Source organism: Spea bombifrons, chromosome 4 (assembly GCF_027358695.1).
Source record: "Spea bombifrons isolate aSpeBom1 chromosome 4, aSpeBom1.2.pri, whole genome shotgun sequence".
Taxonomy (NCBI): Eukaryota; Metazoa; Chordata; class Amphibia; order Anura; family Pelobatidae; genus Spea; species Spea bombifrons.
Genome location: NC_071090.1, coordinates 99,275,810 through 99,419,273, shown reverse-complemented (window position 1 = coordinate 99,419,273; position 143,464 = coordinate 99,275,810). Strand labels below are relative to the sequence as shown.

The following is a 143,464-nucleotide window of genomic DNA, read 5'->3' as shown; positions in this document are numbered from 1 at the left end:
TCTTTCTGGGCCGACGTGCACACAGATCGCTCCCACGATTGGTAACGGGAGGAAGCGGTTTCTGAATATGTGTCATGAGGAAGTCAGGGGTTTGTGCAAGACGTTTAACAACGTGTACCTGATGACTGTCACTTTGATATGTTCTCCACATGTTCCCTTTACATTTTTAGTCTTATCCATTTTGCAAAGTCATGGGGTTGGATTCTGTGGAATCCCCCAAATCTATTTCCCCCTATCCCCAGTTACACGCGTTGCACGTGATCACATCTCCCGGCACGTGATCACATCTCCCGGCACGTGATCACATCTCCCGGCACGTGATGCGACCGTCTCTAGTGGGCTCCAGCACTGCCGGTGGGAAAGGAACGTTGCACAAAGTAACTTTGATAGAAATTGCTGGCGGGTGAGGTATCGAGACCATGATGAGCTAAAATTGTGCTTGAAATTGATTATTAAGGAAGATTTTACTAAGTGAGTAGAGTTGAGACGTTTACGGCGGGGGCCGTATGAGATTGGGCTCTACAGTCTAATGGCCCTTTGGCGAAGGGGTAATGGACACGGCGGAACAACCTGGACAACCTCACCAAGAATGCTTAGAAAAGAGTATTTATATGTGCATTAAAAAAAAGCCCTTACCTCAGTGAGAAGCTGCAGCTCCCGCCACCTCCATGGTCAGTGGGGTTGCTCATTCAATAACTGTCAGGGAAGATCTCCCATTGAAATGAATAGGAGTAGTTTCTGAGCATGTGCATGGGAGGGTGGTGTTAAACCTCCGTGCCGCCATGTTTGCCAAGCCAGCGCTGTTCACAGGCAGTAAGCGCATTGGGATACCGGTAACGGGATTCTACGCTATTCCTCAATGATAATTTAAAGGGACCTCTTGGGCATGGTGCATATCGTCCATTTAAATGAATACTGTGCGCTAGCGTTATACATTGTTCTGGGTAATAGTTGCATTTAACTCTTATACTCTTTTGTCCCAGACTGTAAACCGTTCACATGCTTCAGATCATCCCCTGCTTGCCTTGCGATACTCAGAGTAACCAGAATGTATGGTAGAAGCTTTGTAAATGGAGAAACGCTACATATTGTCCTCTGCAGGCTTTGTCTTTGGCGAGTTCCCTCATTTATCTGCGTTCCACAAATCCCTGGTTACAGCGTCCGCTTTCCAGAACAGTTCTCTGCAGATCAAGCAAACAGCTTTTTAACCCCTTGATTGATATCACCCTGCTGGTGTATAGAATGTGTTTTTTGTTTCTTTCAGGGCCCTCTTCACCTATGAAGGCAACAGCAACGACGTCAGACTGGCAGGGACCGGAGGTGGGTGATTGTTATGTGTGTTTATATATCACGGAGAGTCATCTCATTTCTACTATCATCTTTCCTATTTATCTTTACCCTTTTAATTATTCTCTGTAATTGCTCATTTACTTCACCACCTGTCCTCTCTCCACAGATGGTGGTCTTGAAGAGTTGGTGGATGAGCTCAGCAGTGGGAAAGTAATGTATGCCTTTTGCAGAGTAACAGACCCCAATTCCGGGCTCCCCAAATATGTCCTCATTAACTGGGTAAGTCCGGGAGCATCTCTGTCATACCTTTTGATTGTGGGGTGTAGATCTTCTGTATCTCCTGTAGATCCAGCCTATTTGTGGACTCCAACTACATTGGGGGAGACAGCTGAACCCTCTTCACTAACTCATGCTTCTTTTTCTCTTCTAGACAGGTGAAGGCGTGAATGACGCCCGGAAAGGAGTGTGTGCCAACCATGTCAGTACAATGGCAAACTTCCTAAAGGTACAGGACTTGCTTCTCCTTGGTCCCCAGAACTCTTCACAATATTTCTCTGTGCTTTGACTCAACTGTACCCCCGGATATACACCTAAAACATGGCATAGTGCTTTTTTTCACTTTTAAAGTCTGAAGATTTCCCAGTTGATTCTGTAGAAAGACAGAAACACCAGAACTACTTAAGTGTCAGGATTTTTTTCTTTATGATTTTAGCAGTTGTCCCATGGGTTAAGGGTCATATATTCTTTTTTCAGTGTTTATACCCCAATGTGTCTTTATTGGTTATCGTTTTGTGTAATCTCTCCACCAGGGAGCTCACGTTACTGTGAACGCTCGAGCCGATGAGGACGTGGAGCCGGAAACAATCATGGAGAAGGTGGCCAAAGCGTCAGGTGCCAATTATAACTTTCACCGGGAGAGCAACAGGGCCAACGATGGGCCACAGGGGCCGGTGGTAAGAGTCTGGCGTAGATTCTGCGTGAGAGTTGGAGAGAGTTCTTTGGTTTGCGGTGATGGTGCTTTCTGAGATGAGCCATACGAGCTTCTAAAGCCCTGGGGGGGGGGGCGGCAGGTCTTTGCTCTACGGTATAATAGCCTTGTTGATGCTGTGTATCATTATATTATATATGCAACCAAGAAGGTGAGATACAAAGCTTGCTTGTGAGGTATATGGCGCTGGGGAGGAACTAAGAAAATTCAGTATTTGTTATTACAAACGTTGTTTAATGAAGTCATTTTCAGTGGCTGGTCCACTTTAAATGTACTTGATGGGTCACATATTCTGTCAACCTCTGAGATCCTTCATGTTCTCTCCGCAGGGCTCTGTCTACCAGAAGACAAACGCAATGTCGGAGATTAAGCGGGTCGGAAAGGAGAATTTCTGGGCTAAAGCCGAGGTGAGACAACATTGATGGTGGATTGTTTAAGCCATGCGAGAGAGTCCATCAGTATAAAAGACTTAACTTATAGTGTGACGACGACGTGTCTCTATTCTACCCACGTTATTTTCCCTCGTGTCCATAGAAAGATGAAGAGCAGCGGAAATTGGAGGAACAGCGGAAAGCAAACTTAGAAAGGGAGCGGCTGGACCGTGAGAGAAAAGAGAGGGAGCTGAAAGAGGCTGAGGAGAGAGAGAAGCGGTTCAGAGAGAGAGCAGGAGAAATCGATGCACAGAGGTGAGATATAGAACGGGATGAGGGATATTATTATTATTATTATTATTATTATTATTATTATTATTATTATTACAGAGTATCGGCAGATTCCATAGTGTTATTACAGTAAGGGACAACACAAAATTGACATTAAAAGGACCAATATACAAAATCTGAAATAACATAAGGCTGATACAAAAGAACAGGCTCTCCTTTATCAAACGTATAGGTAACGGCATTGATGGCACACATGGAAGTTATTAAAAGGTCAATATGCTTTAAGGAAGGTAAAAGAAGTCAATAAAGATATAATGGTTGTTGTTATTTGTCTTATACCTGAAGCAAACCTTCATATTTGGAACGACGTGGTAGAGTAGATGATATGTTTCGAGGGTCGGTTATTATTATTGTGCTGTAATCTCTTGCAGGAAACAGCAGCAGGATACAGAGAAGCCCGTGCGGGTAAATATATACATATATACATATATATATATATATATATATATATACAGTAATGGAAAAGGGGTGCAGGGAAGGAATATTGGGGGATGCACACAGCTGGAAGGTATGAAACTTACCGTACTTGCTTTTCCCCAGAACCCCGTGCCTCAGAGCTCTGTGCATGCGCGTGACGTGTTTCTGCAGAAAGAGCGTTCAGCTCCTATCCCGGCGCCTGTCCAACCAGGTCGGTGTGATCGTACATTGGGGGGGGTGTTTAGCATCGCCTGTGCTCTGTGTTGGTTCGTCACATACTCATGATGTCTGTCTGTCTATCCAGGGAAACTGCGCAGTCCCTTCTTGCAGAAGTCAACAAGCCAGGCTGAGTCTCCTCCATCCTCCCCTGTACATCGTGTCCAGGAACCACCTGCACCCTCTGTGTCTCGTGCTCATCAGACACCCCCAGAATCTCCTGTGCCTCCTGTCTCTCATCCACCAGAACCCATTGTCCCTGTGAAAGGTACAGATGATTACTGGAGGTGGAATCCTCAAACATCTAAAAAATAGGCACTCGGTGTACAGGTCTCTACCTGTTGTTAAACTAGAACTTTTTTAACCTGTTGTGGTCCAATATATGCTGTAGAGTTCTATGTTTGCTGGTCCTTATTCAGAGCGAGTATAATGATGGGTTATGCATAAAGAGCAGTTCTAATGCAAAGGGGAGTCCGATTATCACAATGATTTCTCCGCACTTACAAAGCAATTGTTTTGTTTTGTTTTTTTTAACATAATATCCTTGGTGTGTGTCTCCATAGAACGCGTTCCTTCCCCGGAGCCTGAAGAAGATGAGAACGTGTATCAGGAGCCTCCTATAGAACAGAACATCTATGAAGAACCGCCTACCAAGGCAAGTTCTGGGACCATAGGCCTCCTACGTATCTCAAGCTGACAGTGTTACATTTACTAAGCTATTTTAGTGTTTTAAGGTCTGTCACACACTGTTCCTCGGAGAGCAGCGTTAATGAGATGAGGGCTCTCTGTTATCTCAGGAGCAGGACCCAGTGAATGAAGCGGTTGCAGACGAGGACAGAGGGCTGTGTGCACGGGCGCTGTACGACTATGAAGCTGGTAAGCAGCCTGATCTGTATCTATTAACTCTTTGTTACCTGGTATCGTTTAATATACTGCTGAGCTTCTGCTATGCGGTGAGGATTTTTATTAAATGATTTGTAGAAAGCTCTGTAGGCTGTTCGTGAATCCTGCTGGATGTTGCGATCTCTTATGATGAAAGTCTGGGATCTCCTGTTTCTGAAGTTATCTGGAACTTGGTTATATCCTTTAGGTTGTAGTTCCAGCCTAGGGTGGTGCTGGTGGCCAGTGGGGTAGTTTTCAGTGCCACGTTTTGAGGTGGGTGGTTAACAAATTTAAATAACTACTGGCTCCACATTTGAAAATAAAAATGTCTGTTTGTCAGAAGATTAACCCCCTCCGCGCTGTGTAATTAACGCCAGTTTTGCCTCGTAGAACAATCAGTGGCAGATGGAATTGAATTCTCTACGTACTGGGGGGTATTAAAGGGTCTCACAGGGTGCGAGCTGGAGCTGGCAAGGCAAATAGCTGGGGGTCCGCAGAGTCCCTCTATGTATTTAAATGAATACATAATACCGTCAAGGTTATTCTCCATACATTAAGGTGCGTACGAGGGCTCTCGAGTACTTTTAACATAGGAAAGAGAAAATGAGGTGGGCTTTTGTTCCTGGCGAGCCGTCCTACATGTAGAGCTCCTGTTGTGAAAGAAGTGCTGAGCTGTTGGTATCGCGCCTGGCTGTTTCGCCGCTGCATTGTGTTGGCATTGTGTTTGCGTTGGCTTTGGTCCGCTTTGCAGGCGGTTGCGCTCTTTATCTCTGTTTATTGTTTGTGGCTTTTTTAATAAAGAAAAAAGTCCCAGCTTTTGGCGTATGGCAATAAGGCAGCCACGTTTCTTTATTAACACTGCCCACAGCCTGGGTAATCGTTTTAGAGAGATCTGGATTGAAAGCGAGGGTTTCACGTTAGAGGAAGAAGATTTGTGGCAAAAGGTGGCACAGCCAATATACTCATTTCAAAGGAAAGAGAGCCAGCGTGGGCCTCCTGGGGCACTAATTTAACAGCAGGGGAGAAATAATCCTGCAGATCCTGATTTTTAACCTTTTTTTTATTATTTTTTTATTTTTTTTTAAATTTAAATCCCGCTTTTATGGTGAACTGGATTGTTCTGTCGAACCCATCTCCCCGCCATCATATACTCACCTACAGTCAGCTCCAGTGCTGTCTTGGGATCGCTGCGGGGGGCACGTGCTCAGACCCCCATGCGCATGCATGGAAAGTGCTCCTATTCACTTCGGCGGGAACGCTTTCCTGCCACTGATTAGTGCCGCGTGTCGGAGAATACATAGTACGTTCTCTGCAGCGCTTTCTTTATCTAAACCCAAGCGGTGTTATTTACAGGACCTGCGCTGGCTGGTCGCACCCGCCGATGTCAAACAAAGAGAAAAGTTAATCATTAAACAAAAATGAACTTCGGATGGATTCACACTGGAGCGTTCTCTCTCTCAGAATCTCAGAAGTTACATAAAAACAGTTTGCCGTTTATAAGAATGAAAGCATATTCATATTTACAGGAATAGAAGGCGAGGAGGGCCCTGCTTATATGACGTAACGATCTAGAAGGAGGTGGGGGGTATATGACACAGGACGGGGAAGTGCAAATGTTTGTGGGGGGCCGGCCGCTCAGTCTTGTCTCACAGTAAATGTAGAAATGTTTAAATAATATCACTAGATGTGCGCAGATTGACTAAGGGGTTTAGAGATTATGGTGCGAGAGCATGAATGAAGCAGGGGAGAGTGAGATGAGTTAACCAGAGGCTTCCATTACTTTTATTTATATAGCGCTAGCAGATACTGTAGTGTTGTTACAGTAGGGGACGCCGACAATATTTAACAAGAACATTGGCACACCTTAAGTCATGCTGGTATAGAAGGAAAAGAGGGAACTGCTGAGTGATTGAGAGGGAAGTGAGACAGAAGTGGAGGAATGCTTGGGTGAGAGGATGACTTGATTGTAGCGAGGTACAGGAGGCGAGCAACGCTCTCTTTTCCCAGTGACTTATTTGAGTGCATACTCCCCGCAGGTAGGTTATTGACAAAAATGATGACCGCTAGGCTTGTAGCAAATGGACACAAAGTGAGCGGACTGGTGAACAGAGAGGTCACAATGGTCTTAAGTATTATATTGTTGTTTGAACCAAAACCTATGCGCATGAGAATAGTGGACTAGTTAAGAAGAAATGACTTCATGGGGGTACACGCTGCTTCTTTGACGTCCACATCGCACCAGGGTGTATACTATCCCTCGAAACGTGAGGGGCACGGGAAGAGAGGACTCTCATCTGCTTATATATTTTACGTTTTATTTATACGGCACCAGCAGATTCTGTAGCACTAACTTTTATAATAGAGCGAGCGTGAAAATGAGCAATAACGTTAACACAGACAATGCGTGTTCAGACATACCGCTACACGTAAGGCGAAAACATTCTAAAGGAAGTCAAAACATTAGGAATGGCAAAAGTTCAGTACAGAATTCTTTTTGAATGAAACATTTCTTAAAAATGTTTTCTAGAAAGTAGTATACTGGTGGATATTGGAAAATAGAGTGTGTTACCAGTACAGGGAGCAAAGTGACATAAAGAATAATGTCTGAAACATATATCAAAGAACGTCATGTCCCTCATTGGAGTTTATTTAAAAAGAACCCGATATTACTAAAATATATATGACTGGCGTATATAATAGTAGTAATAATAAAACTCAATATGGAAAATGATTTCCCTTTAAGCGAGTCACCAACGCAGTGTGGATGTGCTTTATTTATTTTTTTTTTTAAGCCACACTTTGTTCTGCCAGTCATGCCAAGAACTTATAATAGACGGTTTCATGGGTGGTATCAGAACATTCATTTTCCTGCCAGAATTTCAGAATGATCATTTGCTTCTAAGCAGGAATATATTCTGTAGCACAGTACATCAAAAAATTTTTATTAGTTTGTTTTGTTCCGATTTTTATTTTACCCTATTCTGTGAAGGGAGAGTTCTCGTGTTAACTCCATCACAGAGTGTGAGCAACACAGAGGGAAGCAGCAGAGCCCCTGCAGAAGTCTGCTAGGGAGATATCTGCAGAGATATCTGCAGTTTAGTCAAGCAAGTATGCGTGATTAAGGGAATGAATATGAGTGAGTATATGAATAAGTGAATTAATGTGTGTGACAGCATGGGTGTGTAAGTGTGGAGGGGGGATAGCGTGGCATAGGGAGGCTGTAATCACACTCCTATCATGCCCAGGTTCCAGCATCGCACTGGCTGCCTGGGCATTATAGGAGTGTCATATATATATATATATATATATATATATATATATATATATATATATATATATATATATATATATATATATATATATATATATATATATATATAATATATATTATATATTGTTTTTTTGTCCAATTTTGGTGTGTTACTTACTTTTAATAAGTGTGGTTAACACACCAAAATTGGACAGAAAAATTCAAATTCAATAACAATATTAAAAAAAAAAAATAAAGTGTGTGTGTGTGTATATATATATATATATATATATAGTCCAATTTTGGTGTTACTTATTTTTAATAAAAGTGTTTTTTTGGGGGGGGGGGTCATTTTCGGTTACGGCCAAGCGAATGCTGAATTTCCGGTTTCGGTGCATGCCTATGCATCATATTAAGTAATATTTTTCCCACATCTGGGAAAGCCTGTAATATGGTTTTGTAGATGACCAAATCCACAGTAAGTGTGTTAAGAAATGATATTCCTTTCTGTTTTCTTTGCTCGTTATTCACACTTTTTGTATTTCTTGCAAAAACTTTTACCCTTTGTTTTTGCATCTGGTCAGTATGTGCGGGCAGCTCCTGGCCCTGACGGGGTTAATGTTGCATCTGATGGTTAGGAAGATGGAAAATTTATAACCAGGCATACAGCTATTTTTGTTCTCTGGCTCCGTTCCATGACATGCTTTATCCAACCATCTTATTGTTTTCTTGAGCTGAGCCGCAGCAGGAGGCAAGGAGATCTATTCTTTCTTAAAGGTTCTAACCCCCCAAAAATATGATGTTTGTCTTAATTATACATAAAATATACAGTAACTAATCTTATAGATTTATGCAGTTACTGTCGTTCCCAACATAAAGACCCAGGAGTGGGCATCTTGCTCTCTTGTGTCCCTCTACCACTTCTGCTGGGAGGCTATTCCACTCATCGCCCCCCTAGTTGGGGATATTGGTCATAAACTTGTTGTAAGGCCCTTTGGGTGCATATATTATTTTCTGCATAAATGACAGAATAATATTTATTTCTGAAATGCTTCCTTATTTAATGGTTTGAGATCAGATGATCTGGAGCCGAGCCGCCTGAAACAAATGGATTCTTTCCTTGTCTGTTTAAAGAGTTGGGAGGTTTGTGTTGCTGAGGTTGGCATAAGATGAATAGCGATTTATCCCTTTATTGCTTTATTTCTGGCTATGGTAACCTGCGAAGGCCAAAAATGGCTGCTCCTACCAGACCCCCTTTGCTGATTATGTATATGTATTATACTGTTAAAAATTATCTTTTACGTTCTCCGCTGGATAAATCAGTTTTATTTTTAATGGAGCAGCGTACTTTTTTTTTTTTTATGAGAAACATAACAGTGTTTGCTTCCCTTCATTTCAGGAAAAAAAAAATCGAAACGTTCTTTGCTTTTCATCTGCGTTATTGGAATTCTTTGTTTTTCTTGCAGCTGATGACACTGAAATCTCCTTTGATCCAGACGACCTTATCACTCATATCGACATGATCGACGAGGGCTGGTGGCGCGGTTACGGACCCAGCGGGCATTACGGCATGTTCCCCGCTAACTACGTGGAGCTGCTGGAGTGATCGTAAAACATCAAGCCGAAAGGGAGACCGGGGGACCTTCAAAGTGGAGGCTCCTATTGCACTGAAACAACGTTACTATGGGCTGTAACCTCAAAAAAAAGTACTTAATGTAATTTGTATGTTAAACTGGGAGGCAGATGACATACTTATATGCCAAGTGTGAGTATTCTTCTACATAGATATACAGGTGTTCATTGTAGGATAATAGACAATGGCCAATGAGATCAGGCATGTCATGCTGTGTTATACGTTATCCTATATTGCGGTGGCTTCTGATGGGAACGTTTAGGACCTAAAGCTGTGTCTTCCTTCACGTCCGTTGTGTTTCCACCACTGTCTTTTCTTTCTGCTTTTTTAAGTGCTGTGTCCTGTCAGTGCAGTTGGGATTTGTAACATCATTCTTCCGCAACGCTGGAACAATCCCCAGAACGAACAAGCCGGTTGCAACCTTATGCCCCGAAAATGTTGTTTTGTTCTAGGTAGAAACCACTTGATAATATAATGAATCGCTAAATTGAAAATGGGGGGGAAAAAAACTTGACCATTATTTACTTTTTCGGAAGATTGAAACAAAAATCAACAATGAAACGATTTATCTTAACCGCTCTGTAATATAAAACATTCCTGATGAAGAGTTACACGCTTCTGATGCACCATATTCTCCTGCTGAGGAACATCCATTCATTGACGTGTCCTCATGTAGACTAAGGTCTAAACTGCCCTGGTGTGTACTCTTCTGATCGCACTTCCATGTAAATCCAGAGGTCAAGGGACCAGTTTTTGGACCAATAATCACAATAATGGACCAAAACGTATGGAAGCTCCACAAGGTTCCACCATATGCCCAACGAAGTGTATCAAGATCTTCCCTGCTGCTTTGTGTAGGTCTTGTTTGGTCATTTTGTCCTCGCGTTGCTCCTTTTCCACTTGTGACTTAATGTGTGAAATGTTTAAGCCATGTACTGTTTATTTTATTGGGATTCAGATGGTGAGAAGCTTTGGTGGTGGGCAGGTATATTTGCGTTTATCTGCTAAATTCTTCTCTGGGATCTTCCTACGGTTTCAAAACCCGCCTGTCCTGTTTTCCCAAGGCTCTCTAACGGTAATTTGCACACTAGAAAGATGGGTTTAATGCTACCGTGTTGTGCGGCTCGCTTTTAGCTGACCACTTTCCTGGGGATCACGTATACTTGTGTCGGCTAAGCGTGATCTTACAAGCTCCACCTGTGAAAATGCTTGGCCCGTCTATTAACGGTTAAGTAAAATTACATCATCTGTGAAATCACTTAATAATCATGCTGGATGCTTTTTATTTTTGACTTTTTTTAATCATTGAAATGGGAAATAAAGTCTTTGTAGTAACACCTGCTTTTTGTGTTTTGTCATACAAGGTACATGAGTGCAAATGCATTGTAATAAACATTAAAAGGGGTGCTCTTTCCCCAATACACTGTATGAATGGGTAATAAAGTATTTATTTCAAATGCATATCGAGTGAGAGAGCAGCCGCAGACGGGTGCTTTTAAAAAATAAATGGGCGAGAGCAGTCCGCAACAAACGCTTCTGTTACGCTGGCCGCTCGGGGACTAGAGACGCGTACCTAATTGCACCGTCAGGCTGGCAGGAGAGAGGCTGCTGTAAGACCTATGGAAGTTATTTTGAAGAATCTATCCACGTTTACACGTGTAATAATCCTGCATAGAGAGCGGATTTGAAGACGGTCCCGTGTCTGCAATGGGCTGCTGCCATCACCAATTGACTTCAATGGAACTCTACAAACGCCTGTACAGAAAGCGTACTTAAGTATGCTTCCTGCTTTTCAGTAGAATGACAGCCCCGGTGTCCCATGCAACACAGACTCAAATATGTGATATTTATTTTTTAAATAGAGGATCTGATGCTGATTGGTATTGATATAGGCAGCCTTTGTAGGGTGAGGACAAGGGAGAGAACTTCAGGACAGGATACTGATCTGATAATACTTGGGCTGTCCCTCGTGAGACAGACGATACATTTAAACTGGAAATCTCTTTTTCACTTTCAAACAAGAAAAAGTTATAGGTGGTTTAAATAAATAAACTTAGTGATGGTTAAACTTGTGTTTGTCACAAAGTGAAAAAAAATTGCAGTAAGAACTGAATACAGAAGCTTTTTCAATGAGAGATTCTCTGTAAATTGGATTAACAAAAAATGTGATTCTTTAATTATTGCTGTCTTCCACAACAAAACTCCTGGGCTATCGGTGAATGGCAGCATTCTATCAGGGCTGGGCTTTAGATGAAATCGACCCGTTGGTGGCGCTGTGGGGCAGGTTGCTTGGTGACGTTGGGGGCCAGGGGCAATTTTCGCACCCTGTGGTTTCTAGTTACGCCCCTGAGAGAAGCCCAGCGCTTCTAATTACCTCCACAGGGCTCTCAGAAACCGGGCGTTGCAGATACATCCCGGAGAATGTCGGGAGTTGTAGTCAAACAGACTTCAACGGTTGAGGAAGGAGCCCGGTGCATGCCGGGAGTTGTTGTTCCTGATGGCCGTTCTGGTCACGCCTTTGCAGGCTGGGTTTGCGCTCCGTAAACTACATGTCCCGGCATACCCTGCGCCCCGCTGTTGCCAGGAATCGAGATGCTGATGGCCGCTGAGATTGGAGGTAGAGAACAGCCTGAGGTAACGGCAGAGATTTCAGCGAAGACTCATGGCGGTCTCTGACATTTATGTTTCCCCACATTTGAAGTCGCGGGGTATCTGCAGTATGATGCAGCCATGCTGATGTGCTAAGCAATGGTGTCCTGTCTGTGCGCGTGCACAGAATAGTCTCTGTCATACATGCATTTAAATGTTCAGATTTTTATATATAAATAAGCATTTTTCTTAAAAACAAGATTAACCCTCCACTTACTGGAAATCTATTTACTGCCTCTCGGGAAGATGGCACCGCCTGCACTGTATGCTCTTCTCCTCTGCCCACTTTTTGCCCTTTCCTGTTGGCGCCCATTCATAGGATCACCGGCTACCTGTCATGGGTGTCTAGAGGCAGGAGAGGGGAACCTAATATGCCCGCAGCAGCAGAGCCACGGAGTGCTGCAGTGAAAGAAGGAGAGGAGAATAATGAATGTGAATTTGTTGTTGGTCGGGTAATATAGGGGGTGACCATTCATCCCCCTCCCACTGGTTCCTGTGCCATGGATGAGTTAAATGCATGACAGAGGGAATCATTAGGAGAGATCAGGGGAGAAAACATGCAAATAAATGTGGGGGCCTCGCTTGTGAGCTTACATTCTAAAAAGAATTATATGGGTAGTTGAGACAAAAGGTGGGGAAGAAGAGGAAGTGGTAAGGGGTAGTTGGTTGAATGTTGCCAAGGAGAATTAATAAGTAAAGTGGGCAGATTAGAGCTTAGATGGTGGCTTGCAGAGGAAAGCTATCAGGGGGTGAATAAAAGAGCAAGTAACTTGTTGCACAGCCAATCACATGTGTGCTAGCAGGACATGGACGTTCAGACAACACGCACGTGATTGGCTGCTGCTTCTATTGGTTTTAGTAGGAGTTTTACCATGTGTACTGAGGTATGCTCCCTACTTCCTGTAGAGGCAGCTGGGGGAGGAGTTAAAGGAGACGGAACAACTCCAATAAGTAAAGAATATCTGCACCGAGCTGCATGCATCTAATGTTAAACTATAGAGGAACCTGCGCCATACATTTCCATGCTTCAATTATTGTCTTCCAACATATTTTTAGTCTTTCTGTACGTACATTTGACACATTTTCATGTGGTCTGGTATCTTGGGATACCTACATTTTTATTGTATACATTTGCATGCAGTCTAGCCTTTTGAATGCCGTCCTGCAGTGTCCTCGAAAATACAAATTTATATTTGAGTTTGAAAAATATATATTTTTTCCCTTTTCTTTCCTCCTAGCATTTATAAGATCCACAGAGCAGCAGTCTGTAAGAAGCATGGTGCTGGCATCTTCATTACAAACCAAATAACCGGAAATTGGGCCGTCTTCTATCCCCTGTTACCCTCCCGGCCGATGAATGGTAACCCTAAACAGGATGGACAAGATCAGGATTGCTGTGGATCCCAAGCCGATTGGAGAACGGCACCGTACATGTTTCACGTCGTGGCTCTATGACACCTATTGCTAAAGTTTGAATAGAGTAACTCATCATGGGCAGTGAGGTATGCAGGGTACAGGGCCTGTGGGGTATGACTGCGTTAATAACTACTGCTTGTATAGAGTGTTTCGTAGCACGAACCACCTATAGCTGGGGGGCTGGCCCGCTGGCTAAGCCCTCGGACAGATAGGATCGCAGATCTTCAGGTACAGGAAAGGGATCTGATACTACTTTACTCATATGTGGGTCTTGAGTCCTTTCAGTTCAAGACACCTGTCAGCCATCAGTAAGGGTTAATAGTTTGGTGCTCCATAAAGAATGGGGGGGAATCAGCTCTTGTAAAAGGTCATGCTTTGGTATAATATTTCACAAATGATGTTTCCGCTTTCAAAGTAATTTTGTGGTAATGGAATTTCCCATTTGTTTGCGTGTTCTCAGGTGGCGAATGGCGGCGTGGTGAACTCTGACCTTCCCGATAGTCACGACACTTTCCTTCCGGCTTTAAAGTCTCTTCCTGTGAGTACAGACCATGTCTGCCCGTTGCTGTCGCCCCTTGTAGTCGTACCTTTGTCTGCTCGGCATGCCGTTCGGTGCCTGATAGAACACGTCTAGTTTCGTTAACCCCATTTGCCCGTTGCCTGTCCGCTCGGCAGCTCCTGGTCGTGTCTGTGCCTTCCCGTTATTGTTATCTCATTCAGCTCCCGTAGCCAAATGACTGCCCCGGACCTCCTCTCCAAATAGGTTTGCCATATTGACTCATTTTACATACCCCTCACCGACTCATGTAAAGCGCGACCTTGCAGTATGTGGGATTTATAACTTCATATATAATTCCTGGTTTTATTTGCATTCTCTTACACAGTGACTGACTGATCACAAGCATTTTGTTTGTCCTCGCATAAAACTAAGTTTAATATATATTTTTCTCTTTTTATCCTCTAGATTTCTGCTGTAAAGCAAAATAGCGTCTTACAGACCCTAGTAAGCAAAGGAGATGAGGCAGACGGAGAACTTGGTATGTCCACTGGTCTCTCTTAGTATGTGTGTGTATGTATATACTGTGTATAATATATATATATATATATATATATATATATATACACACACACACTGTATAAGATATAAAGTGCTTACTCTACCTTTTTTATGTATGATTTATTAAATTCCAGTCTTTGCCATTATGTTGGACACCTTAGAGTAACTTAGTGAATCACTTTATGCTTACCAGCGTATATTGGCATCCATCCCAGTGGTTGAGTAGATGAACTGGGGACATAATAATAAACATTTTATTGTGATAGGGGTATGTTCACTAAACTGAGATCTTGCAGATAAGTTGAACAATTTATGATCACATTTCACTTGTCCATAGAAAGCACCAACCCCAGTAAGTAACTTGACATTGATAGTTTAAATAGAAATGTACAGAAATTACCTATTTCTCCTTTAGTGCACATACATTGAACATAGTTCCCTGTAACCTGTATAACATCAGGCGATGTACTCGGTGGCACCATATAATCTGATAAAGGGCCCCCACTTGGACAGGGGTCTCGCTTTGAGGGGAGCTCAGGTCAGTCTACCTTTGGAAGTCCCCAGCAATGCCTGCACTGTTGTTTTTTAACTATGGAGGGCACTCCATCTGAATGTATTGTTTAGGGACCCTAAAAACTTAGAGCTGCCCCTATATGTGCTGATTATTTACGTGTAGATGACGCCTTTTTAATATTTATGTCTTTGCAGAAAATGAGGATTTGCTGAAAGCAGAGCAGGAATGGGAGGCTCTCGAGAACATACAAGCAGGTCGGTTCTAGAAGTTTGTCTACGAGATTTTAATACCGGTGATTCTCTTTGGCATTTCCAGTTTTCACAATAAACTGCACAAAAGTGACAAACTAGTGTTAAGACTTTTCACTTCCTTCTTCCACGTGAACACGTGTCGAAAATTGGTATTTACTTTGGGGAAATAAGGGCTTTCTAGGTGCCGACACATCTTTGTCTAGGGGTAAATTGTTTAAATCCGCTCAAATAGTAACAATAGCATGCTTTTTCAATAAGAAAAGGGAGGGCTTAATTATTATTATTTATTGTTTTATATTCCGTAGCGCTGTACAATGGGCTTAATACTGCAATGAAGCCTATAAAAGGCTAAGACACACAGGGTTTCATTGTGAATGAAGATGTATGATAGCAAGGACATAACATAGAAACAAAGAGTGACGGCAGATAAGAGCCATTCGGCCCATCCAGTCTGCCCAACCTCTGAGTACTTTCCTTAGTACCTGCCCTTATCCTATATCTAGCTTGGCCTTCTGCCTATCTCATGCTTACTTAAATGACTTTACTGTATTAACATCTACCACTTCTGCTGGAAGGCTATTCCATGCGTCCACTACCCTTTCCGTAAAGTAATATTTCCTGATGTAACCTTTAAACCTTTGCCCCTCTAGCTTATGGTTGTGTCCTCTTGTTGAGGTAGTATTTCTCCTTTTAAATAAACTATCTTCCTTTATCTTGTTGATTCCCTTTAAGTAACAGAGATGCAAAAATGTAAAAGAATGTAACAAGCTGTTGGAGGAGACACACGATTCTTATAGGGACAATGACATGTTTACAGAGATCAAAAGCCTCGCACTACAAATCCTATCACTCATAATTTACAGTCGCACGTTTGCCTTTTGATAAGGGCTTCAGATTACGACGTTTAAATAAAAGCCTCCGTCTGTTCCTTTCTGTGAGAAATCATTTTCATGTGAATTCAACGGGCCAAATGTGTTTCGTTAGGTCAGATCACTTTAACTCCCTTTACACCTGTAATGACTGTAATATATCTATATATTTAATATAAATATGTTCTCATGCTCCCTAAGGTGTCTGACATAGTCTGTAACTCTTGTAGTAATTGTTTTCTTCTGATTTGTTCTAGGACTGTATTGTGCGAAGCCAGGTAGGAGACCGGAAGGCAGTAACCGGATGTGCAGTAACACGCGTGTTTGGGGATGTAGCAGGGATGTGCGCTTTAGTGAATGTGTGTCCCGTTTTATGTGAAATGTGCAGTTATTGAGTCAGTTAACGGTCAGCATGGTGGTTGATGCGATGCAGTAAGTGTGTGCGGCTGCTACAAACATGACGATTACGTGCCATATCTGCCAGTTACAGTTTCTGACATATTTGTAAGTCACCAGGGTCTCTTTTTCCAGGACTTTTGGGAGACCTTCCTGGACAAACCCCACTAATATCTTTTAACGAGGCTTTACAATACTTCCAAACAGCCGATCTGTCTGAATTCGTGGTAGGTATTTTGGTGCCGCCACTGTAATACGTGCAGCAGCCAATCAGACGCACCCTAGCAGAAGATTGATGTTGAGCTTGCATACACGTGATTGGCTGGTGCTACTCCCATTGGATTTTTTTTACATTTTAGTTTGTGGGAACTTTTTCTTATCTTTCCCATTTTGTCCCCAGAGAAGGATCCAGCCTACAGTTCGCCGCTCAGGATTCTCGGCAATCTCACATTTTCTGTTCGGACCGCCAAGGCTCAGCAGAGAGCTTCACGCGGAGCGTGACCTGGTGCTGGCTATAGCTCAGTGTGAGTAACTTGCCGATATTTCGGAAGGGACAGCAGGGCGGATTGCAGAAGGACTGTGACATTTATAGCGTCGGTGATGTCTCTGTACAGGTCCTCTGGATAGTGGTCAGCAAGTTCACATAAGAGTCCTGCAGACCATATACAAGAGGCTCACAGGGGCCCGCTTTGATTGTCCCCTCTATGGATCACACTGGGAGCAGCTGGGATTCCAAGGTGAGATGTAATATGAACATTATGGGCAAAGAGCAGTACAGACTGCAGACACAGAGGAACGTTTGGGTGAAATCCACTGTTTACTTTGTTAGAAGTTTCCCAGCTATCAGCATCTCTACAATGGCTCATTACCCACATTTTCCTTTTCTCGCACACTGTTGATCCTCTACTCTCAGTCTTTCATGCTTTTTATGATGTTTCTTACTCCCTAGTTCACAGAACCTTCCATTTAATTAACTTTTCTCTCCATTCCCCTCTATGCTTTTGTTATGCGCTATGAGTTACTCCACGTGCCTTGGAATTCCAGTTCAGTTACTGTATGCTGTGTTAATGGTACCAAGCCCTGCCTACTAGTCCTATCCTTACAGGTTTAGATCCTGGGACTGATCTGAGAGCAGCAGGACTACTGGGTCTAATGCATCCCTTGTACATGGTGATGGAGCCCAGAACCTTGCCCCTTGCACATGATATATACCGACTATCGCAGCACCACACTCAGGTTTGTGTACCCTACGCTGCGTGCTTGTGTATGTGTTCAATCCCATAGCCAGGCAGGTGTGTACACCGTGCCCAGATCTCCTAACCGATCAGGAGAGTCTTGTAAAGTTTATACCTTCCGCCTTTTCTGGTTGTAAAGAGCATCAAAAGTTGGATTCACTAAGCTGTTATGATTGTGGGTGAGGTCAGTGGGAGAAAGTTTAGATGCAACCCCAGGTTTCTGATGAAATTGTCCAAAAATAAGCTTACTTCTGACCTCTAACCTCTATCTTTCCTTGCCCGGATATTTTGTTTCTGCTTTGCACCTACTCCGGTAGTGATTGTAATTATTGTTGTCCATCCACAGAACTTTCCATTCTGCTTAATGTCAATTAACATCACACGGATCTGTATCCAGGCTCTGAGAGAGGAACGTGTGTCCAGGTGAGTGGTCAGCTGTGTATATTCTGTATTTGCGTACCATCTCTCGGTGTCTGCGCATGGTTTTGTGTGGTTTGTACGTGTGAGTTTTGCGTGTTCTGCCCGTGCCAGTCCTTTTAAGTCTGTTTGCACCAAAATCTCGTGTGGCTTTGCAGGGAATGTAACCGCAGACAGCAGGTCTTCGCCGTTCTTAATGACTTGTATGTGGCCATTTTTTATCACCTGTACCATGTATGGAAGACTCAGAATAAAACCATCAGTGACTCTGGTTTCATCCTGAAGGGTAAGTACCATGTCTGAAGAGTGTATTCACAAACCTAATTATCATACTTGGCATCTCTCCAGGTTTGACTCAAAGTCTCTGAGTCTCCAGGTCAGTTTCTTCTTTCTCTGAGTAGGGTTGTGCCATTTGGTCAGGCCTTCTCCCCACCAACTTCCCTCTCACCCTCCAAACCATCTAAAGGTTGTCCATGGATAGCTCTGCCCCTTCATGAAACCGCCCCCTTCCCCCAGGGTAACAGGGAGAGCTCTGGGTAACTCTGGGTAACCCTCTCTGGAAAGTTCCCAGGTATGCTAATTATCGAAACCTCCCTTTGGCCTCAACGGCAGGTGTATCTTTACTAAGTACTATCATCTGTACACTCTTTGCAAGCGATATTAAGGTGCCAGTAACAGGTTCCCCCTTATTAGTCTTACTCATTGTTATAATCCATGCTAAATAACTTACACCCTCATCTTTCTCGTCTGTCTCCAGAAGTTGAATCTTATGCCAAGAGGAGACCCAAAGATCTTCTGCGCCAGCTGGGTGCCCATCTGCGAGAGCGACCGCTTCCCAAAGATCTGCCTCCAGAAATCTGGTCTCAGTGCTCCACAGAGCAGGGCAGCCCCCACCAGGCCGGAAGGTACAGGCACAACGAGGGGGGGATTTGCTTCACTGGCGTCTGTGAACAGCAAGTGCAAGAGGACAGGCTTATCTGAGGAGATGATTGAGACGGTGCTTGGAGGCTACGGGCAGTATTACTCCGATCACAGAGAGCCAGCTGCAGGAAATCTGTGTCCTTGAGTAGAAGTTTATCATCGTCGGCCGGCCACACCGCAGAGCAGGGTCACTTTAGACAAGATACACACGCAGAACGGGTTTGAAAGGTGTGTATCGGTCAAAAGGAGTTAGCATCTCCCGGACCGCTGTCTATACGAGTAGCTGTGGTGGAGGCTGTAGGCAGGTAGGACGTGGAATGAGCTAATCCACAGTGTAGGATTGGAAGAAGTCTTCTCATCAGATGTGACGTCCAGAGTGTAATCTGGAAGGAAGATACTGAAAAATGTACAAACTGGTGATCATAGTAAGAAGAGTCTAGCTTTAGAATTTAAGCCACTTTACCCTTAGATTCTGCGAGCGAGCTTAAGAACAGAAACAAATACAGATTGAAAGAGACATCACAAATGTTATATATACGTTTAAAGATTAAACAGTGCTTGCAGCTGTGCATGCAGAGCATACATCGTGCTGACTCATGCATGCTATAACATATGGGGATGCGTGATAATATCATGAATGTGATTTGGCAAGCACGTTGTACAGGGTTATTTATGCTCTGCACGGCTGTCCCAAACACTGTTTCATTCCCAGTTTGTAAAATAAAGCGGCTATTGGGAATACAAAGTTTAATAAGATGGGGAACTGCATATCCTGGTCATTAAACTCTAATCTCATGTTTTGAAGAATCCATCTTTAACCCAGAGTGAGCAGGAACACCTTGCAAGGCCATTTCTCCCCCCCAAATAGCACAGAAGGAGTTAAAGCACCTCCTTCATCAGTTTTTATTATTATTTATTTTGCCTTATTTCATCACCTATTGAATTGCTTCAACCATGACATGTGACTTAAGGCTTTTTGCTATTTTTTTATATTAGAAGTGAGTGTGTATCTATATCTATATATATATATATATAATTATATATATATATATATATATATATATATATATAATTATATATATATATATATATAATTATATATATATATATATATATATATATATATATATACTTTAATTTTTAATGGACCAACAAATCTGTTATGTTTCTCAAACCCTCATCCTGTTTTAACCAGTTACATCCCACATACTGTCCTCAAGTTATTGCAGCTTCAGTAGTTTTTATTATTTTAATGTTTTTAATGTCTTGTGTTCAGTACAAAAAGAAGACTATGAACCGTAGTTATGGCGGCATACATATTATTATTATTATTATTAGTAGTAGTACTGTAAATATTTTCATAAGTACAGAATTATCCTTGTACAAACCACTTCGTATATGAGATGGTAGAAGCTATGGCAATAAATGGTGAAGGTTAATGAGAAGTGGTAAATTCTATTAGTGCCATGGCTGCCACTAGAATGATTACTTTCATGACAAGTAGTTACTGTTTCAATCAATAAACTTTAACCAATTTTACTAAAATGTTTAGACAGGTTTCACATCATTATTTATTAATGTGCTCTTCCAATAAGAAATGTATTTGGAGTGCATGACAAACAAGAAGCAGGTAGAGCCGGAAATGCCCCCCGTTCCGTATTTTAAAGCCAATCAGAATGGAGTCCTCTGTTATACAGAATGTGGAAAAATGGGCAATCTGGCCATTAAACCTGCTGCAGGTGACAATAAATATCCTAAAAGAGACATTCCTGGAAGCTAGCGACCACACGTTTTTCTACATATATTTTATGGAATCTGCTCTCCATGTCTTTTATTTTTACAAGAATCTAGTATGTTAACATTTTAATGTCATCTCTCCCTTGTTTTAAAATCTCTTATATTGCTCAAAATTGTATTGAATATTTTGCTCTTTGGTGTGGTTTTGTGGATTGGAAAACAAACTTCCCCCTGACCCGTGTAGTTATGCTCTTATTACAGCGTGTTAGATTTAGTTGGGCTTGTTAAACAGATGATACTAATGAAGTCGATAAACCTTAAAAGTCAACAGCCTTGTTGCAAAGTACTAAAAACAGCCCTTTGGTGATAACTACCAAAAACAAAATTTGGACCATATTGTTAGAATATTCTTTGTCTTGAATATCTAAGCTTCTCCAGTGATCAAACAGCAATCAAGACCACAGCTTCTATGTCTTATTAATTAGGTTTATTCGATGACAAATTATCAATTCATACAATACCAATGCTGGAACAAATGTTGATAAAAGGTACTGTAGGCTTAGTATCTTGGTGAGATGAAGATGAGAGCGTGGAAAGAGCGTAGAAAGAGCGTAGAAAGAGCGTAGAAAGAGACCTTGTCTTTGTAGTCATGCCAATTTATACCCCTTTACATTTGGTTAGGGTATACGTTAAGGAATCCTATTGGAACAGTCATATGATACACCGGCATTCCAAGACCCTCTAAGCTACGTCACTTAATTGATACCATATGTTCCTAGCACTCAAGTTGCATTCAGGCCTAAAATGTGCAGAACAAAATAAGAGTATAAAAATGATTTCTTACATTTCCCCCTGTTTATGGTTATGTACCATAAATAAATGTTTGCTGTCCATTCATACAACATTTGTATCACATTCGTATCACATTCAGTGAGTGCAGGAAGATATGTACACGATAATATTATAAAAAAGAATCTGTGGAAGACTGATGCATCCTACGTCTTAAAGTTTCCCTTAATATCATCTCTCCTTGCTTTATCTTTTCTCGAATAGTTAAATACGATTTTCTTATTCTACATAATAAACACATTTGAAAAATAATACATATAAAAGACACAAATAAAACAATAATGGATGTAACAAAACATTGGTGATAGCGGAACCAACAGATGATTTTACCATAATTTCTGTAACAAATAATTTTGGACACAAAATGTAAACATGCAGACAAGTCTAACTGTTCCGGTTCTGACATATCTGTGGAAAAAAACAAAATCAGGATACTCTAATTTATAAAATAATAATTGTGTACTACTGACAGGTACTCCCAATACTCTCATAATGAATAATGTTTCTTCTTTATCTGCCATAGGTATTAAACATGTACCTTCACATACATTATTACTGCATCCTATTACTATACTCAATAAAACTACTTTGTTTATGATATGTTCCCAAAACCCAAATTTATCATCTTGTGTGTAGGTCCCTTTAGTCCAACTAAATAAATATTTAGGCCCTATCGTAACATTTAACCTCACATTACTTTGTCTTGTGACGTTAATTCTAATGTTACAAACTAATAAGTACCCTTTCATTACACCAAAACACACATGACCATTGAAATCATCAATTTCTCTTTTCTTCTTAATTATGTCTGGGAACCCTTGAGTATTGTTAAATTGGCTATAAATTTGTTGTCAAATCTGTAGATCTTCTTGACTCTGTAGATCTTCCTTAGAACCATCAATCATCAGTATGGTCACCGTCAGAACTGCTAGAAACAAAAAGGATTGTCTCTTCTTGAATGTCAGATGTCTTTGCCATGATGGAATTTTTAATAATTTGCATTGTCCATTCGATTCTTATATACAACCTAAAAAACACAACAGATATGCAGCATCAAAATCTTAGCTGATACAACACCTTTATTATTGTAGCACCTCACTATAAAACATGATGTAATGTTCTAATATGATTCTTAAGAACTTGTTTAAAATGATTAACATTAAATACTGCATCATTTTATAAAATAACCAAAAAGCAAATTATAACACATGAATTTGGATCATGAGATGAATTTAAGAATATGGACAATAGTAAATAATTAATACTTCAATTGATTACGGAAAAACATATTTGATCAATACAATACAATACATAGTAATCCTTTTTAGTCATGACGCAAAACCCTGTTCTCATGAACTAAATTAAGGTTTTGAATCAACCTGAGAAGCAAGAAAGGAAATATCCCTAACTTGTACTTCTGCAAATGATGGACACTATGTAGTTGCAGTTTAACAGATACAACATATAACATTACAGGATCTTAACTTACAGAATAAAACAAAACACAAAACGTTAACATATAACACATCTGATGTTGTTCATATAGTTTTTCTTATAAATAAATTAACTTATTCAAAGCATCTTCATAGAAGACAGAGTGCAGGGATACAGTATGAATTAGAGTTAATTGCTATACTAGCTCCCTGTATACTGAATCAACATATATCTACGTATTATAACTCCCACGACACTTACAACAAACATATTCCTGTGTAGTTCCAGTATTTGGTAAATTTTCTTTATTAACTTCAATCTCCCTGATTTGCCTAATCATTGGAGTGTAAAGTAAATCTCTTTGAGGTGTTACAGCCATGTTAGTATATACATTTGGATCTGAACTGTAAACAAATCCATTTGATTTTCTTTGATCTTTTAATTTTTTATTATAGAGAAATTTTCGACATTGTCTTTTAAAATGTCCCAGTTTCTTGCAATAGAAACAGTGAAAAGACTCTTTATTCCAAAACCTGTGTCCCCTGGGATTCTGCATCTGGGTATGTTTAAATTCCTGAGGGGGAGAAGGGGGGTGAATTAAATGTGATGTGTCCTTTCTACCTACATCCTTGCTATTAACCATGTTAACTACAGACACATTCATTTTAACCCCTTCATGTCTGCATTCTCTCCTGATTTTATCAATAAATGCAGCAGCATCCTCAAGTGTTTGCATATCCGAAGCAATTGCTATGCTAGTAGGATCCAGGTAGTTAAACTTTTTAACAAAAACTTGAATCATAGAGACAGGACATTCATCATCAGAAATGTTAAAAACTAATCTGTAAGCCTGCTCAAATCTTAACAAGAAAGAAAATGGATCCTCTGAAATTGTAGGTTTCAGATTTTCTAGTATTTCAATTGTTGGATTTTCATTTCCAGTTGTAAACTTAATCAACTGCTGGAGTCTATCCTTATCTGTTCCATGGATGATTTTATCATCCTCCACTATAGGAGAACTTATTGGAGCTACTAACCTTCTACTCATGTACGTAGGTAACCAAATTTTAAATAATCTGTTTCTCAGCTCATTTGACAAATTATGCTTCTCTGTATTCGATTCAAATACATCTGCATTACCAAATGCATCCAAATTAGAATTATATGGCGGTATTTCTTTAAGTAATTTCATTAATTCACTTTGTATCTGTAATTTTAGTTTTGCTGCTTTATTTCTAAGCTTCTTCCTTTGGAGTTCCTGTTCTGAACTGACCTCTGGTTCATCCTCTACATTTTCTGGAATTAAGCTGTGTCTTTGTCTATCTCCCCTTGTAATTACACAAACTTGTTTCAAGTCTTTCTGCAATTTTGTAATTAACAAATTCTTAATTTCTAAGCAATCCGACAAATCAGAAATCTCTTCATTTAATAAATCACATTTAGGACATTCCTTTTCTATTGCACACACATTGTGCATCTCATTTTTAACCATGTCACTACTCTGTGAATTACTTTGACTAACATCATTATTAGTCAGATTATCACCACCATCAAGTAATGTATTAAAAATCTTAATCATCTTCATTACATTCCTCAACTTTTGTTTCTCCTTATTCACAGAAAATATCTTTTTGTCTATCTTCTTATTTGCATCTTCACATTGACGCCATAAATCATGCCACAAAGCTGAATCACTAGCCGTATAAGGAACAAACGTAAATTCAAGTTTACTTCCGGAAGACAAAGTATTAACAAAATCCATACTTACCGTAGATCAGTTGCTTGCTCAATCTGCTCTCAGGACGATGCACGGTTCTGGAATGCTCTTCCTTCTCACCACGTGGTCTGGTAATGGTCTGGTAGTGTCGGATTACACTTTCTTCTGATCACACTGCTAGGTTTTTTGTTTTTAGTCAGAGGATCTCTTTGATCTCTTCAGACAACTGCACACTATCCCCCCTTTGTCGGAAGAGGAAAAGTAAAAAACAAACGTGCAGTAAAGGCTCGCCGTAGAAAACTGACTAAAGACTGGCTGGCTCGTCAATTTGTTAGAATATTCTTTGTCTTGAATATCTAAGCTTCTCCAGTGATCAAACAGCAATCAAGACCACAGCTTCTATGTCTTATTAATTAGGTTTATTCGATGACAAATTATCAATTCATACAATACCAATGCTGGAACAAATGTTGATAAAAGGTACTGTAGGCTTAGTATCTTGGTGAGATGAAGATGAGAGCGTGGAAAGAGCGTAGAAAGAGCGTAGAAAGAGCGTAGAAAGAGACCTTGTCTTTGTAGTCATGCCAATTTATACCCCTTTACATTTGGTTAGGGTATACGTTAAGGAATCCTATTGGAACAGTCATATGATACACCGGCATTCCAAGACCCTCTAAGCTACGTCACTTAATTGATACCATATGTTCCTAGCACTCAAGTTGCATTCAGGCCTAAAATGTGCAGAACAAAATAAGAGTATAAAAATGATTTCTTACACATATGTATCCCATGAGCTACCCCATGGTAAAGGCCTAGATTTGGAATAGTGGCCAGAACGTTCCTCCTGGGGTCACCACACAGGGATTTATTCAATAAACTTTGAGTTGCTTTATTATGACCCAACAGTTGTTTCTCTTGCGTGGTGGGCTGAGCTAGCCCTGTGTAATGTATGGTTAAATTGGTAAGATCTCTTGATTGTCCAATCCCAGGCTTAACTTTACATTATGCGGCAGTAACTTGGCCCATTCCTTCAGAAGAAACTCGGCAAGGTTGGACCATAATAAAGAATAAAAAGAATAGAATTATTTTTTCCAGGATTGTGTAACAGTTGCCAGAAAGCAGTTCAGTTTCATGACGGCTATGGAACTTCTAGAATACGAAGCTTAAATCAAGAAATGTGTTCTTTTGATACGGATGATAGAAAACGCGGTATGTGCATGTATAAAAATACTAATGCATGATATCCGTTCTCCATGTGAACTTTAGAAAGTGATCCTGAAATGTTGCAGATTTCTTTTGTGCTATGTATTTCTAAAGCTGTATGTTCTATAAAATAAAAGCCCCAATATATTTTAACAATACTCTCATTTTTCCTCAGAATGGTTTTGGAAGTATACACGTTTTATATTTGTATGTAAATGAAAGGTGAAACTAATGTAATGGGGGGAAAAAACACTAAGAAGGTAAATAATATAATACATTTCTCCCTGTCTTCCATGGACTATAATATATTTAATTTAGTAATTTACTTGGCTGCAGACCAATGTTTCTTCTCACCATCCTTTAAGTTGGGTGTTATGCTTAGCAGGGTTATGGGTTATACATTGGCCAACTCCAGACAATGGTAAATTGGGCCAGGGATCTCTGTCCAAACAACCCTTTACCTGTTTGTAACCCCAGATACAATTTAAAAAGAAATAGAGGTTTCCTCTACCTCCATCATGCGCATAAGTCATAAATGTGAATGTGGGACGTTTTAACCCTCAGTGTCTCAGGAATTATATTTTATATACTGAGAAGTAATATAGGCCTTTCCCACAATCAGCATTTCGGTTCAACCCAAAGATGTTCTGTCGGGTTGAGGTCAGGTGTCTGTGAAGGCCCTTCAAGGGCTTCCACACCGATCTTCAAAAATCATTCCTGTGCGGACTTTTCTTTGTGAAACAGGATAGGGTTATCCCCCAAATGTTGCTACATGGTACAGAATCAGCTACAATGTAATTTTGTTGCTGTAGATGTCACGTCAACGATACAAAGCCATGAAAAACGGCCCCAGACCATTCCTCTTCCTACACCAAATTTTATACCTTTTCGTACAGGTAAGGTTCTTCTGGCATCCATCAATCCCACAGGCCTCATAATCATTTCAGCTTAAAGGGGGCGAGCTTTCCATCACTTCAGCCAATGCTTGGCACTTGTTTGTATCTAGTCAGCAATGGAACCCATTTCATGAACCTTCCGATGAACAGTTCTTTTAAAGATGTGGCTTCAACTAGCTTTCCAACTAAGGACAGTTATATATTTGCTACATACTTCAGCATATATCAGTCCAATTAAGTTGACGTGTGTGGCCTGCCTTAAGGCTGAGCTCCTGTTTGCACTTCACAATGATTGGCCTAACATGTGACATGGCCATGCTGAAAGTAGAGAAAGACTCTAACTTGGGGAAGGTAGCATCAGGTGACAATGCCATGCTGACAGTTGCTGAGCTGTTTGGGCCATTCCACTTCTAAAGTATGTCTATGGAGATTGCATGGCTGCTTTAACTTTGCCTACCAGCATAAAATTCCCCCCACGTAGGAAAATGCAGCCAAACCCAAAGGCAGGACTGGATTGCCAAAGTGCGTCTCTGGAAAGGGGAACCACTGAAGGGGAGGGATGGACGAAAGGCGCAGTCGACTCACCCATCAGAAACCAGGTCTTCAGGGACCCAGCTCTAAAGCGACATTTTCAGTGCAAAAACGACAAATCTAAACTGTGTGCCGAACCCTCTACCCACCAGCCACAGGCGAGGGTAGTGATATAAAATAAATTGTGATGTAGGGTCCAAAGTGCTTGCCACCATTACCACCAGTGATGTATCTGCCCAGGGTTCAAAAAAGGGGGACTGCACGTCTTATTTAGTCCTATTATTTTATATATATTCAGTTTATCTGTTACCAGTGGAGAGGCTGCTGTAAAGTAACTTGGGACTTCATTAAAGGGAGAGTTACCGGGAGAGTTTGGAGTCACTTCACTGTTCATTATGAAAGGCCAACACCGATAGGCTCCTCGAGTGAGAGCCTGAGCTGGCCCTGTATAATGTATCATTCAATGGGAGAGGAGAATCAGAAATAGCACTGATTTAACTATAAATGACACAGGGCCAGGCTAGCTCTTCCTGCAACAGAAATGTGCTTGGGTTGACCCTTCATAATGTGGAGTGAAATCCACGAGCTGAAGCACAAATCTACTGCACGAGTGTTACTGACAAACAACTCTGCCTTTAGTGAATAGACCCAACTGACTTTCCCGGGCATTATGAGGTTTTGGTGACCTTGTCCTATAAGTTTATGGACGACAGATGGAACCACTAGATGGTGCTCCGTGTTTATGTAAATAAATTACTAAGTGTGTTTTACTGCCCCATCCTAACAGGCAGACTGAATCAGCTCATGAAAGACCTTTCAGTGTTATAAAAGAGGCACTTTTTAGTCATGCGAGAAGGGTAAACATGGGGGGCCACAGCCAGTATGGCCTTTATGGAGCCTAGTCTCTGGAGGCCCCCTGTGGACCCCATGGCCACTCACTGATGCATTGCCCCGTACCGTATCTCTATCTTGAATTACAGTAATGTGGTTGCCAGGGAGGGGTGTAACGGTACCTTGGGGAAGGGCTGGGATTTTCTTAATATAGGGGAAATCCTTGGGGACTTAACACGATGGGTCTTTGAAAGACTTTCTGAACGTTTTTTGTTGGAATTGTTCATTTTAATTAGAAACCCCAGAATCCAGTTACTCATTAAATGTTCTACCATCTAAAAAAACATCACCTATAACTTTGTAAAATACTTTTTAAAACTTCGCTAGCTCTGTGCTAACTTTGTGTGGAATGTAATTGACAACAGATAAGAGCCCCTAGGTCCATCTGGTCTGCCTTATGTTCAGGACAGTCTTATACCCATACTATTCTGCTGGAAGGCTGTTCTACTTATCTACCACTTTCTTAATGAAGAAATATCCCAACTGCACGGGCCCAGCATTCTTCTGGATAACATCTGGAGCAGACTTTTTTTTTGTTTTGTGTTTTTTTTTTTCAGACAGCTGATTCTAGTAGAAAACATCTGGAGACGGCTTTACTCACTTGTGGCTTAGTTTCCGTCTCTCTATAAGCTCAGACACACTGTTCAGGAATTTAACCCTATCTCTGCAGGAGGGATTTAAAGATCTGACTTTCATTTACATTGGCTTCTGCCTAAATGAAGTGGGTAGTACATCCTGACATTGGAGATTCCAGTGTTATTCCAGAGCCGAAATCATGTAAAAGAGTGCGACAATAAAATAAACAGTGAGTCTGCCCGAGTGAGCCTTTAGCGTTCCATGGTATGTCTGTATCCATTATATATAAGCTCCTTTGGCTTTGCGCCATGTTGGTCTCATACAGATGGCGTATAAAACAAGTAAGTCACTGGAGTCAGGCAGGGAGAAAGAAGTGATTGTCTAGGACTTACATGCTCCTCAGGGGCCTACAGCAGGTTACCTTTACGGTCACATTATTTTGTTTTAATTCCCAAGACAGAACTTATTATTAAAAGGAGTTAAAGGTTGAGATGGTGGTAATGGTAATGGGGGGATTGTTGAAATATTAGAGTGTTTAAAAAAAGCAATTGTCCTTTGGAGATTGTTGCAAGCAGAGGTTTGCCCAACTCCCATTGATCATTTCTGGACCTTCCTCATCTTTTGTTATGTCCTGCTTGCACATTGTATATCGCTATGGTTTTGATGGCGCTATATACCAAATAATAATACTTATATAGCCCTGGTGAGAGTCAATGGTGTGGGGGGAAAATGTCCATCATTTCCCTCATGGTAAAAACCACAATGAAAGCTCTACCTCAGCTGAGCTGCCAGATATACTCCAGAAGGTCCTGAAATCTACACCCAATAGTTTCTATAAATAATAAAAATAATAATTTTATAATAAATAATGAAAATAGTACTAAAACTGTCCATGGGTGTACACACAATAAACATATCATCCTCAGGAAGAATGTCTCATTAGATTGTGGACCATTAGTTGCCCTTGGGGCATCGCAATGACTGACAGAGAGGTTATAGTCCTTAATTAAAATGCATGTGGGTGCAGAGAGCAGGAAGAACAAATACACTCAAGGCTATGTAGGGTTCTTGCGGTGTAAATTGTATTCTGATGGACAGAGCAGATAACAAGAAGACACATATGATGACAGGAGCTGGGGTTCCATCTTGAGAAGAGGATATTGTGCACAGGAAGTGCTGTAAAGCTCTAGAATGCACTCCCTGTGGAGATGGCGAGGCAAGCACGATGTAGGCTTTTAAGAATGAACCAAAATGCTTTTTGGTTATTCATAAATTGATGGATTATTTGTCTTCAGCTGGATCGCTGCAATTGGAGGTATATTGTATACATTGATTTGGGACCTATGTCTTTTCGGGGCCTTACAAATGATATACATACCTTGGAACCTCCAAAGGTTGGCTAAATGAAGCACTCCTTCTGGGGGAGTGGCTTGGTGTAGGGGTGGGGCTAGCCCTTAACAGGCTTTAGTAGGAGGGAACTAGGCGGGGACAGGAGAATGTGGGCAAGAAGTAGGTGGGACATGGATAAGGAGTAGGTGTGGCCACCACCCCCCCCCAAAAAAAAACCAGACTCGGAAACCCTGGTGAGCAGAGCCTCACACGGAGACTCCAGGTCATACCTGCAGAGTTCCCATGTATGGCTATGTAACTACGATGTTATAAATGTCATATGAATGGTGACTGGGACATGTTAACATGTTAAGCCTTGTATTACATTTGAGCTCTCCTTATGTCTGTTTACTAACACAAAGTAGGATGGTAGAATGGAAGTAGGATAGTAGAATGGATGCACATTTAAACGTTATTATTATTAACTTATATTTATATAGCACCAACAGTTTACACAGCGCTTCTTACAGTCAATACATTTAGTGGAATATTGCTTCTCTGCTTCTCAAGCGTAGTACCAGTGAGAGAAGGAAACACTTGGACCTCCGGCCTTGGGGCTTAGAGGTTTATGAAGCCCTAAGTATGCTTGGAGTACGTTAGGGTCCTACCATCTTGAAGCACTGACACTCTTCACAATCTTCACGTGATGAAGCAATAGACGTCATAGTAATGTCTGCTCAAATTATTTTTGCATATTCCATGTCAGAAGGTCTTTTCAAAGTCAGAGTTCCCCAAACACAACTCCTCAAGCCCACCCCAGCCCACCATCGCTTTAGGTTTTCAGTATCCCCTTCGATCAACACAGCTACATTAATCAACCTAAATAAAGAGCGTTTTATGCGGAGACCCTGAAACATTGTACTGTTGAGGGGGCTCGAGGATCGCAGATGGGAACCAGTGTCCAAAGTCATTGCAACATTGAGATACGAGCTTCCGCTCTGCTTACTCAGTAGATTTTTTTTAGAAACTCCATTAACAGTTTCAGGATCCCGGAATGAACTATATGTCTGGGTTCTAGCTGTACAATGTATATAGTCAGCACGTATAGTGCCAGCCTCCCCCTCACACCAGCCTTCAGTGCTTGGAGAGTGTGATCCAGAAATGTTTAGGACATTAGCAGAGGCCCTACCAGGAGAAAAACTCCCTAATAAATCTCTTTATAACGACTTATTTAACAGGTTCAGTACTGGAAGATTTTGCAGATGTGTGTCAGTACATTCTGGGTTAGGGTCACCAGATGTAGACTTGCATCATGAAGGGCATTGCAGCTGAATAGATTTTTCATAAATGTTTCCAGCTAAAACCTGAAAACATGAATTGTTCTTGATGTTATTTATTAAAAAATAATAATAATAAATCATTAATCGGTATTTTGGGTATCATAACCTGGTGCAACAATGGTTTATTAACCAATAATTATAATGTTGTGAGGTTGTTAGACTTTGAAATTGTCTTGATTGCCAGGGTAAAAATTCTAAAATCTGTGGAGTAACTCTGAAGTTATGCCCCTCTGGTTTCTGCATAATTCCCCAGAACATTCCGATTCTTATATTATGTCTTCACTTAATGATCTTTAGGCCTCCGATGTCTTCTGTCTCCACCAACGTACAGCTCTTCAGATCATTATTGTTTGTTCTCTGTCTGCACAGAGAATTCCAAGTCTAAATTTCTTACCCACAGCTTCTCCAAACTAAGATTTTTTTCATCTGGGGATAAATTTGGTCCTTGCTTTGCATGCAACGAGGTTTCTACTTACATCCTACAACCACAAATTTTAAAATGAAACCCACGGACATCTTAGTGGTTTATTTATATGATTCCATGAAGCTACAAATAATGGAGCAGCATTATTTGGTGGAATAAAAAATAATTAACAAAAAAATTCTGAATTGTCATCTGAGACATAAACCAAATTAAAATAATAATTTATAACTAATTTTTATCACATTCAATGCAGTATATTTGTAAGCATGGCATTCAACAAAATATTTTTGGTGGGGAAAATGTATAATGCCATTGCCTATGGTAAATATGCTAAATGCAATCTGAAATACAGGTAATAAAAAAGAAGTGCCGCAATAAAGTAAAACTTTTTTTTTCTTCATTTTTCTCCAAGAAGCTTCATTTATTTGCGGACCTGGAGGCGGCCATTGTTGGCAGTCACGTGATATTTTGGGTGACATTCCCGGCTCAAACACCACACTGAGATGGTTCTTTACGGCAATGCTAACAAAGTCTTTTCTTCAATAGATTTTCATTAGTCAGAGTGTCCGAATGGATGATTAAGACTGCGACATTCTATTGTTTACCACTAGGCAGTATATTAAGGATTCTGCCAAGTGGAATAAGAAAACGGACACAATATTTTTGAAAAGTATTTTTTTTCATGTAATACCTCTAATAAAAAATTTGGTTGCAGTTTCTGGGAGCAAATGGAATCTGGAGACAGAAGTATCAAAAACAGGTTATCATACACAATAGCCCATGTCATACATGTAATTTAAGTGGGGCAGTTAACACACATAACAAATATACTTTAATGCATACTGTACAGAGTTGAGAACCCTCCCCATGAACTGCCATCTACCCTTATGATCATACCTGGGAACTTCTGGGCTCCGGCTACCCGAAGCCTTCCCTTGCGGGACGCGGCCAGGACTGCCCACTGACGTCGTAGGGCCTTCCCGCTGACGGCAGCGGGAAACACCCCCATTTAAATGAAAAATGGACGGGGAGCGGGGCGTGTCAAGACCCCGCTCCTGTGACCTGGAGGAGCAGCACTAACCCGGCAATCTCCGGGTCAAACCCCGAGAGTTCCCAGGTATGCTTATGGTACTTTTTATACAAATTTCCAGTCAGGAATGGTGGGCTTTTGAAGGCCCCGCTCGAGAGCTTTCAATCCAAAGAATAACTATGGGTAATTGGAACAAAAGTAGCGGTTAGCTTTCATATAGCACTCATACGTGTCAGGCTACACAGCACATGTCATACTGTTCACCGCCTATCAGCATTATATTGCTGTTGCTATATTTTCATATTATATGTAGGGCAGTCTGTCTAACCCCCTACCAGTGTGCATGTGAGGAAGAGGTTCTTATCAACACAATGAAGGTTATATCCCTTTGTACTCAAGACCTCAAAGAACATTCTTAAGCACATGTTGCGTTTAACTCCATATCCTTCTGGTAAACAAGTCTCTTCCCCGATGGAGATGCCGACTAATAGACCATCAGGCTCTCTGGGTAAGGCTGGGGATAAGTCACTGCCCCGGGACCCTGTGTTCAACAATAACCCCCCTCCTCTCCAAGCATGAACAGAGCCGCTGACTCAGGCTTGGCACCCGCACCCCGTCAGGAAATGAGAGAAAGAGAGACGGAGAGCGGGGGAGAACGAGAGGGAGGGAGAGAGCCAAAGAGAGGGATTGGGAAAGAGGTAGAGAGGGAGACAGAAACATGTAGGGTGAGAGCCTGGATCACACACGCAGATGTGTAGCTCACTTTGCCTGCTACTTATCTCCTACAAGCTGGCATTCAGGGGGTTAAAGAGGGACCATCACCTGTGAGAATTTCCTGAGGGGCAGCTGTTCCTAGTAGAGAAACGCAGCGATAGCGTATTGCAGAGAATGTATTTTCCTTACGCAAGGGAAGACAGATACGCACCACGTGGGATGATGAAACACATCTTTTTATAAATAGTCCTGCTAGGCTAAAAAAATTCAAAAAAATGGAAGTGGAATACGTTCAAGTTCTACAATAAAAGCATAAAATACCACTGGTGCCTTTGGATAATCTTCAGACAACGCGTTTCGCTGGGATGGCCACACAGGTTCCTCGAAAATCGGATACTGTGTGCTGCGATAGTCCTTTAAAGTATTCAACTTATAAGTCACAATGCTGAAACTACAACTCTCCTGCAAACTCTTCTCCCTTGATTGAATTGTCTGAGACCCTCCTCATCACCCCTTTTTCATTTTGCAGCACCTTTAGGGTGATAGGGGCAAATGGGGCCAAATGTCCTCCCAGCGTTTACATGATTGGTCTATTTATTCTGTATGTTTTGAAATATTTCTAGCTTTAAAAGAGTTTGGGTTAGATGTGTACATTTTGGAATACTTCTCATATATAGAACAATATTCTTTAAAATCCATTTTTAAAATGTTTGGAGAACGTTTAGACTTGCAGACAGAATTTTGTTCATTAGGGATATTTTTGCTTGGGTAATAATTGCTACGAATGGCAATATCCTTTTCTTCTGCAACAATTACATCAATGTTACATCATCACCACAATCACACCATTACATCAATACCAACAATGTCACCAGGTCACTTCATGTAATACACCATTGGGGTAACACACAGGCACCTTTCTGGAGCATAAGGGGAAGTTAGTGCCAAGTGATGGACGGCAGTACAAAATGTGTCAAAAATAAACACAAAAATGTACGAATGTGATACAAAAAAATAACCACTTTGCCCCAAACACTGGTCCCCACCACAAGCGCGCTCGAAAGAATGAAAACCAACCATTGGAGGTGTGAGGGATGTCCATGCCTCCCATATCTTAGAATAGGAGGACATTTTAGCAAAATATTCTCAACAATTGTTTCAACTTCTCACAGGTCATGGACACTCTTGCAATGGACAACGGAGACGCCAAGAGAATATGCATTAGAAGCTCTAAATGAGCTATCTCTTCTGGGAACAAAGCACATGGGAGCTCCTAGAAAACATTAAAGAAAGAAAGTAGGACATAACCTCATAACCTCTATGTAGGCAGGCGTCTGTTATGACATTACCCTGTAGAAAGGGCAGCAGGTTGAGAGTTTATAGCCTTTCTGCTGCCCTACGGGGACTGTGCTGCAGATATCTGTAACCAGTCCAATTACCCTACGAGGGTACGTGCCAAGCCAACGCCGCTTCGTAGAACTCTTCTCCCCATGACACGTAAGAGTACATCCCAGAGCAGTGGCTTTGCAGTCTAAAGTGGGTGAGAAGTAGCAGGGAAAGTGGGCAAGCAGCGCTCCCCTGCCCAGAGAAAGCAGATACTGACCCGAAGACCCTGGGAAGCAATACATCCCCCTGAGACTCTGGGTCAAACCTGGAGAGTTGGTACAGTAGGTGTTACCGCCACAGGTTTGGGCTACTATTAATAATAGATATAGTACAATAAATATCATATATACATAAATCACAGCTTCAAATGTCACGATACAAAGAGCTCAAGACGAGACGTTTGCGGATCACAGCGCAAGCTACAACTGACTGAATCTGAGTATTCTGCCTCAATTTTATTCATCGAGTGCGGAACCACTCTCCTTGTGTTTCACTCCAATCTACGTATCCATGGGATCAAAGTTCTTGATTAATAAAAGGAAACAATTCCCACCTTTGAAGGTTATAATAATAAAAAAAATACCCCATATTTTTAGGTACTATTCAACTAATTCATGGCTGGCTGGACATGATGGGGGTTGTGGCACAGCATCAGCTGGAAGACTGGCAGCAGTAAGAGAAATGAATATCCTGCGGGTATGTTACAGGAGAGCATCGTATGACTAAATGACTGCATATGTGTGTAAAGTACAAACTTTCTGTCAGGACTATGGACAAGCTCAGCCCGCGGAGAAAGTGATGCATATTAACAGGAAAAATCAGCCGTCTGCTCGGATGATTGATGTGTCTGTAAGTCTCTGACCTCACAGAGTCTTGTTTTTGTCAAAATTAGATGTGAGGACTTTCTGTAGTTGACATTTTTGTAATATTACACACATGGCAGTTGTACTACAAATCCTATGACGCTTAGTTATCAGCAGACTTGTCACCACATCACCCATATAATGCATTGTGTGTCTGTGCATGAGGGATGTCTGCACGGTCCCCCCGGAGCCCCATTGCAATACGTCCAGTAATATAAATATCGCGTCACTACGCTTGTAACCGTATCATACAGCACTGCTTGTCTTTACATGAGCGCTCCCTGTTTTCCTGTTAAATAGGTATTGGGGTCCATTTCACATGAACTCCGGTACATTATACTGCATATAAATCAGTGCGGGCATTCTTTAGTTATTGGAGTTCGTCTATCTCGTCAAACTCCTCCCCAGCCGCTTCTACCGAAAGCAGACTGCAATGGTACGCTTCTCTAACATATGCTTATTTGCTCCCGTGACACTGATAAAGAAGTTGTGCTGTAGGCATTGGAGTCCATGTCAACCAGACATATGGCAGCCTAACTGGGAGATGGCAGCATTATTACTGCATTCGAGGGGCAGTGCATTGGAGAGCGCCAACACCCAACAGAGCCGCAGATGGCGCTCTCCAATGCACTGCTCAATGGACTAATTGGGGTCTTAGTAACCAGTCCAGTTACACAGTGCCTGGCCGGTGCAGGATCATATTATTCTTCCCTGCACCAACATGATGTCTTGCGTTGATGCTCAGCACAGAAGAAGAGGAGTAGGTACTTGTGGAAGGTCATGGGGGGGGCTAGGACCACTGTCTTGGGTCAGGCCTATGGCAGTGCCCCTGGTAAACTACTGCCTATAGGTACCTGTCTACCTTACACATAATGCCGTCCTGGTTTTTAGTAAACAAACATTTTATTTGCCTGGTGTTCTCTAAGCAATGGAACACATTGCCTTCCGACATCGACATAAGTCAGCAGGACAGAATATAACAGGGAGGCAGATTCTTCCGGGACTATAACACACGCTATTTGTCAGGGTAGAAGTGTGGTGATCAAAGGAGAGGAACTAAAAAGTGGATTAAATGCTCAATCATTTGTCTGTTGGATTAGGAGACAATAAACCAGGAGGGCTGCAACTGATTTAGAAAAATCCTCCTATGAACTAATGCCACAAATATGCATCTTGTTTTTTGGGGATTGTGACACAGTTTGGATTCCTCTATTCCATTTTAGAAACCACACATATTATAAACAACAATTACATCAATATTCAGGGTTCAAAAGCAGCTTAAAATGATACGCCAGCCATCATATGCAGTTTTTGAGTCCTGCTTGCAAATCCATGGGGGGATATTGCAGACCCCCCCATATGCATTAGCCCCTTTGCCCACCCCCAGCTATTTCATATGCAGACTGGGGATTGTTTTCTTGGTCCAATTCAGATTAGTCCCATTAAAAAAAAAGGCCATTTGACAGCCTGATCTCCTGTTCACCGGTAGAGATATAACCCTGATGGTGCAAAAAGCCCACGCCGTAGGGGACACTACTTGTGATGTATCCCCTATGTCCATGGTCCTTAAGGGGTTAATATTAACTCACTGTGCATATAAGATCCTGAATCTTAATTACCTGTAAACTATAGGTCTGTTTGTGACGCGTTCAAAGGTTTAGAAAAATGTGTTGTGAAATCTTGATTACAATGCTGAAGTTTTCCCCATTTTTCTAAGACATGAAAAGTAGGCGAAAAAGATACACAATAACATTATACAAAATTATTTGTACAGTCCATAAAAAAAACTTATCAGAATAAGTTAAAATCCCTCCCAATGTTATAGAAAAGTAACATTTTTTTTACTCATGTGATGGATGGAAAAAACATTAAGTAAGCTATAAATTTTTTCCACCTTATGTGCACATTCTATACAAGGGCAAATGATACCCAACATTTTATAGTATTTAAAAGTTTAAAGCATCATACTACCCACAAACACACTCCCTAAAGAACTGAAAATTCCTGGGATTTCTGTATGCAGTTATTCCACCCCAGTGATGGCCATAGACCTTCTACACAGCTATATATATATATATATATATATATATATATATATATATATATATATATATATATATATATATATACAGGCTCACCAGAATTGGACAATGGAAGACTGGATGAACGTTGCCTGGTCTGATGAGTCTCGATTCGAGCTGCAACATTCAGATGGCAGCGTCAGACTTTGGAGTAAGCAACATGAAAGCATGGCTCCATCCCGCCTTGTTCAGGCTGGTGGTTTTATAATGGTGTGGGGGACATTTTCTTGGCACACTTTGGGCCCCTTAGTACCAATTGAGCATCGTTTAAATGCGACAGGCTACCTAAGTATTGTTGCTGAATAATGTCCATCACTTTATGACCACAGAGCACCCATCTTCTGATGGCTACTTCCAGCAGGATAATGCACCATGTCACAAAGCTCACATCATCTCCAACTGGTTTCTTGAACATGGCAATGAGTTCACTGAACTCCAATGGTCACCTCCACGGTCACCAGATCTCAATCCAGTAGAACACCTTTGGGATGTGGAGGAATGGGAGATTCACATTATAGATGTGCAGCTAACAAATCTGCAGCCGCTGCATGATGCCATCATGTCCATATGTCCAAAATAAAGAAGCAGAGGCTCAGCACTTCAAATAATAAGGTGAGTTTATTTCACACAGGCAACGTTTCGACGCACAGGTCTTTCTCAAGCCTAAGGCTTGAGAAAGACCTGTGCGTCGAAACGTTGCCTGTGTGAAATAAACTCACCTTATTATTTGAAGTGCTGAGCCTCTGCTTCTTTATTTTGGATTTATTGAGGGACTTGGTGGTACCCTGGCTCGTGCACCATTTCACTGCTGAGTGCTGCATTCCAACCTCTCTTTTTGATCATGTCCATATGGACCAAAATCTCCGAGAAATATTTCCAGTACCTTGTAGAAAGTATACCACGAAGAATAAAGGGAGTCCTGAAGACAAAAGGGGTCCAACCTGGTACTATCAAGGTGTACCAAATAAGTGGCCAGTGAGTGTATGTATGTATGTATATATATATATATATATATATATATTTATGGCATAGACATGAACTACATGGGCCGAATGGGTCTTATCGACGATAAAAGTCTGTGTGGAGGAAGCCGAGAGACTGCTTCTGTTCTTCTTATGTTGCTGCATTGACATACATAGACACACAGAGGCATAATGCACATCCATGCATTCACACACACTGCTTTTCATGTACAGATATTCCACATTAATACAAACACACGCACACTCGCATTTTGTCCATTAAAGAGAGAGTTTATTTTCAACTCTCCACTTTACTCATTATGAATGTTGGACATTGGTGGGCTTTTCCAGGATGAAGGGCAGAGCTGGCCTATATATATAGATTTCAAATACATTAAAGAGGGCAGCTAAGATCCTCCTGCAGGAGAAGCTCACTGAAGTTGGATCTTCATAGCGCATATTGAAGTCAAGGCGTTGAAATCTCATGCAAACTCTCCATTTGGTGAATGACACTTCTTACTGGTAGATCCTGTCACATGACATAAAGTAGGAGCATAACTAGGCCACCGCCCTAGCAATGGAGTCTCTTCGCAAATACCCCTGCTGCATTAGAGCACACCATGCGACTAGTGGGCACCCACACCAGTTAAGACAATTGTATTCCTGCTCTGCAATGTGGACAGTAAGGGGCCCCTTGCTACCAGGGGCCCTGGGGCAATTGCCTCACTGTTAATCTTAATATAGTTATATCACATGTCTACAGTATGCCCCATCCAGTTTCCGTGGCTTTTAGAAGCATGCGACTCGTACAAGCTAGTATGCAATCTGGATGCTGCCTCCTGCTGTAGACCTTCACTTCTCATTTTGTCCTCGCCCCAGCCTTTGGCCCGGTCAGCCCTATCACGAGGACTCATCTTGTTCCAACGTGTTTATCTTTTTTGTTTTCAGCCAACATAAATGATGAATTTCAGAAAACACATGAAGCAGGGGCTAGAGGGGGGGTATAACAAATTCCTCAATGTATCCTCCAGATTTTAACCCTTTTTTTGCTTCTGTACAAAAATACTTAAGATTAGTGGCTGTCTCCCTTATCCAGGAACATTTATAAAATGCATTGTGAAAAGAAAAATCACAAAATTGTACATTTTCCATATGTCTGGTATTAGAGGCGAAATATGGTCACCCTATTTTTAGATCGGGCAGTGAATCAGTCATTAGTGGATCTTTAGTGGTTCATGAAGACAGGGAGCCAGTTCCTCATAGGAATCCCTAATGTTTTAATGGGTCAATTATCTGCCGTGTACCATGGAATTCTGCTGGTGAAATGGAACTATTAACACTTTTATGGCAGAAAATAAGCTCGGCAGATCTGTTAAAGAGATACTGTAGCCAATCAGGCTTGGACTGGCCATCTGGCGCACCAGGCAGATGCTCAGTGGGCCACAAGCCCTCTTCACCCCATACTCATCTTCTGCTCCAGCAGCAGTGTGTGGCCACCGGCTGGATATACCCGGCCACTGCGTGAGCATAAAGCCGACTGCCACACTTATCTCATTTGGCGGCTGCAGGCCATAAAGGGCCAGGGCTGCTTCATCATCCCCAGTCTGGCCCTTTAATGCATATGATAGCTAAGTGGTCCCATGGTAACAATAATTCTATGGACTCGTTTGGGCCTGGTGCAGCATATATTTAACTCAGGTTAACAGGGATTTGCTCACAAAGTTACCGCTAGCTTGACATACAATAACCACTTGCTCCGGAGGTGATCTGGTCTCCAACGAGTCCTTGTTTTCTTCTGCTATTTGAAAGTCTGCATCCAATTAACAGTAATAGGAATTCACATCTAATCCCAGCAAAACAATTATACCCCTTTTGGAATTTTACCATGCCTCTGACCCTCCTTCCAGCACATAATGATTACACATGCGGTACCCTCGTGGGGGATCAGCCTGTGTTATCAAGCAAAGGAACTTCACACAGACAGATGTATCTTTACCTCTATGATCTCATCATAAGGGAAAATGGGGGGATCAAAAAATACTTATATTTCTTAAAATACAACCTCTCGTTTTCTACAGGCCTTTCTGGATCATAATATGGGGTACCCAACATTTGCCCATTATTACCTCACTGGCTTTAGATGGTAACGGGGGATGATCCAACTTCCCATCTAAAAAGCGAGGCTTGTGGAAATGTTACATTGCATGTTCAATGTTTATATGCTATATAAATCTATACATGTAGATGGGAACGTTCACGCTGTAAAGCTATTTTACGAGATTAGCTTCTGTTAAATGGGGCAGCTGGTGACTGAAAAATGTGTGAAAAATGTTAATTCTATAAGTACAAAAGAAGAAAGCACCTTTTTCAGATTTGTGACGGATGCAGCAGGATACAAGGACTGGAACAAAATAAGACAGTCCTTCAAGTTTGGAACTTCAGTTTGTCTTCTGATGGAACTCTTGGGGCTTCTGATTAATTCTGTGAATGTTACCGGTGTTGCCATTCACCCTACAACATATTACCAATGTGTGCCTGTAGGTCTGGTGCCTGTTGGGGTACAAAGAATTCTCTACAATGAGCGAGGGGCAAGCACATGAGGACTATCAAATGGCTTATTTCAAACAAATCAGGTCCTCAATCTCCAAGCCAACCTGGGTGCGTCAGGAGGTAAGGTGTTGTGTCTATGGCTTCCCACATTGTCTAAAACACATATAGCATAAAAGCGAGCAAAAGAATTAACGCACTCACTCGACCATCATATAGAAAGTATTCAAAGTCTGAAAGAACATAAAAATATCATCTTTATTAGTCTATAAAGTGCAGTATAAAGACCAGAATGAGGGTAAACGTCTCACGCGTTTCGTCTGAACGGTTTAATAATAGTCTATGAGGAACATGCCTACACTAACATGCTTAATGTTAAACAAAGACACCTTGTGAGTGTGTGTGAGGATGTGTGTGAGGATGTGTGTGAAGGGGCAACAAAGGAGCTTAAGTGGCAAATCAGGAACATTCCAAAAGAATGTCCCTGGTGCTGCACTTTGCCCAAAATTGCCCATGCACCATGCACAGCCTGACACCATTTGCCCTCTTTCCAGAGTTCAAGTCACTTCATCCTTCAATACTTTGGTTCCGTTCTGATTAAACTTGGGAGGGAATTTGTGTATCAAGAAAATGATGCAATAAACAGCTCACAAATCTCTACAATATTCACTCTCCCCTTGGTTTTAAGTATTTATGGCTTCCCCTCTTCTCATTCTCCTCCCCTCCCTCTTTCAGGAGCAAGTGATTTGTGGGGTTGGGAGGGTTAAGGATTTCAGAGGGGGAGCGGAGTGAAGAAAGGGAGAGGGGCTGGATTCAATTTCCTTTCTGCAGATGTCAGGTACAAGCTGTGAGGGTCCCGAGTAGAAGAAAGTGTCAGGGGTTTCCGCCCCAAGGATTTTGGAGAATCAGGAGAAGGCTTCACAGTCTGATTCATCCCATCCAGTCCAGTGTATCCTTCACAGCACTGAGACATAACCGGAGAGTGCAAGCTGTGGGACCCTTCCCCCATTATTAGTACCTGACCCCCTGTCCTGGGGGAGGGGGCTGCTGCGGTCTCCTTTGAGACCCTCACACCAAGGAGGCATCCCTTCTTCACCATCTCCAGGGACTGTGGAACGAGGTGGGTGGAGCGTCTGCCCCGGCAGGTAAAAGCGTTTCTGATGAAGGCTTATGTGGGGTGTTAGTGTGTGTGGGTGAGCTTTATGTTCATATGGCTTTTACTGTCACATGTGTTTATAGAAGACTGGGTGAGATGTAGGGGCAAAACTCCATTAATGACCTAATGAGGGTATGAGTGCATGTGAGTTTAAACACCTGGACTCCCATTGGATTTTTCATTGTAGTCCCAGGGTCAGCCATAAAGGAAAGCATTACTCTAATGACACTAGCAGCTCCCAATGATTTAATTTTTCCACTGCATGAAGACAGGTGACTCAGAAACCCAGTAGCACCATTTACTTTCCATTAGGAAGAGCTGTAAGGGCCAGCTGGTTAGCACATACAGTGATGAGGACTTTAGTGGCTGGGCGTGATGTGTGTTGTATAATACAGTGAGAGCTACATGTTTACAACCGCTAGTAAGTTTCTCAATATGCTCTACATATAGCTATCTCTCTGTTTAGTACTTTGCACGCACGCATATCATTCCATATTCTCTGCGATAGACCCACCTGCCTGTCCATGGACAGTACATACTACACACAGCTACTTCGTTACTGAGAGATAAGTGGAACAGCCTCCCAGCAGAAGTGGTAAAGACTAACACAGTGAGGAAATTTAAACATGCATGGCAAAGGCATAACATGAGTCTGCAAGACCGCTGACTAATTAAGGGTTGAGGCTTTACAGGAGACAAAAGGGCCAGACCAGGTGGGCTAAACTGTTCTTATTTCCCATTAGACACCAATGCTGGTGTAAGCATTAGTGGGTTAATGGGTGAGCTGATGATAACAGCAGCTCTCGGCAGCTACGTTGTCAGATGTCTTTAGACAGTTACAGGCTGTCAAAGTTATACCCTAGAGGTATGTCTGAAAGAAGTCCGAGATCACAGAACAACCCCCAAGAAACTTGATCCATTCTAGTCTTCGCTATACATCCTGTAGAAGGGTCCCAAGGCCCAGCTATTTTATGTCGGGGCTGCTTTTTTATAGTGAACATGTGTGTGGCAGCCAAAATTCATTAAATCATAGAAGCCTGGCAGTAAATATCCCAGGCTTCCCCTTGGCACAGAATGATTTGTGAAACAGGGAGTTTGTAGTTTCTAAAGAATACTTGTATAAAGAGCAAGTCTTGGTCAAAGTTCCAAATGTGGTGCAGTCACTATGGGAACAAATGCATTGCTCCACATGTAACGCTGTGTGCCACATATATGCTATACATATGGTCCTTAGGGAGTCATCATGTGAAGTGTTGGAGTAAATACTGTCAATGCTATCAGCCTAAGCCCCTATAGAAAGTTCCCGGAGGGGATGATTGCATGGCGGTGGCTGCTTCGATGGACGCTGCCATTGTTCACACAGGGAACATGGCCCTTTAACGAAGTGCATTCAAGATACACACATGATTGATATAGGCAGGACGTGTGGCAATAGGTCACATGTAGGGTGCACGGACTGTTACATGTGGGACACATTACATGTGTGACAGGATATACGATATTGTACATAATGAGTGTAATAACAGCACACGCTGCTAGCTGGGTGCAAATAATCTGGGTACATGGACAGGCCTGGGAAAATATGACCAGCCTTAAAGGGCGAGGTTACTAGCCCACTTAATGCAAGTGGAGTAGTGGAAATTTCCATCCCGGTGCTTGAACATTTGCAGGATACAGACTGCTGCACTCCTTTTGGGGTGGTGTGCAGACTGAGAGTGTGGCTCACTGAAGTTTCCTCATACAGGGTTGGTGACAAGCAAGGGAGCTATATGACTAAAGAACTGCCTTAGGGCACTTGCGGGCACCAGCATGGCATTTAATAATTTGCCGGAAGTCCAAAAACTGGGTCAAAACCTTTCAATATTTACCTACTTTAGAGTCCTTTATTGTAGGCCACATACCAGGAATGCCCATTAGGCCTACATGGCTATTTGCAGTAAATAAGAAAGCCACGTGGCTATTTGTGGTAGCTGTAGTCAGTCCGCATGATTATTTGGGTTTCTGCTGGCCAGGCATATTGCAGTTAATGGTCTGTGGAGAGGACACATAGCCCTTTCCAGTATGCTAGATCGTTATAATGGTTTCCTTACAGACAGAATGCTTTTACGCTGGGGTTTATTCACTAAAGGGAGAGAGGACAGGATAGTTTGCAGGAGAGTTGGTTTCAGCCCCTATACATTATGAAGGCCCATCCCCAATACGTTTCTGCTGCCGGAAGAGCTTGGTTTGGCCTTTATAATATCTAGGTAAATCAGTGAGATTTTTCCAAGGGCTGCCCACCCATTGAATTATACATTATTCAGGGCTCGCTCAGCTATTCTAGATGGAGAAACTTGCCAGTGTTGGCCCTTCATAATTAATAGCAACGTGAGTTAATAGTGAAGAGAGTTAAACCCACAACTCTCCTGACACCTGTCCATTTAGTGAATAAACCCCACCACGTCATCCTGCGTGCCAAACTAAAATTATTTTCTGCTTCCATCGGTATAGGTTCATTCACCATCACATCTCTCCTCGTGGATTTAGAGATGTGGAAGCAAGGAGTCCCATTGGTGCTTCTCTCTCTGTTCCTGGCCGCGTTGTGCCCATCTGTCCAGAACCAGGCTGTCTTGACAGATGATGAGATCGAAGAGTTCCTTCAAGGATTTCTGTCCGAACTAGGTCCAGAGGAAGAGGATGATGACAAGGGAGAACCCAAACGAGAAGAAGAAGAGGACACAGGAGGAACAGCAATAAGTAGGGTTGGTGGCAACGAGGATGATGATGATGTTCCAGCAAGGAGAAAAGAAAAAGCTCCAAAAAGTGAGGGTAGAGGTTAGTGTGCGACCCATGTTGAGAAAGCATACTATGATGCAAGCATTAGTGTTTGCTTCTATTAAGAGACACTTGTTGCATTAGGGATTACACAAGTCCTATGTGGCGTGAACATTAGCATATCCAGCCATAACAAAATTCCAGATTTCATTCCGTATAACACAACCGTGAAATGTCTCTGTGCCATTGTAGCGATTTTTTTCCATTGCCATTGCCATTTCCATGGAGATACCATCTAGAAACCAGAAAGATTAAATAAATATTGCCTACAAGTAGACATAAATGTAACAGAATGTAATACATTGTAGTCACTAAGTTAACATTAACTTTGATCAGGGCCGGCCCTACAATGGAGCCGACTGGGGCAATTGCCCCAGGCGGCACTTAAGAAGCGGCGGCACTTTGCCGCCCCAAGTGTTTTTTTGTTGTTGTTTGTTTTGAAGCGGAGGAGAGAGAGAGGGGCGCTGAGTGGTTTTCGCTTACCCGCTCGGCGCCCCTCTCTCCCTCCTCTGCGGCGAGTCTCCCTGTTCGGTCTCGGTGCCGGCTTGTAATGATGAGCGCCGGAAGTGGCGTCAATTTCCGGCGCTCAGCATTACAAACCGGCACCGTGGCAGAGCAGGGAGACTCGCCGGGAGGACTCTTTAAAGGTAAGTACGGGGGGGTTAAATAATGGCGTAATGGCGTTAGCGAAGTTTAAAATCCCCCCCCCGTGTCGGCGGCGGGGGGGGCGGCGTTTTAAACTTCGCCCCAGGCGGCGTTAAGTCTTCGGCCGGCCCTGACTTTGATGATCATGGGTAAGTGACGAAGGCAAACACAGTTGGAAAAAAAGGCAAGATATTACTCATTAAGAAGAAAAGCACCACTTGCCATTTTTGTATCGTTGTATTGATCGTAAATGTAGTTGAAGATAAAACTGATCACCACTATGAAGTTGAAGTGTCTTTTCACTGAGTGTTTGGAATCTTACTTCCCGATTCATCTCAATGGACACATGAATATTTGCCAGTTCAGGCATGTAAAGCTGGACACCTGTGAAATTCTACCTGCCGCATACTGATCCGCACTGCCCGGACATACGCAGAATTCATACACTGGCATTGCTAAATGAATTCTGCATTCCAGGCAGCACTTGTCAAAGACCTCTATTCATTGCTTACATCCTGTAGATGTTTTATGTGTCCAATTTTACGTGGATCTGGGATTCCCAGTAAGATCTATCACTCATCATAACATACGGGCCAAGTCATAACTTGTTATGTGTATTAACACTGAGCAACTTTAATCTTAAATGGAATTCTCTGTTGTATCCCAATTTACAGGATGATGAACTAGTAATTTTCCCTTCTTAAAGGGAAGGCCATCTGTTTTTCTGTGAAACAAGTCCCTATACTTGCCAATAGTGGGTAGGAGGGATATCGCATTTAAAGTTGCTCTTTGCCTCATATTGTCCCTGAATAGTAACGAGACAATAGAATGATGTTGTTGGGATTTGGTGTTATGTTATAGTGACAGTCATGTGTTCTTTGGAATGAGTTTTGGAGATCACTGGTAGGTCGATAGATTGATAAAGGATTAGAGGGCTGAAAGGGTGGTACATAAATGGAACAGTCTCCCATCACAAGTGGTGGAGACTAATACAGGGAATTTAAACATGCATGGGACAGGCATAAAGCTGCCCTGAATCTAAGGCAAGGCCAAGAGCTGAATAAAGTCTGTGCATCAGGAAAAACGGGCAGACTTATCTGCCGTCAAATTCTATGAGTAGTGATGTACATTGGCCGTGTTGTCAATATATTTACGTTCCCAGTGGCTTATTGATATGATGTGGAAGTTCCACATCCGTTTATTAATAGTCTAATTATACAAGCAGCCCTGATATCGCAGTATGCGTTAGCTGTACTTTCCGAGAGCTGTGTGTCTGTCGCCATTACTCCCATATGCTTTTTGAGTTTGGTTTCAAAGTTTGGCAAGGGGTGTAGTTTTCCTAACTAAATTTTGCTGTAATTATGGTTTTTGTAGGTGACCAAGTTGTGGAATAGAAACCAACGTCTGGTTTTAGGCTGAGGCTGTTTTGTGAGATCCTAAGATCAATGTTCCATCTAATTTTTCTTAGGTGGCGTGCGCAGAAAATTTCTCTTGTGCAAAAATTTTCCCAGAGCCAAAATTTGGTGCGCACAATATCCGCACCGCATAAAGTATCAAAAAATTTTATATATTTTTTTTTATTGGGAAAAACTGTTGTGCGCGCAATTTTTGGACGTGTGCGCTCTCTAAAAATGCTATGTGCGTGCGCACAAGCGCACAGCTTAGAGGGAACACTGCCTGAAATGTATTTCCATAACTAGATTATGCATCTTGGTTGAAACCATGAATGTATTTTTCTGAAGTATTGGTCAGGTCTACTGTTCCTGTCGATCTCTGTGAAGATCTGGATAACAAGCAGAGGATAACTCCATAGTTCCCTTGAGCTATTCTCTCAATTGGTAATACTAGGTGACCTTGGGCTTCATAAAATTTCAGTGTTAACTCACTATCCTTCCTGCGTATGATGGAAAGCATTTGTTATTTCTATATACAGTATTTATTCTCAAACTCATAATCCTTATGACACATGTTCTTTTCTTAGATTTTAGTTTTTACGCATTTAACTGTGTTTTTGAGATCTTGATCTTCCTTTTTACAATCTCGGTGCTTTGTGTGTGTGTGTATGTATGTGTGTATGTATATATATATATATATATATATATATATATATATATATATATATATATATAAAATAGATCAAGCAGGGATAAATCGCTCGTGTGAGACCTATGCTAATCCATGATTTTAGGGTCGGTTCCTGGTGCCATAGGGATGGTTTGGGAGATCTACTATCTCCTGCTGACTGATCTGGCAGCATTTTTGAAAAACAATGCAATGGAGTGTATGCATGCATCCTCTCTGTCTTTCACGCTGTTCTTTAAAAAAAACAATAGTGTTGAGAAATGACCCCTGAAATGCTGGGAGGGTTTAGGAACTGGCAGTGCAGACTCTGACGTGCTGTCTCTTTTTCCAATCACAGATTCACCAGGAAAGGCAAAAGAAAAGCCAAAGAAAGAGAAAAAGGAAAAGGCTGCTAAACCCACCAAGAAACCAAAAGAGAAACCTCAAAAGAAAGAGAAACCCCCTAAACCCACTAAGAAACCCAAAGAAAAGAAACCAAAAGCAACCAAGAAACCCAAAGAAAAAACCCCTAAACCAACCAAGAAGTTGCCAGTGAAGAAACAAGAAAGACAACCAGAGAGAGAGGATATAGAGGAAAGGTTTGAGAGACCCGAGATCAACGAGGAGGAGGAAGAGAGAAACAGGAGACCTCAGATCAATGAGGGGGAGGAAGAGAGTTATAGGAGACCTCAGATCAACGAGGAGGAGGAAGAGAGAAACAGGAGACCTCAGATCAATGAGGGGGAGGAAGAGAGTTATAGGAGACCTCAGATCAATGAGAAGGTTGAAGAAAGGCCCATTAGACCCCAAATTACTCTGGAAGAAGAAAAAAGATTTGGAAGACCCCATGTTCCAGAAGAAGGGACTGATAGCTATAGGAGAACCCAAATCACAGAGGAAGAAGAGGAAAGATATATCACAGATGACTATGACGAGGAAGGGAGAAAGGAGGAAGAAAGATATAGGGCACCTCCAACAACTGGGAAAGAGGACGATAGATACCATAGACCTCAAATCACTGAGGAAGAGGAAAGGTATAGAGGACCCCAAGTAACAGATGAAGAGGAGGAGAGATACTGGAGACCCACACCGACTGAAAAAGAATCCAAGAGTGAAGATGAATGGGAAGAACAAGGTGAGAACATGGTATAAGCCATGATAAATGTGAAATGATGTTGGCCTTGGGTGGTAGATGTACAAGTATAGGTCCTGGGTGAATGGTGCAATGTGCAGAAGGTAACAACAACAACAACAAATACTAAAACATGAGTACAGGACAAAATGTATAGCAGTAATTGGATGGGAGATCCATAACAAGAAATATTAAATATAATGAATGTATTATTATAAAATTATTAATTGAAATAGGTAGTTCATCCAATTGTTTTACAATACCAGTCTGGAATCTAATGTGATACTTGTTTTATTTTAATTGATGAATATTAATCGATTTAATTTAATGAATATTTTTCACTTATGAAAACAATTTATTAACAACAAATAGATCAATTAGTTTCACTAATGAAAATAATTTCGTTTACCACAAAAGGATAAAAGAACATTTTTTAAAGTGAAAATTCTTAACACGGCTGTTAGTGTCTTTTGGAAGTAAGTGAACAACGTCAAATGAGCCGAAACCAGACAAATTACCAAACAAATGGACCTTCTAGTGGATCTACAGATCGCTTAAATGATGAGAGATAGCGATCGCGTGAAAGAGAAAGGTGTGAGAAATAGTAATGTCCCATAACGACTCCTGGTAATTTTGGAGGGCAGTACATATAGACAGTCACTAGCAGTCCGTATGTTGTGCGTTATATTTCTGTGCATTCTGGGAATCGCAGTCCTCGGCAGCTGGATTGCCAGAAGTAGCCTATGCCCCAAACAGTGTATGAACTATCTGTCTATAAATCAAGTATAGAAACCCGAGGAACTAAGGGAGTTAAGATCCCGTCTATCAATCTAGGTCAAAACAAGAGTTGCTCGTTGTAGGAGCAATAACTGGCTGTCGGTCGCCCAGAGAAAGCAGCTTGCAGATTGTTACGATAAAGCTGTTTCCTTAAAAATCAGAGGGAACTCTAAAAATAACCTTGGCTTCTACAAAGAAAGCCAATTCTTAGTAAGCATGTAAAGCGACGTAATAAAAGTTGTATTTTAGCCAAAGGGCCGGATCTGGAAGATGCTTAAAATCAATGTGTTCCAATTACATTCTCTCAAAGCCAACCAATCAGATTGGTCACTATAAATACTTGTCAAATTACATTGCAGGGGGAGGAATAAGCTCTGTAACATGTGGTGCCTATAATAAGAGTGTGATTGGCTCTGTTTGAATACAGAGGCCGAGGTTGGGATTAGTCAGACTCATCTTCTCTGTGCCATCTTAAACACAGATGAGAGGACCCCCCCCACGTACACCCACCTACCTTTAGCTCACCTGTCCTAGTCCCTCTCCTGAAATGTGTGGTTAATGTACCGGCAGGTATCCACTGACACTCTAGACTCCCCTCTGTCTGCTTGGACAGAATATATTATCCTGAGATGAGGGACGAAATGTTAAGGAGGGCTGTTGCTTCTGGAATGGTCACACACTGCACGAGACCCCCAGGATCGATAAAGAGCCCAACAGGTTCTCAGTGATCGCGCAGGTTGGTCAGGCACACCGGGCTGCAGTTATACTTCCAGATCACTTCAGGGGTGGGCTGTAGCCGGTGACAGAACTGCCCCGCCGTCTAATCATTACCGTACAAAATTCATTTCAATTATGCAAACTCTCTACATGTGGCTCAAATACCATTCTCTCTATAAACGTTACACAAATAAACGTATTTCTTACTATTAAAGAACAACAGGTAAGTCTGGGACTGCTGTGGCTTCTTTGTCTCTGTAACCAGTTACAGAACATAGAATACATTTATGGTGCTAAAACTCATGTGATTATCAGCCAACATTCAATCCAGAACCGGCTGGCTGAGGGTTGTTTGCATGCATTTAACAGCCGTGTGTGGCTTTCAGTATTGCTGTTAGATGTAGTTTGGGGTTGATTTTAGCTCATGGGGTTAAAGTCTCTATGGAAGCGATCTCGTGGCTGGGAAGAAGAGAACCCTAGATTGGGTCTTGATTTGCGAAGCCTGGTGTGTAGATATAAGGGGGTAGGAAACCCAGGGCAGTACGTGAGAAAGATGCCCCCTTTACAATCAGTGCTTTGTGTTTTAGGGAGATACCAGCAGCCGTTCCCAGAACCCGAAGAACCAGATCTAGAGGAGCGCAAGCCACGGCCCGGTAAGCGGACAGAACCTTTGCCAGGCTCGCCACATTCTGCACTCCAAGCTGCTTTATACATTTGGGTAACGCGAGCATTTTCATAGACGCTGGAAGGCAGCATTTCCCAAACAGATGTGGAGCTGAAGAGGAGAAATTCCCAAAACCCCCATGCTGGATTACTTCATTCCAGGCTCAGCATGCACTTAGAATAACTACCAGTACGCTGCAGCTTTCTCTCACAACGGAATCTTTTTTTAGTTAAAACAAGGCAGTGCAATTATACATTTCTAACATCACATGGGGTACAGCCGCTGAGAACGCACAGCAAACGAATGGCATAGAATAAACATATACTTCCCAGCGTCACCCTACAGGGAGGGCGGCTCGTGCCCTGAACAATGCATAGTTAATATAGGGGGATCTGTCACCTATACCTGTACCTGCTGTTACTTTTCTAACTAACTGTATTCTCCCCTCCAGGTCCGGGTGAAGAACCCCCCACTGAAGATTACAATGACCGCCTGGAGAGGGAGGATTATGATGACTGTATGAATTTCTCACACGTCCATATCTGTCACCTAAAAAACAAAACGTTTGCAGCTTATATAAAGATTTAAATCTTAGATATAAGCAGCTTTTTTTGTTTGCTCTGTTGATTAAAGGTTCTGTCCCACTAAACATTTATTGCACTCTTTAGTATGATAAGCAAATAAGTCTTAGCAGATCAGTACATTTTATTCTTGCATTCTTTGTATGAAATGACATAAGGCAACATTTTACTTCTATTTCTGGGAAGGGTTTGGGCACCACTAAGATTATGTTTCTAATGCTGCATTTAGTTCAAATTAATTAGGTGGGTAGGTGGAACAGCGCCTTAAATCCATAATTATTTATAAAAATATTTTATCTTCTCCCTTTCGGATTGTATCTTCTCTTTTCTTTTTCATTCTCCACTTTCCTACTCACTTTTTCCTCCCCATAAGATGTAATTTTGTTTACCCTATGCAGATGGCTACATCAGGAGACAAAAGAAACCGAAAGTTCCCGAGCGGCAAAAACCAGAGCAGAAGCCACAACCGAGTGAGTAACCCTCCATTGTAACCCCTCAGCCCCTCGAATGGGAGTCCTGACCTCCCCCCCCAGATGAAATTCATATATGACCCTCCGCTGATAAACCTCTCTGTGCTTTTCACCGTCTGCAGAGAAGCCAACTTTGCGCCCCACGCAAGCCCCCTCTTACCCAGATGTGAAACAAGGGCACATTTATGATGACTGTAAGTATCACTATTAGGCTAAAATGGACTGTTTTGGTGAAAATGGTACCAGAGGCAGCTCCTCGTACCATAAAGGGGATATTTTACTGATTAAAAGGGAAGTCCCATGAGAAAAACAAACAAACACATTTTGGAGCAGAAATCACAGCACTGTATACAGTTATATAGTCATATAGGTTACCATAGGGGGAGAAAACATGGTTTTGTCTTATTTTGTTTCAATAACTTGAAATCTATTCCCCTTAGACTTTTATTAGTCAGCGTGTCCAGCTGGGTGATTAACAGCGAGTCATTCTATTGTTTACCACAGTGCAGTACGATAGATAAGGAGTCAGCGTGGGTAACATTATTTTAGATAACTGAGCGAGAAAACATACAAATGGCTGATGTGCCTGTAAACATTACATTATGAAAGAACTAGAAATTATTAAAAATAGAAAGAAGACAGCACAACATAATAACAAAAATGGTGGCATTTCTCCTTTAAGCATATTTGACATCAAAACATGTTGAAAAAGAATGCTTTTTTATGTGATATCTTGCCTAATTTCTAATTAAGTTGTGCAATTTTAATTCTGTAAACAAGGACGGGGCATTGATGGTTTGGAAGGAAAGTTATTCCCCTCCTAAATATTTCCATGTTTTTTTTTTAAACTACCGCAGCTGTGCAACTATTTTGGTTGATGTACTCCATATGCTGCTAAACGGATTAAGTATTTTTTTACAAATCCAAAAAAAATGCATGACCTCGAGAACAAGCGGCAGTTCAAAAGCCCATAAGCAGAAAGGGAGATTAGATTCAGGAACGTTTAGAACGAGCACCAATTATGGACCTGGAACCTGCATAGGAATAAGGAACCTGCATAGGGATAAGGAACCTGGAACCTGCATAGGGATAAGGAACCTGCATAGGGATAAGGAACCTGGAATCTCTGTATTTTTGTCTTCATTTCTTATCCTTCTGTTCATTTTCAGATGATTACTTACTGCCCCCCGAACACCCAGACAGAGAGGGTGAAGTGGAGGAAACCGATGAAGACCGATACACCTCAGGTACTTATGTGTATCTATATTATATATACACACACATATACACATACATGCACACACACACGGTATTTACTCGATTATAAGACGACCCCCAAAATTTGAATATTAATAAAAAGAAAAAGCCTGAAGACAACCCTATAGGAAAAGTTTTACCAGTAAATATTAGATCATGTAAACTGTTTTTTAATATTTAATAAAAAATGATTGAGATTCCTTTTATTTGCCACTCTGTCCCAGTTATGCACATCTGCCCCACGGCTTGCTACTCTGTCCCCTGATATGCCTTATATACCCCTATATGCCCCCCGACTTACCAATGCATCCCTAGACTTGTCCCCCGTACTCCAGACACCCTGGTGTCAAAATGGGGGCAGCCGGTGGATGCCTGCACGATGCACGGAGACAACCTCCGCTACTATCCAGGTGCTATGACTGAGCACCGGAAGGTCATGTGATGCCAGCTCTCCGTCATAGAAGCCCCGGCAGAAGTGGCGGGTAGCAACGAAGGTTGTCTGAGTGCATCTCGCAGACGTTCACCGGCTGCCAGAGAGGAGGATCCGGTTTCCCTGCAGCGCTGCGGGGGATCTGGATATTAGTCTTGTAGACAGACCTCTATTTGAGGTCTGATTAAAAGACGACCTCAAATATAAGACGAGGGGTATTTTCCAGAGCATTTGCTCTGAAAAATCCTCGTCTTATAATCAAGCAAATACGGTATATATATTATACTGATGTGGCATTAGGTAAGAATTTGCGTTTTCTGCAACACCAACGGCTTGGAATTATTTACCTCTTTACAGAAAAGGAAGAAAAAACGACTAGTAAAGAGGAGCGAGAGAGGGAAGAAGAAGAGAAGGCGAGAGAGCGGAAAGGTGAGGAGGGACTGTGAGTAAAATAAGTAGGCAAGGAAATGGCATGAAGGGAAACCCGGAGGTGTACGAGGAAAAGTAAGCGAGAAGCATGGAGGGAAAAAACAACTCAGGTATTTTAGAGTGATAAGGAGAGGGGGGATGTGAGTCATAGGGTAAAGGGAGATGTGAGTGATGGGGAGAATGTGAGTGATGGGGAGAAGGGAAATACGGGTGACAAGGAAAGGGAGAATGTGGGTGAGAGGGGGAAAACAAAGGGGAGAGAAATCTGACATATGTAAGTTTCATATTGTATCTAGGCTGATATACAGCATGTACATTGGTCACACATTAGTGTACATTGCAGGCTATTCTTTGTTGCAGAAAAGAAGAAAACAGAATGGGATTCAGAAGAAGAGGAAGAGCTTCCTAAAGAGAAAAAAAGTAATATTAATTTTAGTACTGGATAGACACAGCTTTCCCCTCTCTGCTCTCTCCTCTCTACCCTATACACACAGCTGTCAAATTATTTTTCTTTCTCCTTTCTGCACTATACATGGTGCAATATACATATGTATTTTGTCTCCCTCAGTATGTCCTCCCATTGGCCTGGAGTCTCACCGTATAGGGGACGATCAGCTGCTTGCATCCTCCATGCTGCGCCATGGGCTACATGCTCAGAGGGCCAGACTCAACATTCAGGTGTGTGCAGGGCTTAGCCCCGGACATGTTGGCGTTCAGGGCAACTGACAAAAGGTCAGGGATAGGCGAGTACTTGGGACATCATCAGGAGGAAAACCAGTGTAGTTACCTCGGGTTGGATGTACCCAAGTAAGTGACGAATCTGTCCGTAAGAAACCAAATTATGTTATCGTAGAAAAGATTATCTGAAGACTATCACCTCCCTGGCATAAAATTATATAATGCTCTAAATAGTAATGTAGGTCAGCATTGACAAAATAATCATTTTGCTTCCGTTCTTTTATCTGCAGACCTGGAAGCGGCCATTGTTGTCAGTCATGTGATATTTTCCCTTCTCACATCACACCGAGCCGATTCCTTAAGGCAATGTTAATGAAGTCTGGGTGATTGAGACTGAGCCATTCTACTGTTCACCCCAGGCAGTATGATAAGGAATCGGGGTGTTTGTCCAGTAGATTAGGCCAAGATAATGGGGCGAGAACTCTGGCGATTTCTTGAGGAAGTTTAATATTTCATAATTTCCCCTCTCATTGGCGCCTCACACTTTCTGTTCCCTCCAAAGGCCGGTACTAATGAAGACGACTTCTTTGACGGCTCCTGGTGCGCAGAGGATGACGGCCGGGCACAGTGGATAGAAGTGGACACGAGGAGAAGCACCTTATTTACAGGAGTAATAACACAAGGAAGGGACTCCCTCATCCAGTGCGTCCGCCACCATCCCCATTGTTTCCCTTTCTAATCTATTAAATAAATCTCCTTGTTGACCCGCCAGTGTAACAATACGTATTACCTACACCGTAAATACTCCGTTTGTGTGCCTTTCCTCATCTTTTTCTCTTGCCTTCACAGCGATGATTTTGTCACAGCATTCCACGTAGGATTTAGTAACGACAGCCAGAAGTGGGTGAAGTACAGTAATGGATATGAGGACATGGTGAGTACCTGGCTTGTTCATTTAGCAAAATATGGGAACGGTGTCAACAAGATCCAGAATTCCACTGTTCCGGTTGTAATGGTTTTTCTACGGCACATCCCTAGCAACAGTTGTGTTATAATAATAATAAAAACAAATCACTGCCCAGAGGTATAGATCCTCATACACTCAAATAGTGGGTATTAATCCCTGTCTGTTCATTCCCACGGCGGCATGGATTGTAAATGTGGGACTGGGGTCCGCTCAGATATCCATAATCCAAATCAATGGTGCCAAGCCGGCAACCGAAGGACTCAGAGGTAGCCACCTGGTGAATGTAAAACCACCAGTTGCCAAGTGCCATCTCCACAAGTCAGGGCTGTATGAACCACAAACCTCTGTGGGATATAAAGAGTTTTCCCCTCGATGTATTATGTACATTTCATGTGGCTAACGTTGATTCTCTCTTTGGAGTAATCTGGGGGATTAGCTCTTCTAATCCCAAAATCAAAGTGTACTCCACTAAACATTTCTGAGCTGGGATGTCCGGGAGAAGACATTAAGATGTACATCATCTGCTGGCCTTGGGGTTATATGCTCTGTTTCCTCTCTCGCTGCAGCTGTTCATGGGTAATGTGGACAAAGACACACCGGTGAAAACAGAGTTTCCAGAGCCTGTAGTGGCGAGATTCATCCGTATATACCCACAGACCTGGAACGGGAGTCTGTGCATGCGCCTGGAGGTACTGGGCTGCCCTGTATCAAGTAAGAACGCTCTACAGGCATTGACTTTTTAAACAGTTCCAGATTCCCCAAGCTCAGTGTCACTGTGATCGTGCAAGTCCTATGCCGTGTTAATACTTTTTCCAGTCTCCTAATAAAACTGCCTTTTCATAATGGTCTATTTTGTTAATGCAGACATAGTCAGCTACTACAGTCAGAATGAAGTATTAACATCTACAGACAATCTGGACTTCAGATACCACAACTACAAAGACATGAGACAGGTGAGCAGAACGTTCTTCAAAGCTCAACTAGGACCAACGTCAACCTTCACAGATGCTACAGTGGCCCTCTCGAGCTCTTGTTTATCTGTCGTTATCCCTTATCAGTCTTTCTCTTCTTGCGTACTCTTCTGCAGCTCATGAAAGTGGTCAACGATGAGTGTCCCACCATCACTCGGATTTACAACGTGGGGAAGACCGCCAAAGGGCTGAAGATCTACGCCATGGAAATATCTGACAATCCGGGGGAGCACGAAACAGGTAAAGAAACCAGACGTAAATCAAGAGATTCCATGCAAAAAGCTTATTCTATAAACCACTCTTAAACAGTCCAATGTAGAACACTTGCAAACTGTTACCAAAAAATAGCAAAAGCAAAAAGCCTAAACAACAGTTATTTCAGTGACTGGATGTTCATTTAGAATCTGTGTAGGCTGAAGTTATTATTGGGGTCTCTAAGCCTTCTAAGAGGTGGGTGCATCACCATTTTTGCAGAGGATGCCGTTTTGGGGAATTAATAACAGTGGGGGGAGCAGAAAGCAAACAGAATGACATCCTTCTGGATGGTAATACCACTGAGTCAAGTAAGAATGTTATTGTCCATTAGTAAACCACCAAATCAAACATAACCACCAGAAAATGAAGCCTCTGACATCCCAAAAGCCTATACGTGACTCTACAGAATGTTTACCTTTTTGGTCCTTCACCTAAAACTCTATCTTCTCCTGGACCAATACAGCTCTACCTACTTTTCTTATTAAGGTAATAACAGATAGGCTTAGATGAAGCAAAGTCATCTACTGGAGATCTTTAGAATAATGCAGGCAAAATATTTTAACGTCTCCACATCTCATTATCTACCGGCTAATCACCTTTCGTATGTATCTTATGCTTACCTATGCCATTATACTATTTCTCTTTTCACTCTATTCATTTTTTTCTGTCCTGCGTCACGTCTTCCTTATGTATTTTGAATACCCACGTCATTCTTTTCTGTCTCGTTGGTTACAGGGGAGCCGGAGTTCCGGTACACCGCCGGTCTTCATGGGAATGAAGTTCTAGGCAGAGAATTGTTGCTTTTCCTCATGCAGTTCATATGTAAGGAATATCGGGATGACAACCCCCGGATCACAACCTTGGTTCGGGAGACCAGAATTCACCTTGTGCCATCGCTGAATCCTGATGGTTATGAGATTGCAAGCCAGATGGTGAGTGAAAACAAGAAACGTGGGGAATTATATTTGTATTTCCTACTAAACTCCTCCATAAAGAGTGCATTTCCCTGTGACATTTGGATCTAGATAATCCAAGTAAAACGTTTCTACGTGGTAATAAGGTGATTTATTAATTTTACATGTTATCCAGAATAGGGTTTTCTATTCTTTACGCTTTACTCTTATTTTGCAGGGTTCAGAATTAGGAAACTGGGCACTCGGACATTGGACAGAAGAAGGCTACGACATATTTACCAACTTTCCAGACCTGAATACAGGTCTTTGGGCAGCAGAGGAAAGGAAGTGGGTCCCTCACCGTGTGCCCAACCACCACCTTCCCATTCCCGACAGCTTTTTGGCAGATGATGCCACGGTGAGTAATAACGAAGAACAGCGGGACAAGGAAGTTATAAGGATTGTGAAGGTTGATTGTCTGCAGAACTAAACCTCTTTGTTATTGATATCCAGGTGGCTGTGGAGACAAAGGCCATTATGGCTTGGATGGACAAAAATCCATTTGTGCTCGGGGCCAACCTACAAGGAGGGGAGAAGTTGGTCTCCTACCCATACGACATGGCACGGCCAGCCAAAGAGGAGGCCCCACCGGAGCGGCCTCGTCATCACCTGTATCAAGAGGAAGATGAGGACGACGACGATGTAACGGAGGTTGGGGGAGAAGACGAAGAAGGGGTGTCTCGAACTACAGATCACGCTATTTTCCGGTGGCTTGCTATCTCCTATGCTTCCGCACACCTCAACATGGCGGACACAGCTCGTGGGAGCTGCCATGCAGATGACTACACCAAAGGAATGGGCATAGTCAACGGAGCCAAATGGAGGCCGGTTTCTGGCAGTAAGTGATGAGCTGTAAACTTGATCAATAGGAAACTTCCACCAAATCTGAATTCAAAGAACATTCAACGTATATGGTACTAGGTTGATATCCTTCAAGTAGGTGCTGGAGATCATTGTAAATGGTATAAAACTGAACATAATCTTTAAGCCCCATAACCTTTGTGTCGTCGTAGGTATGAATGACTTTAGTTATCTGCACAGTAATTGCATGGAGCTGTCCATATACCTCGGGTGTGATAAGTTCCCGCATGAAAGTGAATTGGTGGAAGAATGGGAGAACAACAAAGAATCTCTACTGAACTTCATGGAACAAGTGAGTGAAATTCTTCCCTCGTTTATATTAAACGCTCTAGGACCAGCGGCCCGATATAGAATTGTTCCCCGTACCTGGCTATGTATATCACTTGAGTCACCACCTAGCGGAGGGCTTACTGAGGAAGATCCGCCATGGTTTTCCGTATTTTTAGAAATTTACAGTATAATGATGTCAAGTATTGCTAGCCCTTGTTCACAAAATGCAAGGGACGATATGGGTGGGATACTGGAACATGATACACAGGAATTGATATACATGTATGTGAACGATGTCTCTCTCAGGTGCACCGTGGGATTAAAGGAATTGTAACTGACAGACAGGGAGAACCTATTGCCAACGCCACTATATCTGTTGCTGAGATAAACCATGATGTCATGACAGGTAATGGAACAACCACATGTAGAAAATGTAGGTAAATACTTGGCGGGCTTTATTCACTAAATTGAGTTTGTGGCACAGTTTGCTGCGTAGATCAAAAGTTTCATCTCAATTCATGCAGGAGCAGCTCTCTGAGATCTCTCTTCTCGATGCCCAGTGGAGTCAGACGTTCAGCTCAGTAATGGAGCTACTTTATGTCAAATGTAAACAGCTTGTTATTGGCGTGGAGCTCAGAAATTGAGAAACTCTGTAGCAAAAAAAAAAAAAAACCACAGCCAACATCCCAATAATACACAGTCTCATTATAAAGTTGGTCCTGGTTAAATTTTAAGAAATAAACTCTGATCTAGCGATGCAAACGGTGATTGATAAGTTCCTATCCAGAGGTGCTGGTTCCAAATCTACAGAGTCCACAGAGCGGAAGACATGAACGCATTTCAAGTTAACTACTAAATCACGGTGCGTTTCACTAAAAAAGGGTTGTACCATCACAAACAGATGAGATTAAAACATGTCAACATGGACGGAGAAAAAGGCAAGGTGACCCAGAACACATTAAACTGCTGTAGAGTACAGTCTTTGGCAGCCGTTGGAAGATTTCATGATCAATAACCGTAAATAGCAGACTGTTACGACGTATTAGAGTACTTAGAGTAATTGTTTTGTTGTGTGACGTTGAGCTGTCAGTTGAGTTACCTCTGTAACGTATGTAAAACGTTGCACACGGAACTCACTGAAAACCGTTGTACGTGACCTATGCAAACAGGATCTTCATGAAAGATTAGCAATAACCAATATGCTCTTTCCAACAGCAAGCGGCGGCGATTATTGGCGTATCTTGAATCCTGGTGAATATCGCGTGACAGCGCGGGCAGAAGGTTTCACCCAAAGCACCAAGACCTGTACCGTTGGGTATGAAGTAGGAGCAACCCATTGTAATTTTGTCTTGGCACGATCCAACTGGAGGAGGATAAAGGAAATCATTGCAATGAAGGGTAAAGGTCCCTTACGGCTCGCTCCGCCTGGAGGACGCCAATTATCTCCTGCTGCGCGTCTGAGAATGCAGAGGCGGCGCATGTGGTTGAACAGACGGGCCAAACTTTCCACCACCGTACCTCCCACGACAACACCTTTTGCCGTGCCCACCACGTTACCCCCCACCGAAACCCCAACGACCCTTCCCCCTCGCAGGCTGGAGCCTCCTACGCCCTCCGAGTCACTGTGGGACACTGAGACAGAGACCTACACAGAAATTGTCACCGAGGTAGAGACAGAAACATGGGAGGAGGACGTCACCACTCCTGTCGCCCCATTCACCACGGCAGAGACTTACACTATAAACTTTGGGGACTTCTGAAAAGGCAAAAAGAACAGAGGTGTCTTTGAAAGAACTCTGAGGGGGCATGCGAAAGGTTAAAAAGCTTCAACACCACAGTGGGTCTACACCGTATGCGTGGCTGATGTACCATTTGTGAAACAAGCTTGCAAGGGCCAGAGTTACACAAAGATCCTTCAATGGGTTCCTTGGATCAATGCCTCCATGAGGGGGGTTTTAAGAGATTAAGTCTTTAGCTGGAGCTTTTATAAACGGGTGTAGACGAGCTCCTGGGAGAAAATGAAATATTGTGTAGGTAATCTCCATTTTCCCAACGCCTGCTAGCTTTAGTCAGAACAACATGCAGGGCCTTCTGTATAAGCCACACAAAGTGCCATGTTATCTGCACCTGTACCATCCATTACTAATAAAAATGTTCCGAAAAATTCACGCTCACTGCCTGGTGATGTCATCAAAGCGCCAAATGCTTAGAGCTGCACTGCCACCCTTTCCCACATCCGAACCTGGCAGGTTAGAAACAGTACTCTTTTCACTCAACTTAAATAACTATGTGCTTGAAAGACATTCGCTGCTGCCTGGCACTAGATGCATAGTACTGATTTAAATAAGTAGGCAAAGTGTATTTTATATGCACACACCAGCTCTGTTAATACACAAGGATAGACAACATCAACATCAACCAGTATACTCAAGGAAACGTGTAACAAAACATCAAATAATGGCTTTAGAAATGAATAATGTAAAAGGAATTCTGACGTGAAACACAGGTAGAAGGGATCGACAAACAGTTCCCGGATGGCCAAGATGACTTGGACCAAGGTTCTCCTGCTGCACCTGTTCCAATGCGCTGTAATCACATAATTCATGTGGCGCCATGACGGTCAATCCCATGATGCTGCGTTCAGAAGAGTGATTGACGCTTCCCTTAAATACTTACGCTAAAAGCCAAGAAGTGATGTAGCTCATAGCTCTGTATTTTGGGTGCCCTGAAAAACGTTGGCATCAAGAATCAAACGCCACCAATAAAAATAAATCACATTTAATTTTTTATGACAATTTGCCTTTAACGCAAACATTGACCTTACGAGCACACCTCCCGTTACTTATACAACCACAGAGCGTAGCTCCGTTCACCTCAGTCCTTTAAGCCTTACAGGGCAGCTCTAATCGCTCCACGGGAAGCAGGCGCTACTTCATTCAAAAGACTCCTCGTCGGCGCTGAAACCAGAGAAGCTGATTGGCTGGCACTGTAAGGTTCGCAGGTTAACCAGGCAAGCCGTCTGTGTACTGCTGAACTCCGGGATAGTGACTAGAAGCACACGCTGGCCCTCGGGACCTATACAGAACACAGTGAATAAGGCTCTCCTTAACATAGGCATTGATTCAGGTTCAGCGCAGCAATATGCTGCATACCAGAATCGCTAAACTAAACTACAGATGTAACGTAACAGCACCAGGAACAGGTTAAATGCTGCAGAACACACTTATAATGATCATAATCAGGATTAACTCAGTTGGAGCTGACAAATTGCTCATTACCATTTAGAAAGAGTAAAGACCATCAATAAATCCTCAATTGTACGGCATTCTCACCTGTGACCTCTTTGCAGCTGAAACTGGGGGCACTTCCACAAAAATACACGTGTGGACAGGTGTGCAGAATGAAGGGGTCTTCCTTGTAGAAAGGGTAGCAACCTGCAGAGAGACGAGCAATTAACACTCATACACAACTATATGATACAGAACGTTATTGGAATAGCAGGACAATATATAAAGTGTTCTGTAACCTTTACAAGCTGTAACTTCCTGAATTCCACCTGCATTGCTTTAGCAGGCTGGGTAGAAGCCTCTAGAACTTTTATATTAATACTTAGATGAAATAATAATTAAAAAAAATTTATGTTATCTTCCAACATACAGAGTTGAGTGGGCAGCACAAACCTTTTTGAAGTTGCAAAGAGAGTACATTTATTAACTTCACAAGCAAGCTGCCTCCTTACCCAGAGTGTCCGGGGCTGTAGGACACAGGTGTCCTACATGTAGCGTCCACTCCAGTATCTCCAGGTAATCCTGCATACTGCTATATTTGTAAATGTCGCTTACATTTTGACCTGATGTTCCCAGAAACCTAAAGAGAGACTAGAAGTTATCATGGGGTTTGAAAATGATTGCACAAATGTATACTCTTATGATATACGCGCAGCTGACAATAGATACCTGACACCATCCACATCCGCCTCGTATGGGTTTGTCACTAGCTGAAGGGTGGGGTACGGAGCCGACTGCGGGAACATACACCGATGAAGAGGCTGTTGTGGAAGGACGTAGTTTGTGGGGTCAAAAGCACCAGGCATCACATCCACAAACACAGAAGTCTGTGAATAAGAAACAGTTACTGCAATATTACTCACCTATAGTAAAGCACAAGAAAAACCCATGTAAAGCCACATCCAAATTATAGTTAATATTAAAAAAATAGCTTTTATTTAATATCAAAATTAAAACAATAATGATATATAGGTTGGGCCAAAACTATTGTAAAATAGCCAAGCCTGACTGCCATCCTATATCATAGCCGCCCATGAAACGGATTAATTCCGATTGGTTGGACTTTTATTATTTTTTTCTTGTTAGATAATAACTCTCTATAGATCTATTTGGATGTAACGCTCTAGAATAGGAGTATACGAAAATTTTTTCTCTAAAGCGTAAACGAAGGAGGTCTGCTTCTCGTTTAAAATCTGAAATATCTGTACAATTTCCTCATGGCCTGGGGTATTGAGCAACGGGTGCATTATAAATTGTTTGCGGATGTAGTTTTACGATCGATTCCTTTTAACAGTGTTTATAGCAAAGCTCACACAGGAATAAACAATCCTTCTAAACCTTTGCAAAACCCATCTCTATCATGGCACGTTTCTATTATGTCCCTCTAAGTTAGAGAAATCAGTATCCAGGAGTTATGCTCTTACACTCAACTGAAGAAGGATCTCATCCAACATCTTCACCGCTTCCACACTAGCCGCCTGGGTCTTTTTGCTGAGATATTTAGCCTTAGAAAAAAAAAAAACACAGTTTAACTTCTCACTTTCAAGGTAAATCGCCACAATCAAATAACTCCATGTTTGTGTTCCTTTAACATGGGGTTCAATATTTGTAACTGTATATATTTAGTGGTTATGTTTCCTGCTTAAACGCATTGAATTAACCCACGTTCCAAGTACACGTAATCCCAGGTACACAATTACTACTACTTCATGTACATTTCTGGACCCTTTAAACAATTCCAATATAGAAACATTTATTCATGTTCCATCGTTAAATGGGACACTATAAATTAATCAAAGTGCAGCATCTGTCAATCAGAGAGATAACATGTCTATTCACTAAATCACGGGTCAAAACTGCAGAATGCCAATGGGATTTCTTGAATGTGATCTCAGCTACGCATCATGCAAGAAAAGATGAAACTTGTCAGAGTCGGTCCTTCGTGACGCACAGTTACATTGTAACACCAGTACCTTGTTTAAGGAGTCCTTGCCCTGCGTGTTCTCGCTCAGCAGGTTTCCAGCCAGTATGACACGCGATATCCGGGCCGCACAGCCTTGTTCCTGTTCTGCCCCTGCCTGACCAGTCACCAGATCCAGAAGAAGCTGAAGCCCCATAAGACTATCCCCACTGCCTCCTCCCAGGCCCAGACCAGAGGTCAGCAACACATACCTGGACACAAAACAATGCTTTTAAAGTAATGGGCTAAGAAGATAAGAAATCTAGACTCCTTGTGAACTCGATTCAGATACAAATAAAAACTGAATAAATGATCTAGGAGCACATTTAGTTATGGCTTTATACACACATACATTCATATAACACACACACACATAAGGCCATGGTTATGAAGCTCTTGAACACAGTATTCCTGATTTCATGAAACCATAAATGTCTAATTAAACACAGCTTGAGGACACATCAAACATGTTTATAAACTTGGGAAAATCGATGACCCATTTGCCAGCAGGCATCTCCAGGCTTACTATTTCACAATCTGAATGTCAGCCGTGCAGATGATTTGTGATAAGCTGCCAGCAGTTGTTTATTATATTCTGGATATGTTGATATTGGTGTAACAATTACAATCATCTAAATAGGACTGCCACATATTACATTTTGTATTTAGTTTACAAAATTGCAGTTTATGGGCAGATTTTTTTGGTGCAATCTTAATTTACTGGGTTTGAGGCACAGGGCACAGACCCAGCTCCACAAACACTTCTTCCATTACATGGCCATGCTCTCGTATTTGGCATCCTACACGGAAACGGGAGATGTACTGCGTACGTGTCTTTGTCCTCTACTTACCGATTGAACGTTGCTGAATTAGGTCTAAATATGGGGTTCAATGGGGAAAAAAAGCCATGGAATAGTGAAGTAGACATTTCAAGCAAAGGTCATCATCTAGAGATCCAGACCAGTGCAGTCCACCCAAGACGCACAGCAAGACGCAGGCACTTACTACAGCTGTGAGGCAGCTGGGGTTGGGGATGGGGTATGAATGATACTTTGACAAATTCAGTGCAAAGTAGTGTCATATCATGAACACACTGATGATACAAGTTTGCTGAGACCCACAACAGGGCAGGCAAAAGCCCTTCGCTACGCCAAAGCGTGAAGCAAACCCAGAAACCTTCACTGCCAGCCACTTTAACACAAGCCTTTTGCTTCTATACCAGATTAAATATATTGCCGAGGTCACATTAGAATTTCTCCCCAAAGCCTTAAACCTTTTTTTATATCTTGTAAAGCATTTTAAAAGCAAAGATGTTTTTTGGGGCCATTGTGATATAATTTCATCGTTCCTCATACATAGTTAAACTGATAATGTCCATGTACTATGTATAAAACTTTAGCGGAAAGGTCTGCTTATGATTTTTTAGTTGTTGTTAAACAATAAAACTATGCTCCACAAAAAGTGTTTGTCTCAGCAGTGGTGAGCTGAAAATGGCTGGAAAAACATGCGGGTCTAGCTGACATAACAGCTTTTAATAGTCTCAGTCAATCAAACAACCCACGCGACGTGATACTCACCGGTCCTCACCCAGATTTGGCAGGCGAGGCTGTGGGGGAAGGGAGGCCACGCAAAAATCCTCCACCACAAATTTACCGGCATCTCCCTCGGCCCCAAGAACGGCAATTACCGCACCTGGAGAAACAGAGGAGGTGGTAAGACATAAGGATTTGCCACTGCGGAGACGTCAAATGAGCAATAAAATTCTGTATGAACAATCAACGTAGCAGCACAGAAGAAAATATTTTAGAATCCTAGATACTTTGCGCTTGGTCAGCACAACGGACATTTATTACACAGAGCAGAACTTAACAAGTGTATTTACTCTCATACTGAAAATATATAACTCCCCCCCCTGCATATTACATTCTAATGGACACTCACCTGTAACAAGCTTCTGTACATCAGTGGCCCCCTCCAGCTTAATCCTCTGTAACTCATCCTCCAGGATTAGCTCGTCAGACTCGCTGATGTACTTGGGCCTTGGAGGCTGGGGCAGAAGATTGTGCTGAACAGAGAAACGGTGATAACAGGGAGGAAAAGGTTATGTCTCTAATGATGACAGTTTGTGGTACTATATAGCAGGTAAAATAATCATAGAACACAATATAGACTCCCATACTTTGGTATGTCTCTTCCTTCCTGCCTAATGAAAAGGCATGGAGGAAAAAGACCAACTAAAGGAATGGGCATTTAATCTGTCGCAGACACCCCAAAACTAACACCACAAGAGGCTCTTACTGTGACGGTAAGGGGAACATGGACGTGAAAAGGGTTAATGGCAAAAACCAGCCTGAAGGTTCATTTGATGCGCTCCCTGCAGGGCCCACAGCAACTACACCTTAACCCCAAACCTGTTCATTTAACAGCTTCATCTTTCTCCAGCCCTAGTAACATCATTGCTTGGTTTAATACTAGTTGTGCACCTCCTATTTGTCATTGGAACATACTTGAACGGTAGAAGAAGAAAGTTAAAGTTCCTGTTATAGGAAGCATTTATAGGGACAGTCTATTGGCCCAAATGGCCTCACCAAAAACAAATTTAGATTAAATCTGGATGTAAAAAAACCCCACGAACCTAGTCTTAACTTTTAAACCCCCCCCACCACTGCTGCTGAGCAGGAGATACATTCAATGGACTTCATCTCCAGCGAGAATAATAGCTTGCGGCAGAAACAGAGCAAATGTACAGAGAGGAATCTGTATGAATTTGCAGACAAAAACGCTATGCTCAGCTGTCATGTACGTTTAAATACACACGGTGTCTGGAGCTTAAATAGAATTACTTTAGTGTAATAACAAGCCTTAACTGAGAAACAACACACGATGGATGTGAGACACCTACTGGACAAGTCTTATACTGCAACTACACGGCACTTAATGCTACAAAGCTGGCTCAGTGAGATGTGCCATAATCATGTTAAAACCTACGTTTGATTTTAAGGTTTATAATTCTGCAGAATGATTTACACAAACCTTGCGTTCTACAGCAGTCAAAATGCTGGCATTTTTAAATGACTGACTATTTTGAGCTGCCTGCATAATCAAAAAAATTTATAAAATGAATATCTTGGACACTGCTGTTCAAGGTGCTTTAAAAAAAAAAAAAGGTGTAGTGCATGACACACGTACAGTAAATACATTAAAATGAATATTCTTTAAAGGGTCACTGCAGCCCTCATATGCACTTTAATAGGCTTTCCCCACTTGGCGAACGCTGCAGGCTGTTCAGTGGGTATGTTTTCCAGCCAATGAATAGCTAGTCAATGGTAAGAAATGTCAGACCACAAAGGTAGAAAACATGGCACACACATCGTAACAGCATGTCTACATACTGATGGAAGATACCATGGGTTTCATAGAACAAAGTAATAAAACTATCTTGTTGGTCACATTATAATGTATCTTTTTTTAGGGATCATTTGGTCAGGAACACTGTACATTTTTTGTGTGAGTTACAATGGATTCAACATGGTGTCTGTTCTTTTCACTTGTCCATCATGACTTTTACTCAGGAAACATTAAATCCCCTCTCAGCCCTTCTATGCCCCGCAAAGTCTACAATCACAAACCAGGCTTCTAGGGGAGAATGCATGGGAAGCCTGTGAATGCATGCCTACACAAGCATGTGAGCTTACAAGCATGTGCATAGTATATTTTTAAATGGATTTTTTTATTTGATTGATATTTAAATTGATGTCGACCAGATACCTAACAAAAAAACAGCTCTTAATATCCAAATACAGAGATATGAAAACAGAAATACACGATGCATTCATGGACTAGAGATGCTTGCGTACCTCTTCGCTGATCTCCCGTAGGATTGAAGGCTGAAGCTCCATGGATTTGAATAGTGTTCCCACCACGCAACACCTCTCAGCGCCCTGCAGCTCACACAGTTTCCGCACAGTTATGTCGTCACCTGCAGGGACAACGTGAAACAACCGATCAACACAACGTGCCATACCTGTGGTTTTGCTACCAACTGCACAATTTCACATCTATATCTGCTGCTCTACGGTCATTTTCTTTAGGAGCTGAAATAAGAGTGTCTTGTGATGTATGTCATGAATAGGTGATCACCGATTCTAATGTAGAAGAATGAAAAATGATTATACCACTGATCAGGACTACACTATTTTTTGCAGGGTACTCTCCGCTTCAAATGTCTTCAAACAGAGGGCAGTCATACCCCATTTTTTCTTTGCCCGTTCTATCAGGAGGGATCTCATCTGCAGCAGACGGGTGGCATAGATGTGGGCATACTGGCGAGTGAACGTCCGCTCCCCGAGCCTGAAGACCGAAGACTGGTTGGAGTAGTGGTTGTTAGTCACACGGTTGAAAGTGGCAGTAGTTTCTGATGGCGGCACCAGGAGGCCAGGACCCTCGGACACAGCTAGATCTGTAAACATATTAACACCCTGTAGAGAAACAAACACGGGACTTAGAACGCGCCAGTAAAATACGCAGATTATATTTAACGGGCAATAATATTAACATTAAAATGCACTGGGGCAGAAGGAGAATATGGCCCTGCCCCTTTGAGCTTACAATTATATTATACATAACTGTATAGGACCAGCTGGCACATATAGAACTCATAGACTTCTAGTTGGAAATAAAGGGCCTTTACTTGTGACCTCTTTCTTCTAGACAAGCAGTTTGCTGCTTCATACTAAGTAGACTGATTCCGATACCTAGTGACTGGGTTACCATGGTAACTGCTCCACATTTACCATTAACATTGTCCACAGACTTGGCTTTTATTAGAATTACTTAAACGTGAATACTTTCAAATAAAGGAAATATGACATGGAAGTACTACTGAGGTAATATTATGGAGCGCTAAAAGTAGGACGTTAAAATAAATAAAAACCAGTGGATTTTCACAAAAAAATATTGTTCTGCAGTCACAATCACTACGATAACATCGCTAGACGAAAACCCCGCGTAAACCTGTCATCAACTGTCTTTTTTTCTATCAGTTACCGTACCTCTCAATCGCTAACTCCCGCCACAGGGTCCTCTTCTTTCGGCCGTCCCGCCGAGTGTTTTCGCAGTGACGCAATCAGCAAGCGACAGTCTGATAAATCCGCCATCTTGTGAAGGTCATAGGGGGGGTTCGAGGTGTACGGTAATTACCGTAGATTAGGGAGAGGGTGTTGAGGAGATGCGGGGTGCTTGCTGGTCATGCTGCCTGTGTAATGGTAGTAAGCGTCTCCCCAGGCTTCTTTTATTTTATAAAATTAAAGCGTATTACCTTTAAAACTATATTGTCTGTTTATATGTTATATTCCATTTAATGGAACTATGGGCCAAACAAATGTGTTAATGGGAGAACGGCATTGTATATATATCTTATATTGCTTTCGTGGAAGGAAGATTATGTAATACATAGTGCACTATTGTATAAGGTATAAGAGGGAGGATAAACAGGATGGGAGTTAGTGGGGTTAATATTCAGTCTTCGAGTGGCTGGAGATTTAGTGGTAATTATTCGTTTGGTCTTTGGAACTTTTGCCTGTTTCCTTGACAAGCACAGAAATACTTAAAGCATTAAAGCTGCGGTTCTTTTCGTCATTTAGTCAGCAGTAATAGAATCTGCGATGAGCGGGCGGTAATGTTGGTATTCCAAGGAACCTAGATGGTCAATAAACAGCGCCATCTAGTGACCGCAAACTAGTGCCTCAGACGTTACGTATGATCGGCTGCCTGTCTGATTTGAATACCCATGATGCACCGCTATCTTCTATACTTATTAGTTTCTGATTTATAGAAAAAAGAGTTAAATAGGTAATTTTAGCTATTAATATGTATTGAGTTTGCACATTTACAAGTCCATATTAACTAAACTACCGATGCTGCTCAGGTTAATTGGTCCGCCTTAATATAAATGATTATTGTGTGTAGTCGGGTTCCTCCCCGGCTGCGCTGTTTGGTATACTCTGGTTTCTCTTCAGATCGAATAAATCTTTCGCCTTTTACTAAAGATTTCCGTGGAGAGGAACAACCATGAGTTTCAACCAATTTTTTGATGCCCGGCGCAAGCTGGGCTGACTGATTTGTTTAAAACTAGACTGAGCTTGGGAAGGAGATATTCTGCATGTCAGTGTCAGACCTCTACTTAGTAACCGCCGTAACAGAACGGTGAGTAGGTGTGAGATGAATGCTGGTTACTTGTATGTGTGATCTGTTATGTAGAATGTATCTTGGTAGTAAATAGATTGCTGGTGCTCACTCACTTATGTGTGAATAGTTGCTGATGACCCCGTTTATCCCTATTTTTCAGATGGAGGCTGATCTGTGTTTCTTCTAAAACAGACTTACATCTCGAATAAGTGTCAGTTTGCTGTAATGTGGCATTATAGCTTTGATCTCCCAGTCCCAGAATTAGCAGCCTTAAGAAGTAAGAAACCGATTTTGCTTTGAATAAATATCCCCTATAACCGCTTTTCCTAGTAAAAATGTGACTGTTCAATGCAATATCTTGTTTGCTTTTTTTGTTTCATTTTAATTTCAATTTTTTTCTGACCATTGCGATTTCTGCATTTTTTTGTTAATAAAAGTTAACTGAGGAATTCTACCACAAATACAGAGAGAGGGAAAAGGGAACAAGGGTATGGGGAGAGATGATGCACTAACAGGGGCGGGCAACCGCAAAAACTCCAGGGAGCCCCCTTAACTCATGCAGGGAAGTAATGGTCGGCGGAGAGAGGTAGTATCTGTGAGGTGAAATGATGTTATTGGGGTTGTCCTGTGGTTGACATTTTCTGTTTCCATCCAAAATCATTAATGGTGATTCAGGTGGTGATGGGCTAACAACACAACAAGACACTATCAGACCATGCATTATTTGTATCATCTATATTGGCCCAGTGTGGGGGGTCCGGTGTCAAAATGAGCAAAGCTGAATGCTGGACACTAGAAACTTGGAAATCAAGGTCAGACTCGCACCGTTCGGGAGAGAGCTCAGTCTTTGTAGAGCAGAGCTGCAGATAACTTGCTTCAGGATAACCTTGATAAATGGAGCGGTATATTAATATTATTTAAACATTGTTTATGCTGAAACACAACGGCGTGATTACTCTAACTCAAACATTCTCTGTCTCTTCTCTTGTGTAGTATATCCCATTGTAGATCATAAGCTCACTGGTGCAGGGCCCTCCTCACCTTTCGTTTCTTTAAGTCTGAAATGTTACTGGATTCACTGCTTGTTATGTACAGTTTACCCATTGTACAGCGCTACAGAACCAGGTGGTGTTATGTAAGTTAACAAATAACAACAATACGCAATTCAACCAGAGGATGTGAACATTTTTGTTATTTGTGCTGACTATGCAGTAATCTATAGAACACACAACTGCAGGAATACTCGCACCCCTAGTTACGTAGCCTGGAACTCTCCAGCAATTAGAATAGAAGACCTATAATGGGGACTGTGAAAGTTGGGATGAATAATTAGCCAGAGAACAGTTGGATGCATTTTCCCTCCTTAATTTATTCTTTCTAATTACTTAAATTTAGCAGGAGACAAAATTTAATCAATCAATCTAGAGGCACTGCAGTTTATTGTGCAGATTGATTTGGGAATAGACATAGCAAGGAGCAGACATGAAGCTCTCAACCTGGGTGTGGGAATCAGGTGATCAACGGGGGCCAGCTAAGTGGTTAATTAGAACAGTCTAAAACAGATCACACGCACACTCAATGTACGTTGCTAACTATTGTCCAACACCCTTTAGACGCGGATGTGAGAATGCTGTTTACGCACCTCCTGCAACTATACAAGTAGAACTACAATAAAAAATGTTGATGGCTCATTGTGTTTTTTGAATTATTGCAAAATAATTTCTCCCCAATCCCTGTGTGAAGCCTGCCCAGAGTAACAGACTATGTGAAGTATACTTCTTGTAGATGATATGTGTTGGAGAGTTTTCACTCTAGTAATAATGATCTCTACAGTCTTTCATGCGTTACACATAGACTCTGCTTTATGACATAGAGACTGTAGAGATACTCACAGGAGAAAATACTCCTCTACTGTTCATAATTGTTAAATAAATTAACAGAATCCAATAATAAAACATAAATATTTATTCCAGATAGTGGGTGGAAAATAGTCTTTATTATCTTGCTCCATTTCCAGCAAAGGTCTTCTTCAAGACTTTTCCTTCTCATCTCCTTGAGTGATGATGTAACACAGGGACTTGTAGTCGATGTTTCCGGCCACATCGGATGTGTAAGATATAAATAATGTGTATTAATCTGAATTCAGATGAATATTCTTAAATGTCTGAGCCAGGGAGGGAGGATAAATATTAAATAATAGATGGGTTAATATTCATTCTGGGAGTGGCTGGAGATTTAGTGGTAATTGTTTGGTCTTTAGTACGTTTTTCTGATTCCAGCACAGAAATAGTTAAAGCATTAACGCTGCGGTTCTCTTCGTCTTTCAGTCAGCGGTAATAAAATCTGGGATGAGCGGACGGTAATGTAGGCGTTACAAGGAACCTAAACGGCCAATAAACAGCGCCATCTAGTGACAGCTAACTAGCGCCTCAGGCTCTACGTATGATTCGTTGCCCGTCTGATTTGAATACCCATGATGCACCGCGTCATCTTCTACTATTGTTCGGTTCTGATTTATGAAAAAAACAGTTAAATAGGTAATTTTAGCTATTAATATGTATTGAGTTTGCACATTTGCTAGTCCATATTAACTAAACTACCGATGCTGCTCAGGTTATTTGGTCCGCCTTAATATAAATGATTATTGTGTGTAGTCGGGTTCCTCCCCGGCTGCACTGCTCGGTATACTCTGGTTTCTTTTCAGATCGAATAAATATTTCGCCTTTTACTAAAATTTCCGTGGAGAGGAACAACCATGAGTTTCAACCAATTTTTTGATGCCTGGTGCAAGCTGGGCTGACAATCCTGTAAGTAAAGATAGATTGAGCTTGGGAAGCATGTGCTCTGCGTGTAGGTGTTATAGCTCTATTTAGAAACCACTGTAGGAGATCAGTAAGTAAGTGTGAGATGAATGCGATATGCTGGTTACTTGTATGTGTGATCTGTTATGTAAAATGTATCTTGGTAGTGAATAGATTGCTAGTCCTCACTCACTAATGTGTGAATAGCTGCTGATGACCCCGTTTATAACTATTTTTCAGATGGGGGCTGATCTGTGTTTCTCAAATAAGTGTCAGTTTGCTGCAATGTGACATCATAACTTTGATCTCCCTGTCCCTGAATTACAGGAGACAAGTGGAGTTTGAATGATACCTTTATTGGCTAACTGAGTAAGTATAGATAGCAAGCTTTCAAGACCTCTCAGGTCCCTTCATCAGGCATGTTATACAATAATGTGAAAAACCTCTCTTTAAGTATCAGTCAAATAGCATGGTTACAATTGGGAAGCAGATAACATCAAAATGTCCAAGACAAGGTTCTTTGATCAGTCAATAGTGTTAAAATCAGAGGTGGATTGGAGTCATAAAAGGAGGTGTCAGGAGGTATTCACAACTCTAATGGGGTCAGGTTGTGTGCATGTCTGGTTTGTTATCTACAAAGTGATAATGGGATACAAATTCCCTATCCCGGTTGAGGCCAGCATTTAAAGAGTTAAATTTAAGTATTAATTTAACCTCCCATATTTTTCTCTCCCTCTGAGTTTTGAACAGTCCCAGTAATACAGCCAGTTTGATGTCACTGATGCTATGTCCATTTTGGCAAAAATGTTCTCCCACTGGTGTCTCTGCTCTCTTGTTGTTGATGTGGAATCTGTGTGAATTAAACCTTTTATGCAATGGCTGGCCTGTTTCACCCACATAGAGGGCTGTTGGACACTTTGCACACATAATAAGGTAAACCACATTAGAAGATTTGCAGGAGAAGGCACCATTGATCTCATGGAGTGTATTTGAATTTGGTATAGGCACCATGTCCACAGTGTGGATGTGTGCGCATGTTTTACACCTTCCTTGTAGGCAGGGGAAAGTGCCATTTTTTGTGGACTTGTTCAGGGCACTCCTGGTTAATAGTTGTTTAAGATTGGGGGGCTGTCTGAAGGAAAGTAGGGGAGGCTGTGGAAAAATTTCCCTGAGTCTGTCATCGGTGTGTAGTGTTGCTTGAAGTTCTTTAGATATTTTGCGTAGAGCTTTTACCTGGGGGTGGTAAGGGACAACCAGAGGCACACGGGTTCCAGTATGATGTTCTTTGTACTTTAGTCATTTTTTCTGGGAATGTTGGTGGCCTTCTGTATCTGGTTGTCAATTATCCTGGCATTGTAGCCCTGGTTCATAAAGTCTCCCCTTAGTTTCTGGAGCTGTTTGTCACGATCTGCTGTATCAGAACAGATGCGGTTGTATCTTATGGCCTGGCTGTATATGATAGAGTTTTTTGTATGTTTGGGGTGGAAGCTGTTGTTTTTAAGGTAAGTCGGTCTGTCTGTTGGTTTGCGATACAGGGATGTGTGGATGGTATTGTTCTTGATGCTGATGGTGGTGTCCAGGAAGTTTATTTCTGTGGGTGAGTGGCTGATTGTGAGGTTGATGGTGGGGTGAAATGCGTTGTAGTTCTCGTGGAAGGTGAGAAGTTCCTCTTTGCTGGCGGTCCAGATGATTAGAATATCATCAATATAGCGAAGGTACACCAGGGGTTTTGTTTGGCAGGTGGATATGAAATCCTCTTTTTGCCATAAAGAGGTTGGCGTATTGTGGTGCCATTCGAGTACCCATCGCAGTCCCAGTTTTCTGGATGTAGAGGTCCTGTCCAAACCTGAAATAATTGTGGTTAAGTATAAATTGAATGAGCTGCGTAACTGATTCGGTGTCCATGTTGTGTCGGTTCAGGTATTCCTGGCATGCTGCTATGCCATCTCTGTGTGGGATGAGAGAAAAATATGGGAGGTTAAATTAATACTTTAATTTAACTCTTTAAATGCTGGCCTCAACCGGGATAGGGAATTTGTATCCCATTATCACTTTGTAGATAACAAACCAGACATGCACACAACCTGACCCCATTAGAGTTGTGAATACCTCCTGACACCTCCTTTTATGACTCCAATCCACCTCTGATTTTAACACTATTGACTGATCAAAGAACCTTGTCTTGGACATTTTGATGTTATCTGCTTCCCAATTGTAACCATGCTATTTGACTGATACTTAAAGAGAGGTTTTTCACATTATTGTATAACATGCCTGATGAAGGGACCTGAGAGGTCTTGAAAGCTTGCTATCTATACTTACTCAGTTAGCCAATAAAGGTATCATTCAAACTCCACTTGTCTCCTGTAATTCTACGGCTAACACGGTACCAACTCTCATCTTTTATCATCATGGAAGATACCCCAATGTACCGCACCATACGAAATGTAAAAGACCTCTTGAAGAAACTTGCACACCTGGACAGCGACATCTTCTTCCTTACTACATGCAAAAAGGAAAATCTAATCCCTAAAGGACTTGAAGAATCCCACTCTGGACACATACAACCGCAGATATGCACAACAACTGTGCACAAGAACATCACAAAGGCTACGCAACAACCTCATTAGGATTTGTTACAATAGGAAATCAAAATTACAAGCAGATATTTACCCTCAAGGAACAGCTCGGACCAGACTATTAGGACATAAAACAGACCCTGCAGCAGTACTACAGGAAACTACAAACACTCCTCATCAACACTAAAAATAAGAAACTACAGAGACTGAGAAACAAAGCAGGTGTCACACCAGAATCCACCAGCCAAGTAAAGCAGAACTGCATTGTGAAGCTCTCAACACACAGACCGAGCAGAGAAGAACTATCTGTCCTCTCCAAAGGCTTGTCATTCTGTCCCACTAAACCTGTGGACAAGGTTACACAATGCAGCGACATGGAGGAATACTTCAGAAAACTCAGACTCAAGGAATTCTTCCATGATAGAGAAGACACCAACACCACAGAGCAACATCACAATACCCGGGTTCCCACAAAAAGATCCACTTGGAGCCCAAAATCAGGCAGAAACCCTACACTGGACAGGTACATAGAGAGCTTCAGAAACAGAGCCACTGTGGAAATACTGGAGAAACGGGGTGACCCAACACCCAGCCTGACACACAAAGAACATAAAGCCATTCAATCCCTGAAGGACAACCAGGATATTATTATTAAACCGGCGGACAAGGGGGGTGCTGTTGTCATTATGAACACCACTGACTATATAAATGAGGCAAATAGACAACTGTCAGATGAAAGACACTATGTGAAGCTACAGGATGATCCCACCAAGGAATTTACTAAACAACTCAATAGGATAATACAAAAACTGCCATACACCATTAAACACCAGCTAAAACCACTAATTCCTGAAGATCCAAAATTGGGCTTCTACATGCTACCCAAAATACACAAAGAAGGCAACCCAGGGAGACCCATCATCTCAGGAATTGGTACACTGACCGAGAATATATCTGGCTGGATAGAAAACACCCTGCAACCACTAGTACAAGAAACACCCAGCTTCCTTCAGGACACCACAGACCTCTTAAACAAACTGGCTGACCTGGGCCCACTCCCACATAACACTCTCCTGGCCACCATGGACGTTGAATCCCTATATACCAACATCCCACACAGAGATGGCATAGCAGCATGCCAGGAATACCTGAACCGACACAACATGGACACCGAATCAGTTACGCAGCTCATTCAATTTATACTTAACCACAATTATTTCAGGTTTGGACAGGACCTCTACATCCAGAAAACTGGGACTGCGATGGGTACTCGAATGGCGCCACAATACGCCAACCTCTTTATGGCAAAATTAGAAGAGGATTTCATATCCACCTGCCAAACAAAACCCATGGTGTACCTTCGCTATATAGATGATATTCTAATCATCTGGACCGCCAGCAAAGAGGAACTTCTCACCTTCCACGAGAACTACAACGCATTTCACCCCACCATCAACCTCACAATCAGCCACTCACCCACAGAAATAAACTTCCTGGACACCACCATCAGCATCAAGAACAATACCATCCACACATCCCTGTATCGCAAACCAACAGACAGACCGACTTACCTTAAAAACAACAGCTTCCACCCCAAACATACAAAAAACTCTATCATATACAGCCAGGCCATTAGATACAACCGCATCTGTTCTGATACAGCAGATCACGACAAACAGCTCCAGAAACTAAGGGGAGACTTTATGAACCAGGGCTACAATGCCAGGATAATTGACAACCAGATACAGAAGGCCACCAACATTCCCAGAAAAAATTACTAAAGTACAAAGAACATCATACTGGAACCCGTGTGCCTCTGGTTGTCCCTTACCAGCCCCAGGTAGAAGCTCTACGCAAAATATCTAAAGAACTTCAAGCAACACTACACACCGATGACAGACTCAGGGAAATTTTTCCACAGCCTCCCCTACTTTCCTTCAGACAGCCCCCCAATCTTAAACAACTATTAACCAGGAGTGCCCTGAACAAGTCCACAAAAATGGCACTTTCCCCTGCCTACAAGGAAGGTGTAAAACATGCGCACACATCCACACTGTGGATATGGTGCCTATACCCAATTCAAATACACGCCATAAGATCAATGGTGCCTTCTCCTGCAAATCTTCTAATGTGGTTTACCTTATTATGTGTGCAAAGTGTCCAACAGCCCTCTATGTGGGTGAAACAGGCCAGCCATTGCATAAAAGGTTTAATTCACACAGATTCCACATCAACAACAAGAGAGCAGAGACACCAGTGGGAGAACATTTTTGCCAAAATGGACATAGCATCAGTGACATCAGACTGGCTGTATTAATGGGACTGTTCAAAACTCAGAGGGAGAGAAAAATATGGGAGGTTAAATTAATACTTAAATTTAACTCTTTAAATGCTGGCCTCAACCGGGATAGGGAATTTGTATCCCATTATCACTTTGTAGATAACAAACCAGACATGCACACAACCTGACCCCATTAGAGTTGTGAATACCTCCTGACACCTCCTTTTATGACTCCAATCCACCTCTGATTTTAACACTATTGACTGATCAAAGAACCTTGTCTTGGACATGTTTATGTTATCTGCTTCCCAATTGTAACCATGCTATTTGACTGATACTTAAAGAGAGGTTTTTCACATTGTTGTATAACATGCCTGATGAAGGGACCTGAGAGGTCTTGAAAGCTTGCTATCTATACTTACTCAGTTAGCCAATAAAGGTATCATTCAAACTCCACTTGTCTCCTGTAATTCTACGGCTAACACGGCACCAACTCTCATCTTTTGTCCCTGAATTAGCAGCCTTAAGAAGCAAGAAACATAGATTTTGCTTTTGAATAAATATCCCATATCGGCTTTCCTAGCGAAAATGTGAATGTTTAATGCAATATCTTGTTTGTTTTTTTGTTTCATTTTAATTTCTTCTAAATTTTTTTTTTTTCGGACCATTGCGATTTCTGCATTTTTTTTTTGTTAATAAAAGTTAATTGAGGAATTCTACCACAAATACAGAGAGGGAAATGGGAACAAGGGTATGGGGAGAGATGACGCACTAACAGGGGTGGGCAATGGCAAAAACTCCAGGGAGCCCCCTTAACTCATGCAGGGAAGTAATGGTCAGTGAAGAGAGGTAGCATCGGTGAGGTGAAATGATTTTGTTATTGGGGTTGTCCTGTGGTTGACATTTTCTGTTTCCATCCAGAATCATTAATGGTGATTCAGGTGGTGGTGGGCTACCAACACAACAAGACACTATCAGACCATGCATTATTTGGATTATCTATATTGGCCCAGTGTGGGGGGTCCAGTGTCAAAATGAGCAAACCTGAAAGCTGGACACTAGAAACTTGGAAATCTAGGTCAGACTTGCGCCGTTCGGGAGAGAGCTCAGTCTTTGTAGAGCAGAGCTGCAGACAACCTGCTTCAGGATAACCTTGATAATTGGAGCGGTATATTAATATTATTTAAACATTGTTTATGCTGAAACACAATGGCGTGATTACTCTAACTCAAACATTCTCTCTCTCTTCTCTTGTGTAGTATATCCCATTGTAGATCATAATCTCGCTGGTGCAGGGCCCTCCTCACCTTTCGTTTCTTTAAGTCTAAAATGTTACTGAATTCACTGCTTGTTATGTACAGTTTACCCTTTGTACAGCGCTACAGAACCAGGTGGTGTTATGTAAGTTAACAAATAACAACAATACGCAATTCAACCAGAGGATGTGTACATTTTTGTGATTTGTGCTGACTATGCAGTAATCTATAGAACACACAACTGCAGGAATACTAGCAGCCCTAGTTACGTAGACTGGAACTCTCCAGCAATTAGAAGAATAGAAGACCTATAATGGGGACTGCATTTTCCCTCCTTAATTTATTCTTTCTAATTACTTAAATTTAGCAGGAGACAAAATTTAATCAATCAATCTAGAGGCATTGCAGTTTATTGGGCAGATTGATTTGGGAATAGACATCACAAGGAGCAGACATGAAGCTCTCAACCTGGATGTGGGAATCAGGTGATCAACGGGGGCCAGCTAGGTGGTTAATTAGAACAGTCTAAAACACATCACACACACTCAGCGTACACACACTCAATGTACATTGCTATTGTCCAACACCCTTTAGAAGCAGTTGTAGTGAGAATGATCTCTACAGTCTTTCATGCGTTACACATAGACTCTGCTTTATGACATAGAAACTGTAGAGATACTCACAGGAGAAAATACTCCTCTACTGTTCATAATTGTTCAATAAATTAACAAAATCCAATAATAAAACATAAATATTTATTCCAGATAGTGGGTGGAAAATAGTCTTTATTATCTTGCTCCATTTCCAGCAAAGGTCTTCTTCAAGACTCTCCTTCTCATCTCCTTGAGTGATGATGTAACACAGTGACTTGTAGTCGATGTTTCCGGTCACATCGGATGTGTAAGATATAAATAATGTGTATTAATCTGAATTCAGTTGAATATTCTTAAATGTCTGAGCCAGGGAGGGAGGATAAATATTAAATAATAGATGGGTTAATATTCATTCTTGGGGCGGCTGGAGATTTAGTGGTAATTGTTTGGTCTTTAGTACGTTTTTCTGATTCCAGCACAGAAATAGTTAAAGCATTAACGCTGCGGTTCTCTTCGTCTTTCAGTCAGCGGTAATAAAATCTGCGATGAGCGGACGGTAATGTAGGCATTACAAGGAACCTAAACGGCCAATAAACAGCGCCATCTAGTGTCAGCTAACTAGCGCCTCAGGCTCTACGTATGATTCGTTGGCCGTCTGATTTGAATACCCATGATGCACAGCGTCATCTTCTACTATTGTTCGGTTCTGATTTATGAAAAAAACAGTTAAATAGGTAATTTTAGCTATTAATATGTATTGAGTTTGCACATTTGCAAGTCCATATTAACTAAACTACCGATGCTGCTCAGGTTATTTAGCCCGCCTTAATATAAATGATTATTGTGTGTAGCCGGGTTCCTCCCCGGCTGAGCTGTTTGGTATACTCTGGTTTCTCTTCAAATCGAATAAATCTTTCGCCTTTTACTAAAGATTTCCGTGGAGAGGAACAACCATGAGTTTCAACCATTTTTTTGATGCCCGGCGCAAGCTGGGCTGGCAATCCTGTAAGTAAAGATAGATTGAACTTGAGAAGCAAATGCTCTGCGTGTAGATGTTATAGCTCTACTTAAACACCACTGTAGGAGATCAGTAAGTAGGTGTGAGATGAATGCGATATGCTGGTTACTTGTATGTGTGATCTGTTATGTAGAATATATCTTGGTAGTGATCTGTTATGTAGAATGTATCTTGGTAGTAAATAGATTGCTAGTGCTCACTCACTAATGTGTGAATAGCTGCTGATGACCCTGTTTATCACTATTTTTCAGATGGGGGCTGATCTGTGTTTCTCAAATAAGTGTCAGTTTGCCGCAATGTGACATCATAACTTTGATCTCCCTGTCCCTGAATTACAGGAGACAAGTGGAGTTTGAATGATACCTTTATTGGCTAACTGAGTAAGTATGGATAGCAAGCTTTCAAGACCTCTCAGGTCCCTCTATCAGGCATGTTATACAATAATGTGAAAAACCTCTCTTTAAGTATCGGTCAAATAGCATGGTTACAATTGGGAAGCAGATAACATCAAAATGTCCAAGACAAGGTTCTTTGATCAGTCAATAGTGTTAAAATCAGAGGTGGATTGGAGTCATAAAAGGAGGTGTCAGGAGGTATTCACAACTCTAATGGGGTCAGGTTGTGTGCATGTCTGGTTTGTTATCTACAAAGTGATAATGGGATACAAATTCCCTATCCTGGTTGAGGCCAGCATTTAAAGAGTTAAATTTAAGTATTAATTTAACCTCCCATATTTTTCTCTCCCTCTGAGTTTTGAACAGTCCCATTAATACAGCCAGTCTGATGTCTCTGATGCTATGTCCATTTTGGCAAAAATGTTCTCCCACTGGTGTCTCTGCTCTCTTGTTGTTGATGTGGAATCTGTGTGAATTAAACCTTTTATGCAACGGCTGGCCTGTTTCACCCACATAGAGGGCTGTTGGACACTTTGCACACATAATAAGGTAAACCACATTAGAAGATTTGCAGGAGAAGGCACCATTGATCTTATGGCGTGTATTTGAATTTGGTATAGGCACCATGTCCACAGTGTGGATGTGTGCGCATGTTTTACACCTTCCTTGTAGGCAGGGGAAAGTGCCATTTTTTGTGGACTTGTTCAGGGCACTCCTGGTTAATAGTTGTTTAAGATTGGGGGGCTGTCTGAAGGAAAGTAGGGGAGGCTGTGGAAAAATTTCCCTGAGTCTGTCATCGGTGTGTAGTGTTGCTTGAAGTTCTTTAGATATTTTGCGTAGAGCTTCTACCTGGGGGTGGTAAGTGACAACCAGAGGCACACGGGTTCCAGTATGATGTTCTTTGTACTTTAGTAATTTTTTTCTGGGAATGTTGGTGGCCTTCTGTATCTGGTTGTCAATTATCCTGGCATTGTAGCCCTGGTTCATAAAGTCTCCCCTTAGTTTCTGGAGCTGTTTGTCGCGATCTGCTGTATCAGAACAGATGCGGTTGTATCTAATGGCCTGGCTGTATATGATAGAGTTTTTTGTATGTTTGGGGTGGAAGCTGTTGTTTTTAAGGTAAGTCGGTCTGTCTGTTGGTTTGCGATACAGGGATGTGTGGATGGTATTGTTCTTGATGCTGATGGTGGTGTCCAGGAAGTTTATTTCTGTGGGTGAGTGGCTGATTGTGAGGTTGATGGTGGGGTGAAATGCGTTGTAGTTCTCGTGGAAGGTGAGAAGTTCCTCTTTGCTGGCGGTCCAGATGATTAGAATATCATCTATATAGCGAAGGTACACCAGGGGTTTTGTTTGGCAGGTGGATATGAAATCCTCTTCTAATTTTGCCATAAAGAGGTTGGCGTATTGTGGCGCCATTCGAGTACCCATCGCAGTCCCAGTTTTCTGGATGTAGAGGTCCTGTCCAAACCTGAAATAATTGTGGTTAAGTATAAATTGAATGAGCTGCGTAACTGATTCGGTGTCCATGTTGTGTCGGTTCAGGTATTCCTGGCATGCTGCTATGCCATCTCTGTGTGGGATGAGAGAAAAATATGGGAGGTTAAATTAATACTTTAATTTAACTCTTTAAATGCTGGCCTCAACCGGGATAGGGAATTTGTATCCCATTATCACTTTGTAGATAACAAACCAGACATGCACACAACCTGACCCCATTAGAGTTGTGAATACCTCCTGACACCTCCTTTTATGACTCCAATCCACCTCTGGTTTTAACACTATTGACTGATCAAAGAACCTTGTCTTGGACATTTTGATGTTATCTGCTTCCCAATTGTAACCATGCTATTTGACTGATACTTAAATAGAGGTTTTTCACATTATTGTATAACATGCCTGATGAAGGGACCTGAGAGGTCTTGAAAGCTTGCTATCTATACTTACCCAGTTAGCCAATAAAGGTATCATTCAAACTCCACTTGTCTCCTGTAATTCTACGGCTAACACGGTACCAACTCTCATCTTTTATCATCATGGAAGATACCCCAATGTACCGCACCATACGAAATGTAAAAGACCTCTTGAAGAAACTTGCACACCTGGACAGCGACATCTTCTTCCTTACTATATGCAAAAAGGAAAATCTAATCCCTGAAGAATCCCACTCTGGACACATACAACAGCAGATATGCACAACAACTGTGCACAAGAACATCACAAAGGCTACGCAACAACCTCATTAGGATTTGTTACAATAGGAAATCAAAATTACAAGCAGAGATATTTACCCTCAAGGAACAGCTCGGACCAGACTATGAGGACATAAAACAGACCCTGCAGCAGTACTACAGGAAACTACAAACACTCCTCATCAACACTAAAAATAAGAAACTACAGAGACTGAGAAACAAAGCAGGTTTCACACCAGAATCCACCAGCCAAGTAAAGCAGAACTGCATTGTGAAGCTCTCAACACACAGACCGAGCAGAGAAGAACTATCTGTCCTCTCCAAAGGCTTGTCATTCTGTCCCACTAAACCTGTGGACAAGGTTACACTATGCAGCGACATGGAGGAATACTTCAGAAAACTCAGACTCAAGGAATTCTTCCATGATAGAGAAGACACCAACAGCACAGAGCAACATCACAATACCCGGGTTCCCACAAAAAGATCCACTTGGAGCCCAAAATCAGGCAGAAACCCTACACTGGACAGGTACTTAGAGAGCTTCAGAAACAGAGCCACTGTGGAAATACTGGAGAAACGGGGTGACCCAACACCCAACCTGACACACAAAGAACATAAAGCCATTCAATCCCTGAAGGACAACCAGGATATTATTATTAAACCGGCAGACAAGGGGGGTGCTGTTGTCATTATGAACACCACTGACTATATACATGAGGCAAATAGACAACTGTCAGATGAAAGACACTATGTGAAGCTACAGGATGATCCCACCAAGGAATTTACTAAACAACTCAATAGGATAATACAAAAACTGCCATACACCATTAAAGACCAGCTAAAACTACTAATTCCTGAAGATCCAAAATTAGGCTCCTTCTACATGCTACCCAAAATACTCAAAGAAGACAACCCAGGGAGACCCATCATCTCAGGAATTGGTACACTGACAGAGAATATATCTGGCTGGATAGAAAACACCTGCAGGGTGTTTTCTATCCAGCCAGATATATTCTCTGTCAGTGTACCAATAGTACAACAAACCAGATATATTCTCTGTCAGTGTACCACTAGTACAACAAACACCCAGCTTCCTTCAGGACACCACAGACCTCTTAAACAAACTGGCTGACCTGGGCCCACTCCCACATAACACTCTCCTGGCCACCATGGACGTTGAATCCCTATATACCAACATCCCACACAGAGATGGCATTGCAGCATGCCAGGAATACCTGAACCGACACAACATGGACACCGAATAAGTTACGCAGCTCATTCAATTGATACTTAACCACAATTATTTCAGGTTTGGACAAGACCTCTACATCCGGAAAACTGGGACTGCGATGGGTACTCGAATGGCGCCACAATACACCAACCTCTTTATGGCAAAATTAGAAGAGGATTTCATATCCACCTGCCAAACAAAACCCCTGGTGTACCTTCGCTATATAGATGATATTCTAATCATCTGGACCGCCAGCAAAGAGGAACTTCTCACCTTCCACGAGAACTACAACGCATTTCACCCCACCATCAACCTCACAATCAGCCACTCACCCACAGAAATAAACTTCCTGGACATCAGCATCAGCATCAAGAACAATACCATCCACACATCCCTGTATCGCAAACCAACAGACAGACCGACTTACCTTAAAAACAATAGCTTCCACCCCAAACATACAAAAAACTCTATCATATACAGCCAGGCCATTAGATACAACCGCATCTGTTCTGATACAGCAGATCGCGACAAACAGCTCCAGAAACTAAGGGGAGACTTTATGAACCAGGGCTACAATGCCAGGATAATTGACAACCAGATACAGAAGGCCACCAACATTCCCAGAAAAAAATTACTAAAGTACAAAGAACATCATACTGGAACCCGTGTGCCTCTGGTTGTCACTTACCACCCCCAGGTAAAAGCTCTACGCAAAATATCTAAAGAACTTCAAGCAACACTACACACCGATGACAGACTCAGGGAAATTTTTCCACAGCCTCCCCTACTTTCCTTCAGACAGCCCCCCAATCTTAAACAACTATTAACCAGGAGTGCCCTGAACAAGTCCACAAAAAATGGCACTTTCCCCTGCCTACAAGGAAGGTGTAAAACATGCGCACACATCCACACTGTGGACATGGTGCCTATACCCAATTCAAATACACGCCATAAGATCAATGGTGCCTTCTCCTGAAAATCTTCTAATGTGGTTTACCTTATTATGTGTGCAAAGTGTCCAACAGCCCTCGACGTGGGTGAAACAGGCCAGCCATTGCATAAAAGGTTTAATTCACACAGATTCCACATCAACAACAAGAGAGCAGAGACACCAGTGGGAGAACATTTTTGCCAAAATGGACATAGCATCAGTGACATCAGACTGGCTGTATTAATGGGACTGTTCAAAACTCAGAGGGAGAGAAAAATATGGGAGGTTAAATTAATACTTAAATTTAACTCTTTAAATGCTGGCCTCAACCGGGATAGGGAATTTGTATCCCATTATCACTTTGTAGATAACAAACCAGACATGCACACAACCTGACCCCATTAGAGTTCTGAATACCTCCTGACACCTCCTTTTATGACTCCAATCCACCTCTGATTTTAACACTATTGACTGATCAAAGAACCTTGTCTTGGACATTTTGATGTTATCTGCTTCCCAATTGTAACCATGCTATTTGACTGATACTTAAAGATAGGTTTTTCACATTATTGTATAACATGCCTGATGAAGGGACCTGAGAGGTCTTGAAAGCTTGCTATCTATACTTACTCAGTTAGCCAATAAAGGTATCATTCAAACTCCACTTGTCTCCTGTAATTCTACGGCTAACACGGTACCAACTCTCATCTTTTGTCCCTGAATTAGCAGCCTTAAGAAGCAAGAAACATAGATTTTGCTTTTGAATAAATATCCCATATCGGCTTTTCCTAGCGAAAATGTGAATGTTTAATGCAATATCTTGTTTGTTTTTTTTGTTTCATTTTAATTTCTTCTAAAAAAAAATTTTCGGACCATTGCGATTTCTGCATTTTTTTTTGTTAAAGTTAATTGAGGAATTCTACCACAAATACAGAGAGGGAAATGGGAACAAGGGTATGGGGAGAGATGACGCACTAACAGGGGCGGGCAACGGCAAAAACTCCAGGGAGCCCCCTTAACTCATGCAGGGAAGTAATGGTCGGTGGAGAGAGGTAGCATCGGTGAGGTGAAATGATTTTGTTATTGGGGTTGTCCTGTGGTTGACATTTTCTGTTTCCATCCAAAATCATTAATGGTGATTCAGGTGGTGGTGGGCTACCAACACAACAAGACACTATCAGACCATGCATTATTTGTATCATCTATATTGGCCCAGTGTGGGGGGTCCGGTGTCAAAATGAGCAAAGCTGAATGCTGGACACTAGAAACTTGTAAATCAAGGTCAGACTCGCGCCGTTCGGGAGAGAGCTCAGTCTTTGTAGAGCAGAGCTGCCGATAACCTGCTTCAGGATAACCTTGATAATTGGAGCAGTATATTAATATTATTTAAACATTGTTTATGCCGAAACACAATGGCGTGATTACTCTAACTCAAACATTCTCTGTCTCTTCTCTTGTGTAGTATATCCCATTGTAGATCATAAGCTCACTGGTGCAGGGCCCTCCTCACCTTTCGTTTCTTTAAGTCTGAAATGTTACTGGATTCACTGCTTGTTATGTACAGTTTACACATTGTACAGCGCTACAGAACCAGGTGGTGTTATGTAAGTTAACAAATAACAACAATACGCAATTCAACCAGAGGATGTGTACATTTTTGTGATTTGTGCTGACTATGCAGTAATCAATAGAACACACAACTGCAGGAATACTCGCACCCCTAGTTACGTAGCATGGAACTCTCCAGCAATTAGAAGAATAGAAGACCTATAATGAGGACTGTGAAAGTTGGGATGAATAATTAGCCAGAGAACAGTTGGATGCATTTTCCCTCCTTAATTTATTCTTCCTAATTACTTAAATTTAGCAGGAGACAAAATTTAATCAATCAATCTAGAGGCATTGCAGTTTATTGTGCAGATTGACTTGGGAATAGAGATCACAAGGAGCAGACATGAAGCTCTCAACCTGGATGTGGGAATCAGGTGATTGACGGGGGGCCACCTAAGTGGTTTAATTAGAACAGTCTAAAACAGATCACACGCACACACTCAATGTACGTTGCTAACTATTGTCCAACACCCTTTAGACGCGGTTGTGAGAATGCAGTTTACGCACCTCCTGCGACTATACAAGTAGAACTACAATAAAAAATGTTGATGGCTCATTGTGTTTTTCGAATTACTGCAAAATAATTTCTCCCCAATCCCTGTGTGAAGCCTGCCCAGAGTAACAGACTATGTGAAGTACACTTCTTGTAGATGATATGTGTTGGAGAGTTTTCACTCTAGTAATAATGATCACTACAGTCTTTCATGCGTTACACATAGACTCTGCTTTATGACATAGAGACTGTAGAGATACTCACAGGAGAAAATACTCCTCTACTGGTCATAATTGTTCAATAAATTAACAGAATCCAATAATAAAACATAAATATTTATTCCAGATAGTGGGTGGAAAATAGTCTTTATTATCTTGCTCAATTTCCAGCAAAGGTCTTCTTCAAGACTTTTCCTTCTCATCTCCTTGAGTGATGATGTAACACAGTGACTTGTAGTCGATGTTTCCGGCCACATCGGATGTGTAAGATATAAATAATGTGTATTAATCTGAATTCAGTTGAATATTCTTAAATGTCTGAGCCAGGGAGGGAAGATAAATATTATATAATAGATGGGTTAATATTCATTCTTGGGGCGGCTGGAGATTTAGTGGTAATTGTTTGGTCTTTAGTACGTTTTTCTGATTCCAGCACAGAAATAGTTAAAGCATTAACGCTGCGGTTCTCTTGTCTTTCAGTCAGCGGTAATAAAATCTGGGATGAGCGGACGGTAATGTAGGCGTTACAAGGAACCTAAACGGCCAATAAACAGCGCCATCTAGTGACAGCTGACTAGCGCCTCAGGCTCTACGTATGATTCGTTGCCCGTCTGATTTGAATACCCATGATGCACCGCGTCATCTTCTACTATTGTTCGGTTCTGATTTATGAAAAAACAGTTAAATAGGTAATTTTAGCTATTAATATGTATTGAGTTTGCAGTTTTGATGTTTTTATGTTAACTAAACTACCGATGCCGCTTCAGTTATTAAGCCCGCCTTAATATAAATGATTATTGTGTGTAGTCGGGTTCCTCCCCGGCTGCGCTGTTCGGTATACTCTGGTTTCTCTTCAGATCGAATAAATCTTTCGCCTTTTACTAAAGATTTCCGTGGAGAGGAACAACCATGAGTTTCGACCAATTTTTTGATGCCTGGCCTTAGCTGGGCTGACAATTCTGTTAATAAAGATAGATTATTACGGTGTGTGCCATTACGGAGCACGCTCAGACTTTGTAGAGCAGACCTGCAGATACAATGCTTCAGGATAACCTTCAGAATTGGAGCGGTATATTAATATTATTTAAACATTGTTTATCCTGAAACACAGTGGTATGATTGTTCTACCTCAAACATATGCTCTTCTCTTGTGTAGTATAGCTCGTTCTAAATTATAAGATCACCCTTTGTTTGTTTAAGTCCAAAATGTTACTGGAGTCACTGCTTGTTTACCCATTGTACAGCGCTACATTATTTGATGGTGCTATATAAATTAACAAATGAAAACAAAACACAAATCTATAGAATACACAACTGCAGGAATACTCGCGCCCCTAGTTATGTAGCCTGGAACTCTCCAGCACTTAGAAGAACAGAAGACCTATAATAGGGACTGTGGAAGTTGCGATTAATAATTAGCCAGCGATAATTTTCCCTCCTTTACTTATACTTTCCAATTGCTTTCATTTAGCAGGAGACAAAACTCAATCAATCAATCTAGAGGCACTGCAGTTTATTGTGCAGATTGATTTGGGAATAGACATAGCAAGGAGCAGACATGAAGCTCTCAAGCTGCATGTAGGAATCAGGTGATTGACAGGGGCCAGCTAAGTGGTTAATTAGAACAGTCTAAAACAGATCACACGCACACACACTCAATGTACATTGCTAATTATTGTCCAACACCCTTTAGAAGCAGTTGTAGTGAGAATGCAGTTTACGCACCTCCTGCGACTATAGAAGTAGAACTACAAGAAAAAAATGTTGAATTACTGCAACATAATTTCTCCCCAATCCCTGTGTGAAGCCTGCGCAGAGTAACAGACTATGTGAAGTATACTTCTTGTAGATGATATGTGTTGGGGAGTTTTCACTCTAGTAATAATGATCTCTACAGTCTTTCATGCGTTACACATAGACTCTGCTTTATGACATAGAAACTGTAGAGATACTCACAGGAGAAAATACGCTTCTACTGGTCATAATTGTTCAATAAATTAACAGAATCCAATAATAAAACATAAATATTTATTCCAGATAGTGGGTGGAAAATAGTCTTTATTATCTTGCTCCATTTTCAGCAAAGGTCTTCTTTAAGACTCTTCCTTCTCATCTCCATGACTGATGATGTAACACAGTGACTTGTAGTCGATGTTTCCGGCCACATCGATAGGAGTCACCGCAAACATCTGTTCCACCTGGGAGGGTTATATAGAGCGGTTACCAAGTATACAAGCTGTTTACACGGCTTCTTATGAAAGGCTAAGATGACAGACTGGACATTCTTAAATGAATGACTTCATGCAAGGCAAACATAAAGGTTTTTAGAAGAGAAAATTGAATCCATACAAAAGGCCTCGGGCTGACAAATGGAATGATAATTGGAAGTGCTATTCGTACATGTTTTCTATAGATAAGTGATAAAGAACCTTTGAGCTGCCCATTTCAATCAAATGCATATTGAAGTCCATTTGCAAATTGGTGCAGGCATTCCTTTGTTATATGACCTAGTAAGTGAGTGTTATGTCTCATTGGTGTTTATTCACTAAAGAAGGAGTTTGCATGGTGATTTAAAGAAGAGTTGGACTAATGGAACTATCAAGGGCCAACCCTGGGATGTTTCTCCGGCAAAGGACTGAGCTGGCCCTTCATAATACATAGTTCAATCAGCTCGGTCATTTCTAAAAACTCACTGATTTTTACTTGGATTATGTTTTCCCAAAGCAGCTCTTTTTCCAGAATAATATTACTGGGATCGGCCCATCATAATGCAAAAATGTTCCATTCTCTTGCAAATTCCCACTTAAGTTCCTCAGGGGCGGTGTACGGGTTAGGTATGCCGCCTGTAGTCCGTGTCAGTCCATATCCAATACACGGGAGATGTCCTACTACTGACTTTACTTCCAATACCTTACACTGCTAAAACATCAAAGAGTCTGCTATCACGGTGTGAATATTGAATTTGTGCCTTCAGCTTCTCAGCAGATATTTTTATGTTAACCCTGAGTGTCCTTTTCTGTGTGACTCTATGTGCAATGAAAGGTTAAGAGTGGACAGGTGGTTGGCTATTTCTTGCTCCAAGTAAGTTAAAAGAAACTGACCAAGTCTATTCAAGGACCACAATGAGGGGGGTCAGAAGTGATTGATTATATCAGCTGCAAACATGGTCTTTGCCATAAACTGACCATAAAAGGATGAATGGTTTTCTGTATCTTTCTGTGTGTATATTTCAGGACACTGATTATTTGCCACGTAGACAGATTTTAGCATGTAGTTGTCTTGTTTGTAAAGGTATATAAGACATGTGTTGTTTTCATTGAGAGAGAGTAGTCTGGCTGATGACACTCCCTCGTGTGCACGAGCAATAAAATCTGCTTATTCAACTCTTTTGGGAAGAATCTGTGTCTCAAAGTTACTGAGCATTCACAACGGCGTTTATCATGACAGCCGGCTAATGGTGCATGAATCCCTCTAAAGGGATTTTGACCAAACCGAGACAGTTGGTACATATGGTGAAGAAGGTTTATATTAACTACTCTTCTATGAGCATTGAGTATTGTTTTCCATTCCAACTGGTTTATGGTTACAATGAAGGTCTGCAAGAAGACTGGTTGAGCACTGTTGGAAACATACTTCACACCTGCTAGAATGCTACGGATTAGCCTTGACTTTGGTGAGTAGTTGGGGAATATTGTGTACGGATCAAAAGTAAGAAGGGAACATATGTGAGACGTTTAATGAAAGGGACCGGTAGAGTCACAGGTAGCTACCAACCTCTTCTGCGGTGAACCTGTCAGCCTGCGTCATCAAGAGCAGCTTTAACCTAAATGGGGAGAAGAAGGACAAATGAATCAATGGGAACATTAAAATCACTCCTTGAACATCCTCAACCAGAGACAGGTAATCTTTAGTTATCTAAATATTCCAACTCCTATTTCTCACAACTTGCCAAAACTGTCATATCCCTGACCTACCTCAAGGAACAGTCTTCATTTTTCACAGAGCCCCCATAAATCCCAAATGTACTTTTATTAGTGACCGGCACTTTAATGTAAACACTAACTTATGTAAGGCAGTCGGCTCGACTTTGACCAAAGTATAAGGGTTAAAAGGGAATCAGTTGTGTAAATACACACATAAAAAGCATGTTACTTATTACATACATATTTATTCTATAGTCAGTTATTAAATAATACAAATATAAAATTATTAGCGCAGAGAGGTCATACATACGTTTCTCAAGTGTTTTTAATACAATGATTGTCACACTTGCCCCATAGGGGGCACAGCGAGTGTTATATTCTTCTCATGTGGCCCATTGCAGAGTCATTGCAAATAGAATGTGCCACATTTTGAGGGTGTAAAGTCCCTTTAAATATTCCCTGTGATAGTTTTCTGAATGTCTAAATTCCCAGTTCTTCCGCTACTTGGGATGACTTACTCATCTTTATTAATATTGCCGGTTCCATTTGGGTCCAAAAGTTTGAAGGCGCTGAGGATAGAATCTTCTGGGTCCGTTCCTAAAAAATGAAAAAAAAAGTAAAATAAGAGAAGACCCAGTGGGAAAGAACTTTATATATCTTCCGAATATTTTTTTTATTTTATTACAGTGGAAGAATAAAAAACAGTGGGTGGCAGTGACAACAAAGACGCAAGGATGAAAATGATGAACGGACGTAGGAATGAACAGGTTATTGGCCAAATTAGTGGTGACGAATGTGATGAGGCACAGTGGTGAGGAGCACTAGAGCACAATACAATACAACGACACAACCAGATAAACTCTGGATCATCACACAGTCAGTAATTGCAAATAATGATGACGTTATCTGTGATCAGCAATGTAACGAGAGCATCTTCCACCCACCGTTAAGCTTCTCCCCAAACAGGGACAGGAATACAGTGAAGTTTATGGGTCCTTTTCCTTCCTTTAGCATTTCTTCTAATTCCTCGTCATTCGCGTTCAGCTTCCCTAAATGATTGAAATTGATAATTATGGAGTGAGGAGTGGAGAGGTGTATGTATTCTGTGGGTCTGTATGATGGATGGGATGAAAGCATATGGTTTTATCACTGGGATCATTGCATTGTTGCTGTTTCAGGGCTTATTAATACAGAAAGGTTACCAAAATACCACAACAATAGTGAAGGACTAGCCTCAGCTAGTATTGCAGTGAGTTGAAGCACACCAACAGTACACTATTTAGTGAATAAGCCCCTCTACATGGAACATTTTCCACTGGACCACCAGAAGAGCTTCATGTATGAACAATGGCCAATGCTGGACGTGGGATGACTAAGCTCCCTGGCACTGTAAGGCTAACGGCCAGCAAATGGTTTGCATGCCCGTGGCTTCACGCTGTAGGGCCCTATTGGCAGCTGGAGAAGCAGATCAGGTAAACATGGGATGATATTGGTCAGCGGTCCATTTTCCTGATGGTCCAGATGGCCAGTCCTGACCTGACAAATAGCTTGTACAGAACTACATTATAGAAATATAGAAAGTGACGGCAGATAAGAACCATTCGCCCCATCCAGTCTGCCCAACCTCTGAATACTTTCCTTAGTACCTGGCCTTATCCTATATCTAGCTTGGCCTTCTGCCTATCCCATGCTTGCTTAAATGACTTTACTGTATGAACATCTACCACTTCTGCTGGAAGGCTATTCCATGCGTCCACTACCCTTTCCGTAAAGTAATATTTCCTGATGTTTCTATCATATCCCCCCTGTCACGTCTTTCTTCCAGGCCATATAGGTTACGATCCTTTAACCTGTCCTGGTAAGGTTTATCTTGTAATCCATGAACCATTTTAGTAGCCCTTCTCTGCGCTTTCTCCAACATATCTATATCCTTCTGGAGATCCGGTCTCCAGTACTGTACACAATACTCCAAGTGAGGTCTCAGCAGTCCTCTGTACAACGGCATGAGCTCTTCCCTCTTTCTACTGCTAATACCTCTTTCTATACAACCCAGCATTCTGCTCGCATTACCTGCTGCTCTACTGCATTGTCTGCCTACCTTTAAATCCTCAGAAATAATTACCCCTAAATCCCTTTCCTCGCACTTTGAGGTTAGGACAATATCAAATATTCTATACTGTGCCCTTGGGTTTTTATGCCCCAGGTCAATACATTTTCTGTACTGTCTACGCGTTTCCAGAATAGAAGTTTGGAATTGCCTGATAACATTTAAACATGCCAATAAACATGCCCGTGCAAAAAATTGCAATTTATTTAAAATCTACACCCACAGCAAACCCCCCCCCAAACTATTAATGCTGTGCTTTGCAGAAAACTCACCTAGTTGCATGTATGTTTCTTTAAGGTCAGATTTGGTGATAATCCCATCTCTGTTCTGATCTATACAGCTGAATGCCTGGAATAAAGAAGACATATATTGGATGTGACCTTCGCTACAATCAGATCATCGTCACCCAAGCAGTCCCAGACCTTCTGTCTCATCCATCCTCAACCTTCTAACAGATCAGGACATTAAATTGTTGCTTTGAATGTTATTACAAAATAGTAATTCCCCCCCACACTGTAATAACTGTACAGAATCATCCGATGCTATATGAATAAAATGTCATAATAATACTGTGACTCCGCAGATCATATCCCTTATTCTGATATCGGACACGCTTTGTACCTCTTTGAATTCCTGGATCTGGGATTGCTCAAACATGGAGAAAACATTAGAAGAGCCTCGCTGAGCTCGCTTGGCAGCTGCCTTCCCTCTGGTCACGGCTTTTCTGCTGGCCTGCGGGTTATATAGTGAGAACGCTGGATGTACGGCTGATACAGGTATAACTGCATGGTGGGCGGTATGGAAGATCAGTACAGGCGAGTGATATCAGAGACCCCTTAATGCGCTTTCAGAACAGAAACATTAACAGTACAATATGCAAGATCAGTGTTGGTGATGGTGGCCCAATAACCGTCTACTGTATGTGTTCAGTATAGGAGAAACGTCAGTAATACGGCATTATGTGTCGGCTCATTATGAAGACAAGCTTACATGTATCATAACACAACAAAACGCAGGTCATACATGCACATTTCATGCAGTTCACTCACCATCTCTTTTCTCTTCTTCTGTCTGCTACTCGGACATCTACCCCCTTACATTTTATATAGCCTTTTATCTCTACTGCAGCTAAAATAGCCATTCCTCATAGCCAGAGAACCAAAAATGGCCTTAGAGAGCCAGGAGAGATAAGAGCACAAGTGTCCAGATTCCAGACCTTTGTGCGGCTAAATTAACTCATTACAGCTCTATGTCGCCTCTCCTATCGCTTCATTAATATCACCCTATATTATATCCTTCTACCAGGACTTTTTATACTTTCATTTTAGATCTTGTCAATCCACAGCTGATACGTGAAAGCAATGGCCCTCACACACCGATTCATTTCCAATTTAAGTTGGAATTCGGGGTAAACAAGCCTGAATCAGCTAGACTGAAGTTGATTTCAACTAACGGCAACTTGAAACTTTTAACTACTAAAAGCCAACATTAAATAATAAAGTTGAGCCAGATTGATAATTCAAGAACTGCGCCTAACATAATACTTTAGGATGCCACATGGTGGCATAGAGTTTGGATAAAGTTTAGAGGACCTATGTGAGGGCATATCCCAGGGTACCAGTGATCTGCAGAAATGATGCCCAATACATATCATGGCATTAGGACCCTATCAATTGATTGAGGAATATGTGTTTGAGGTGAAGCTAGGGAGGGAATTTTTGGGAGGGGTACATTCCATAACATGATGGGGGGGTCATCAATTGCACCTGTGTCAGGACAGTTTCCACGTAGGGAGAGGAACATATATTTTTGAACCATACAAAGTTTCATTCCATACCCCTATGGTCTGTAATGCGAGCATGAAGATTAAAGTGATTTCTGCTTATAATTTATTTTTTCCATTAAATGGTTTGTGAACACCCAGAAGCCCCACTACACCACAGAAATGTGTTTTTGGCTAGGAGGTGGTAAAGCGCCATTTTTTTTATTATTGGAAATAGGGATAACTTGGAAAATTTGCACCTGATATGTACCCAGAGAATAGAATTTGTACAAAAGTATGCCAAATCTGTTTCCTGGAATGACCTATATGATTTTTACATTCTGGGACACACCTAAATTGATATTCTGCAGGTTCATTCCTTTATGAAAAGGATCCCCAATCCCCAATCTTCCTCTTCTGGGTTCCTTCTCCTGAAAATGAGGTATGATTCCTTTCTTTCCGTCATCTGCCAGAGGGCCAGATCTTCTTACTCTTTCCCCTGAAGAGGGGTACCACTGACGTGTTCAAAGAAGTTCTTGGGGGCTGCCAAGGCTTCTTGGCGCAGAAGTTAACTCTTTTGTGGCATACCCAGGTTGTATGTTAACATATGACTGGCTCATATTTTGAGCAAATTGCATATATTTTCAACAATTTGGATCCAAAGCAGGACACATACCTGGGAAGGGGGCCTCTAAACGCGGCTTTTAGCCGGGCCCTGCAAATTTGTGTTAAGCCACTGGAGGGAAAGGTTAGTTGCCCCCCTGGCATGGGCTGAATTTTTGGGGAACCAGCTCCCCTATGGCATTTTCAGAGTACACACAAAAATGTATCAAGACAATCCTAAAAGCCTGGATGGAACATATGATTAGATTAATGACTTAACCTTTAACAGGCTCCGTAAGAATTATTGTTATACATGGAGATCATTCCTGTAACTCTCTCCCTCTTACATTTTCTATCATGTCAGAGATTAGACTTAGGTTAAATATAACTTTTTATACTACAACGGAGGAGTTTGTAGATGCTATGGGGTGTGCTTCTAAGAATATGTATACTTAAAGTGTTACAATTGCCATTTTAGTACTATCACACCCTGCAGATATAATCATCATTGTAAGAAAGGACTTGATCTTGCAGATATAAGTTACATCTACTTTACATGGTTTTGGGTGTGACCAATAGGATGGTTTCTTTCATACGCCGTTCTGGTATAAGTCCTTTGGGCAGAGGCATAGTCTGGCCTGGGCCAACTAACCCTAGTTTGTGCCTTTGTATCAAAACCAGTGAGTAATCAGTGGTTACTAGTTTGGTGGTGCCCAACCCAGTGCAGTAACATTACATACATTTGCAATCCTATTTGTATGCTTAAACATGGTCGGTGGGTAATCATCGGCCCATGGCAAGCCCAACAGTGTAGGCCAGTAAATATATATATAGTGACACTTAAAACACACCTGAAAGATGATAAAACTATTTTATCCTTATTTATATTTCATTTCTGCACAAATTCTTTGCCCATTGACAAGATATTAGGTCCCAACACCAAAGGGAGTGATAATCCACTTAAAAATGATAAGGCTGTTTCTCAACCTTCCTATTAAAGGAGGCTTCATATAGAAAAAAAAACATTGACAGACATATGATTTAATAGAAAATACCAAATATATATATTCATTATATGTAACACATAACACAAAAAGTCTAACACAGATTGACAAAAATATACATTGGACAAAACTGTATTTTTAATAATTTTTTGTCATTATACAACAAATCTATTGTGAAGTATTTTGCCGTTATATGAATCCTATGAATTCATTATCCAAACTGAAATCCAGCGACTTGGAAGGATGACCACGGAGCACTTTTACCGATCCATTAATAACTACAATCGATTAATAAATTAAACACAAACTATTTGATTTGCATGCCTAATCTCTTTTCCTTTAAATGATGTATTAATCATGCCCTGTTACGACGATCCATGCATTAACGCTCGAGTAACGCGGTAACACCACACAGACGATGATTTCAAAATGGCACCAAGAAAACATAACATAAGCCATTTTTTAAAACTTTTTCAATATTTTAATATGTTTCCCAAACTCCTCTATGCCCCACAGTTTCAATGAGAAACCCTCTGCAGGACTCGGGGTCATTCGACTGGTGTCAGGAGGCGGCCTACCAAGCCCTATTTCTCCGTGAAACTCTGCTCTGAATCTAGAGGGGTCTGGACTATAGCCAAAACTTGGCTTACTCTCTATTTCATTTAAAGCAACAACAAAAAACGTTAGTTAATAAGTAAGATAAACATACAACATATAAGAGGGTTTGATAAGATGTACTATACGCATCATACATGTGCATATATTAGTCGTATGCTAGAGCTGTGTCTTGCTCATTAGTTTAAGCAGCATAATCTCAGAGGTATAGTCTGCAGTACGTTCCCCTAGTATGAGCTTATTTGTGACTCTGTACAATCCTCCCCTGCCGGCCCTTACCAGCATCGCAATACTAATGTTGCCGCCGTCCAGATATAAACCGTCTAATAGCAAAACTCTGCTGATTTGCCTTACTGGGGAGATTTTATTTGGATGCTTTAAGACTGAGATGATATTCACCCCCCCTGGTTCTTGCAGTGCCTTTATTGGGCCACCGCTGTCATGTAGCCCTTCACGTAAAACCAATCTGTTCATCAGTCCTTCCAGTACAGTAAATTCTCATTATTTTTCTATTCTACAGCATATTCTGTTCCAATGTCTGTGTGTGTTTACAGCCGGTGGGCCATCCTGCGCTGGGGAGGTAGTGAACGAAAAAGTTGAGACCAACGGCTCGCAGGAACCTAACCTTATATTTCACCTAGAAGCAGTGGTTCGGTATTCGGCAATTCAGTATTCGCTGCGACTTTACAGAACATAACAAGAACGGATAATAAGAATTTACTGTATGAACTTTGTTACACGCTATAATGAACAGGCCATTGCGGCATCGTCCTTCCGAATTCCAGAGGATGAATTCTCTGACGCTGTCTCCTTTCATTGTATGTTCAAAAAGTTCTCAGGGATTTTCAGGCATCATATATCCTTTAGACCGACTCTTTCCCATGACTGTATTTCCTGTAACAAGTAAGGCAACATCCTGCATCCGTACATTTCTCGGTGATGTCACCTCCTATATGTCTGGTACCTTTTTTTGTGACATCACTTATTATAGAATAATACTGCATATGTTATTTTTATTGTTTATAGATACACTGATCTGGTTAAAATAATTACGATTATTAATTCTGTTTTTCTTTCCCCAAACTGAAATGTGATTATAATAGTAAACTGTGGTGTCTTGATCACTTCTCGATAGCAGGTCGGATGACTTGTCAAGAGGACTCTAGGCGACAGGCTCAGCTTAGTGGTCGTGAAATTGTCTTTATCTGTAAACAGGTTATCCTGCTCTACTACTTCTTTGTAGTCAGAGGTGTTTTGGGGTAACAGAGCAGTGAATATTCTAAGTATTTACCTGAGAATTCAAAGTCTTCATGGCTTGTATAGAAGATGTGATAGGGATGGCAAATTTGGGATAACTGCCCTGTGCAGAAATCCCCATGAAAAAGATACTGCGGTTAACAAAATACAGAGAGTTTTGATAGGAAACGGAATACTTTTAGTACAAAAATGATAAAGGTCCAACTTGACACTGGTCCTCTCCATCGGAAAAGTGCATATTGTCCTTGTTTTGTTTTACTTTTTCCACCTAATCAGTAAACCGTGTGAACTAAGGTGAAGAAGAGGTCTGTACATCATTGGGGCGATGCCCGCTAATGGCCAATCAGGCAAGCCATTTTATAAGCCACGGCAGATATCAGAGCGGCTCCCCGGCCGCTGCCCTCGTTGGACTGGATGAAGGTAATGTCGCAGTTTGGAGACAGTTTGCGCACCGTGGCATGGAACTTGTCCTTAAAGCTGCAAAGAGAAAAAAAAATCAAGTGTTGATATGGTGATAAGTTACAAAGCTACACATATTCAGCGCGAACGAGAGATAATATTTTCTTATCTTTCCGAATTTGAATCGTCTATTCTACTGCAAGGATCAGATCCGCAAGGATAGATGTAAACTTGATGTGAGAATAAAATGCCATTGTCACAGTCCAAAAGGGTCAAAATCCCCAAGAGAGAAAAGCAAGGCTGGGGATGGTCATTAATTAATAAGTAAGAAGAGATGCACTAATATTGCAGACAAAAGTCAAGTGAGCTTACAATATTTCCTTTTAATGACATACTATTTCATTCATTGCTATTTAATCCTTAAAGCATGTTGGAGTCCCTTTTGCATGCAAACTGGTACTTTCATTCTTTAGCTATTGGCATACATATGATGGGCTGCTGCCACTGGCGTAGGTCGACCCCAGCGACCCCTTGTTCCTGTCTCCTTATACCGATTCAAAATAATTTAGAACGGGCCCTTCCGACCTGACCGCTCTGCTCAGCTACCCTTCAAAGCCCTTTATTCTCTGTCCCTTATGCATACATTCAATGTGACGTGCCACTTGTGAAGCCACCGAGGGGAACCCTGTCTTCTATCTAAACCTCACGTCATCACTGAACTAATATAGCTACCAATTCTTTTCTCAGCAGGTCCTTATCTCTGTTTTTCCCTGCCCCCAACACCAAGCTGTGTCTCTTAAAACGGTTATCTTTAACCTTCTAAAGAAAAACTTGCTCTTTAGCTTGCTGTTTAGCTTTTGAGAAATACATTTTTTCCCCTGTCTTATTTTGTTCTGTAGCCCGACTGAACACTAATTACATTTCTCTCAAATAGTTTTTGAAAACTACAGTAGACATTATTGTGTCCAGCGCTCCAGCCTGCAACCCTTGGGGATAGATAATACATTTAATGGACATGTGGGGTTTTCCCAAATAAATTACAAATAATTAATAAAAATTAAACATAAATCAGGATTTTCATGTGTTTTCCATCATTTATTATGTGTATATATACATTCACACAGTACTGTGCAAATGTTTTAGGCAGGGGTGTAAAAATACTATAAAGTTACAATGCTTTCAAAATAGACAATTTATTTTTAGCATTTAATAAAATGCAAAGTAAGTGAACAGAAGAAAAATCTAAATGTAGAATACATGTGGGGCCAATCAGATGCCTCCCTGATGATACTGCATGATGAATAAGTATATGCTGGTACATTTCAGCATTAAGGAGACCATTAATTCCGGCCAAATCCCCAACTCCATTTGCAGAAATGCAGCCCCAAACTTGCAAGGAACCTCAACCACTCCACTCACTGTTGCCGGCAAACACTCAATCTTGTTCAGCTCTCCAGCCCTTCAGCGAACAAACTGCTTTCTGTTACAGCCAAATATTTTTGACTCATCAGTCCCGAGCACCTCCTGCCATTTTTTCTCCATTTCTTTTCACAAATAGTTGAGGCTCTTGGCCTTGTTTCCAAGACCACTTCTGACCAGACTTTTCCAGAAAGTAGATGGATGTATCAGGGTCTTACTGTTTTATGCCAATGCTGAGCAAGTGGCACTGCTGGACATCTTCCGATTGGGAAGGAAAGTAAAAGTGACTTTTGACATTAAACTGTCTTCAGCAACCTTATCTTGTTAGTGAGTTTGGCCGTTCCTAACCCAGTCTTATTTCTCCTACACAACTGTTTCAGCTAGTGATTGTGTTTCAACCTGGATATTCAATTGATGTTCATTAGCACCTGTTTAGTATCCTACACCCAACTACAGTATATGACTTATGTGCATATATACCTAGAAGAACTGAGGCTGTTTTGAAGGCAAAGGATGTTCACACCAAATATTGGTTCGATTTCGATTTCTCTTTTGTTCGCTCACTTTGCATTTTGTTAAACTATTAACATGTCTATTTTTGAAAGCATTCTAACTTTACAGCATTTTTTCACGCCTGTGAATCATAGCGTCACTGATCTCTTAAAAGAGTTGTTGGTGGTAACAGTATCCCTTTAGCATCCTCATGTATACATACTTAGTATATTATTACCCAAATCCCAGCAATGTATTCTGGCCATCATATGACATTATATATGACATCATATCCCAGCACTCTACAGAGAGAAGAATGGCTGTGGACTCGCCGGGGGTGCTGCCTTTAGATCAGGCCTTTTAGATCAGGTCATAGTAACACCAAAAGACAGACAATAATATTAACGCAATATGAGGAAATAGAACAACCAATTTACTTACCTAGGGTGCAACTTGTAAACAGACCCATCCACGCCCACAGTAATCCGGAGAAGATCCTCCCGCCGTTTTTGACGGATACGGTTGAGCACTGCAGCAAGGCCTGATCCACACATGGCTGCGGCTCGGGAGGAGATGCTTTCACATGCCAGGCGCACAGCGTAGCAGTCAGCCATGGTAGGCTGGAGGCCAAGCGTTCGCAGGATGTTGCAGGTTTGCTTAAAGTCTGTAGAGTCTCTGATGATGAAATTGAACAAATAAGTGGAGGTATTTATTAACACATTGAAAGACGATGAACAAAGGGTAGAAACTATACTTGTGCATTCGTATTCGGGCGAACATGAAAACGAACACGAAGGGTGCGTTTTCGTTGTTCAGCCTGAATACCGAACATGGCGGCGGTAAAACGTATACGAAGACGAAGACACACAACACAAAGAATCTTTGGTTGTTGCCAGAGGAGGCACCTGCAGGCGGCCAATAGGCTCACTCCCATGGCCCTTTAACTCCTGACAGTGCAACTTGGCCTGACCTGCTCCAACAGTTAAAAGTCCATACGAACTACCAATAAAGTCGCTTGTATGGACCTGTTGGAGCAGGGAGACCAGTGGTCTCTCCCAGGCAAGTTGTGGCACTAGGATTTTAAAAGTCTGTACGAGCAACTCTATTGGTCACCAGCAGGGGGCTTGTCGGCCATCAACCAGTGAAGTACAGGTGTACTACATTGGTTGATGGCAGAGGAGGCCCCTGCAGGCGACCAATAGAGTTGCTCGTACGGACATTTAAAATCCTGGCACCAAAGCTGCTGTGTAGTCCATACCGCGTTAACCCTGTATTAACCCCTTCTCCAAAAAACGAAGAAGAAAAAAAACAAACACGAAGAATGTCCACAAATATTCGCCCGAACCGAACACAGGAACGGGTGAATATTCGCGGAATACGAAAATTTCTTCCCCCACGAAGACGAACACGAAGAGTTGGCCGGTGTATTTTCTAATTCAGCTGTCTGTGTATGGGTAGGTTGTCCATCACAACAAAACTGTGGCTACCTACCCATGAGGATTGCCCTCACATACTTAGAACTGAAATACATTCCCAGTAGAGGCACCTTTGTTTCATACATATACAGAAAGCAGAAATTGGCATCAATTCAATGACATCCATGAAGACTATGTGCACTCAGAACCCTAATTAAGGGTCAAGGCTAGTGGGATTTTACGTAAAGAAATAAAAGAAAAGGTAAATTGTGCATAAATGACTGAATGGGTCAGGGAAAAACCTTAGAGTGAATGGAGGGAATTGCCGGGGATAACTAGAAAAAACCCATAACAAAATACTAAGGTACTGAACTGAATGGAAGATTGGATCGAAGAAGAGTTGAAGATGGAGAAATGGGAATGTGAATAGGAAAAAGAAAGATAGGAAGACTATATATATTAGCTGATAGGCTGCAGAAGTTATAGGTGCAAAATCCTTTTAGAAAAAGGGGGGTATAGAAGGCGTGGGAGTGCGAGTGTATTTAGATGGACAGGTCAGCCTGTGTGATCATGGATTGGCGAGAGTAATGGTCAGTGTGTTTTCACCATTTGCTTTACTCACGCTTCTATCTGTGAGACAAACTGCGTTTCAAAGGACCCTCTGGTCTTCAGTTTGTCAGATGCTTCTCCTCCAAACAGAAGATTCTCATTCACCATTTTCATGAGGACTAATCGGACCAGCTCTCCCATGTACTTCCCACCGATCATTTTCTCATAACTGTTTCATGAAAGAAATCGATGTTAGACAAAACACAAAGGTACTTCAGGGTCATCTGAAACGTCTCATTCACTAAGAGCTACAACTAATTAGACGCAGCTACATAAACATAGCTAAAGTCAGCCCCGGGACAGTATTAGCCCCTTTGATGCAATCCTTTTCTGAAACTCTCCTTAATTACAAGAATACAAGCTATATTTCCATACAAATATTGTTTTTTTTAAATCTCATATTATTAGATAAAGGATGTTTATGGTTGCACCATATTCTTCAATTAGATACATGATATGATGTGGCGCAAGAGGAAGGCAAGACAGACTTTGCTCTTCTCATTTTTATTTTGATACAATATGGTAGACTCACTCTGTTCTTTCCAATATAAAACACGTAACTAAGAACTTCCAAGGGACTGTGGCTATTCCTGTCCTAAGGATCCATCATCTCTGCGCCCACTACCTAAGCAGCTTCAGAGAGACATCAGGAAAAGTTCAATCTCCAACACAATTTCCTGAAATGGCGCATGTATAATGATGTTATGATAAGTCATGTGGCCCAAAAGATTTCCACCACCTCCATTAACAATTGAAAAGGCAAGAGGAAGCAAGTGAGGTAGACATATGTTAGACAAAGCTTTTCATCCTTACAGTTGCTGACCAGGATTTAGAGAGGACTCGTCCACCACTCGATCATATTCCAACCGGAAATCCTCCAGCTCTCCTGTATCCCCAAATGCTCCCCACTCTGTGTTTACGCACATGCGGCCCTCCTCCCCCTCCACCAGCTCCACATTGCACATCTCCTCCATGTAGCAGGCATTGCAGCCTGTTCCTGTATGGCCAAAGAGGGAAAAGTTAGCTGGGGTCACCATAATTTCAGGTTAACGGAGGTATTTCTACCTCTAGTCGTATAACTCACCCACTATCATGCCAACTTCACACCGATGGTCTTCATAGTAACAGGAGATCATTGTAGCAACTGTGTCGTTCACCATAGCAACCACGTCCATCTCAAAATCCTAAAAGAAGTCAGATACACATTTAAAGCATGTTCTGGACAATGAAAGAGGCACAATATTCACAAAGGAACAGAATGATCAGATTGTATCAATGTAAAGTTAACCTATATCATGAAAATAATTGTCTTAATGGCTCCAAAAAAGGTGATTTTTTAATTATCTAATATTCACACCAGACAGGATCTCATTGTTCTAGATTTTTCCCATAAGAACATGCTTCAGATCATTTGTTCTGATGTCTTACCCCCCGTCTTTTAATAGCATCCCTCAGAAGGCCAACCACGTTGTTCCCCTCCGCCCCAGATGCTTTAAATCCTTTGGTCCAGTTCAAGAGAATTCCCTGTAGAGAAAGAACATGTCATGTAGAGATGGGTAAACTCTTTATCCTAGGGGTGTCCCTGGGGTTTCTAGCACCCTAAAACAACCATGTCTATGATGCCCTATTGTTGCATGGTAAGGCTGACCCTGCCAACTCAGAATGCTTATACCAGATGGGTGTAATGGGACTTTGTCATTACCCAGTTTGTGTCTCCAATGACATCCATGTTGAATTTATAGTAAGACACACCTGTTATCCATCGTAAATATATTTAATGTTAGATGTTTTGTTTGTTTCCTGAGAGAGTACTTAAGGTACTAAATCTACAGACTTAATGCCACCCTGCCATAAAACGATCTATTCTAGATGCTATGCAAATGGTACACTCAATAGCCGATGTAAGTAGGCCAAGTAGTTAATAAATCCTCTGCAGCAGCCAATCTGTGAACCCAACCTTGATAAAAAATCAGATGAAAATGGGAATGTATTTTAAGAACGCTTTAATTTTCAGAAATTCATATTCCTTAAATATCGGCTGAAACACAACCTCCCCTATTTTTCCCTTTGTAGACTTCATAAAACGTGAAGACAATATAAGTATTTGCTTACTTATCAGAAAGTAAGCTATGTGTACCATCTTCTGATTACCTTGTCGATGTCTTCATGCCTGACTGGGAAGGAGAAGGTAAAACCCAAGGGCAGCTTCTTGTGTTTCATGTTTTGCTGGTCCAGGTAGTCGGATATACACTCTGCAATGTAATCAAACAGCTGCAAAGACAGCGCAAAGGAATCTCATATTAGTGCTGATTTGCCACCCCTGTTGTGTATGTGGCGCCCATGTTTTTAAATATGAAACATTGTTATTTTTACAATCCTTTAACAGAAAGTCTTCTGTTGTTAAATTAAACCCACAGCCCACAGTAGATATACTCTGATCTTAGAGTGGCAGAGAATTCGCATATACCAGTAATAAATGTCTCTGGTGTTTGCACCTCCTAATCCATATCCCCCAAGTTAGCATATTGTTTGTGTCACTGTGTCCTTCTCTAAGGAGCTGGTAAGACACCAGCCTGATGTATCCCTTTTTTCTGTAGATCATGTACTGTATCTCCCTTCTGTATGTGGCAGCTATGGGGCCAAGAAATGGTCCCAAACGCTATGTCCCCCCCCATACTGGGTGAAAAAAAACTCTGTCTCACCATCTCTGCTGTTCCCGTCATGGCATCCTCAGGAATTGAGTACATTTTATGCTTTGTCTCCACTCTCCATTGTCCATCCAGGTCCTCCCCAACCTTCACTAGCATGACTCGGAAGTTAGTGCCACCAAGATCCAAGGCCAAGAAGTCCCCCACCTCTATAGCAATCAAAGACAAACGCGTAAAAATTAAAGGGTTTATTTTAGAATCAGTAGCACAAAGTACTGATAGACCTCTCCTCACTAAAACTTTACTTTATATTCAACAAAACAGTCTGCAAATATTTAGAATTTTGTAGCTACACAAACTCCTAAGCTTTTTTGTTTCTTTAGTATTGTATATAAGCTGTGTATATAATATGGAACACTATATTAGAAACGCAACTGTTTCTGGTAATGATAAACCATGACAAATAATATCACTAATTGTGGCTGTTGTGAGAAATAAGATAAACAATTTAAATATTCCAGCAGGAGATCAAATGATTATCTGTCGTCTTTGCTTTCCCCACAGGGGGTTAATAAAGCTCATAAATGCATGATACAGATGCCCTGGTGGGAGATACTTAGTACTTATGGCATTTGGAAGAATATAGTTGACAAAATGTGATCTATCAGACGTGGGTTCATCAAACTTGGGGTTCCAACCCAGTACTGGGTCACAGGATTCCTGTTGCTGGACTGCCCATAGTATAACACAAATTGGTGGGGTCCACTTCAAACTGTGTTCGAGGCCCATACTCTCCATATGTTCTGTGGGTCTGGCTTCTTAGAGCTCTCCTTCTCCTTATAGGCTCTCATTGTTTTAGAGCTACACACAATGTGTTGTATGTAGGAAATCTCAACTGCCCTGCTTGTCAGGAGAGCACACCTTGTTTGCCTTGTCTTTCCCTTCTCAAATCCACATCCTTATTCCCAAAAGATACCTCTCAATGAATGTCTACACTCTTAATAAAGTAATACTAGCCTTTACCTGCAGTTCTCAATAATCATTGCACAATTGAAACACACAAAGGGCATGGCATTGCCCGATGTCCTCCTAACCTGGTGAGGATTACGGGAGAAATACTTTTTTATGCCCAATCTATGCTATATATTTTAAACTATTGTATCTCTTCTATATCTACATAAGACAACACTAAATATGTGCCATCTATGCCTTTCTATTGCCTTAAACATATTTTAAAATCCTTGGAACCATCATACCTGTCATTAGCATCATACCTCCACAGCTATTCACTTCAAGGATAAAAGTGATATATGAAAGCTTGTGATATGAACACATTGAAAGAGATGTTTACTAGTAGCAATTATCATCCACTTGGTAACTCTTCTCACAGCATCTGTAATGTTTTAACATTAAAGGTAGTGTGTAGGTCAGGGCTGGCCCAGAGGCCAGTATTATCCAAGTGACCAAGTAGAAAATAGTCCGAAGCCCATTGACAGGCAATGTGCTAAACATGTTTTATGCCCTGTCCATCATACATACATACATACAAAAGGAGCAAACAAAGGATCCACATGGTGTGTAAATGATGCCTAGATTCTGTTATTCTAGATGCCCTAGTGGTTGTAAGTAGAATTGCAAGTAACACGCAAGTCAAATGCTTTGCTATGTAGTGGCCAACAGGGGGAGCAGTGAGATCTCTGCCTTCACCAGCACTTATCTTGTATTAGAACAGGAATGCATTAACAAACCATTGGAACAGTGGGGATACCCAGGTCGGTATCGGGTTTATATTACAAATGGACACATTTATAAACACAGGAAATCTACAAAATGCGTTTTCACATAGGAAAACAAAATATGGGATGAGGCAAAAAGTTCATGTTTGATTTAATTTCTATGCTTTTAGTGGCTGGCTGCTGGCCCATTGCATGGTTGGACATCCTAGCTGTAAGTAAACAAAAGAAAAATCAAAGGATTTTGCAGCTGATCTGAGGGTGAAGGACACACGCTGGAGAGGTCCAGCTTGGAGATACTGTTTGAACAAGCCCTTTGTTTGTTTTCAGAATGTGGACACTGGACGCCACGCCAGAGACTCATAGTCTAATGTGCAAGTTGGGTCATTGTTCGGCAGATGTGGAGTGATGACTGAAGCCAGAATAAAAAGCGACATTATCCACCCAGTGAAAGAACAGCCACAGAATATAGAATGTAGAACAGAATTATTATTATTATTATTATTAGTTGAGGACAAAGGTTACCACATATTATCTGTGTGACACAATATGGGGCTAGTCACGACCATATCAGTTTTAGCTCTGCTCTGCGAACTTCTCTCACCCATGTGAGGTAGAAAGCTAAGGCAATACATAATAGGGGTTTATTTGCTAAATGTCCATAGTAAATAGGTAATCGGAAGCACTTTATTATCGAGGGCAAACTCAGACCTCCTTGTCAAACTATAGACAGCCCATGTAAGGTACTATGACACTAACACAACATTTGCTCAGACGCATGCAGAATATTCCATGACATCTCATCTACACCCTCAGAAATACGTATATTCATCCCGTTGTACAAATGCCATTGCCCCATGCCTCACCAGAGCCATCAGGTGTGGAACGCACATAGGTTGGTAACATTTTAACGCTAGCTTCTTCGTTGGTTTCCAAGCGAAGACCTCTTTCCATCTCAGTCTGCATTCTACGCATCAAAACCTTCAGGTCCTCTTCCTGCAGCTGGAACTCCAGCAATATCTGCTCCACCTGCAGACAAGAGACATAAAGAAACCGATTAGATTCACGCATTATATAATATACATTGTGTGTTATCTATAGAAATAAAATGTGATATGGCCCGGAATGACAGTCTTTGATTCTTGTTGGTGAAAATAATGACTAGTGATGAAGAATACATGGATTATGTGGCTAATGTGGTTAGAAGAATAATTAAAGGTTAACATCCATCATAATATCTCCCGTATACATAAAAATACTGGACAGCTAAAACTTTGACTTTAAAGTTCTTATCATGTATGTTGTTAATATGTATCACGAGAACCAAGGTAATAACTCCGCCACATATAAAATTACAACCGCTGTATCTATAGAAATGTAGCTCTGAAGCAAATATAGGATAGCATTACACAGTGTTGTATGATTGTAAACATATTATTCTATACATTATTTTCCTTTAAATGTGTGTAAAACACACACGCGGGAAATATACACAGTAATGTATGATCTTTAAAATCTGGTTATGCCCCCTGAGTTCAGCAAGTTCAAAGACACGTGTTCATGTGGGTGTGTATGCAAACATATGTGTGTGTGTGGAATGTGTGTGGACACACACGCTCATAGATACCAAGGCAGCGACAGAAAAAAAAAATCAAACCCCTTTTTAAATCACTTTTTACTTATTAATTCTTTAGAATAGCTAAATGCATCATTTATTGAATTGTTTTACCCTCCAGGTCCCATTCTCACACCACATACATTGGGCTAGATCTCGTCCAAGCTGGAATTTTTTTATGTGGCTCGTTCACATGACCAGCTCCCTTTTTATTTCAATTGGTCGTTTCATACACACCATATACCCGCCCTGCCATCTCCTCCACGAAGCAGCCTCATACAAAACCTGACCCCTTTAACCTCTGCCCGTCAAACGGCTGCACCGTGGCAGTGCCAAGCTTACTGTGTTAACACGATGAACGATATGTGGGACACGCGCTGCCAACCTGTCACAGCGTTACATCATCCAAACTATCGGAAGCATCAAATCAAAAGATACCGAAACAAATAGGACAGAGAATCCATTCACATATATCCGACCAAGCTTTACATTTTAATACTCTTGGAGAGCCACACGCTGTAAGACCAAAACTACAGCGGGACCAGCAGTCTCTGTAAGTATGTGGTCCTATCGGCCACTGGCCCACCAGCATTTGCCCAGTGTACCAGAAAGCCAATCCTGGCCTGATAGTTCCAAAATAGTGGGAGATATACCACCACGGACCGGCCATGGTGTTATATGATGACATGCGCTGGCAATGCCAACTTGCTATGGTGTTGAATCATGACCGGTATAGAGGACATGCATTGGAAGTATCAATTTTACTTTAAGCGTGGTTTAAAATACATACAAATAACATACAAGGAGCTGCCTCTCCCTCCCGTCACAGTGCCCTTGTATGACAGCTGCAGGGATACAGGTAGTGACTGTCCCCGTCACACCACACTGCACCCCCCACTGATAAAAATTACAACACTTCGTACATCATAAATCCCAGTGACTTGCACACCGGTTACAATCTGCTTCAGATAACAGGTAAAGTGACATTCAAGGCCGTAGCAGTCCTCAGTCCCGGTCTCAGGTCCCCTAAATTGACATCCAGCTCCCCACCATCACCACCCCTGTCCCAGCTCGCATGTCACCTTACCTCCTGGGGGACAAGCTGCTCCATTATTACTGGACAGAGAGCGCTCCACACCTCATACAGATTCTTTCCCTCGACACGTCACCGACTCTCTGAGTGTAGTAATTGGCAATTTAGAAATTCATGTCTTTCCTAGCATATACTATGTATGTCTAAATGTCTGCCTGTCTCACATATGCTGGCTGTCTCTTTTATGTATTCTCTGTCTCCCTCTGCACAGTTTGTGCCTTGTCTCCTGGTCTCCGGCACAAACCACCGACCGACGGTTCTCTTACAGGTATGAAGAGAGTGTCTGTGTTTCTAGTAGGACCTGCGGCTTTAGTACTATGTGCTGTCTGTTTGCTGTGGGATATGAGCAGCGTACGGTTCAAGGTTAAGGGTTCATAGTATAGACAGACCTAAAGCGTGAAAGGGAGGAGAAAGAGGTAGAGTGAAATGTGTGAAGAGGAGGGAAAGAGGCATGGAAAAAGAGATAGGTGGACAAGGACAGAAGGTGTGGGGGGGGTGAGAGACAGAGCCGGATAAAGAGTAATAAAAAGGAGAGAAATGGAAAGAGAATGAGGTGGAGAGAAAAATGGAGAGGAATAAAAAGTTAATAGTAAGAGAGGGAAGTGGGCAGAAGGGTCAGAGTATTTGAAGAGGGAGGGATACAGCATGTGAAGATATATGGGGTGTGATATGGGCTAGCGAAATGCAATGATATCAGAAAACCGGTAGATATGGAGAATGACCACAGAACTTAACGGTAAGAAGCATTCAGCCCATTTAGTCTGCTGATAATTGGCTTTTGGTCTTTTCATTGGCATATATAAAAAATATATAAAAAATATAATAAAGAAAAACATAAGGCTGTAACGCTCTAGTTTTATATTATGACACTTTGTTCAAACATTTCTGCTGATTTAAGATACATTTCCTTCTTGTTCTTTTTGAAATCCCTTTAAGCATTTAAATGTTTCTATCATATCCTCCTTTTCTCTTCTCCAGGACCAAATGGAACCCCAAGCAAGAATACTCTTTGGGAACCCCCTCCCTATTTTCCCCCCCTTTTTAGATTGCACTATAGTTTTACACGTTTATTGTGTGTTTGCACAATTTATTTTAGATACCCAATTCCTGCTGATTCTATTGTGACTTTAAGGGCTGTAGAACACTTTGAAATGGTAATATCACGCGTATGATGAGATCCTAGAAAAGGAGAGCGACAGGAAAGAGGCACAGAGATTTTGGTCCCAATAGGGTGATTTACCCCCCAGTAAAGCGGCCCAGGGGCTGACGCCACTTCTCCATAGGAAGAATCGCCCCTTCAGCACATCAGCTCAGAGGGAACATTTGAGAACCATTTGACTTGGGGGCTGCAAGACGGCCTTGTTCAGGAACTCTACGGGGCACATTAGTAACTCCATTACATAAAATGACATATATGATCAGCGGCAGTAGGAGGAAAAGGATTAGGAAAGTACAAATGAATGGAAGGTAGGTCTGGTTAATGGAGCGAGTTAAATGTGAGGGTTATCCTGTCTCGCCCAACCAACCAACAATATCCCTGCTGAGCACAGCACCGTTAGGCGTCAGTGGCTCTGGCACTCTAGGAGTTAATCAGTAACTCCGTTAATGGGAGCCGCGTCCTTCTTAGTGAGGAGATTTGCTGAGCAGACACAGCCCCACCCCCACCACCGCCACCTATACATTTATGTAACTGGTCCCAGTAACCTTACAATTGCATTCCTGGTATTGATTTCAACATATTGGGCTTTATCGTAAAAACCAGGGACAGGCACTTTTCGTAAAACCAGACAAACAGAAGCACTGACCCCATGCACTAATCTGACCAGTTATACACCCAAAATGTGCATTTCACTTTAATAAAATGTAAATAAGGCCTAACTTTGTCCTTACATCTTGATGACCGGTATGTTTGATACGCTGTCATATGTGAGTACTGAGTAATTGCTTGCCTACTAGGCCCTGCCCTAGGGCTTCTAGCACCCTAGGCAATGGTATGGTGGGCACTGCATTACACCGCATGGCCTGGCTCTGGCGTACCCTCCTGCATACAGCGGTTTCTTTACCAAGCAGAGGATTGACCCCACCGGCTTGATGAGTTTAAAACCTATCTAGGCTACTTATTTGGTACAGCTTGATGCCATATACTTAAGGGAAACACTTTACATGTGTTGGTTAGCAGCACGTGTCCTAGACAATAATGGCTGGTGTAGTTACCCTAATCATGCCCTAATAAGATGCTTTCATACTTTCTAATAATCAGGAAGAACAGCAACACTCAGTGCCCTCAGCAGGGCCGGTCTTAGTACCAGGTGGCGCCTTAATCAGAGGGTGGCTCAGTGCCAATGTACCGCTTTCAAGAGAGAGATAAGGCGAATGGTGAGAGATAATGAGAAAAGACATAATTAGAAAGGGGAGAGAAAGAGTTTATTTTTTTTTTTGAAAGTGTTTATGTTAAACCAAGTGGCTAGTATGTTTCTTCAAGGGCAAGTGTAATCCAGGATGTTTGTGTCCAAGGGCAAGTGTGAATGTGTATGTGTGTATGGCCAGGCATTTGTAAAGGAAATAGACTGTTTCACTGTAATGCATATTTAACCCAGGAGCACTAGTATTTAGTATTGTTTTAAATAAACAATGATAGTGTCCTTCACTGAGTCCACAAACCTTGAAAATGTATGTGCCTATCCCTGGTTAAAATGTGTGTGTATTTCAGGGTACAGGGCTAAAATAAGTGTGTGGGTATGAGTGTACAAGGTCAGAATAAGTGTGTGTGGGATGACAGCATAGAAGTTCATCTGCGTATGTGCCAGTGGATGGTGTTTGTGTGTGTAAGGGGTGTGTCAGTGTACAGTGCTCCAATCAGTGTATGTGTGTTAATGTATAATGCTAGACTGTGTATCAGTGTATGATGTTAGAATTAGCATGTGTAGGGAGCAGAGTACTGAGCAGTGAAGCAGAGGTACAGAGTAATGGGATATATGTTTTTTCTTCCACACATGGCATAGTTTTTGGCGACGTTCCTTTCCTGGGTTTGATGGCATTTTTTTTAATGTTTTTGGTGACTCTCCATCCTTGGGCCTAGGCGCAATTTTTTTTATTTTTGGTGCCTCAAAGCTAACTGGCAGGCAATGACTTAACGGAACATCAGATCACTTGAAAAACTTGACAAGTTTAGGCCAATGACATTGAGCAGTGAGACTGATCAATGATCAGTGGCCTAGTGTGGCACTAATCAGTGATCAGATAGTATTTTATAATGTAATAAAATATATATAAAAAAATAATAAAAGGTTTATTTTTAGAAATTATGTGTGTTGTGTGTGTGTTTTGTTTTCTACTGGGTGACCCTCCCTTTCCCTGACAGCTGTCACTTATGTAAGGGCCATGCTAATCAGATCACTCCTATTGGTCAGCACGCTCTTGATTGGCTCTGCAGCAAATGTAACTGCTGCATAGCTGACACCAAATTGCTGTTGAATACTCTTTCAATGATGGTGCTCCATGGGAGCACACCATTCATTGTGACTGGGTTACCACAAGCTTGTAGTGGCATAATAACCAAACGTTAACCCTTCAATGCCACAAGGGGTTCTAGGCTCTAGGCCTGACTTCATATTTCAGCTCTCTGGGAATAAAAATAATTTTAAGTCGTGTAAATGGGCTGGTTGGAGAGATCAGAGATCTCCCTTGTAACCGGCCAATTGAGCAACAGCACACAGAGGGAAATCTGCCCCCTGTTCGCCCTATGCCTAGTAGGTCTAGGCAAGAATATCCCACTGATTGAAGAGACACTCTCATTTTTTGCTCTTTTTTATTTTTAATGCCCACTGCAGGCCATTTTGCATGAACTCCACAGGAAAATATGTGTGTGGATTAAGTCTCACGTTCCTCCTCCCCAGTCTGCCTCTACTGAAGCAGGAAGCATACATAGGTATGCTTCCCTCTTATGTGCTGCACCTCCCCCATTAAAATCAATGGTAGTTCAACGCATGTACTAGCCCATCAAGCAGTGGAAGGATTAGAGTGCTTGGGCTGTAAGTGGAACGGCATCTTTAAATCTAATCAACTGTGGCAAAAAGCAGCTGTGTAACTGGAACCCAAAATAAGAACCAGTAATATTACTGCTAAAAAATGTATTTAATGTCATACATGACATACTGAAGCACAACACAGAGGCAGTTCTAACAGCCAAGTGAAGGCAGACTCTGGCCCGGCTCCCAGAGCTAGATCACGAACTGAGCTCATTCCAATCAGATGTGTTCCACAGAATGCTAGATTTCTGTTGCTTGTTAGAAAGTAGCCAAATTTCTATCTGTAGAAGAGACTTCTGAAGTCCTGATAACTTAGGTAACATCTAGACAAACAGGACAAAATAATTGGAAACTTCAGAAAAGAGTAAAAAGGATAAGTCGGAGAAGGATATCATACATGTTTTAAATTAATATGTTCAAAATGAATTCATGTATCAAAATAAATATTGCAAATATTTTTTTTAATGCAAAGAACAAATGAGAATCTTGTTCCAAAACCAACATGCCAAAGATCCACTGAGTGTAATGTTACTGATTAGATTGATGGGAAACAGTCCATGTAAAAGAGACTCTGTACAGACGCTGTGTTCTTTCCAGGGTAATTTGAGGATACGACATACCAACAATATTTTATATTATTAATGTTTAAAGGCTCTGTCCCATATTCTCTGCTGAATTTAACATTGTTTTAACTAAATGCAACATTGGGCACATTTCCCCTGGGCGGTAAAAGAGTGCAAGCAACAGTGGCCCCTGCAGAAGTCTGCGAGCAGCACAGAGAGATCTGCAGTTGAAGTAAGGGGTGGGGGAGGGTATATGAATGAATATGTGTGATTGTGTGAATGAATGAGTATCCGAATGAGGAAATATTTGTGAATGGGTATATGTGAATGAGTATCTGGGGATGAGGAAATTAATGAGTATCTGGATGAGTGAATGACGGAGTATTTGAATGAGGGAATATGTGTGAATGGGTATTTTCGGATGAGGGAATGAATGAGTATCTGTGAATGAGTAAATTAATATTTGTAAATGAGTGAATGAGTATGTGTGATAGCATGGATACGTAAGTGGGGGGGAGAATGGTACAGGGAGTTTGGTTGAGGCAGGGATGGCACAGGGAGGCTGTTTGAGGCAAAGATGGCAAGTCCTATGCTTCCAGTCTGGGTGCTAGGCAGGTCCTGTGGATGCAGTCTGGGCTGGGTGCAGGGCCGGCCGAAGACTTAACGCCGCCTGGGGCGAAGTTTAAAATGCCACCCCCCCCGCCGACGCGGGGGAAGCAGCATTTTAAACTTCCCTGACGCCATTATTCCCCCCCCCAGGTACTTACCTTTAAAGAGTCCTGCCGGCGAGTCTCCCTGCTCTGCCATGGTGCCGGTTTGTAATGCTGAGCGCCGGAAATTGACGCCACTTCCGGCGCTCATCATTACAAGCCGGCACCGAGACTGAACAGGGAGACTCGCCGCAGAGGAGAGAGAGAGGGGCGCCGAGCGGGTAAGCGAAAACTACTCTGCGCCCCTCTCTCTCTCCTCCGCTTCAAAACAAACAACCAAAAAAAACGCTTGGGGCGGCAAAGTGCCGCCCCTTCTAAAGTGCCACCTGGGGCAATTGCCCCAGTCGGCTCCATTGTAGGGCCGGCCCTGGCTGGGTGGCATTAATTCACATGGGGGTGCTGGCAGGGAGCATCACATAAATTAATACCAAAAGGAGGCTGGGTAGTGGGATAAATATACAATGTGGAGCTGGCTGGGGGCAATACACAAGTGTGTGGGGGCAATGAGGCATAAATTCACATGGGGGGCTGGTTAGGGGCATCACATAAATCAAAGGGGGGGCTGTTTGTGGAATACATACACAATGTGGGGCTGATTTTTAAGTTGATCATTTTGTATGCCCCACAAATGATGATAAATATCCAAATGGCCCTTGGCAGGAAAAAGATTCCCCACCCCTGCAGTAAGGGCATTTAAACATGCATGGGATGGGCATAAAGCTGAATCTAAGACAAGACCAAGTATTGATTAAGGTCTGAGTCTTTACATCCAAAAGTGGGAAGACTAGATGGGCCAAATGGTTCTTATGTGCCATCAAATTCTAAGTGGGACAGCACTATATGTATAAATGACATTATTCTTTTCATGATCACACTTTCCTATTCCTTTACATTCTGCAGAACAAGCAGAGAGATCTCAAGAACCTTGGCACATTATTTTCCTTAGCCATGGAGAATAATGGGAACCATCTTGAAAGTTGTAGCAAATTTGTGTAAATAAAGTATTAATTTTAATAATGTCATATTTTTCTTCATATTGAATTCCTTTTTCCATCAGACATGAACAGGTTGGGCAAACCTGGTTCCCCTCTCTGTTCATTTGTGAAGAAAACACAAAAATAATTGTGTGCGAATATAAAATGTGCAAAAAATATTTTTTTACAAAAATAAACACTTCCCTTAATTAAAATATTGAAATTTTTTTTTTTTTTAAAAAAAGCTGTTGACATCAACACTGTATATGTATGTACATATATACATATAGGTCATTTAATAATATTTTTGCGAATCCATGGTTGTTTTCACTATAAATCTCTTTTGTCCTTCGCTGTTGAAATCTCAAATGACTGCACTGCTGTAATGTAAGGAGTACAATGCTTGGGTCTAATCTCCAACATACCAAGTTGGGAATCCATGGACCTTTCTATTTCCCTGGAATTAAGTTAATTTTGACATTGTGACCTTATTCACCTTTTCATATACTGTTGTGAGGACCTTTTTATGGAATTGCATGTCATCTCAGAAAGCATGCACGACTGCCTTACCTGCCCGGTGGGTCGCTGGCCAACAGCACCCCATACTCAGCAGCGTGTGGCCGCCGGCTGGATATCCCTGGCTGCACTGTATGTGAGTATAAAAACATAACATGCAGCCAGTAGTATCCACTTGTTGGCCGCACTTTTGTCATTACGAGGCCACTGGCCTTAAAGTGCCGGGGCCACCACATTATCCAGAGTTCGGTTCTGACAGTGAACATGTGCCCACCCGGGGCCCTGAGTGTTGTGAGATACAAACCATGCCATGAGTACGCAGCAGCCTTTACTGCTTGATGATTAATCTTGATAAGAAAAATGGCGAGCTAGTTACAAACATACAACTGGGTTGTAGTCGGCGACTAGTACTACCATTTCTGTGTATGTCTTCTCCCATCCTGCTGCACTCAACGAGTTACTACCCCGGCAGGGCCCACTCTACTATTTCCATACAGAGTCATTTATGAATGGGTGAGTGCTTGTGTGTAAGTATATGTTTATGTGTTCTGGGAGCAGATGGCTGTTTTCCCCGTTATCTCCCCTAATAGCCCCCACTGGTTGTGGGGCAATCCCATTAATCAGCATGTTATGGCAGCACGGAGATGTTTACCTTGCAGCATATGCACATGCTGACATCAGAGGTCAGGTGGGACAATTACACGCATGACTGAGCCTGGACCTGCGAATAATGGGTCTTTAACTGAAAATGTTGGCTTGTAAATGGCACATATGGGGCAAATCTAACTGACTTTTGACATTTAGTCATTTAAAACGTCTACAATACATATAATGTCTAAACTATCATCAGTTTGGGAAAAGGAGGGCTGGGTAGAGAGGCTAATGTGAGGCTTATGGTCATATCCTATAGTACAAGGCGCATCCAGTGTGTCTAAGAGGAAACCTCCTATAATATAAACTATAGAACATGGGTAGTTGTTATATCCATAGGTACCCTGCTTTAGGATGCTGGCAGTACATCATTGTAGTTCTAAGCTTCTCAATGGCTCCTTGTGAAGATACGAGATCGCACAAAAAGGCCTATTTACATTACAGACGTTACAGACTGCTGTGAAACATGATGGCCTCTTCGGAGTGCGCCACTTCTACTTTAAGTAGATCATGGATTTCGATCTGGAACCCACAGGGGTGGAGGATTAGCATGTGCGGTGTTACACTGTGTCATCCCGTGTCAAACTCTAGACACGGTGGAAGAACTACTATAGCAAAGAATGTGTTGTCCACCCCCCCGAAAATGTTTAATGAACAAACAAAGCAATTGCACAACAGCGATAACTTAATAGGGAGAAATAATCCTGCAGATTCTGAGAACAGGAAACCTAGATGCTCGCTTCCTTTGTATACACAATGACATACTGTTTATAAGTGCACTCAACTTTAAGATGTAGGATTTTCGACAAGTCACCTGCCTATGGACACCCTCCATCGCACTTCATGAAAAATAACCTTGCTTTTGTATGGACTTCCCAAATAAGCATATACAGAAAAAAAGGCACACCAACTAGCAATAAACCACCAAATAAGTAAATATAGGGATATTGTGAAACACTCCAACCAATGCCCACGAGGTATAGATCAATAAAATACATAAATATACAGGTGCACTCAAATTAAAGAAGAGAAGGAACAAACAATGTCACAATAAGCAAAATACTTTATTAAGCACAATGGTGCTACTAGATAAAGACCTCTGTGTCGAAACATTGGGGATCTCTTCCACATGTTCCGCTCTTCCGCCATGTATGTATTATTTCATCTACATTACTTTTTGCTCTAGTAGCACTATTGTGCTTTATAAAGTATTTAGCTTATTGTGGCAATATTTGTTGCTCCTCTTCTTTAATTTGAGTGCACCTTTATATTTATATATTTGTATGGACTTCTCCCAATCCTATCTTGCGCTTCTAGATGCCACCAGATGATGCGGAGCATCAGGAAATGACATCATGCTCTGATCCTTCCTGTCCCCTGTAACACAAAAGTGCAAAGGAGCTGAGCACAGACCTCATCACACATGGTAGGTGGGTCTCAGGAGGTCCTTTGATATTTAAATATTTTTCTTAAGCAACATCCCAAAAATAAAAAGGAAACATTTACAGATAAGTGGAATGGAAGCCCCCCTTTTATGAATAGGGGAAACAATGCATAGTGATAAACATCACCAAACTTGCATTCTGTGGACTACATGGCCATCATGCATGGTGGACATATTCGTCTAAACTAGAATTCTAAACATCTCTGTTACAAGTTCGAGGAAAACTCTGAGACCAAAAAAATGAGTTGGCCTCAAAGGAATGTAGCTTAGAAGTACAAATAGGATTACAAAGTAAAGACTAAATGCTATGAGAAGGACTCTTACCTTTTGCATCTGGGTGGCTTCCATCCTGCTCCTGTTATCCAGCATGAGGACTCTAGGGATGCAACTGCAATACACGGCGTGTGCTAGAAGATTTACGACGAGTCTCCTCAACTCCAATGTCAGCGTTGGCTGCTGTCCGCGGTGCTGAACTCTGATGCTTCAGTCCCAGTTGCTCTCAGCTGGTGGATACTCTTAACACAACCTCTAATTCTAGCCCTACTATATTCCTCAATACATAGGCTGGAATACTCTAGACACTAGACTGAGAGATCAGAACATTTAATACCAACTCAGATCACCAAAAAAAAGGACCGTGAAGAACGAGTTTTAGCGAGAGAAGGATTTTAGGGACCAGGATCCATCTGATGAGTTCCAAGAATCACCTTCTTATCCTTTATTACGGCAAGCGGAAAATAACATAGCCCCTCAACAATGAAGACTCTCTCCACCCCTTTCTTACAACCTGCTGCTTGTGGCGACGGCTCTCTATTTATAGCCAAACGCACGAGTCAGTGAACTTTCACACCTGTTTTTGTAACCGTTTGAGAACCAGCAGCGTGTGCAACTCACATGTACTAAAAGGCGCTAGCTGCGCAACCGATCCGCCGAGGTCATGTTTATTCCATGGTGCGATAGCGAAAGATAACGAGCCCTTCTCAAACAAAAAGTGGCTGGTTTTGCGGAGTCTTATTTGGCCCATGGACGTCTTTATGGAGAAAGCAATTTAAGATTTAGCAAGGAATAAAACAGGCCATGAACATTTTAAAAAAAAATATATGTTTTAATTCTGGTACTTTTATGGTTTCCTTTTTATTTTTTTATTTTTTTAGTTCTCAACGTTTCTATACAAAAAAATGAGTCTCTAAAATTTTAAGATGCTAGCAATCAGTGGTCAATTCCTGTGTTCGGCAGATTCCAATTACATAGAATAGAACCAAGTCTGGAGGAGGTACTCAGGATATGCTTAAAGCATTAAGTACCCCGTGCCCGGCTCTTCAGGATTTATTTTCATTAAAAATGAAGTGTTAAATGTCAAAAAATCCAATAAAAAAAGAATACATAGAACCAGGAAAAAAAAAAGATGATTGACAGCATCATGGATGGCTATGTACCACTATAGACAGCAAATAGCCACAAAACACAAGAAAAACAATAATATTCAGACAATCGTCTTTTTTGAAGGTCAAATTGGAAAGGTTTTTTTTGTTAGGATGTCCTATGATGTCAGTCCCATCCTGGGTCCATACTCATAACACTTATGCTGACATCATTTGATGATAACTGCCATAAAATACATGCTAAACAAAAAAACAGTTTGTACTTAATTTCATTTGGCTATAACGAATATATAAAATACACTTGTAGCGGTGTGGGGGGGTAACATCTACCTAGCCATTAGAATTCTGATACACGTACTTAAAGGGACAGTCTCCTTAAGGGGTTAAAATTTGCAAGACATCAATAATATTCCGTTAATGTTGGCTGTCTTGTAGAATTATTCATTATATAGGTCCAACTCGGGCTCCAACAGAAACGAATCCTTCATAATGCTTAGTGAACCCACAACTCACCTGCTGTGAGTAATATTAACAGAAAAACAAACACTACTCCTTTACAATAATGTTGATCTGAAGGTCTACTTATCGATAAAGTAGCTTTTTTGGAGGTAATTGGATGCATGGTACGTATAGCTATCGTGATAAGTATTATATTAATGTACTTTTAACACCACACTACTCACCGGTTTAGTTTTAGTTCTTTTTATTTATTTTTTTTGGTTTGTACTTTTCTGTTTTATCTCTGTTAGCATTGTAACTATATATATATTCATCTACATCGATTAATACATTGCACTTATGGCTCCTTTGTCAATCGGATACTTTGTACCAATTCATTTTCCAGAGGTACGAACTGTAATGACATCATAATTCATGTGTTAATACTTTATGCTCACGATGTACCATGTATTGTGTATGGCTGGTGCTCTGTACTGATATCTGTATCTTACTACCAATAGTCTTTATGACAAAGTAATGAACAGAAAAATCTAAATCAAATCAATGTTAGGTGTGACGCCCTTCGCCTTCTTCTAGGTACACTCGATGCCCATCCCTGGCACATTTGTCTGGCCCTGCATAATGTATAGTTCAATCAGTGAAGAGCCATCCAAGAAGTCACATTTATTTAGGTATTCTCTTTTTTACAGGGCCATCCAAGCTATTCTTGGAGAGGAAGCTCACAGGGGGGTAATCCCTTTATAATGTAAAGTGGGTCAGTGAGATGAAACTGCAACTTGCCTGCCAACCCTCTCTAATGAATCACGCACACGTGTCTCAATCTCCTTGGCCCAGATGCTTGTCAGAGCGAGGAGATCACCAAGAATGGGAAAGGGTTTAGGCTCTGTATATTGCACTTATCACGGAAAAAAGATATGAGAATCCAATGTTATTCCAAAATAAATATAAAAAATCGGTAATTGTTCCTTTAATGGTAATCATAATTTTGTGTCATTGTGTTTTGATTCTTTTTCAGTTATAATACCGTACTTTGCGTTCATCAGACCAATAAGGTATCTATACATCTCTACGGGAGTAAAGGGTATTCTAGCGATTACACTGCTTGTTCTGACTGTATGACTCAAGCCCTACACTTCCAGTAATGCCCCCGGCCTCTGTGTTACTGGACATTAGGGAGGTCATGCAGAATCCGGTCACACAGGTAATGAGCCATCACCTCCGGAAAACACTTCATCACCGGGCTCACATAGCAACCTCCGCTCGCTCTACTCTGACGTCAGCGCCCGGTACAGAGCTGGCGAAGGGAAGCAAGTGTAATCTGACCCCAACTAATCCGATACAATAAGCCAACAACATATCTTTTAGAGCTTTATTATGTCACGCTACCTGTTGTTATATCAGACATGTAAAGAGTAATAGAGACAATATAGTCAAACAAATGCCATGGGGTAAAATAATCAAAATTGATCTTATTAGAGGGTTAAAAAATACTCATATTGGAGAAATACAGAGTCTAATTTTGCCCAGAAAAGACAAAGAGAAATGTTTCCTTGTGTAGGATAAAAATCGTCCCTTAAGGCCAGCAGTCATTTCCTTGCGTGAGTTATGGATTTTGACCTCATAGATTGGCTACCAGGGGCCTAGCAAACAGGGGAGCGACCGTATTTACATTTTATGAGTTGCACTCATGGATTTTATAACTGTTGTGACAAAATCAGAGTTTTCTTTACTTCAAGGGAGATCATTTTGTAAGAGGTTACGCTGTCTACCAGTGATACTGCTACTCAGGCTACTCTATCTATCTATCTATCTATCTATCTATCTATCTATCTATCTATCTATCCACATAAACAGGGTAAAACCTCCTTCTATGCCTTAAAAGGAACTAGAAAAGGGAAAAGAGTGACGGAGGGGAATCCGTTGTTGTGATATTACATGCCACGTGTCATTACAAAATTGACCTTTCATAGGCTATGGACGAATAAAATAACAATAATAATAGAGAAATAAAAACATGACTTTAAAAACTGCTAATAGTAACACTGCCTATATTTTAGTAACAGATTTTATCAGCCGGTGCCAAATAGTGCCACCTAGTGGGGAGTGAGCAGAATGCAAGGATCCAGGGTTATATATGAAATAAAATGACCATGTTTTTAAAGGAAAATCTAGGAACATTTTATGCTAATAAATACTACATTTCCATTATGTGGAATGGTTTGACGTCACACTTTGCACATAATACTTTATCTACCGGTACAAACAGGCTTAAATAATGCATTTATTTTTTAATATGCATTATTTATATATTATGCCTGTGAATGAAATGTGTAAAATCACACCAGTTAAATATGCTATATAATATGTATTAATATTTGCTAAGTAATAAAGCCACCACATCCACATTTTGTCCGTCACACATATACATTTGGCAACAAATATTAACAGCGACCCTGTAGAATGTAGGATGCATACATTCAGGGAATAAATAGCTCAGTTATGCATCTCACATACTGCAGGACGCGGCCGCCATCAGAGAGGGTGCAACCAGTACCCATCTAGGGCGTCCAGCCTCACTGATCTGTCACTGGCCCATCGGTGGCCCTTTTGGGACACTACATTTGAACATTGCCCTAAGATTTCTGATGACATGTGCTGGTCTGCAACATGTGAAATGTCCTGGGAAAAATTAGGTCACCCTGATGATGTCACATCTGTATAGGCTGGGCCATAGGGACGTACCGTTGTCACCTACATTGTACCTACACACCTAACAACAAGACATGTCTGTTTTAGGGGGTGCAGCATTGTCAAAAATTTTGATGTGACTTTGTGGCCTGCAGCTAGCTATTGATGCAACCGTGTAAGGCATTTAGACGGATAAAGTCTTTTGTATGTATGTTACATACACAGTTTAATATATTAACCCAAACCCAGCAAAAAAAGAGTCCCCAAAGAGGGACTGTTCCTCCTATTTAGTGACACTTTGCTCGTATGCACCTATAGTGCCCTTATACATAACCCTTTCAAGTCTTAATAATCACAATATCCCATTAACTGCATCAACTCGTTTATTATACACAGCTCGTTATACATTTTCTCTCCGGCCCCTGAGTCTGCACTGTAGTGTGTTTCCCTACGGAGGACATATATCGTTGCGCCAGCAGGTCTCAAGGCATGCTGGGAGGTGTAGTTTTCCCGAGCGGAAAAGATTGCGCGCTGGACCCGGTTCCGGTTTGTGACGTGTAACGGGAAGGGTCGTTTCCTGTGCGAGTCAGAAAGCGATAGAACGGCGAGAAAAAGAGAAAGGGGGGGCGAGATAGTGCGGGGTGGCTAGGGGGCAGTATTTGTCGGACAGCCTGGCCTGAGAAAGTGTTTGTAGAACTACATGTACTGTATATAGAAAGCGCGAAGCCACAGGTAGGATGCGGATATATGATGCAATGGTATTAAAGCGTTATCTGCGTTTATTGTAGTGTGTTTATGTCATGACGGATGTATAATATGTTTATTACCCCCCCTCCCCCACAGACCGAGCCACCATGAAGCTGTACAGTCTGAGTATACTTTATAAAGGAGACTGCAAGGTCCATCTGCTGAAAAGTGCCTACGATGTGTCCTCATTCAGTTTCTTCCAGAGGTCCAGGTAACATGACTGATATCTGTCAGCGGATTATCTGATGTCAGGTGTAAGGGCTACTAGCTAAAGCCCTTTAAGGCGTTGCTTAACCCTTTGCGTACCAGAGGGATGTGACCTGCATTTACACACACACACACACACACACACCCCGCACTGCAAATTAAGTGCTATTTCTAGACATGCAAATAACGCTCTTTCGTAACTTTGTAATGAAACGTTGAAAACGATGAAACTTTCGTAATATTTTTCATCGTGGATAATTTGAGCAGCTGTTTTGGTTGGGGCCGGGGCAGAGAGCCTGCAAAACTGTTAATCCCGTTACTCCAGCCGTCATATGCACTAAAACACACGTGGTGGATGAGTGATTCCTGTTGCAGATGCGTATGGATGGATTCTGCAGAATCTTCCTAGGCGTTTGCATGGGGGGGGGGGGAATCACCTTGATCATTTAAATGACCTGTCGGCTACTATTCGCATGAACTGTGTGTGATGGCTGAAGCGTCCCGTTTATACATTACTTGGTGAGACTCGTGTCTGGCACGCTCCTCTCTCTTTCGTTTTTCAAACGTGTGACATGTGAAACGCGTAAATCACGATAGGTTTGGGTTTCGTGGATATTCTGAAAGTTCAAAGCCTATTAGTATGTATAATATTTAATGCCTTTGGTTTGTGTTGTGGTCCACAAATCTGGGCTAGGGACTATGCAGTGTGTACGTGTCATCCTGAATTGCTAATCGTGTTAACCAATTGGCCTTCATACACTTAAATGCACCAAAAAAAACCACAGGGAAACCTGATGAGCAAAAATGAAAGTGAAGTTAGAAGTTAGAAGTGAGAAGCCTGAGGTGATCTCTCTCTCACTCTCTCTCTCTCTCTCTCTCTCTCTCTCTCACATGTTTTGTAGCATCCCCAAATGGTTTCCTCATTTAGAATCCATAATTACCGTACCTATCCTTTTCGCTCATTTTAACTTAATTTTAATAACAATATATACACAATCCCTCTGTCATTTGAGAAGCTAAAATACACTTTTATCGTTGATCATTACTGACTCTTTAGATATATTTTTTCCCTTTGTGGTAGTTTTTGACCATAACCTTTTATAAAAAAAAAAAAAAAAAAAAATAGCATTGCTTGTAAATACAGAATTATCGCTATTACTGCCGGTATTGTGGTAAAGTGTCTCTGGTGGTGGTTCCAGCATAAAGCGTTCCTGGTTTGTTTCTGCAGTATCCTGGAGTTCATGGCTTTCACCAGCCAGCTGATAGTGGAGCGATCAGAGAAAGGAAGTCGGTCATCTGTAAAAGAACAAGGTGAGTAGAGGAAAAGGTGTGAGTTGGTGTCCACCTAGGAAAAACCGCTTTGACTTACAACAATATATCATGTTTTAAAGGTAGGGAGTTGTGTCATGGCAGGTTTTCCGCATGGAGGACATGGTCTGAACAGCGAAGAGATGGAGTTGTGGAGGGCTGTTAAGGATCACGTGGCCTGATCACGTGTTACAGTCTCTGAATAGGCTAATAGATATTTTAGTGAGGTTAGAAAGGAAGGGTACAGTCTGCCAGCAGATGTGAAAAGGGAAAGGATAATCCTTCTTGTGGATGCGATAGTAAGTGTGAAGGAGGGATATCTTGGAGATGTGGTGGAAAAGCCATCTTTATAGGCCTATATGTCTTAATATTGTTTTAGAAACTTCTTAAAGCAACACTACAGCCCTCACCATGGCAACCTAAAATGCCTTTACATTAAGGCTGCAATACATTATCAGAGCTCTTCTACTCAGACCTGGTGCCTACATAGAGTAACAGGGGATGGGGACATGGATGATAGCAGACTGAGAATGAGACTAAGTTGGGACGTGATTCTAGTTGATGATCATACACTGAGATGTGCAGATACAGATTGTTTGGAGTAAGGACCTTGTGATTGAGAGGATACAAAATAGAAGAAATTACTAATTGAGTAAACATTTTTTTGTTGTAGAAGACTATTTATTGAATAGGGAAAATGGTGAAATGGAAGGTGGTATCTAATCAGGAAATAGATTCAGGTGAAGCTATACAGGCAACAATATTTCATTTTCTTAAACATTGAAACACACTGCAGCGCTGTTTGGCCCCTCTCCTACACTGGGCTCTTATGGCTCTTATACCGTCTGCAGGACTGCTCCTTCAATGAAATACCATTCTAACCAGCTCATCATTCAAATGTGCCATTGCCCCATTTATGGTGCCAGTGTTACCATCATAGCTGAGTTCACTTTATTCAAATTTTATTGGAGAGGTGGACTTCTCCAGAGCTAAGTTTATTTTTGAGTATTGTAAATCAGAGCACATCTATACACCAAAGCTACCTGTTAATACAAGGCTTCCCTGTGGTGATGCTCACAAAGACACGTTTTCTTGTGATTGTTGAAGGCTATGCATGGAGTGTCCCTTCTCACACAGATGGCTGTCCGGCTCTTTAACTGCAGCTCTCTGTTCCCTTCTTGCAAGATTTATGATGTTATAACTTGACGTGTGCACTATAAGAAAATAACATTCTGACCAAAACATTGAATATTCAGTTTCCATGGCCTTGTTTTCCTGGTTACAGATTACCTCTGCCATGTCTATGTTCGAAACGACTCTCTGGCAGGTGTAGTGGTTGCTGACACAGAGTACCCTCAGAGAGTCTGCTTCACACTTCTGGAAAAGGTAAAGTCTTCGCATGAGCAAATACACTCAAAAAATACTAAACGCTTAATAGGTCACATGATACGTCCGTCTACCTCAAGTGCATTGAAAGCACAGATGCTGCCTGTTTTACCGTTAGCCTGTACAGCATGTGTTTGTTCTTTTTTAGGTCCTTGAGGAGTTCTCCACGCAGGTTGACAGAATAGACTGGCCCTCGGGTTCTCCTGCAACCATCCAGTACAATGCTCTGGATTCTTATCTCAGCAAGTATCAGGTACCTCGGCTACAATTCACAATTTATTTGTTTTAATACCAAAAGGGCCGCAGTAGTTGTACTAAAGCACATAGGTAGTGCTTCAATGGGATCCCCATTCACCTTGACAGGAGCTGCTATGCAGGGGCTTACCCTGAATGCATTCTGCACAACTTTATCTATCCCTGCTTTCAGAATGATGTGCAGTAAACCCACTAATATTATTGATTATTCTAACCGTTGGATAGGCCACATCGCTTGGTGAGTTTTACTCATGGTAAAGTTGCTGTGTGTTACAGAATCCTCGTGATGCAGATCCAATGAGCAAAGTACAAGCTGAGCTGGACGAAACTAAAATTATACTGGTAAGGAGTGGACCCTGTGCTGGTCAGAACCCTGTGTCTGAATCCACGCTACAAACTTGCTAATGATTATGATCTCTCAATTTATTCTTCCCTCTAAAGATTAAGTCTTATAAAACAGCTTCTATGGCAACAAGTGCCTGCTTTTGTTTCTTATGTCACAGACAAGCGTGATAAAAATTACAAATCAGACTAGATTTTACGTGGTTAAAGAATATTTCAGGGAAAGTTTTTGGAATCTGCTTCAGCAGAGTAGGTGGAAATTCACTGTTAAACAGTTTCTTTCGTGTTAGACGTCCACCACTGCAATGGGATAAAAAAAGTTACATTCTGCATTTTTAGCTCTCTCCATATAGTCTTAGATTATCTGTTTGCATGCATTTTTAAAGACTGATTGTACATGCCCCATGTCCTTTTGTGTCGCTGTCCGGTGGGCCGGCTATGTATCATGCCCCCGGCGTCACTTTTACTCCAAATTCTGCACGTGCTACCATGTAATAATGCCAAATTAACACCTTGTTTCAGCATAACACCATGGAATCGTTATTACAACGTGGTGAAAAACTGGATGACCTCGTCAGTAAATCTGAGGTGCTCGGAACGCAGTCCAAAGCCTTCTACAAAACTGTAAGTGACTTTAGGGATACAATCTACACATCGAGACATTTATAGCCATAAGAATAATTGATAAAAGTTATTTGTTAAAGCTGTGTCTTGCTTAGAAAATACATGTTTATTATTTGTATAATTATTTCAAAATGTGAAGCCGTAGAATAGGGTAGTAGGGGGTTTAAACCACAGCATTGTAAAAATTGAGGGGTATTTTTATCTGTTGCGTTATATTTTTGTCTCGTGGAAAACTGGCAGCTAATGTATCAGAATAATGTGGCAGTAACAGTTTTTTTTTTGTTTATAAATAGTTTTTTGACTGTTCTCCATCTTGTTCCAGGCCCGGAAGCAAAATTCTTGCTGCGAGATCATGTGATTTCAGGCCGGGGCAGGAGCAGTGAGGAGTGATCTGATTAAAAACAATGAACAAACACTAAAGTCAGGGGTGAAGCTGAGGTTCCGATACATCTAAGCCTCCCCACACCCCTCAACAGGACAGGGGCGCAATCAAAAGCCCAGTTGCCCCCGGTCAATTTCTCCACATCCGTGCAATGACAGTGAGGCGTCTTTTTAACTGTTTCTGGTGTGTGTTATGTTTGTATTGCAGGACCTGCCGCTTCCCTTGGTTAACCCCAACCATACATTACTTTCTATGGGGTTAAAAGGAATCTTGTGTGGGTTTTTTGTTTTGTTTTTTTGGCTCAATGAGAACATTCCACTGTGTAAATTAACAAGAGAGTATCTTTGTGAACTGACAATGAGGACGTCTCGATAATTTAAGGGAAGTACCATCGATAAAGAGCACATTGTGCCATGTGGTGACATGAAGTATCAATGTACAATTTTAAACCCAAAATCTTCCCGGAAGTGGCTTGGGTATTTATGAAAAACAACCCTAATGCTGCTTTCAGTATAACCCCCACCGCCTGTGTTTATTGCCAATGCTTTAAATAGTACTGGTTTGGTTTAAATTAACCCCTTCTCTGACACAAGGGCAATATGTTACAGACTACCAGGGATGTGATAGAGTTTGAACCCACTGGTAAATTGGAAAGGAGGAAAGGTTATTTCCACAAATGTTCTACTTCAGGATATTGAACACAGTCAAAATATATTTGCCTTGTGAAGAATGCCCCCCCTCCAGCATATCATATTCCTTTATAGCAGCACTTGCTTCTTTGTCTCTGCAACAGCGTGCTGGCGGGGAAAGGGTTAATTTTCGACTCCTGCCCTGTATAGATAAATTATTGTATTATTATTCCGTGTTTTATTCCTTTGTTCCCCTTCTACTTTCTCGTTCGGATTTCTTTACGGCAAAAACAAAAAACTGTATTTTAATAAAGACTGTCCAAAACTCCTGTAACTAAACGGTTGTGTTTAAGATAAAGTGCAATTTGCAAATGTCACTCGGTGTTTTGTCCAAGGGTTTTATTCCTAAGCAGCCATCTTGTGGTTGATTAATGCGGTTGTTGGAGCTTTACATTTTCGCCACCAGCTTTTGTATGACTTCTGCACTTTGGTGGACTGAATCGTAGCTGTTTTTGGGAGCTAAGTAGCTACGTATAAAACAGAGTTGTTTTCATGGATTTCTGTGTCCCTCATTTTTTAAAAATGGAATTCTAACCCAGATAATCATAATATGTTTAGAGCATCGGGACACTTGGTTACCTGGTCCGTCACCTGCTTGTCTCTTACACAACCTTCTATATGAATAGTATGGGGTTGTTTTTTTTTTATTAGGTATGATAGATCCAATTTAAATATGACGTATGTCCTGATTTGCAAGGAAAAAGCGTGGAGCTTTATTGAGTTGCAAATGCGGACAGTCTGCTTGGAACATACACCTGTCTGATACGCCTCCCAACGCCATACAAAGTGCTGAACAATACCGTAAGTAGAAGGCATCGGGTATCTGGTTTATGGACCACAGCGGGTATAATATCCATGAGCCGAGAAGTATCTTGAATATCTGCTCTTATGTGGAAGATGTAAAAGAAGACGTGTGCTAACGGATACAGCCTGCTAGAGCCTCACTGATGCCAGTAAGTTGATGTGTAGAACATGGCGGACAAGCATCCATTGGTAACATTGAGCTTTCTCGTGGCTCAAATCCTGCCTCTCTGATTGTGCCGCTAGCCCCTCCATTTTTGGCTACTTGTTCATCTCCACTTCAGCTCTCAGGGCGCGATTCTGTGAACTATTTTATTTTTTACCTTCCGTTCTTGATAAACGAAGACCTTCTTTTGGATGTCAGTCCTGCTTCTATGAAGCAAATCATTTTCTCTCCTGTCTTTCTGCAATTTCACCCAGCATGGCACCCTACCCAAGTCTCATATCTCAAAAATGTAATTCATGCCCTCATGTGAGAGCGGACAGGATAGTTTGGGGAGAGATGTAGTCTCATCTCCTAGGGGTTTATTCAGTAAAGGGCAAGTTACTCAACAAAAGACCTCGATATACATTATGAAGGTCCAACCCTGTTGAATTATGGATGGATTTCCCTTGTTTCAGGAATACTTTCAATTTCTTGTCTAGTGAAAATCTCCGAATATTTGCTTTTAAATAAAGGCTTTTCATTTGGATGATTTTTCAGTGTGATAAAATAGCTACTTAATTTGAAACAATTATTGGCCCTCTTTAACGTATCGGTTTGTCTTACTCTGTCCGTTCTATTTTTGTCAGACCCTTTGAATGTATGGACCGTAAGAAGTGCTGCATAAGAAAAGATAATAATAATGACAGTGATTACCAAACTATAGGTGCAGGCTACAATGCTTTTAGCAAAACTAAACCTGTGGTAGACTATGCTAATAGTCAATTTTCCTTTTAATAAGAATTGCCAAAAAATAGTTACACCCCTCTCACCCCTTCATGCTGTAACTTTTTATTTTAATAAACTGTTCCTCGCTGTTATAAACGGGTGTAATCATTATTATTATTATTTTGGGGGTCGCTGTTGGAAAGTAGTGTTTTGCTTGCATTAATTTTTTATAGCACCATAACCTTCAACCCAGTTGGAGGTGTATCTTGGTTACTACTCTAGGCCTGACCTGCGACATTGCCCCTGCCACCCCTTGCCACTTATCTCAGCGGCCGCTGTCTTCCATGCGGAGTGCCGGTATATGACATCATGTTGCTGTGATGGCTGTGCCACACAATGCTCCATTGTCTATATGGGCCGGTTTCAAGGGCGATATGGGCCAGTGCCCTAGGAGAAGTGGCACAGCAGGGAGTCAGATCACCTGATTACGCGGCAGTGGGGCTGCCCCCCCCCAGACCGCGTTGAGAATGTACCACTGGACCCGGTTCTGATCTACCCTGCACCTATATTAATTGGGATTGGGGGGCTGCTTCTGTCATTGTATGAAAACCATTTTAGCAGGAACTTTCTGCTGGTTGCTATGGTGAATATGCCACTTTTACAACTTTGCGCCAGTATCTGTTTGTTTTATATGAAATCTCCAGCTGTTTCTTAGGGGTGCCCGTGATGGAACTCTAGCCGATAAGGAGTTGATGATTACAGGGCTGGATCGCTGCATCTGTGTCTAATGTGCAATGAATCTGATCCTTGAAGAGCTAATAAATGGGTTCAATGTCTGCCTGATAAAACATATCAAGAAATACTGAAAGCCCGTAATTTGCCTACCCTGACGCAAACTATACAAAGGGCTGACATTCTAATAACATGCACGCTTATCAAGGAGTTTAACAAATGCTGATTACATTGTAGAAAGATCCTTGTGTCCATTGCAAACAAAAGATTGCTTAGAATATAAAGTGAAGCACGAGGAGTGCATAGAACCGGGGCTAGAAAACTACTTAAACGGGGATTTAGTGTAAGTAGTTTAGGATACATTCTTCAACCTGTAGGGGGGGGACTTAACTTTAGGAGAAGCTGCAGCTTAATAACCCCCTCCGTGGTCCTGTGCTCGCTCCACTCATTGGCTGTTTAAAGGGGAATATGCTCATAGGGAGATTCCCCTGTATTTCTGCTATGTGATGGCTGGAGTGTCCTTCAACCCCCGAGTAAAATGCTGTTTGGATCCTAGAGGCCTTAGAATTGAGTTTTGTTAAGACGATACCTCATGTTCCTCCAGTACTCTGTGAAGCTATGATGGATCCTTTAGTTGTATTTTTGTCTTTAATCACTTGCCCTAGTTTTTTGGCTTCTAGGTCGAGGGCATCTTTATAATGCTACCCAAGGTTCTGGAGCAGCAATAGCGCTTCTTTAATGATGTTTCTCCTGTTGCACTGTGTTTTGTGAGTATGTATGACTGCTTTTTCACATTTTGTTTTGGTTGAATAGATTTTTCAGTATTATTCATGATGTGAAAGTATATGTTATATTTATTAAGTATTATATGTGTTGGGTTGTTGAATTGTGAAATTAGTGGTGGATTACTGGAATATATGCACAGTTACCAGCAGATGGCATTTTAGTGCAGTTTCCAAACAAAGACTTCTACGGAGCTGGATTATAGTTTGTTACTGTATAAAACTCTCAATTTTGCCCCATCTGCAGTAACTCCTGCTGGGAACTGCCAGTTCTTCTTGCCCCCACTAATGACACAAAACATGCAACCTTTCTTCAAATGGCTGCAGAAACTCGGGTGCACTTTTTTCCTTCTGTAGGTATTTTTGGATATGAGTATAAGTATTCTTCCAGCTTTAAGTAGCACCAGTCCACCGCATCATCTTTGTAAGCTTTGTCACGTATGCTACATTCTTATTCTCAAACAATATTGATCTTTGATCCCATTATATAGGTTCCAGGACGCTTACTTTTCACCTTTTCCTTCTACACGGACTTTGGGTCAATAACCTCTTGCCTTGGGGTTATACACAATCACCTCTCACGCCTCCCCCAATACCGGACTCATGCCTCCCAATACATAGATACGAGAGATTTCTAATTCACAAAACACAGGCCTCATCTAATACATATGCACAGATATCAGGAACACGCAGACACTTTCGCTAATCCTCATGACCTTTTAGCACAAAACAAGCAAGCAGAGAAAGCGCTGCCTCCTCCCAAACTACAAAATAGTAGAGTGATCTGGCCTCCAGCATCAGTGGAGCTGCTCTCATATAAACATAATCTACAGATAATGCTGCTTGGGGCCACCAGTGGTCCAAGAGGAGGAAAGGGCAATGCGATGGTACACCTCCCTCTATTACCAGTGACCACATGGATGATTTGGTGAGGCTGGACTGGGTGGTGGGGCTGGGGTAGACCTCACCGGCTTATGGAGAGGTATTTATGTAATTAGGTAAGGCATTTAGAAGATGAACGATTTTTTTATATTTTCTGGTGTATCTATACACATTGCTGTGACTTTTAGGGCTGTAGAACCCTGCGATACTCTCATAACTGCCAAACACCCTGAGCTCCTGGAAAAGACGTTCATCAGGGGAGGAAAGCGAGAGACAGATTTTACATAAACATTTTATATATATTATATTTTAGATATATTTTTTTTCTTTCACATATATTAACCGAGAGCATCTGATCAATTTTTTCATTCAGGTCCAACCATCTATCACTCTTTACAGCAGTAGGCTCCACACCCCCGTGACATACAGGAGCTGCCAGCTCTTGCTAACACCTTTCTATACGTCTCTGTATGTCCAGCTCCAGGATATCTGGGAGGCTTCAGAATACCTCCCGGGGTAATTAATGATTCACGCATTAACCACTTCCATGCTGACTCACACGTTGCACAGCTGTTCCAGAAGACTGTCAGAGTGAGCCTGTCCAGGACAGGATGACAAGCCCGGACAAACAGTAGAATATTAACACATGACATCAGAACAGGCTTGGCAGGTGACTTGTGTCACAATTGCCTGGATCCAGCTCTGTAGTGTATGGGTGTATGAAACTGTTTATAATATATATTTATATATATATATACATTCACATAGGAAGAAAACATGAATCATAACCGGATACTAATATTGTCTCCATATCAAGCAAAGGAATTGTTATGTCTGTTTTTCTATTCATATCGCTAGCCTTGCCAGTTTAATCTATATGGGGGAAAACAACTTTTTTTTATACATTATTTTTGTCACTGGATTGCAAAAGGCAACAAACTTACAGTCACGGTCAAGATATTAATGTAACACAATGACATTATAACAAACGTGAACAATTCCGAAGCTGTGATTCTATTAACGTGGGACATGTGATCCTGGGAACCCAAAGGCTCCAGACAGGCTGTCACCCCCCAGTTCCTGCCCATAAGAATGATGATGCAATGTAGTAAAAAAAAATGTAGGGTTAGTAGAAAGTGTAGCCACGAGAGGGGACTATCTTTCCTAGAAGCATTTATCCTTAATCCGAGTTAATCTCTGCTTCCAGTATCTAATCCATCCAAATGATGTATCCAAGCATGTTTACTGCTATGATAGGTGAAGTATGGTGGAAATGCTTTTTTCACATTGTATTATAAGGAAACATTAATCCATTTGAGTGACGATGCTAAATAAGTTCCACAGTGGGGTAAATTTAAGTCTTAAAGACATCATAGTCATGCCATGGATGCTGGTGTTGATGTTTTGGATACTTTGCCTATTGCTGCATTGGAGTAACATTCATCCCATGTAAAAAAGATCAAATGGTGTAACGAGGCCATGTTACTTAGTAGGAGAGACGGAGGTCCAGATGAGGAATATGGTGTATTTATGCCAGTGCAACCCTTAGTGATCATACACCATTGTCTGTACTTGGGAACAGCTCCACCTGCTCCTGGATGAATGATGTCAGTGCTACAGCAGACGCAGATACCCTGTGATCGGAACACCCCACCGTTGACACTGATTGCACTTAGTTCAGCGTGGGTGCGTGAGAATACTAACAGGCCACCCTCTGCTATTAGCGTGTGCCCAAGGACCTAGACTAGCAATCCGATGACCCACGGACATAGCCAAGGTTAGATTGAAAAAAAAAAGTGATTCCAGAGCAAAACTTGGGGTAAGGATGGTCATCACAGTATATTTGTAATAAACAAATTACAAAAGTGGAGTAACAGTAATACATTTAATGGAACACTAATAACAAACATGTTGTTCAGCTTCATTTAACTACGTCTGAAGAAAGGACCTCAATGCCCTCACTCCTTTCGCTAAATATTATCCTTTCAGTTTGCCATTAAAGGTATCATTTTAACTCCATTTTTTTTCATTCTTTCAAAACTATCTTGACACCAGTAAAAAAAAAACCAACAATCTGTGAAATGACCCCATCAGGAGGAATATTTCATATCCCCCAGTATTATCAATATCCTTCTGTAAGTGTATCTATCTATATAAATATATATATATATATATATATATACATATACATAATCTTCATACGTAATTAATCCTACGCACTCCTATATTGACCATATAAACTACACTTCAAATGCAAAATGATTGACTGTAAATCATGAATGGTACATTGTGAGCCGAGCCTCCTTTATCTAATGTGTCAGTTTGTCTTGGTCGGTCGGTCCGTCCTAGTTTTGTCAGGCCCTTTGAATGTATGGAAGAAGCGCTGTGTAAATTATTGGTGCTACATAAATAAAAGGTAATAAGAATTTCCAGGGAAAGTGTGTATGTTGACCTTTATAAAGATCCTATTTTCTGGGTCAAATGAGGTGCATTCCATATAAGAACACGTATTGGGCAAGACCGCCGAACACTTGTTTCTTATTAAGATGGTTTCAAGGAACTGCGTTGGGATGGAAGTTTGCTTTGTTTTGGTTTGTTTCAAGACTCCAGAACAGACACCTTCCCTGTGTAACCGGGGAATCCTGTTGGAAATTGCACAATAATAATAATGATCTGCCTGTTTTGGAGGAATGATTGCGCATGGATTCATTGGAATAAACATCACCCGTGCCAAATCAGTGAACGCTGGTAAGTCTTTAAACAGAATTGGTAGAAATCACCTCATAATATATCTCGACATGTAGTGTCAGACGGTGACTGTCACGTCACCAAATAAAAGCCTAAATAAAATTTGGGTTAATGTGGATTTCTCATTAGAAAAATCTTTGTCTTGGATGCATTTCACCCTAAAGGTTTCATTCAGGAGAAGGAGGTGCGTGCTGGGAATGTCCTACATGGCTCACGTGCTATGGTTTGGGCTTTATTCAGGTGTTGGCAGCAGAATTTACAGGAGAGATGTGGTTTAGCAAGTTGTTCTGCCAAGCAGGTTTGAGCTGGCCCTACATAATACGTAGTTCAATCAGTAAGGTGAAGGACATTTAAACTTTGCTGCCGACTCCCGCTTTACTGAATAGACCCCGATGAATGAGACGTTTTAAAAAAAAATTACAAATTAAAAATCATGCAGCTCTCTTGTGACGTCATTGTAGGCCCAGTGTGGCCTAAAGCATTCCATATTCACCCGATCTGACGCTCCGGATGTGTGGGGTCACTGTCTTTATAATTCTGGAAACACTGCATGAGCTAAAAAAGTGGGTGGAAAGTGGGGCAACGCCGCTCCCGTGGCCGGAGTTTCCTTAAAGTGCCAGGGCCACCTTGTCACCCCCAGTCCGGCCCATCCAGCTCATCAATGCTCTGTTCACCCATTGTACAGGGCTGTGGAATATGATGGCGCTATATAAGACTATAAATAAAAATAATATTAATATTTTAATTCCCCACAAATGCCCATTTTAGTAAATAAACCACTCTGGTTGGCCGTTATATTGCCCCCCCCATTTTAAACTGAAAGAGTTGATGTCCTTTGGTGCTATGACCAATTAGCACCATTTAGCGGGTAAATAGTTACATTTTATTGATTGCCTGTAATGCAGGGGGGGATTAATGCTAGAAATGACAATGAAGGATGACTATGAACATCCTTTCCCCATATGAAAACACAGGCTGTAGACTCGTAGAGTGTAGCTCTACCTGCTCTGGCAGGTCTCGTCTTGATGGGAGTTGGACTCCATCAGCTGGAATGCCTGGCATTGCTAGTTCCCAGTTTGAAATATTACACCGAAGGGACCATTCCATAAGATACATATTTTTTTATTGCTAATAATAAACAGATCACATTGTGTTGTGTTTCGGGTTAAAACTTCCAGAAAATAAATAAGAAACAATTTAGACTTTTTTTCCCATATTAAGGCAAAGGCTAAGTATAGGACACAGACAGGGAAATAACATCAACCGCAATCCTTTCAGAGCATAATTACTGACGGTGCATCTCAGCTTCTCCAGAATTTCATCCTGAAACAAAACTAAAAGTACCTGGATGCACACCGTCCACAGACATGTTAGCCGATTAATGGACAGGATTTACAGATTATGTACGCTTGGGATATTTGCCCCAGGTCACAACAAGCTGGAGGGAGATTTAGGGAGAAAGGGGGAAAAACTTTATCTTTCTGAGGCAAAGCTGAAAAACTAGATTGGTTCCTTTATCATGAATCTGCCTTTTGGAGCATCTGTGAGAGGAGAAAAACCTGATCCTCTAAACTTAATGCTGAGGCAGGTTGAAGCCTGAGGAGCTTCTGAGCTCCCAGGAAGGTCAAACCTGGACTGACCCAACATCTGCTACAACATGTTTTTTCGTTACTTGCCCTGTTCTTACCCGGTCACTTGTCCAGTTAGACATGGCATGGGCCACAGTGGAGCAGGGTGCATGAAGACTCGGTTTTTGGTGTGGGCTGCGTGTTGGCCTCTCAGTCACCTCCCCTTGAAGACATCAGTGGTTCAGAGATGAACCAAGGAGATCCGATCCTCTCTCTGGCTTCTGCTAGAGAGAAAAGATAAGGGCCACATATCCCCAAGGGAGTGTACAGCTCCAGAAAATGAAGATTGAGGACCCGATGACCCATTGAGGCCTTTCTATAGAATGTGGCTCTGCCTTCTTCAGCTAAAAAAGATGGTTTCAATTTGTTTGGATCTCACAGACTGCTCTGAAGAACGAGAGCGAACTGGCATGGAGTGAAGCCGGACTCGTGCCCCAATATATGGTCCTGCTGGGCTTGTCAGGAGATGAGAAGTGCAAGTCAGATCTTGCTATTCCTCCCCATGCAGAGAGTTTCATACCCGCTAACCAGGACTGGCTCTGTGAGTCAGGCCCTTCCACTTGGGTTGTGCGTCCCACCGGATAGCTTTCCCTCAATGAAAGTTTTGACTAAGGATCTATTCTCAACCCTTTTCTTATAACCATCTGGGATAATTTTAGATGTTTTGTTTCCTTCACTTTGCACCATAGAAAGAAGAAGAAATCTGACAGCCGGGACATAATCCCAGTTATCAAGATTAACCCAGTAAATTCTAGACTGTTGGCGGCTATGAATGACTCATGACGGCTTCTTTTAATTCAACCTGAATTCACCTGCAGTGATTGAGACTGCTACCCTCGCTATTAAATCAAGGCTTTTATAATCCCACTGCCGTACGACAGACGACATATACAATTTATTTAATATTGTCACGTATTTCAGATCGCAGGTACGGAATCATCTGTGATTTATACAAGCGGAAAAGAAATTGCACTCAGATTCCACCGTATTCTGTTTGTTGCCGTGGTAAAATAACCAGAACAATCCCCTAACAAACATGACAGAAAAGTGTCAATATTCCCTCTGGCACATTCCCCAGAAAGGTACAATAGTAACTCTGTCCGGGATTTGCCTACAGTGGGATCCTAACATCAGACACTCGAAAATCTAGAAACATATGTTTGTGTTTTAATGTGATTTTAACTCTTTCAGTACCAGAAGGGCCAAAATATTTAATTTGCAACATTTATTTAAAGGGGAACTCGCATCGTTTTTTTCAGTCTACTATCAGATTGAAATATGTTTTAAAAAATATTACATTTTTGTTAGTCTTGCGTAACATAATGTTTTCAGGCAGCTGCATATCGGAGCCCAATCTAGTAGACACTAGACAAACACCCTGACTCCTTATCATACTGTCTGGGCAAATAATAGGATTGCTCAGTCTTAATCACCCAGTTGGACACTCTGACTAATGGATGTCTATGGATGAGCAGACTTCATTAGAATTGCCTTAAGGAATCTGCTCAGTGTGGTGTCAGCCAAAATATCACGTGACTGACAACAATAGCTGCCTCCCGGCAGAAAAGGGAGTTTCTTGGAACAAAATGAAATGAAATCAGGTTTTGTGAGCACTGAAGCGACATTCCTGTATACATTATTACACCTATAGAGAATAGGTATACAGAGTGATACCTGCACACACACTTAATTATGTTGGGACTTCCATGCAGTGTGTGTGGGGGGTAATTGTGTGGGTGTTCCCAGCACTGCCACAGGGTGTGTGTTAAACGTCCCACGGGAGGGAGTGACAGCCACACGCTCTCTGCTTAGGGGTGAAAGTGACAGACAGCAGTCGGGTATCAGAGAGTTAAAGAGATAAGAGCAGGTGGGGGCTCAGCAGAGAGCCCTGGCTGGTAGGGCATGATCTATAGGGAGACACCTATAGGATATAGGAGCACAGGGAGCCTGATCTATTGGGAGACATCCTATAGGAGCACAGGGAGCCTGATCTATAGGGAGATATCCCATAGGATATAGGAGCACAGGGAGCCTGATCTATAGAGAGACATCCCATAGGATATAGGAGCACAGGGAGCCTGATCTATAGGGAGATATCCCATAGGATATAGGAGCACAGGGAGCCTGATCTATAGAGAGACATATCATAGGATATAGGAGCACAGCGGTCCGATGGGAGAGAATGCAGCAGCCGTCCCAGGGCAGCTGTATAAAGGCATAGGGCACGGACAGACTGACAGCCCGGTGGCGGAGAGGGACAGACCGACATGGCTGTGAGCACCAGCACTGCACCCGGATACCAGGTAAGGAGGGAGGGGGCAGAGGGTAGCGATCAGCTGCTGACAGAGCACCCGGTACCTGCAGGGTCAGCAGAATCACGGCGGAGGGAGCAGGGCGCTGGGGGACCCGGAGCTGGGGGACCCGGAGCTGGTGGGATTTGGGTTATTGATTTAGCCGAAGAGCTGCTGGATGTCTGCACCGATAGAACGCTGGGGTGTTTGCTGCGGGGGGGGGGCAGGGATGTACACTTTAGGGCAAGGGTGTAGACTATTGAGAAATGAGAACGTTGCAGAATATATTTGTTGAACTCTTTTTGCGCACGAAGCAACTTTAAAGTTCTGTATTCACGTATATTCACGATCCTCCTCCGAGACCGTGCAGGAGCTGAGACCTCTCCATGTCAGCACAGGTGGTTTTATTAAAATGATTGCTCCACCTGGGCTCTGACTTTGAATCAGGTACTTTAGATGGTGATTTGTGGTCTGATTGCCCATACATAAGTCCTAAAGTAGACAAAAGATGCTGTTTTTGGTAAAATCACCCCTGGTGTCAGGTGACACCTGCATAATAATTTGGTATTCCTCTAGAAGACTGGGTTGCAATCTGTCCATTCTATTTCACTTTATTGAAAGTATATGTATGAATTATGGTAACATATAACCAGAATCTCCTATTGCTTAAAACATGACCTTTTGGGTTACACACCCAAAATTGATTTTGAGGTTGGGTCATATGGGGTTTGGAGTTACTGAAGGTCTAGTTTTATTCAAAGATACCATATTGGACTTTAAAGGTGGCTACCTATTCTATGTGTCGCAGGACAACTTTGGCCAGCGTAGCGGGCGATGAACCAAATAGTGTTGTGTATCATTCCTGCCTACTCTATAGACCCTTACAGTGTGTAGAATACATAGGTGTCTGCATTTAAGTGGTCACAATGGCCTCATTGACAGTAATGATGCGTGGCTAGGTGTTGATCTAGGATGGTTATGATGTTTCAATGGGATGTTAGATTCAGGGCAGGTTTCAGGGGCTTTTAAGTAGTAAGGAGGGGTTTGTCCTATATGGTGGGAGAGCTGGTTGGGACATGTTGGGGAATCTGCCTTGGGATTCCTGAGCTACCTTATCAAGATTTTGATCCATTCAAACTGGAACAGCCACATTGCTCAAAATGAATCCTTGGTTTAAAAGATTGAACGACATGTTTTCCGACCTGCCATCGCTAGCGGCCTCTTTGTCATGCATGTCCGCAAGGCATAACCTAACAAGATCCAACGCATGCTGCTTAAATTCTTATAATTTAATTATTCAGTGGAGAATACAAACCCTCAATGTATATTTTTTTTTAAACCATTCCTTGTTAAAGGAGCCATTTGGTTACCCTACAATAGAACCCTCAGGTCCTGTTCTGTCATAACTACCCAGCCTGGTTTTTCCACCATGTGAAAGGTTTTTTCTTTTTCGCTTATGGGGAAAAACAATTCTAACAGAACATTCCCAACATCCCGTCTCCGAATACAGAGTGCAGATTGTGCACTCCAGAAGAAAGTTCATGGCCATACTTTTGCCTGTTAATAAATGTTAAATTTTCCTTTTAACCTTTGTCTTTGGGCTGTTGAATTCCATGATCTGTATTAAGGTGTGTGTGTGTTTTGTGCACCCATAGTTGTTGTGGCAGTGGGATAAATACACCCACTAGTGAATTGTCTGCGGGTTGCATCAATAATTAAATTTGACTGCATTAACAATACATTATAAAGAACCAACCCAGGTGACATTTTCCTGTATGAAAGCCTGATATGACCCTGCATAATGCATAGATAATATGCTGAGATGTGTTTTCTCATCTCCCAGCAACTTATGGAGGCAGTTCACATGTTGATACTGCTGTGCAGAGGTTGAACAGGCTACTTGCCAGCGGCAACATGCAGCCCGGGGGAG

General features: G+C 41.6%; 7 protein-coding genes and 4 non-coding genes across 14 annotated transcripts in view; 8 read left to right on the top strand and 3 right to left on the bottom strand.

Moving 5' to 3' along the window:
• The window catches only part of DBNL (drebrin like), a 14,098-nt gene extending 3,365 nt beyond the window's left edge, over positions 1 to 10,733 (top strand). Inside the window, exons 2-13 of the mRNA XM_053462850.1 lie at positions 1,265 to 1,320; positions 1,457 to 1,569; positions 1,721 to 1,795; positions 2,100 to 2,243; positions 2,608 to 2,685; positions 2,813 to 2,964; positions 3,372 to 3,405; positions 3,541 to 3,628; positions 3,722 to 3,901; positions 4,197 to 4,288; positions 4,413 to 4,509; positions 9,232 to 10,733. Coding sequence (XP_053318825.1) covers positions 1,265 to 1,320; positions 1,457 to 1,569; positions 1,721 to 1,795; positions 2,100 to 2,243; positions 2,608 to 2,685; positions 2,813 to 2,964; positions 3,372 to 3,405; positions 3,541 to 3,628; positions 3,722 to 3,901; positions 4,197 to 4,288; positions 4,413 to 4,509; positions 9,232 to 9,371 — 1,249 coding nt within the window. The 3' untranslated portion in view covers positions 9,372 to 10,733. The remainder of the gene's footprint in view (positions 1 to 1,264; positions 1,321 to 1,456; positions 1,570 to 1,720; positions 1,796 to 2,099; positions 2,244 to 2,607; positions 2,686 to 2,812; positions 2,965 to 3,371; positions 3,406 to 3,540; positions 3,629 to 3,721; positions 3,902 to 4,196; positions 4,289 to 4,412; positions 4,510 to 9,231) is intronic.
• A 1,238-nt stretch (positions 10,734 to 11,971) lies between these two features.
• Positions 11,972 to 19,989, top strand: ELMOD3 (ELMO domain containing 3). The gene is made up of 13 exons (XM_053462852.1): positions 11,972 to 12,032; positions 13,286 to 13,549; positions 13,924 to 14,001; positions 14,428 to 14,500; positions 15,229 to 15,288; positions 16,412 to 16,432; positions 16,686 to 16,777; positions 16,951 to 17,074; positions 17,165 to 17,287; positions 17,656 to 17,786; positions 18,132 to 18,208; positions 18,361 to 18,488; positions 18,960 to 19,989. Exons 2-13 carry the CDS (start codon positions 13,538 to 13,540, stop codon positions 19,181 to 19,183), a joined length of 1,143 nt encoding a protein of 380 aa, XP_053318827.1. The 5' UTR covers positions 11,972 to 12,032; positions 13,286 to 13,537; the 3' UTR covers positions 19,184 to 19,989.
• A 22,477-nt stretch (positions 19,990 to 42,466) lies between these two features.
• AEBP1 (AE binding protein 1) lies at positions 42,467 to 61,885 on the top strand. 2 transcript variants are annotated; one of them, XM_053462789.1, is made up of 22 exons: positions 42,467 to 42,753; positions 45,280 to 45,603; positions 48,668 to 49,444; positions 51,523 to 51,588; positions 52,051 to 52,116; positions 52,579 to 52,650; positions 52,773 to 52,844; positions 53,820 to 53,897; positions 54,695 to 54,766; positions 55,127 to 55,186; positions 55,335 to 55,444; positions 56,007 to 56,146; positions 56,294 to 56,378; positions 56,978 to 57,122; positions 57,276 to 57,364; positions 57,499 to 57,622; positions 58,373 to 58,569; positions 58,769 to 58,948; positions 59,044 to 59,428; positions 59,604 to 59,743; positions 60,028 to 60,127; positions 60,937 to 61,885. In XM_053462789.1, the coding sequence occupies exons 2-22, from the start codon at positions 45,318 to 45,320 to the stop codon at positions 61,479 to 61,481; spliced, it is 3,789 nt and encodes a 1,262-aa protein (XP_053318764.1). In that variant the 5' UTR covers positions 42,467 to 42,753; positions 45,280 to 45,317; the 3' UTR covers positions 61,482 to 61,885. The 2 variants fall into 2 exon arrangements, with proteins under 2 accessions (XP_053318764.1, XP_053318763.1); XM_053462788.1 differs by having other exon boundaries at positions 42,467 to 42,778.
• A 598-nt stretch (positions 61,886 to 62,483) lies between these two features.
• POLD2 (DNA polymerase delta 2, accessory subunit) lies at positions 62,484 to 70,079 on the bottom strand. 2 transcript variants are annotated; one of them, XM_053462825.1, is made up of 11 exons: positions 70,020 to 70,079; positions 69,218 to 69,446; positions 68,826 to 68,947; positions 66,910 to 67,033; positions 66,546 to 66,660; positions 64,982 to 65,180; positions 64,433 to 64,513; positions 63,678 to 63,835; positions 63,461 to 63,588; positions 63,054 to 63,155; positions 62,484 to 62,796 (listed from the first exon to the last, which is right to left on the bottom strand). In XM_053462825.1, the coding sequence occupies exons 2-11, from the start codon at positions 69,435 to 69,437 to the stop codon at positions 62,654 to 62,656; spliced, it is 1,392 nt and encodes a 463-aa protein (XP_053318800.1). In that variant the 5' UTR covers positions 69,438 to 69,446; positions 70,020 to 70,079; the 3' UTR covers positions 62,484 to 62,653. The 2 variants fall into 2 exon arrangements, with proteins under 2 accessions (XP_053318800.1, XP_053318799.1); XM_053462824.1 differs by having other exon boundaries at positions 70,015 to 70,075.
• Positions 70,080 to 70,965: 886 nt separating this feature from the next.
• LOC128492940 (U5 spliceosomal RNA) lies at positions 70,966 to 71,080 on the top strand. Its single transcript, XR_008354151.1, has one exon. It is a non-coding gene; the product is annotated as a U5 spliceosomal RNA (small nuclear RNA).
• Positions 71,081 to 73,838: 2,758 nt separating this feature from the next.
• On the top strand, positions 73,839 to 73,952 carry LOC128492946 (U5 spliceosomal RNA). The gene has a single exon (XR_008354156.1). It is a non-coding gene; the product is annotated as a U5 spliceosomal RNA (small nuclear RNA).
• A 7,593-nt stretch (positions 73,953 to 81,545) lies between these two features.
• On the top strand, positions 81,546 to 81,660 carry LOC128492943 (U5 spliceosomal RNA). The gene has a single exon (XR_008354153.1). It is a non-coding gene; the product is annotated as a U5 spliceosomal RNA (small nuclear RNA).
• Positions 81,661 to 89,587: 7,927 nt separating this feature from the next.
• LOC128492942 (U5 spliceosomal RNA) lies at positions 89,588 to 89,702 on the top strand. The gene has a single exon (XR_008354152.1). It is a non-coding gene; the product is annotated as a U5 spliceosomal RNA (small nuclear RNA).
• Positions 89,703 to 90,764: 1,062 nt separating this feature from the next.
• Positions 90,765 to 95,863, bottom strand: MYL7 (myosin light chain 7). The gene is made up of 7 exons (XM_053462843.1): positions 95,830 to 95,863; positions 95,402 to 95,512; positions 95,053 to 95,128; positions 93,618 to 93,722; positions 93,192 to 93,270; positions 92,525 to 92,573; positions 90,765 to 90,948 (listed from the first exon to the last, which is right to left on the bottom strand). Exons 1-7 carry the CDS (start codon positions 95,830 to 95,832, stop codon positions 90,844 to 90,846), a joined length of 528 nt encoding a protein of 175 aa, XP_053318818.1. The 5' UTR covers positions 95,833 to 95,863; the 3' UTR covers positions 90,765 to 90,843.
• A 4,313-nt stretch (positions 95,864 to 100,176) lies between these two features.
• On the bottom strand, positions 100,177 to 120,776 carry GCK (glucokinase). Of its 2 annotated transcripts, none has more exons than XM_053462822.1 (10): positions 120,655 to 120,776; positions 109,603 to 109,765; positions 107,058 to 107,212; positions 106,507 to 106,626; positions 105,784 to 105,879; positions 105,440 to 105,539; positions 105,169 to 105,352; positions 104,369 to 104,524; positions 102,773 to 103,006; positions 100,177 to 100,498 (listed from the first exon to the last, which is right to left on the bottom strand). In XM_053462822.1, the coding sequence occupies exons 1-10, from the start codon at positions 120,697 to 120,699 to the stop codon at positions 100,354 to 100,356; spliced, it is 1,398 nt and encodes a 465-aa protein (XP_053318797.1). In that variant the 5' UTR covers positions 120,700 to 120,776; the 3' UTR covers positions 100,177 to 100,353. The 2 variants fall into 2 exon arrangements, with proteins under 2 accessions (XP_053318797.1, XP_053318798.1); XM_053462823.1 differs by lacking the exon at positions 120,655 to 120,776 and adding an exon at positions 111,439 to 111,625.
• Positions 120,777 to 125,368: 4,592 nt separating this feature from the next.
• Positions 125,369 to 131,116, top strand: YKT6 (YKT6 v-SNARE homolog). Its single transcript, XM_053462842.1, has 8 exons — positions 125,369 to 125,591; positions 125,703 to 125,817; positions 127,042 to 127,124; positions 128,407 to 128,507; positions 128,656 to 128,760; positions 129,039 to 129,104; positions 129,627 to 129,728; positions 130,051 to 131,116. Exons 2-8 carry the CDS (start codon positions 125,714 to 125,716, stop codon positions 130,084 to 130,086), a joined length of 597 nt encoding a protein of 198 aa, XP_053318817.1. The 5' UTR covers positions 125,369 to 125,591; positions 125,703 to 125,713; the 3' UTR covers positions 130,087 to 131,116.
• Positions 131,117 to 143,464: the final 12,348 nt, after the last annotated feature.

What these genes read in the sequence shown, in the direction of transcription:
- ELMOD3 (XM_053462852.1), top strand. An exon ending in TGAGGCAGACGGAGAACTTG is followed by an intron (nt 14,501 to 15,228) that starts GTATGTCCACTG and finishes ATGTCTTTGCAG; the next exon opens with AAAATGAGGATTTGCTGAAA. An exon ending in AGAGAGGAACGTGTGTCCAG is followed by an intron (nt 18,209 to 18,360) that starts GTGAGTGGTCAG and finishes GTGGCTTTGCAG; the next exon opens with GGAATGTAACCGCAGACAGC.
- AEBP1 (XM_053462789.1), top strand. Translation starts at nt 45,318, where the DNA reads ATGTGGAAGCAAGGAGTCCCATTGGTGCTTCTCTCTCTGTTCCTGGCC. An exon ending in AGATGAATGGGAAGAACAAG is followed by an intron (nt 49,445 to 51,522) that starts GTGAGAACATGG and finishes TTTGTGTTTTAG; the next exon opens with GGAGATACCAGCAGCCGTTC. An exon ending in ACTGGGCTGCCCTGTATCAA is followed by an intron (nt 57,123 to 57,275) that starts GTAAGAACGCTC and finishes TTGTTAATGCAG; the next exon opens with ACATAGTCAGCTACTACAGT.
- POLD2 (XM_053462825.1), bottom strand. Translation starts at nt 69,437, where the DNA reads ATGTTTACAGATCTAGCTGTGTCCGAGGGTCCTGGCCTCCTGGTGCCG. An exon ending in TGTACAGAAGCTTGTTACAG is followed by an intron (nt 66,661 to 66,909) that starts GTGAGTGTCCAT and finishes CTGTTTCTCCAG; the next exon opens with GTGCGGTAATTGCCGTTCTT. An exon ending in GCGGATGTGGATGGTGTCAG is followed by an intron (nt 63,589 to 63,677) that starts GTATCTATTGTC and finishes GTCTCTCTTTAG; the next exon opens with GTTTCTGGGAACATCAGGTC.
- MYL7 (XM_053462843.1), bottom strand. An exon ending in AGATCCAGGAATTCAAAGAG is followed by an intron (nt 95,129 to 95,401) that starts GTACAAAGCGTG and finishes TCTTTATTCCAG; the next exon opens with GCATTCAGCTGTATAGATCA. An exon ending in ACAGGTTCACCGCAGAAGAG is followed by an intron (nt 90,949 to 92,524) that starts GTTGGTAGCTAC and finishes TAACCCTCCCAG; the next exon opens with GTGGAACAGATGTTTGCGGT.
- GCK (XM_053462822.1), bottom strand. Translation starts at nt 120,699, where the DNA reads ATGCTGGATAACAGGAGCAGGATGGAAGCCACCCAGATGCAAAAG. An exon ending in CTAAATCCTGGTCAGCAACT is followed by an intron (nt 104,525 to 105,168) that starts GTAAGGATGAAA and finishes TTCATGAAACAG; the next exon opens with TTATGAGAAAATGATCGGTG. An exon ending in TTTGTCTCACAGATAGAAGC is followed by an intron (nt 103,007 to 104,368) that starts GTGAGTAAAGCA and finishes TTTCATCATCAG; the next exon opens with AGACTCTACAGACTTTAAGC.
- YKT6 (XM_053462842.1), top strand. Translation starts at nt 125,714, where the DNA reads ATGAAGCTGTACAGTCTGAGTATACTTTATAAAGGAGACTGCAAGGTC. An exon ending in ACGAAACTAAAATTATACTG is followed by an intron (nt 129,105 to 129,626) that starts GTAAGGAGTGGA and finishes ACCTTGTTTCAG; the next exon opens with CATAACACCATGGAATCGTT. An exon ending in CCAAAGCCTTCTACAAAACT is followed by an intron (nt 129,729 to 130,050) that starts GTAAGTGACTTT and finishes ATCTTGTTCCAG; the next exon opens with GCCCGGAAGCAAAATTCTTG.